The sequence below is a fragment of the Myxine glutinosa genome, chromosome 10 (assembly GCF_964187855.1).
Source record: "Myxine glutinosa chromosome 10, kmMyxGlut1.1, whole genome shotgun sequence".
Classification (NCBI taxonomy): domain Eukaryota; kingdom Metazoa; phylum Chordata; class Myxini; order Myxiniformes; family Myxinidae; genus Myxine; species Myxine glutinosa.
The window spans coordinates 40,041,331-40,185,509 of NC_136270.1; the positions used below are offsets into that span (position 1 = coordinate 40,041,331).

General features: G+C 40.4%; 1 long non-coding RNA gene across 1 annotated transcript; it reads right to left on the reverse strand.

Moving 5' to 3' along the window:
- Positions 1–6,477: 6,477 nt before the first annotated feature.
- On the reverse strand, positions 6,478–113,003 carry LOC144894029 (uncharacterized). The gene is made up of 3 exons (XR_013624715.1): positions 112,982–113,003; positions 77,226–77,306; positions 6,478–6,887 (listed from the first exon to the last, which is right to left on the reverse strand). It is a non-coding gene; the product is annotated as an uncharacterized LOC144894029 (long non-coding RNA).
- Positions 113,004–144,179: the final 31,176 nt, after the last annotated feature.

Below are 144,179 nucleotides of genomic sequence, written 5' to 3' on the forward strand. Positions count from 1 at the left end.
GAAAGGCCACACCCCGAGCTTCATCATTGGGCGTCAAGCAGGCCGTGAGGCCCCGCCCGAAGGGGATGATTGGCCATGGAGATGGGATGATGCACTTTGGCGTGGGGCCTGGTCGCGGGCGGTCGAATTTTTATGGCTCATAGGCGCATGTGGAAAAAGACTGAGCAAGAGCGGTTCGGGGCAGTCGGCATCGCAAAGAGAGCTGCGGGGAGCTTTTGTGGACATCTCCCATTGTAAGGAGCAATAAGGCGGGGCTCTTGGCGTTTGTGGGGCTCCTGGCGTTTTCGACGGAGAGGAAAGTGAAAGAGGACCGTCTGCACGGGTTACTTCACATTCGTGGTGTAGTGGGGAGCGACTCCGTGCCATTTTGTGCGTTTCCTGCCCGGTGGTTCGAGGAGACTCCACCAAGTGCTCGTCGAGACGAGAGCTGAGTGCCAAAACTAAAAAGGGGGATTTTCTTTTTATTTTCTTTGATCATTCCCTTGTCTGTTTTGTGTGTCTAAGTGGAGACGTCTCAAATTGGGAAGTATAGTTTTTTTAATCTCAACATTAATTTTGACATTTTATCGTCTCACAATTACTTCATTAAATTCATTGTTTGTTGCATTTCCTTCGTCTTGTCGTCTCTGTGTTTGTGGGGATCAGATAACCCCAGTGTGCGGCTCGTCCCAGGTAAGGACCTCGTGACTTTCGTTACAGAGCGCGCTAAAAGATAATCTCTACAAGTTCGGGTATACGCCTCGGAGTAACAACGTTTGGCTACCTGTCCAAGGCTGGTCTTCATCAGCCACAGACTTGACAATATCTTTGCCTTTAGATGTGATAGAAAGGTGGTCTTGGTATTGAAATATCGTTTTTTTGGGACAAGGAATCATACTAAAATACGCCATTTTGTGTCTGTCTGTCTGTCTGATGAATTTTTGATGCCAATACATTCCGTCGTTACTTATCCAATCACAACCAAACTTGACAGGATGACGAAGGGTTACATAATGAAGGTTGTAGCGCATTCATTTCCCCCCCTCCCCAAGGAGGTTTTATACCCCGAGCGGGTTTTCCCCGCCATTGCCGTCAATGGCATTGCGTGTTGAGGTGTATATCAATGTTAAATTAGCTTTATCGTGGCGCTTGTCCAAAGAAAGAAGAAGAAATATCGTGGCGTTTTTCCAAAGACGCTTTTAATAACAAAATTAATGATAATCACATATTAATGTTATTACAAATCAATATTAATACTAATAATGTCCCACTTCCCCAAGGCGTTTTTCCGACAGTGATAACGTGTATAAATAGCTTATAGTTATAATGGTGTTTCTGTGGGAGCAACCGCTTCTACAGAAAGTAAAAATATTATAAACCACAAACACGTATGCCTGGCTTTTTAAACAGTCGCTAATGCTCTTTATAACATTAAATGAAGAAATTTGGAGGAATCCTGACATCCGTGAAGTAAGGTTTACTTGCAGAACTGAGCGAACATCTACTGTACTCTATATAACCCACAAATGTTGGGTTAATAACATGGCCCTTTCTGCCGCTACCGTGGAATTTTTTGTAGTGAACTTTTGATACTCGCTCCTGCTGTTTGATAGGAAACTGAAAGGGAGAAGCTCGGGTTGTGTTCATTTACCAAGGAGCAAGCTAGCGCTTGCCAAGCCGGCCGTTCCTTAATGGTTTTGAATGGAGTGCTTGCTCAAATGCTTAAATCACTTGGCGATCTCTCCACAAGAAACTTGGTAAATGAACACACACCCAATGTTCTTGAGATCGACCATAGATCGACGGTAATCTACATACCCCAAAGAGAAATGAGCCTTTTTCCGCTCCCGTAGTGAGTGGGTGTACTAGTTCATTTAAATGTAAAAGAAAAACAATACTGGGATATTTCACACACTTGTTATGAAAATCCAATACGGATTTTGTTATGAAATATGTTATGAAAATTCAAATCTGGAGATCTTACTCGTGGCCGTGGAATCACTGACTGTTTTGAGTGGGTGGGCTTAGGATATGCCTGTCTGTACTGAGCTAACCCAACATTTTGAAGAGTTCTGTGGCAGGCATTTCACAACCTCTGAACAATATGTTGATCTCAGAAAGTCACGTCAATTGCGCAACAACCAGGATGTTGCAAAACTGACAGAATGGCTCACGCTCCATCACCCACTACCAAGAAAAACAGGAATTGATGTCCATAAGTAGAGGTGTTGTCGGAAATGATGTCATTGACTGAAATCAGCAGTGGAAATTGGCAATGAAGCGATGAAGAAATTGGTAGGCAAAGGTTTTGGAGATGCCAAGACAAAGTTCTTCGTCTGACAGCTGCCAACGGCTCTGTGAAGGTTAGGGAGGGTATCATACCTGTAAATACGATGCAACTGGACAATACAATAATTTGCATGGTAAAGGCTGATGCAGATTTCGCTTCAAACTTAGAATATGAATTGGCTCCACCATCTCTCTCATTGTTTGAAGTATCCATCAAGAAAGACAAACGGAGCTGTCATGTACAGAGTGATTGAATCAATTGTTGAATGTGAACATACATATCCTAAAGGTTGTACTTTCGTCATCGATGGAGGATATCTATTGCGACGGATGTTATGGCCTCAACATGAGCTATGCAGTGACCTGTACAGAGAATACCTGTCTTACATATGAAAGCACTTCCATATGAAATTGCTACATCTTTTATGGACACAATGATGCCCTTCGCACCAAAGGTGCTGAGCAAGATTGAAAAGCTATGAAATTACAGTCTGCTGAAATTCAATTCACTGATGAAACACCCATCACAATTCGTCAAGATAGATTTTTTTCCCAACAAAAATAACAAGGCAAGACTCATTAAGTCTTTGGCAGAAAACATGGAGCAGGCTGGAATACATGTGAAGCAGGCTGTGGCACATGCCGATACATTGATTGTACACACTGCAATGGAACTGTCACACGCCGATGATGTGGTGGTTGTAGGAACTGATGCAGACCGACTCATCCTGCTGATATAACCAACATTCACCACCATAACCTTCATTATTTTAAACCTGGCAGCCTTTATCTGTTTCAACCTGGGAATGGGAAGTATCCCGACAGGGTCTACAACATCAGAAGTGTTCATGACAGTCCAGGTGATAACTGTAACGATCTGTTTAGCTAGCACGCAATGACTCGTTTCAATATGACTTCAACCCTCTACTGATAAGGAAAGAATAAGGCCTTCACCCTACTTAATAATCATCCAGAACTGAAGAAATGTGTGGAGGTCTTCAATGACTTGTTATCCTCAGTAGAATGTGTCATGTCAGCTGGAGAAGAATTATTGTTAGCCTTGAACGGAGCAGCGAAGACCACATCACTCAACAAAGTTGTAGCCAAATTGTTGTTTCACTAAAGTTGTAGCCAAATGCCCAATTCACGCAAAATTCCAACTCGCAACGCTTCCACCAACATTCGCATCAGGAAATGAACATTCCATCTGTGTGTAACATGAAGTCCAGGAATGGTTAGAACATAACCTAAGACTAAGTGAGTGGAGTTGGGACTTGGTCAATGGACAGCTACAGTCACGTGAAAAAGTACGTACACCCCATGTAAAGTTTTGACTTTTTCAACATATTTCAACATACAGCTATTTGATCTTCATTTCAACAATATTGATAGATAAAGGTGATATAATATAACAAATATCATGAAACATTTACATTTTGTAGTCCATTGTATAATTTAAATAAACATAAATGCAAATTTCACACGTGGAAAAAGTAAGTACACCCCTACATTTATCACCACTTCAAATACCTAAAATTAGAATCAGGTGCACCAGCGCAGGTGCAAATGATTAAAACATCATTAGAGAGGATCGTGGAGGAACCTGTCTTATTTAAACCACAGACATTTAGTTTGGTTTGCTCTTTGTTGTTGAAGTGTGCGGCGTCACCATGCCTAGATCAAAAGAGCTCTCTGAGGCCTTCAGAAAGAATGTTATAGATACCTACGAGTCTGGGAAGGGATTTAAAAAGATCTCCAAACAATTTGAAATCAATCATTCGACTGTCTGGAAGATCATCTACAAGTGGAGAAGATTCCAAACAACTGCCAACTTGTTCAGGCCAGGCCGCCCCAGCAAGTTCAGCCCGAGAGCAGACCGCAAGATGCTCAAAGAAGTCTCTAAGAACCCCAGAATGTCATCACGGGACCTATAGGTAGCTCTTGCCACTGTTGATGTCAAAGTGCACGAGTCTACCATTAGAAAGAGGCTGCACAAATTTGATCTACATTGGAGGTGTGTCAGGAGGAAACCTTTGCTGTCCAGAAAGAACATCAGTGCAAGACTAAAATTTGCCAATGAACACCAAGGCAAAGACCAGCACTTCTGGAACAATGTGCTCTGGACAGATGAGTCAAAGGTAGAGCTATTTGGCCACAGTACCAGAAGACATGTTTGGCAAAAACCAAAGACAGCATTTGACCACAAGAACCTGATACCAACTGTAAAGCATGGGGGTGGAAATATTATGGTTTGGGGCAGCTTTGCTGCATCAGGGCCTGGGCAGCTCAACATCATAGAATCCACGATGAATTCTTCATTGTACCAGAGGGTGCTTGAGGATAATGTGAGGCCATCTGTCGGAAAGTTGAAGCTCAACCGAAGGTGGACCTTGCAACATGACAATGACCCTAAACATACCAGTAAATCCACCAAGGAATGGCTGAAAAGAAAGAAATGGAGGGTTCTGGAATGGCCAAGTCAGAGCCCGGATCTAAATCCCATCGAGATGTTGGGGGGGGGGGGGGGGGGATTTGAAACGAGCTGTGCATGCAAGAAATCCCTCAAACATCGCACAGCTGAAAGAATTCTGCATGGAGGAGTGGGCAAAAATTTCTCCCAGTCGATGTCAGAGACTGCTAGACAGTTATAAGAAACGCCTACTTGAGGTTGTTTCTGCCAAAGGGGGCAATACCACCTATTAGAGTCAAGGGTGTACTTACTTTTTCCACATGCGAAATTTGCATTTATGTTTATTTAAATTATACAATGGACTACAAAATGTAAATGTTTCATGATATTTGTTATATTATATCACCTTTATCTATCAATATTGTTAAAATAAAGATCAAATAGCTGTATGTTGAAATATGTTGAAAAAGTCAAACTTTACATAGGGTGTACTTACTTTTTCACGTGACTGTATATCCAGTTTTGACACGCCAGTCGCCTGCTCCTGAAGCACTTATAAATCTAGTGTTGTGGAACTGTAAGTGTGGTTGAGAGTGAGGAGGTGGTTGCACAAAGGCTGGCATTCATTGTTCCGTGATGTGCGGTCAGTGTCGTGGCAGTGGTTGCAACAAGTCTGAAGCACCACAAGTGTGTGGACAATACACTGATGAGGTGATCATTCTGGTACTCCACAAGATAAAGAGCATGAACATGTACAATCTCATGATGACAGCAGTGATGAAGAAGAGGCATGACTCATTTGGACGTAAATCAAAATTAGTATGGTCACACATAACATTGCATTGTGTTTATTACCTTAGCATCGGTAGAGTTTGGGAGGGGGACATGTGTGGGGGGCAATTGCCCCTACTTTATTTGTTTTTCAGTAGTTTACAATGAAGATCAAAAAATTCCGTATTTAAACCTGAGTAACAGAGCGAATCGGAGCCCAAGTGCGTGGATTTCTTCCCGCAGCCACGGCAGATATCGCGGTATTTGCACCGAGTGATGTGATTGGCTGCATCCTTTTTCAAATCAGATTAACAACTTTGAAATTTGTGATTTTTCACAAATGAAGGATTTTCACGAATGAAGCCACTTCGGAACGAAGCTTTTCTGCAATGAGACGGATTAGAAACTGTTTGTGCTCAACCATGGAGGATTGAGGTTCTCTTCGGTGACTCTTCTTCACGTAGAAGGCGATTTAACTGTGAAGTTGATTCCAGAGGACATTGTGGATGTTTACGCCAACCGCAGGGAAAGACGATTGTACCTACATTAGTCATGAGGTAAGAACAGTATTTATATTATGACAATGTTTATATGTATGTGTAACACCGGGGAGACATGATTCATAAAGTCCTCGATTTCTGTTTTTTATTCAAGAATTCGTTGCTGTGCTAATATTGGTGGTAGCTGGTAAACATGTCAAACTAGAACGGGCACTCGGTAGAGCGCATACCTTCGCCGCAGCTACTGTTCTGTACTTGGCATGGGAGTGTAGGGAACAGAACAGTGAACAGTTTTGACCTTTTCGTGACCTTGACCTTGACCTTTGACCCGATTGCTCCCAAAATCTAATCAAATGTGTCCCGTATAATAACCAATCATCCCACCAAATTTCATGCAATTCGGTTGAATACTTTTTGAGTTATGCGAATAACATACACACACACACACACACACACAGACATACAAACTAGAACGGGCACTCGGTAGAGCGCATACCTTCGCCGCAGCTACTGTTCTGTACTTGGCATGGGAGTGTAGGGAACAGAACAACAAAAATACGATTTTGACCTTTTCGTGACCTTGACCTTGACCTTTGACCCGATTGCTCCCAAAATCTAATCAAATGTGTCCCGTATAATAACCAATCATCCCACCAAATTTCATGCAATTCGGTTGAATACTTTTTGAGTTATGCGAATAACATACACACACACACACACACAGACATACAAATAAATACACAGCGATCAAAACATAACCTTCCGCTTTTGCGAAGGTAATAAATACACAGCGATCAAAACATAACCTTCCGCTTTTGCGAAGGTAACTAGAAACCCTCCGATAATGCAAAGCCCGTCCACATGCATTTGTATGCAGACGTCATCTTCTGCTTCTTTCGTCATCATCTTCTTCTTTCGTCATCATCTTCTTCTTCTGCCTGCTCAAAATAACGAAAACAGTTGAACAAAAAAAGAAAAGACCTTTCATCTTTAAAACTAAAAAATAATCAGTTTCTACCTTTTGATTAGTCAACCAATTCAGTGACCCAATATGCAAATTATTAAAACTTCAGGTAAATTGGATGAAAATTAACAATTTTATGTGACGCTGACCTTTGACCTTCGACCTTTTGACCAAAATTATTAATTTGCCTTCTCCATACTATCATAATCAAGCTTTGGTGAAAATTTGACAATAGCTCAAATGGACCAACCGGACACACACACACACACACACACACACACACACACACACACACACACACACACACACACACACACACACACACACACACACACACACACACACACACACACACACACACACACACACACACACACACACACCTCCTGCTGTGTGAGGGACGGGCTAATAATTAGGCTAAAACAAAAGAACAAGGGTGATTAAATCATGAACATAAACTGTATTTGTGATTTCACGTACACTGTAACTACACTAACAAACAGAAATTTTGTAGGTCAGACCGAGCTCCCCATTATTACCCTGAGCTCTCGAAGTGAAAAGCAAGGTTAGGCATTCGGTTGCGTACGTGTGTACGTGTCTGCATTTTAAAAAGCCATTTTCTTGGCAACCGTTGGCCCGATTGACACGAAATGTTACTATAGGAGCGTCTCCACCTGTAGATTTTTTTCTCATAATTATGACGTCATAGGTCATGTGGTACGGACGCCATCTTGGAAAAACACTACACCTCTATCTCCCAAACCACTCCATGGAAAAAATTGAAACATGGCTCATTGTCAAGTACTCCGCATGGGGAATAACATATGTTAATGATGATATCATTGGTACCTTAATTATGACGTCATAATTCGACAAGTACAGTGCTTGATTCGATCAGTATGAATTTATTCTTCGCTGCATTTCTTGGTCCGATTGAAACGAATTTTTTTTTACCACAGAAGCACTTTCTCCTGTAGAATATTTACTAATAATTATGACGTCATATGTCACGTGGCACAGGAGCCATCTTGTAAAAACCGAAAAACGTTGCACCCAGTGGCGTCTTGATGGATTGTGGCGCTCTGGGCGGAGGTCAAAACTAGCGCCCCCTTGCAGGTACTGACATCGTCAGAAATTCCTATTGAGGGGGCCATATGAAAGAACTCTAAGCTTCCCCAGCGGGATCAGCAGCAGAGCCCTGGACGATGTTCAAAATGAGAATATATTTAGTTATGATCTCTTGAGATGATTCGTCTTATTAACTAAATTCCTATGTTTCCGGATACAAAGAATCCGGAAAAATTCCTATGTTTCTAAACATGCGCCATGTTAAGGTGCATAGAGCAGTTTAATAGGTCCTTCCATGGCATGGTATTCCTATTACAAAATAAATAACAAAAACAATGATAACATTGTAACAAAGCATTTATTAATACTAATAACATTGTTATGAATTTTGGGGTAGAGTGATATATAGATCAGGTAGATCAGTGTAGGTATCACGCTCCGACTGTCGTGAAGAAGAAGAACCATTTCGATGTACATAAGTAAAGGACCTGTTTAGCCCGGATGTCGGATTAAGCTCATATATTTGTGTTCATACAAGGATGGCATTGCGTTAACTAGAGTAGGGATTATGCGAATTCCCCTGTGTGTGAGACCTTGTGATTTATCCAATGTCCCTTATAGCAACGCACTGGACATGTAGAGCAGGAAAGGTCCATTAGCACACATACTAATTAAATTCCCCCAAAATAAAACTCACTGGAAGTGCAGGCAGGAAGCGCCCACGCATTGCGCAAACATGGCGATAAAACATTGTTCAGGCCGGCTGAGGCCATGCCCACCTCGCGACGGATTGGTTGCGGGGTTTGATGGAGAGATCACACCAATTGTCGGGAGGGCCAATCGGCACGCAGCTGAAGCCCAGAGGCAAGAAGGAGCCAGCTGATTGGCCAAGGGGAGGTTATGAAAAGGTGAAGAGAAACCGACATATTTTTTTTTCTCTCTCTCTCTCTCTCGATCTCTCGATCTCTCGATCTCTCTGGCACTGGCCCTTGCCTATTGTCCTTCATGCCGACATCTTCCTCTGCTTGTTGGGATCGGACTTTGGTGGAGAGATGAAGCGATCAGAGACGTCACCGGAGAACGTGCCGAGTTTTGCAGGTGGAAACAACTAGCGACTTGCGGAAACGAATGGGTGCAGCGAGGCCTAGTTCCCGCCAACACGCGCGTTTCGCTTGTGCACGCCGGCCGGACCCATTAGCAGACCCTGGCGAGACCCTCACAAGCTGATCAGAGCTAAATGCATGATAAAATCACACCCCTCTTTATTTTCATTCATGTTCTGCCATCCCCTTGTCTGTGTCTGGTTCTGTGCATAGGAGCGCTCATTAGGGTGTTTTAGTAACCGGCGCGTTTTCTGGTCCCGGCATCTGTTGTAAATAAATCCTTTTATTATTTTCCCTGTATATTCTAAATCCGTTTTTCGTGTGAGTTCATTTCCTGCAGGATCGGAGCTGCCGTGCGGGACCGACAGGTAAAAGCTTCCAGCTTCCTCTTCTTCTTCTCTCTTCCTCTCGCGCGTAGATAATAAATCCACTATTGAACAACGCCTCGAAATAACGCTCGATTGCAATCCGTGATTGCCCGGTCTTCACCGAGGGGGATCACACGACAATATTAACAACTTTGATATTATTCGTACCATTTGGCAATAATAAAACAAACGTATAATCCCCGCCCTGGTCCAAGCAGACCTGGGCTTGGTGAAAGGTAAACTAATGCTGAAGCAGTAGGGCAGGCAGGTATGCTACAAGGCCGTTCACAAAAACGACATGAAACATGCATGCAGCAAAGTGTGGTATTTTTATGCAGCATGGTGTGGTATTTCTATGCAGCATGGTGTGGTATTTCTATGCAGCATGGTGTGGTATTTCTAGGCAGCATGGTGTGGTATTTCTATGCAGCATGGTGTGGTATTTCTATGCAGCATGGTGTGGTATTTCTATGCAACATGGAGTGGTGTTTCTATGCAGCATGGTGTGGTATTTCTATGCAGCATGGTGTGGTATTTATATGCAGAATGGTGTGGTATTTCTAGGCAGCATGGTGTGGTATTTCTATGCAGCATGGTGTGGTATTTCTATGCAGCATGGTGTGGTATTTCTATGCAGCATGGTGTGGTATTTATATGCAGAATGGTGTGGTATTTATAGGCAGCATGGTGTGGTATTTCTATGCAGCATGGTGTGGTAGGTCTATGCAGCATGGTATGGTATTTCTATGCAGCATGGTGTGGTATTTCTATGCAGCATGGTGTGGTATTTCTATGCAGCATGGTGTGGTATTTCTATGCAGCATGGTGTGGTATTCCTATGCAGCATGGTGTGGTATTCCTATGCAGCATGGTGTGGTATTTCTATGCAACATGGTGTGGTATTTCTATGCAGCATGGTGTGGTATTTCTATGCAGCATGGTGTGGTATTTCTATGCAGCATGGTGTGGTATTTCTATGCAGCAAGGTGTGGTGTTTCTATGGCCTAGAGACTGGAGCTGATGAGGCAGAGCAGCAGAGGAAGGCAAGGAAGTTAAAGAACTCACTTGACACGTGATCCTGGCCGTCGCTGATTGGGACATACACCTGAGATATCTAGATTTGATCGACATAATTACATAACAAACGTCCAACAGTTACACCCCTCCATCCCTTGGGCCAATGGGCGATCTCCATGTTACCGAGTGCACAATTATTAAACCTCATTATACAAAATAAGAGATCTACGCAGCAGGCAGCCAGATAATTACTAATACCGTAACACGGATTTATTTACTGTGAGAGATGTCCGTGAAGTTAGCACCCTTTAACCTTTACCCTTTACCCTTTAACCTTTACTATTTACCATTTACCCGATTCAAAGTTATGGTTGTACCATTACAAAAATGGGGGATGTTGTGGATTTCTTTGTAAAAAAGTCAGATGCGAATGATTAAATAAGATAAATTATGGGCAATGGTAATCCGACAATGGTTCGAATCCTGTAAAGGCCTGAGAAACATAATGTAATCGAAGAGGGCAATGGATCGAATCCAGTAATGGTTTGAATCTGGTAAAATAAAATTGAATCCGGTACACGTTTGAATCGGCTAAAGGTTCGAATCCGGCAGTGGACTGAATCGGTAATGGCCTGAGAAACATAACGGGAGCAGCGACAACAACAACAAGCACGACAACAACTCTCACAACCCGCCCCTCATTCAAACCTTTACCAGATTCAAACCTTTACCAGATTCAAACCTTTACCAGATTCAAACCTTTACCAGATTCAAACCTTTACCAGATTCAAACCTTTACCCGATTCAAACCTTTACCAGATTCAAACCTTTACCCGATTCAAACCTTTACCCGATTCAAACCTTTACCCGATTCAAACCTTTACCAGATTCAAACCTTTACCCGATTCAAACCTTTACCCGATTCAAACCTTTACCCGATTCAAACATTTACCAGATTCAAACCTTTACCAGATTCAAACCTTTACCCGATTCAAACCTTTACCAGATTCAAACATTTACCAGATTCAAACCTTTACCCGATTCAAACCTTTACCAGATTCAAACCTTTACCAGATTCAAACCTTTACCCGATTCAAACCTTTACCCGATTCAAACCTTTACCCGATTCAAACCTTTACCCATTTCAAACCTTTACCCGATTCAAACATTTACCCGATTCAAACCTTTACCAGATTCAAACCTTTACCCGATTCAAACCTTTACCAGATTCAAACCTTTACCAGATTCAAACATTTACCCGATTCAAACCTTTACCCGATTCAAACCTTTACCCGATTCAAACCTTTACCCGATTCAAACCTTTACCAGATTCAAACATTTACCCGATTCAAACCTTTACCCGATTCAAACCTTTACCCGATTCAAACCTTTACCAGATTCAAACCTTTACCAGATTCAAACCTTTACCCGATTCAAACCTTTACCAGATTCAAACCTTTACCCATTTCAAACCTTTACCCGATTCAAACATTTACCCGATTCAAACCTTTACCAGATTCAAACCTTTACCCGATTCAAACCTTTACCCGATTCAAACCTTTACCAGATTCAAACCTTTACCCGATTCAAACCTTTACCCGATTCAAACCTTTCTACAACATCGAGGCTCGTGAAAGAGCTAACATTAATCACACAAAAAGACAAACCGACACACAAAACACAAAAAACAAGGGGAGCGGCAGACAAGATAGGGGGAAGAGGGGGAAGGACACAAACACAACATTTGAGAGCAGGGACATCGGGAGGACTTGGGGGGAGGTGGGAGAGGAATAAAACATATGAACACTGCAAGGACTCTGGGGTGAATTACCGGGGGTAGAAAAGATCAAGGTTTTCGATGGGGGAAGATAAGAGATGGTGGTGAACAGCTGTTTTAAAGACCTGGAGGGAGGAGTGGGATTGAAGGGAGTGGGGGAGTTTGTTCCAGAGGCGGGAGAAAAGGGGAATGAAAGAGTGAAGGTGAGCAGATAGCCTAGACTTTGGCAGTTTAACCATAAGAGGGTTGCAGGCAGATCTTGTGCGACCTGAAGGAATATTGGGGGGACAGAGCACAGAGAGAGCTGGGGCAGCAAGGCCGGAGAGGAGTCGTTAGAAGACAGAAAGACCACCAACCTGCCTGCGGTGAGTGAGTGAAAGGCCCTCGGTGTTGACTACATCGCAGGAGATTCCAATGATTCTGAAAGCTTTGGCCTCAACAGCGTGAAGCCGAGCAAGGTGTGAGGCAGGAACACCAGCCCAGAGGGGGGAACAGTATTCCATTGAGCTGCGGATGAAAGCCTTGTATGTGGTGAGGAGCTCAGGTGTGCCAAGGAAGGACTTCGCACGACGGAGGATGCCCAGTCGGCGACTGGCTTTGGAGGCCAGCTTGGAAATGTGGTTTTCCCAAGAAAGATCATGGCAGATAGTGAGACCCAAAAGCTTGAGCGACAGAACTTCTTGGAGAGGATTGTTGAGAAAGTAGTTGGGAGGGTTGTCCAGTCGGTCCTTTCGGAGAGACATTGTAAGAGTGTGAGATTTGTCAGATTGAAAGACATGTTCCACTTGTTTGACCAGTCTGTGATTTTGTCCAGGTCTGCAGAGAGTGAGGAGGCTGCAGACTGCCGATCTGAGGGATGAGGAATGGAGCGACAGAGAGTAGAGTCGTCAGCAAAGAGATAGAGAGGATTTTCAAGAGAGTCAGAGAGATCATTGATGAAGACCAGAAAAAGCACAGGGCCCAGAACACTACCTTGGGGAACTCCAGCCTGAACAGGAAGAGGAGATGAGAGAAACCCATTCAGGGCCACATGTTGACTACGACCAGAGAGGAAGTCCGCCAGCCATGCGTGGAGATTTCCATGGATACCAAAGGAGGAGAGTTTGGTGAGCAGAGCAGGGTGCCAGACCGTATCGAAGGCACGTGAAATGTCAAGGGAGACAGCTCTAATTTCCTGTTTGGCATTGAGGACCTCCATCCATTGTTGAGAAAGCAGAAGCAGCATGTCCAGAGTAGAGTGACCAGGTCTGAAACCAAATTGATGATCAGAGATCAAGCCATTGGAGAAGAGGAAAGATTTAATATCTGAAGCAATGATGGATTCCATGACTTTGCTGATAATTGGGAGAAGGCTGATTGGTCTGTAGTTGCTGGGATCTGTTTTTGCACCTTTTTTGTGCAAACCGGTGATGTTGGCTGATTTCCAAGCAGATGGCAGATGACCTTGAGCAAAAGAGAGGGTGAAGAGAACAGAAAGAGGGAGTGAAAGAGCAGAAGAACATGATTTTAGGACCCGTGGGCTGATGCCGTCAGGACCAGTTGCAGAATCAGAGTCGAGGGTTGACAGAAACTTTTCCACCTTATCAGGAGGAAAGGACACAGAGTCCAGGAGCAGCTGGGTACGACTGGGTACGGTGGGTACAGAGAGGGATGGGTTTGGGACACAAGATTTAGAGGCAAACACAGAGTTGAGGCATTCAGCTTTTTCACGTGCGGAGTCAACCGTTAAGCCGTTTGAGGTGAGGGAGGGGATGGAGGGGGAACAAACACCAGAAACAGATTTGACCAGACGCCACCAGGATTTGGAAGAGGGAGACAGATAAGAGAGTTCGGTCTTGAGAATGGTGAGATATTGTTTCCTGGCTCTCCTGAGGGTGGACACACACTTGTTTCGGGCTTTGTGAAAGGAAATGAGATTTCCTTCCGTTGGATTTGCTTTCCAGGAGACGAAAGCAAGTTGTTTCAGGGCAACAGCCTCACCACAAGATTCCGTGTACCATGGATGGGAGGAAGGGTATGACAACTGAAGACGAGATGGTATAAATCTGTGCATGAGAGAGAGCAATTTACTTTGAAAGAATTCCCAGGATGAGTTGATGTCAGAGGCGGTAGAGATGGGAGACCAGTCCAGATGATTGATGGCTGCTTGAAGACCGTGCCAGTTGGCCTGAGTGAAATGCCAGACTCGTCGACGCTGAGGAGGCTCTCTGAGAATGGTCAGAGAGATGTCCACTTTAACAAGCACATGATCAGATGATTCAAACCTTTACCAGATTCAAACCTTTACCAGATTCAAACCTTTACCAGATTCAAACCTTTACCAGAATCAAACCTTTTCCAGATTCAAACCTTTACCAGATTCAAACCTTTACCAGAATCAAATCTTTACCAGATTCAAACCTTTACCCGATTCAAACCTTTACCAGATTCAAACCTTTACCAGATTCAAACCTTTACCAGATTCAAACCTTTATCAGATTCAAACCTTTACCAGATTCAAACCTTTACCAGATTCAAACCTTTACCAGATTCAAACCGTTACCAGAATCAAACCTTTACCTGATTCAAACCTTTACCAGATTCAAACCTTTACCAGATTCAAACCTTTCCCAGAATCAAACCTTCACCAGATTCAAACCTTTACCCGATTCAAACCTTTACCAGATTCAAACCTTTACCAGATTCAAACCTTTATCAGATTCAAACCTTTACCCATTTCAAACCTTTACCAGATTCAAACCTTTACCAGATTCAAACGTTTACCAGATTCAAACGTTTACCAGATTCAAACCTTTACCAGATTCAAACGTTTACCAGATTCAAACGTTTACCAGATTCAAACCTTTCCCAGATTCAAACCTTTACCAGATTCAAACCTTTACCCGATTCAAACCTTTACCAGATTCAAACCTTTACCAGATTCAAACCTTTACCCTATTCAAACCTTTACCAGAATCAAACCTTTACCAGATTCAAACCTTTACCTGATTCAAACCTTTACCAGATTCAAACCTTTACCAGATTCAAAACTTTCCCAGATTCAAACCTTTACCAGATCCAAACCTTTACCAGATTCAAACCTTTACCCGATTCAAACCTTTACCAGATTCAAACGTTTACCGGATTAAAACCTTTACCCGATTCAAACCTTTACCCGATTCAAACCTTTACCCATTTCAAACCTTTACCCGATTCAAACCTTTACCAGAATCAAACATTTACGAGATTCAAAACTTTGCCAGATTCAAACCTTTACCAGATTCAAACCTTTACCAGATTCAAACGTTTACCAGATTCAAACCTTTACCAGATTCAAACCTTTACCAGATTCAAACCTTTACCAGATTCAAACCTTTACCAGATTCAAACCTTTACCAGATTCAAACCTTTACCAGATTCAAACCTTTACCAGATTCAAACCTTTACCAGATTCAAACGTTTACCAGATTCAAACCTTTACCAGATTCAAACCTTTCCCAGATTCAAACCTTTACCAGATTCAAACCTTTTCCAGATTCAAACCTTTACCAGATTCAAACCTTTACCAGATTCAAACCTTTACCAGATTTAAACCTTTACCAGATTCAAACCTTTACCCATTTCAAACCTTTACCAGATTCAAACCTTTCCCAGATTCAAACCTTTACGAGATTCAAACCTTTACCAGATTCAAACCTTTACCAGATTCAAACCTTTACCAGATTCAAACCTTTACCAGATTCAAAACTTTACCAGATTCAAACCTTTACCAGATTCAAACCTTTACCAGATTCAAACCTTTACCCAGATTCAAACCTTTACCAGATTCAAACCTTTACCAGATTCAAACCTTTACCAGATTCAAACCTTTACCAGATTCAAACCTTTACCAGATTCAAACCTTTACCAGATTCAAACCTTTACCAGATTCAAACCTTTACCAGATTCAAACCTTTACCAGAATCAAACCTTTACCAGATTCAAACCTTTACCAGATTCAAACCTTTACCCATTTCAAACCTTTAACAGATTCAAACCTTTACCAGATTCAAACCTTTACCCAGATTCAAACCTTTACCAGATTCAAAACTTTACCTGATTCAAACCTTTACCAGATTCAAACCTTTACCAGATTCAAACCTTTACCAGATTCAAACCTTTACCAGATTCAAACCTTTACCAGATTCAAACCTTTACCAGATTCAAACCTTTACCAAACTCAAACCTTTACCAGATTCAAACCTTTACCCATTTCAAACCTTTACCAGATTCAAACCTTTACCAGATTCAAACCTTTACCAGATTCAAACCTTTACCAGATTCAAACCTTTACCCGATTCAAACCTTTACCAGATTCAAACCTTTACCAGATTCAAACCTTTACCAGATTCAAACCTTCACCAGATTAAAACCTTTACCAGATTCAAACGTTTACCAGATTCAAACGTTTACCAGATTCAAACGTTTACCAGATTCAAACCTTTACCACATTCAAACCTTTACCAGATTCAAACCTTTACCAGATTCAAACCTTTAACAGATTCAAACCTTTACCAGATTCAAACCTTTACCAGATTCAAACCTTTACCAGATTCAAAACTTTGCCAGATTCAAAACTTTACCAGATTCAAACGTTTACCAGATTCAAACCTTTACCAGATTCAAACCTTTACCAGATTCAAACTTTTACCAGATTCATCCTTTACCAGATTCAAACCTTTACCAGATTCAAACCTTTACACATTTCAAACCTTTACCAGATTCAAACCTTTACCAGATTCAAACCTTTACCAGATTCAAACCTTTACCAGATTCAAACCTTTACCAGATTCAAACCTTTACCAGATTCAAACCTTTACCAGATTCAAACCTTTACCAGATTCAAACCTTTACCAGATTCAAACCTTTACCAGATTCAAACCGTTACCAGAATCAAACCTTTACCTGATTCAAACCTTTACCAGATTCAAACCTTTCCCAGAATCAAACCTTCACCAGATTCAAACCTTTACCCGATTCAAACCTTTACCAGATTCAAACCTTTCCCAGAATCAAACCTTCACCAGATTCAAACCTTTACCCGATTCAAACCTTTACCAGATTCAAACCTTTACCAGATTCAAACCTTTACCAGATTGAAACCTTTACCAGATTCAAACCTTTACCAGATTCAAACGTTTACCAGATTCAAACGTTTACCAGATTCAAACCTTTCCCAGATTCAAACCTTTACCAGATTCAAACCTTTACCCGATTCAAACCTTTACCAGATTCAAACCTTTACCAGATTCAAACCTTTACCCTATTCAAACCTTTACCAGAATCAAACATTTACGAGATTCAAAACTTTGCCAGATTCAAACCTTTACCAGATTCAAACCTTTACCAGATTCAAACGTTTACCAGATTCAAACCTTTACCAGATTCAAACCTTTACCAGATTCAAACCTTTACCAGATTCAAACCTTTACCAGATTCAAACCTTTACCAGATTCAAACCTTTACCAGATTCAAACCTTTACCAGATTCAAACCTTTACCAGATTCAAACGTTTACCAGATTCAAACCTTTACCAGATTCAAACCTTTCCCAGATTCAAACCTTTACCAGATTCAAACCTTTTCCAGATTCAAACCTTTACCAGATTCAAACCTTTACCAGATTCAAACCTTTACCAGATTTAAACCTTTACCAGATTCAAACCTTTACCCATTTCAAACCTTTACCAGATTCAAACCTTTCCCAGATTCAAACCTTTACGAGATTCAAACCTTTACCAGATTCAAACCTTTACCAGATTCAAACCTTTACCAGATTCAAACCTTTACCAGATTCAAAACTTTACCAGATTCAAACCTTTACCAGATTCAAACCTTTACCAGATTCAAACCTTTACCCAGATTCAAACCTTTACCAGATTCAAACCTTTACCAGATTCAAACCTTTACCAGATTCAAACCTTTACCAGATTCAAACCTTTACCAGATTCAAACCTTTACCAGATTCAAACCTTTACCAGATTCAAACCTTTACCAGATTCAAACCTTTACCAGAATCAAACCTTTACCAGAATCAAACCTTTACCAGATTCAAACCTTTACCAGATTCAAACCTTTACCCATTTCAAACCTTTAACAGATTCAAACCTTTACCAGATTCAAACCTTTACCCAGATTCAAACCTTTACCAGATTCAAACCTTTACCTGATTCAAACCTTTACCAGATTCAAACCTTTACCAGATTCAAACCTTTACCAGATTCAAACCTTTACCAGATTCAAACCTTTACCAGATTCAAACCTTTACCAGATTCAAACCTTTACCAAACTCAAACCTTTACCAGATTCAAACCTTTACCCATTTCAAACCTTTACCAGATTCAAACCTTTACCAGATTCAAACCTTTACCAGATTCAAACCTTTACCAGATTCAAACCTTTACCCGATTCAAACCTTTACCAGATTCAAACCTTTACCAGATTCAAACCTTTACCAGATTCAAACCTTTACACATTTCAAACCTTTACCAGATTCAAACCTTTACCAGATTCAAACCTTTACCAGATTCAAACCTTTACCAGATTCAAACCTTTACCAGATTCAAACCTTTACCAGATTCAAACCTTTACCAGATTCATCCTTTACCAGATTCAAACCTTTACCAGATTCAAACCTTTACCAGATTCAAACCTTTACCAGATTCAAACCTTTACCAGATTCATCCTTTACCAGATTCAAACCTTTACCAGATTCAAACCTTTACCAGATTCAAACCTTTACCAGATTCAAACCTTTACCAGATTCAAACCTTTACCAGATTCAAAACTTTGCCAGATTCAAACCTTTACCAGATTCAAACCTTTACCAGATTCATCCTTTACCAGATTCAAACCTTTACCAGATTCAAACCTTTACCAGATTCAAACCTTTACCAGATTCAAACCTTTACCAGATTCAAAACTTTGCCAGATTCAAACCTTTACCAGATTCAAACCTTTACCAGATTCATCCTTTACCAGATTCAAACCTTTACCAGATTCATCCTTTACCAGATTCAAACCTTTACCAGATTCAAACCTTTACCAGATTCAAACCTTTACCAGATTCAAACCTTTACCAGATTCATCCTTTACCAGATTCAAACCTTTACCAGATTCAAACCTTTACCAGATTCAAACCTTTACCAGATTCAAACCTTTACCAGATTCAAAACTTTGCCAGATTCAAACCTTTACCAGATTCAAACCTTTACCAGATTCATCCTTTACCAGATTCAAACCTTTACCAGATTCATCCTTTACCAGATTCAAACCTTTACCAGATTCAAACCTTTACCCATTTCAAACCTTTACCAGATTCAAACCTTTACCAGATTCAAACCTTTACCAGATTCAAACCTTTACCAGATTCAAACCTTTACCAGATTCAAACCTTTACCAGATTCAAACCTTTACCAGATTCATCCTTTACCAGATTCAAACCTTTACCAGATTCATCCTTTACCAGATTCAAACCTTTACCAGATTCATCCTTTACCAGATTCAAACCTTTACCAGATTCAAACCTTTACCAGATTCAAACCTTTACCAGATTCAAACCTTTACCAGATTCATCCTTTACCAGATTCAAACCTTTACCAGATTCAAACCTTTACCCATTTCAAACCTTTACCAGATTCAAACCTTTACCAGATTCAAACCTTTACCAGATTCAAACCTTTACCAGATTCAAAACTTTGCCAGATTCAAACCATTACCAGATTCAAACCTTTACCAGATTCAAACCTTTACCAGATTCAAACCTTTACCAGATTCAAACCTTTACCAGATTCAAACCTTTACCAGAATCAAACCTTTTCCAGATTCAAACCTTTACCAGATTCAAACCTTTACCAGAATCAAATCTTTACCAGATTCAAACCTTTACCCGATTCAAACCTTTACCAGATTCAAACCTTTACCAGATTCAAACCTTTACCAGATTCAAACCTTTATCAGATTCAAACCTTTACCAGATTCAAACCTTTACCAGATTCAAACCTTTACCAGATTCAAACCGTTACCAGATTCAAACCTTTACCAGATTCAAACCTTCACCAGATTCAAACCTTTACCTGATTCAAACCTTTACCAGATTCAAACCTTTATCAGATTCAAACCTTTACCAGATTCAAACCTTTACCAGATTCAAACCTTTACCAGATTCAAACCGTTACCAGATTCAAACCTTTACCAGATTCAAACCTTCACCAGATTCAAACCTTTACCTGATTCAAACCTTTACCAGATTCAAACCTTTATCAGATTCAAACCTTTACCAGATTCAAACCTTTACCAGATTCAAACCTTTACCAGATTCAAACCTTTACCAGATTCAAACCGTTACCAGATTCAAACCTTTACCAGATTCAAACCTTCACCAGATTCAAACCTTTACCTGATTCAAACCTTTACCAGATTCAAACCTTTATCAGATTCAAACCTTTACCAGATTCAAACCTTTACCAGATTCAAACCTTTACCAGATTCAAACCGTTACCAGATTCAAACCTTTACCAGATTCAAACCTTCACCAGATTCAAACCTTTACCAGATTCATCCTTTACCAGATTCAAACCTTTACCAGATTCATCCTTTACCAGATTCAAACCTTTACCAGATTCAAACCTTTACCAGATTCAAACCTTTACCAGATTCAAACCTTTACCAGATTCATCCTTTACCAGATTCAAACCTTTACCAGATTCAAACCTTTACCAGATTCAAACCTTTACCAGATTCAAACCTTCACCAGATTCAAACCTTTACCAGATTCAAACCTTTACCAGATTCAAACCTTTACCCATTTCAAACCTTTACCAGATTCAAACCTTTACCAGATTCAAACCTTTACCCATTTCAAACCTTTACCAGATTCAAACCTTTACCCATTTCAAACCTTTACCCATTTCAAACCTTTACCAGATTCAAACCTTTACCAGATTCAAACCTTTACCCATTTCAAACCTTTACCAGATTCAAACCTTTACCAGATTCAAACCTTTACCAGATTCAAACCTTTACCAGATTCAAAACTTTGCCAGATTCAAACCATTACCAGATTCAAACCTTTACCAGATTCAAACCTTTACCAGATTCAAACCTTTACCAGATTCAAACCTTTACCAGATTCAAACCTTTACCAGATTCAAACCTTTACCAGAATCAAACCTTTTCCAGATTCAAACCTTTACCAGATTCAAACCTTTACCAGAATCAAATCTTTACCAGATTCAAACCTTTACCCGATTCAAACCTTTACCAGATTCAAACCTTTACCAGATTCAAACCTTTACCCGATTCAAACCTTTGCCAGATTCAAACCTTTACCAGATTCATCCTTTACCAGATTCAAACCTTTCCCAGATTCAAACCTTTACCAGATTCAAACCTTTCCCAGAATCAAACCTTCACCAGATTCAAACCTTTACCCGATTCAAACCTTTACCCGATTCAAACCTTTACCAGATTCAAACCATTACCAGATTCAAACCATTACCAGATTCAAACCTTTACCAGATTCAAACCTTTACCAGATTCAAACCTTTACCCGATTCAAACCTTTACCAGATTCAAACCTTTACCCGATTCAAACCTTTACCAGATTCAAACCTTCACCAGATTCAAACCTTTACCCGATTCAAACCTTTACCAGATTCAAACCTTTACCAGATTCAAACCTTTACCAGATTCAAACCTTTCCCAGAATCAAACCTTCACCAGATTCAAACCTTTACCCGATTCAAACCTTTACCAGATTCAAACCTTTACCAGATTCAAACCTTTACCCATTTCAAACCTTTACCAGATTCAAACCTTTACCCGATTCAAACCTTTACCAGATTCAAACCTTTACCAGATTCAAACCTTTACCCATTTCAAACCTTTACCAGATTCAAACCTTTACCAGATTCAAACCTTTACCCATTTCAAACCTTTATCAGATTCAAACCTTTACCCATTTCAAACCTTTACCAGATTCAAACCTTTACCAGATTCAAACGTTTACCAGATTCAAACGTTTACCAGATTCAAACCTTTACCAGATTCAAACGTTTACCAGATTCAAACGTTTACCAGATTCAAACCTTTCCCAGATTCAAACCTTTACCAGATTCAAACCTTTACCCGATTCAAACCTTTACCAGATTCAAACCTTTACCAGATTCAAACCTTTACCCTATTCAAACCTTTACCAGAATCAAACCTTTACCAGATTCAAACCTTTACCTGATTCAAACCTTTACCAGATTCAAACCTTTACCAGATTCAAAACTTTCCCAGATTCAAACCTTTACCAGATCCAAACCTTTACCAGATTCAAACCTTTACCCGATTCAAACCTTTACCAGATTCAAACGTTTACCGGATTAAAACCTTTACCCGATTCAAACCTTTACCCGATTCAAACCTTTACCCATTTCAAACCTTTACCAGATCAAACCTTAACCAGAATCAAACATTTACCAGATTCAAACCTTTACCCTATTCAAACCTTTACCAGATTCAAACCTTTTCCAGATTCAAACCTTTACCAGATTCAAACCATTACCAGATTCAAACCTTTACCAGATTCAAACCTTTACCAGATTCAAACCTTTACCCTATTCAAACCTTTACCAGAATCAAACCTTTACCAGATTCAAACCTTTACCTGATTCAAACCTTTACCAGATTCAAACCTTTACCAGATTCAAAACTTTCCCAGATTCAAACCTTTACCAGATCCAAACCTTTACCAGATTCAAACCTTTACCCGATTCAAACCTTTACCAGATTCAAACGTTTACCGGATTAAAACCTTTACCCGATTCAAACCTTTACCCGATTCAAACCTTTACCCATTTCAAACCTTTACCAGATTCAAACCTTTACCAGAATCAAACATTTACGAGATTCAAAACTTTGCCAGATTCAAACCTTTACCAGATTCAAACCTTTACCAGATTCAAACGTTTACCAGATTCAAACCTTTACCAGATTCAAACCTTTACCAGATTCAAACCTTTACCAGATTCAAACCTTTACCAGATTCAAACCTTTACCAGATTCAAACCTTTACCAGATTCAAACCTTTACCAGATTCAAACGTTTACCAGATTCAAACCTTTACCAGATTCAAACCTTTCCCAGATTCAAACCTTTACCAGATTCAAACCTTTTCCAGATTCAAACCTTTACCAGATTCAAACCTTTACCAGATTCAAACCTTTACCAGATTTAAACCTTTACCAGATTCAAACCTTTACCCATTTCAAACCTTTACCAGATTCAAACCTTTCCCAGATTCAAACCTTTACCAGATTCAAACCTTTACCAGATTCAAACCTTTACCAGATTCAAACCTTTACCAGATTCAAACCTTTACCAGATTCAAAACTTTACCAGATTCAAACCTTTACCAGATTCAAACCTTTACCAGATTCAAACCTTTACCCAGATTCAAACCTTTACCAGATTCAAACCTTTACCAGATTCAAACCTTTACCAGATTCAAACCTTTACCAGATTCAAACCTTTACCAGATTCAAACCTTTACCAGATTCAAACCTTTACCAGAATCAAACCTTTACCAGATTCAAACCTTTACCAGATTCAAACCTTTACCCATTTCAAACCTTTAACAGATTCAAACCTTTACCAGATTCAAACCTTTACCCAGATTCAAACCTTTACCAGATTCAAAACTTTACCTGATTCAAACCTTTACCAGATTCAAACCTTTACCAGATTCAAACCTTTACCAGATTCAAACCTTTACCAGATTCAAACCTTTACCAGATTCAAACCTTTACCAGATTCAAACCTTTACCAAACTCAAACCTTTACCAGATTCAAACCTTTACCCATTTCAAACCTTTACCAGATTCAAACCTTTACCAGATTCAAACCTTTACCAGATTCAAACCTTTACCAGATTCAAACCTTTACCCGATTCAAACCTTTACCAGATTCAAACCTTTACCAGATTCAAACCTTTACCAGATTCAAACCTTTACCAGATTAAAACCTTTACCAGATTCAAACGTTTACCAGATTCAAACGTTTACCAGATTCAAACGTTTACCAGATTCAAACCTTTACCACATTCAAACCTTTACCAGATTCAAACCTTTACCAGATTCAAACCTTTAACAGATTCAAACCTTTACCAGATTCAAACCTTTACCAGATTCAAACCTTTACCAGATTCAAAACTTTGCCAGATTCAAAACTTTACCAGATTCAAACGTTTACCAGATTCAAACCTTTACCAGATTCAAACCTTTACCAGATTCAAACTTTTACCAGATTCATCCTTTACCAGATTCAAACCTTTACCAGATTCAAACCTTTACACATTTCAAACCTTTACCAGATTCAAACCTTTACCAGATTCAAACCTTTACCAGATTCAAACCTTTACCAGATTCAAACCTTTACCAGATTCAAACCTTTACCAGATTCAAACCTTTACCAGATTCAAACCTTTACCAGATTCAAACCTTTACCAGATTCAAACCTTTACCAGATTCAAACCGTTACCAGAATCAAACCTTTACCTGATTCAAACCTTTACCAGATTCAAACCTTCACCAGATTCAAACCTTTACCCGATTCAAACCTTTACCAGATTCAAACCTTTCCCAGAATCAAACCTTCACCAGATTCAAACCTTTACCCGATTCAAACCTTTACCAGATTCAAACCTTTACCAGATTCAAACCTTTACCAGATTGAAACCTTTACCAGATTCAAACCTTTACCAGATTCAAACGTTTACCAGATTCAAACGTTTACCAGATTCAAACCTTTCCCAGATTCAAACCTTTACCAGATTCAAACCTTTACCCGATTCAAACCTTTACCAGATTCAAACCTTTACCAGATTCAAACCTTTACCCTATTCAAACCTTTACCAGAATCAAACATTTACGAGATTCAAAACTTTGCCAGATTCAAACCTTTACCAGATTCAAACCTTTACCAGATTCAAACGTTTACCAGATTCAAACCTTTACCAGATTCAAACCTTTACCAGATTCAAACCTTTACCAGATTCAAACCTTTACCAGATTCAAACCTTTACCAGATTCAAACCTTTACCAGATTCAAACCTTTACCAGATTCAAACCTTTACCAGATTCAAACGTTTACCAGATTCAAACCTTTACCAGATTCAAACCTTTCCCAGATTCAAACCTTTACCAGATTCAAACCTTTTCCAGATTCAAACCTTTACCAGATTCAAACCTTTACCAGATTCAAACCTTTACCAGATTTAAACCTTTACCAGATTCAAACCTTTACCCATTTCAAACCTTTACCAGATTCAAACCTTTCCCAGATTCAAACCTTTACGAGATTCAAACCTTTACCAGATTCAAACCTTTACCAGATTCAAACCTTTACCAGATTCAAACCTTTACCAGATTCAAAACTTTACCAGATTCAAACCTTTACCAGATTCAAACCTTTACCAGATTCAAACCTTTACCCAGATTCAAACCTTTACCAGATTCAAACCTTTACCAGATTCAAACCTTTACCAGATTCAAACCTTTACCAGATTCAAACCTTTACCAGATTCAAACGTTTACCAGATTCAAACCTTTACCAGATTCAAACCTTTACCAGATTCAAACCTTTACCAGAATCAAACCTTTACCAGATTCAAACCTTTACCAGATTCAAACCTTTACCCATTTCAAACCTTTAACAGATTCAAACCTTTACCAGATTCAAACCTTTACCCAGATTCAAACCTTTACCAGATTCAAACCTTTACCTGATTCAAACCTTTACCAGATTCAAACCTTTACCAGATTCAAACCTTTACCAGATTCAAACCTTTACCAGATTCAAACCTTTACCAGATTCAAACCTTTACCAGATTCAAACCTTTACCAAACTCAAACCTTTACCAGATTCAAACCTTTACCCATTTCAAACCTTTACCAGATTCAAACCTTTACCAGATTCAAACCTTTACCAGATTCAAACCTTTACCAGATTCAAACCTTTACCCGATTCAAACCTTTACCAGATTCAAACCTTTACCAGATTCAAACCTTTACCAGATTCAAACCTTTACACATTTCAAACCTTTACCAGATTCAAACCTTTACCAGATTCAAACCTTTACCAGATTCAAACCTTTACCAGATTCAAACCTTTACCAGATTCAAACCTTTACCAGATTCAAACCTTTACCAGATTCATCCTTTACCAGATTCAAACCTTTACCAGATTCAAACCTTTACCAGATTCAAACCTTTACCAGATTCAAACCTTTACCAGATTCATCCTTTACCAGATTCAAACCTTTACCAGATTCAAACCTTTACCAGATTCAAACCTTTACCAGATTCAAACCTTTACCAGATTCAAACCTTTACCAGATTCAAAACTTTGCCAGATTCAAACCTTTACCAGATTCAAACCTTTACCAGATTCATCCTTTACCAGATTCAAACCTTTACCAGATTCAAACCTTTACCAGATTCAAACCTTTACCAGATTCAAACCTTTACCAGATTCAAAACTTTGCCAGATTCAAACCTTTACCAGATTCAAACCTTTACCAGATTCATCCTTTACCAGATTCAAACCTTTACCAGATTCATCCTTTACCAGATTCAAACCTTTACCAGATTCAAACCTTTACCAGATTCAAACCTTTACCAGATTCAAACCTTTACCAGATTCAAACCTTTACCAGATTCAAACCTTTACCAGATTCAAACCTTTACCAGATTCAAACCTTTACCAGATTCAAACCTTTACCAGATTCAAACCTTTACCAGATTCATCCTTTACCAGATTCAAACCTTTACCAGATTCAAACCTTTACCAGATTCAAACCTTTACCAGATTCAAACCTTTACCAGATTCAAACCTTTACCAGATTCAAAACTTTGCCAGATTCAAACCTTTACCAGATTCAAACCTTTACCAGATTCATCCTTTACCAGATTCAAACCTTTACCAGATTCATCCTTTACCAGATTCAAACCTTTACCAGATTCAAACCTTTACCCATTTCAAACCTTTACCAGATTCAAACCTTTACCAGATTCAAACCTTTACCAGATTCATCCTTTACCAGATTCAAACCTTTACCAGATTCAAACCTTTACCAGATTCAAACCTTTACCAGATTCAAACCTTTACCAGATTCAAAACTTTGCCAGATTCAAACCTTTACCAGATTCAAACCTTTACCAGATTCAAACCTTTGCCAGATTCAAACCTTTACCAGATTCAAACCTTTACCAGATTCAAACCTTTACCAGATTCAAACCTTTACCAGATTCAAACCTTTACCAGATTCAAACCTTTACCAGATTCAAACCTTTACCAGATTCAAACCTTTACCAGATTCAAACCTTTACCAGATTCAAACCTTTACCAGATTCAAACCTTTACCAGATTCATCCTTTACCAGATTCAAACCTTTACCAGATTCAAACCTTTACCCATTTCAAACCTTTACCAGATTCAAACCTTTACCAGATTCAAACCTTTACCAGATTCAAACCTTTACCAGATTCAAACCTTTACCAGATTCATCCTTTACCCATTTCAAACCTTTACCAGATTCAAACCTTTACCAGATTCAAACCTTTACCAGATTCAAACCTTTACCAGATTCAAACCTTTACCAGATTCAAACCTTTACCAGATTCAAACCTTTACCAGATTCAAACCTTTACCAGATTCATCCTTTACCAGATTCAAACCTTTACCAGATTCAAACCTTTACCCATTTCAAACCTTTACCAGATTCAAACCTTTACCAGATTCAAACCTTTACCAGATTCAAACCTTTACCAGATTCAAACCTTTACCAGATTCATCCTTTACCAGATTCAAACCTTTACCAGATTCAAACCTTTACCCATTTCAAACCTTTACCAGATTCAAACCTTTACCAGATTCAAACCTTTACCAGATTCAAACCTTTACCAGATTCAAAACTTTGCCAGATTCAAACCTTTACCAGATTCAAACCTTTACCAGATTCAAACCTTTGCCAGATTCAAACCTTTACCAGATTCAAACCTTTACCAGATTCAAACCTTTACCAGATTCAAACCTTTACCAGATTCAAACCTTTACCAGATTCAAACCTTTACCAGATTCAAACCTTTACCAGATTCAAACCTTTACCAGATTCAAACCTTTGCCAGATTCAAACCTTTACCAGATTCAAACCTTTACCAGATTCAAACCTTTACCAGATTCAAACCTTTACCAGATTCAAACCTTTACCAGATTCAAACCTTTACCAGATTCAAACCTTTACCAGATTCAAACCTTTACCAGATTCAAACCTTTCCCAGATTCAAACCTTTACCAGATTCAAACCTTTACCAGATTCAAACCTTTACCAGATTTAAACCTTTACCAGATTCAAACCTTTACCAGATTCAAACGTTTACCAGATTCAAACGTTTACCAGATTCAAACCTTTACCAGATTCAAACCTTTACCAGATTCAAACGTTTACCAGATTCAAACGTTTACCAGATTCAAACGTTTACCAGATTCAAACGTTTCCCAGATTCAAACGTTTACAAGATTCAAACCTTTACCAGATTCAAACGTTTCCCAGATTCAAACCTTTACCAGATTCAAACCTTTACCAGATTCAAACGTTTCCCAGATTCAAACGTTTCCCAGATTCAAACCTTTACCAGATTCAAACCTTTACCAGATTCAAACCTTTACCAGATTCATCCTTTACCAGATTCAAACCTTTACCAGATTCAAACCTTTACCCATTTCAAACCATTACCAGATTCAAACCTTTACCAGATTCAAACGTTTACCAGATTCATCCTTTACCAGATTTAAACCTTTACCAGATTCAAAACTTTGCCAGATTCAAACCTTTACCAGATTCAAACCTTTACCAGATTCAAACGTTTACCAGATTCAAACGTTTACCAGATTCAAACGTTTACCAGATTCAAACCTTTACCACATTCAAACCTTTACCAGATTCAAACCTTTACCAGATTCAAACCTTCAACAGATTCAAACCTTTACCAGATTCAAACCTTTACCCGATTCAAACCTTTACCCGATTCAAACCTTTACCAGATTCAAACCTTTACCAGATTCAAACCTTTACCAGATTCAAACCTTTACCAGATTCAAACCTTTACCAGATTCAAACGTTTACCAGATTCAAACGTTTACCAGATTCAAACGTTTACCAGATTCAAACGTTTCCCAGATTCAAACGTTTACAAGATTCAAACCTTTACCAGATTCAAACGTTTAGCAGATTCAAACCTTTACCAGATTCATCCTTTACCAGATTCAAACCTTTACCAGATTCAAACCTTTACCCATTTCAAACCTTTACCAGATTCAAACCTTTACCAGATTCAAACCTTTACCAGATTCAAACCTTTACCAGATTCAAACCTTTGCCAGATTCAAACCTTTACCAGATTCAAACCTTTACCAGATTCAAACCTTTACCAGATTCAAACCTTTACCAGATTCAAACCTTTACGAGATTCAAACCTTTACCCATTTCAAACCTTTACCAGATTCAAACCTTTACCAGATTCAAACCTTTACCAGATTCAAACCTTTACCAGATTCAAACCTTTACCAGATTCAAACCTTTACCAGATTCAAACCTTTACCAGATTCAAACCTTTACCAGATTCAAACCTTTACCAGATTCAAACCTTTACCAGATTCAAACCTTTACCAGATTCAAACCTTTACCAGATTCAAACCTTTACCAGATTCAAACCTTTACCAGATTCAAACCTTTACCAGATTCAAACCTTTACCTGATTCAAACCTTTACCAGATTCAAACCTTTACCAGATTCAAACCTTTACCCGATTCAAACCTTTACCAGATTCAAACCTTTACCAGATTCAAACCTTTACCAGATTCAAACCTTTACCAGATTCAAACCTTTACCAGATTCAAACCTTTACCCGATTCAAACCTTTCCCAGATTCAAAACTTTGCCAGATTCAAACCTTTACGAGATTCAAACCTTTACCAGATTCAAACCTTTCCCAGATTCAAAACTTTACCCATTTCAAACCTTTACCAGAATCAAACCTTTACCAGATTCAAACCTTTACCAGATTCAAACCTTTACCCGATTCAAACCTTTCCCAGATTCAAAACTTTGCCAGATTCAAACCTTTACGAGATTCAAACCTTTACCAGATTCAAACCTTTGCCAGATTCAAACCTTTCCCAGATTCAAAACTTTACCCATTTCAAACCTTTACCAGAATCAAACCTTTACCAGATTCAAACCTTTGCCAGATTCAAAACTTTACCAGATTCATCCTTTACCAGATTCAAACCTTTACCAGATTCAAACCTTTCCCAGATTCAATCCTTTACCAGATTCAAACCTTTACCAGATTCAAACCTTTCCCAGATTCAATCCTTTACCAGATTCAAACCTTTACCAGATTCATCCTTTACCAGATTCATCCTTTACCAGATTCAAACCTTTACCAGATTCATCCTTTACCAGATTCAAACCTTTACCAGATTCATCCTTTACCAGATTCAAACCTTTCCCAGATTCAAAACTTTGCCAGATTCAAACCTTGACCAGATTCAAACCTTTCCCAGATTCAAAACTTTGCCAGATTCAAACCTTTACCAGATTCAAACCTTTCCCAGATTCAAAACTTTGCCAGATTCAAACCTTTACCAGATTCAAACCTTTACCAGATTCAAACCTTTACCAGATTCAAACCTTTACCAGATTCAAAACTTTGCCAGATTCAAACCTTTCCCAGATTCAAAACTTTGCCAGATTCAAAACTTTGCCAGATTCAAACCTTTACCAGATTCAAACCTTTACCAGATTCAAACCTTTACCAGATTCAAACCCTTCCCAGATTCAAACCTTTACCAGATTCAAACCTTTACCAGATTCAAACGTTTACCAGATTCAAACGTTTACCAGATTCAAACCTTTACCAGATTCAAACCTTTACGAGATTCAAACGTTTCCCAGATTCAAACCATTCCCAGATTCAAAACCTTGCCAGATTCAAACCTTTACCAGATTCAAACCTTTACCAGATTCAAACCTTTACCAGATTCAAACCTTTACGAGATTCAAAACCTTGCCAGATTCAAACCTTTACGAGATTCAAACCTTTCCCAGATTCAAACCTTTACCAGATTCAAACCTTTACCAGATTCAAACCTTTCCCAGATTCAAAACTTTACCAGATTCATCCTTTACCAGATTCAAACCTTTACCAGATTCAAACCTTTCCCAGATTCAATCCTTTACCAGATTCAAACCTTTGCCAGATTCAAACCTTTACGAGATTCAAACCTTTACCAGATTCAAACCTTTACCAGATTCAAACCTTTACGAGATTCAAACCTTTACGAGATTCAAACCTTTCCCAGATTCAAACCTTTACCAGATTCAAACCTTTACCAGATTCAAACCTTTACCAGATTCGAACCTTTACCAGATTCAAACCTTTACCAGATTCAAACCTTTACCAGATTCAAACCTTTCCCAGATTCAAACCTTTACCAGAATCAAACCTTTTCCAGATTCAAACCTTTACCAGATTCAAACCTTTACCAGATTCAAACCTTTACCAGATTCAAACCTTTACCAGATTCAAACCTTTACCAGATTCAAACCTTTACCAGATTCAAACCTTTACCAGATTCAAACCTTTACCAGATTCAAACCTTTACCAGATTCAAACCTTTACCAGATTCAAACCTTTACCAGATTCAAACCTTTACCAGATTCAAACCTTTACCTGATTCAAACCTTTACCAGATTCAAACCTTTACCAGATTCAAACCTTTACCCGATTCAAACCTTTACCAGATTCAAACCTTTACCAGATTCAAACCTTTACCAGATTCAAAACTTTACGAGATTCAAACCTTTCCCAGATTCAAAACTTTACGAGATTCAAACCTTTCCCAGATTCAAAACTTTACCCATTTCAAACCTTTGCCAGATTCAAATCTTTACCAGATTCAAACCTTTACCAGATTCAAACCTTTACCAGATTCAAACCTTTACCAGATTCAAACCTTTACCAGATTCAAACCTTTACCAGATTCAAACCTTTACCAGATTCAAACCTTTACCAGATTCAAACCTTTACCAGATTCAAACCTTCACCAGATTCAAACCTTTACCAGATTCAAACCTTTACCAGATTCAAACCTTTACCCGATTCAAACCTTTACCAGATTCAAACCTTTACCAGATTCAAACCTTTACCAGATTCAAACCTTTACCAGATTCAAACCTTTACCAGATTCAAACCTTTACCAGATTCAAACCTTTACCAGATTCAAACCTTTACCCATTTCAAACCTTTACCAGATTCAAACCTTTACCAGATTCAAACCTTTACCAGATTCAAACCTTTACCAGATTCAAACCTTTACCCATTTCAAACCTTTACCAGATTCAAACCTTTACCAGATTCAAACCTTTACCAGATTCAAACCTTTACCAGATTCAAACCTTTACCAGATTCAAACCTTTCCCAGATTCAAAACTTTACGAGATTCAAACCTTTCCCAGATTCAAAACTTTACCCATTTCAAACCTTTACCAGATTCAAACCTTTACCAGATTCAAACCTTTACCAGATTCAAACCTTTACCAGATTCAAACCTTTACCAGATTCAAACCTTTACCAGATTCAAACCTTTACCAGATTCAAACCTTTACCAGATTCAAACCTTTACCAGATTCAAACCTTTACCAGATTCAAACCTTTACCAGATTCAAACCTTTACCAGATTCAAACCTTTACCAGATTCAAAACTTTGCCAGATTCAAACCTTTACCAGATTCAAAACTTTACGAGATTCAAACCTTTCCCAGATTCAAAACTTTACGAGATTCAAACCTTTCCCAGATTCAAAACTTTACCCATTTCAAACCTTTGCCAGATTCAAATCTTTACCAGATTCAAACCTTTACCAGATTCAAACCTTTACCAGATTCAAACCTTTACCAGATTCAAACCTTTACCAGATTCAAACCTTTACCAGATTCAAACCTTTACCAGATTCAAACCTTTACCAGATTCAAACCTTTACCAGATTCAAACCTTCACCAGATTCAAACCTTTACCAGATTCAAACCTTTACCAGATTCAAACCTTTACCCGATTCAAACCTTTACCAGATTCAAACCTTCACCAGATTCAAACCTTTACCAGATTCAAACCTTTACCAGATTCAAACCTTTACCAGATTCAAACCTTTACCAGATTCAAACCTTTACCAGATTCAAACCTTTACCCATTTCAAACCTTTACCAGATTCAAACCTTTACCAGATTCAAACCTTTACCAGATTCAAACCTTTACCAGATTCAAACCTTTACCAGATTCAAACCTTTACCAGATTCAAACCTTTACCAGATTCAAACCTTTACCAGATTCAAACCTTTACCCATTTCAAACCTTTACCAGATTCAAACCTTTACCAGATTCAAACCTTTACCCATTTCAAACCTTTACCAGATTCAAACCTTTACCAGATTCAAACCTTTACCAGATTCAAACCTTTACCAGATTCAAACCTTTACCCATTTCAAACCTTTACCAGATTCAAACCTTTACCAGATTCAAACCTTTACCAGATTCAAACCTTTACCCGATTCAAACCTTTACCAGATTCAAACCTTTACCAGATTCAAACCTTTACCAGATTCAAACCTTTACCAGATTCAAACCTTTACCCATTTCAAACCTTTACCCGATTCAAACCTTTACCAGATTCAAACCTTTACCCATTTCAAACCTTTACCTGATTCAAACCTTTACCAGATTCAAACCTTTACCAGATTCAAACCTTTACCAGATTCAAACCTTTACCAGATTCAAACCTTTACCCATTTCAAACCTTTACCAGATTCAAACCTTTACCAGATTCAAACCTTTACCCATTTCAAACCTTTACCAGATTCAAACCTTTACCAGATTCAAACCTTTCCCAGATTCAAAACTTTACGAGATTCAAACCTTTACCCATTTCAAACCTTTACCCGATTCAAACCTTTACCAGATTCAAACCTTTACCTGATTCAAACCTTTACCAGATTCAAACCTTTACCCATTTAAAACCTTTACCAGATTCAAACCTTTCCCAGATTCAAAAGTTTACGAGATTCAAACCTTTACCAGATTCAAACCTTTACCCATTTCAAACCTTTACCAGATTCAAACCTTTCCCAGATTCAAAACTTTGCCAGATTCAAACCTTTACCAGATTCAAACCTTTACCAGATTCAAACCTTTCCCAGATTCAAAACTTTGCCAGATTCAAACCTTTCCCAGATTCAAACCTTTACCAGATTCAAACCTTTACCAGATTCAAAACTTTGCCAGATTCAAACCTTTACCAGATTCAAACCTTTCCCAAATTCAAACCTTTCCCAAATTCAAACCTTTACCAGATTCAAACCTTTACCAGATTCAAACCTTTACCAGTTTCAAACCTTTACCAGATTCAAAACTTTGCCAGATTCAAACCTTTACCAAATTCAAACCTTTCCCAAATTCAAACCTTTACCAGATTCAAACCTTTACCAGATTCAAACCTTTACCAGATTCAAACCTTTACCAGATTCAAACCTTTACCCATTTCAAACCTTTACCAGATTCAAACCTTTACCAGATTCAAAACTTTGCCAGATTCAAACCTTTCCCAGATTCAAAACTTTACCCATTTCAAACCTTCACCCATTTCAAACCTTTACCAGATTCAAACCTTTACCAGATTCAAACCTTTACCAGATTCAAACCTTTACCCGATTCAAACCTTTCCCAGATTCAAAACTTTGCCAGATTCAAACCTTTACGAGATTCAAACCTTTACCAGATTCAAACCTTTGCCAGATTCAAACCTTTCCCAGATTCAAAACTTTACCCATTTCAAACCTTTACCCATTTCAAACCTTTACCAGATTCAAACCTTTACCAGATTCAAACCTTTACCAGATTCAAACCTTTACCCGATTCAAACCTTTCCCAGATTCAAAACTTTGCCAGATTCAAACCTTTACCAGATTCATCCTTTACCAGATTCAAACCTTTACCAGATTCAAACCTTTACCAGATTCAATCCTTTACCAGATTCAAACCTTTACCAGATTCATCCTTTACCAGATTCAAACCTTTCCCAGATTCATCCTTTACCAGATTCAAACCTTTACCAGATTCAAAACTTTGCCACATTCAAACCTTTACCAGATTCAAACCTTTCCCAGATTCAAACCTTTACCAGATTCAAACCTTTCCCAGATTCAAAACTTTGCCAGATTCAAACCTTTACCAGATTCAAACCTTTCCCAGATTCAAAACTTTACCCATTTCAAACCTTTACCCATTTCAAACCTTTACCAGATTCAAACCTTTACCAGATTCAAACCTTTACCAGATTCAAACCTTTACCCGATTCAAACCTTTACCAGATTCAAACCTTTACCAGATTCAAACCTTTCCCAGATTCAAAACTTTACCCATTTCAAACCTTTACCCATTTCAAACCTTTACCAGATTCAAACCTTTGCCAGATTCAAACCTTTACCAGATTCAAACCTTTACCAGATTCAAACCTTTACCAGATTCAAACCTTTACCCGATTCAAACCTTTCCCAGATTCAAAACTTTGCCAGATTCAAACCTTTACCAGATTCATCCTTTACCAGATTCAAACCTTTCCCAGATTCAAACCTTTCCCAGATTCAATCCTTTACCAGATTCAAACCTTTACCAGATTCATCCTTTACCAGATTCAAACCTTTACCAGATTCATCCTTTACCAGATTCAAACCTTTACCAGATTCAAAACTTTGCCAGATTCAAACCTTGACCAGATTCAAACCATTACCAGATTCAAACCTTTACCAGATTCAAACCTTTACCAGATTCAAACCTTTCCCAGATTCAAAACTTTGCCAGATTCAAACCTTTACCAGATTCAAACCTTTACCAGATTCAAACCTTTACCAGATTCAAACCTTTACCAGATTCAAAACTTTGCCAGATTCAAACCTTTCCCAGATTCAAAACTTTGCCAGATTCAAAACTTTGCCAGATTCAAACCTTTACCAGATTCAAACCTTTACCAGATTCAAACCTTTACCAGATTCAAACCCTTCCCAGATTCAAACCTTTACCAGATTCAAACCTTTACCAGATTCAAACGTTGACCAGATTCAAACGTTTACCAGATTCAAACGTTTACCAGATTCAAACGTTTCCCAGATTCAAACGTTTACCAGATTCAAACCTTTACCAGATTCAAACCTTTACGAGATTCAAACGTTTCCCAGATTCAAACCATTCCCAGATTCAAAACCTTGCCAGATTCAAACCTTTACCAGATTCGAACCTTTACCAGATTCAAACCTTTACCAGATTCAAACCTTTACCAGATTCAAACCTTTACGAGATTCAAAACCTTGCCAGATTCAAACCTTTACGAGATTCAAAACTTTGCCAGATTCAAACCTTTACGAGATTCAAACCTTTCCCAGATTCAAACCTTTACCAGATTCAAACCTTTACCAGATTCATCCTTTACCAGATTCAAACCTTTACCAGATTCATCCTTTACCAGATTCAAACCTTTACCAGATTCAAAACTTTGCCAGATTCAAACCTTGACCAGATTCAAACCTTTCCCAGATTCAAAACTTTGCCAGATTCAAACCTTTACCAGATTCAAACCTTTACCAGATTCAAACCTTTACCAGATTCAAACCTTTACCAGATTCAAAACTTTGCCAGATTCAAACCTTTCCCAGATTCAAAACTTTGCCAGATTCAAAACTTTGCCAGATTCAAACCTTTACCAGATTCAAACCTTTACCAGATTCAAACCTTTACCAGATTCAAACCCTTCCCAGATTCAAACCTTTACCAGATTCAAACCTTTACCAGATTCAAACGTTGACCAGATTCAAACGTTTACCAGATTCAAACGTTTACCAGATTCAAACGTTTCCCAGATTCAAACGTTTACCAGATTCAAACCTTTACCAGATTCAAACGTTTCCCAGATTCAAACCATTCCCAGATTCAAAACCTTGCCAGATTCAAACCTTTACCAGATTCAAACGTTTCCCAGATTCAAACGTTTACCAGATTCAAACCTTTACGAGATTCAAACGTTTCCCAGATTCAAACCATTCCCAGATTCAAAACCTTGCCAGATTCAAACCTTTACCAGATTCGAACCTTTACCAGATTCAAACCTTTACCAGATTCAAACCTTTACCAGATTCAAACCATTCCCAGATTCAAAACCTTGCCAGATTCAAACCTTTACGAGATTCAAACCTTTCCCAGATTCAAACCTTTACCAGATTCAAACCTTTACCAGATTCAAACCTTTACGAGATTCAAAACTTTGCCAGATTCAAACCTTTACGAGATTCAAACCTTTACGAGATTCAAACCTTTCCCAGATTCAAACCTTTCCCAGATTCAAAACTTTGCCAGATTCAAACCTTTACCAGATTCAAACCTTTACCAGATTCAAACCTTTACCAGATTCAAACCTTTACGAGATTCAAACCTTTACCAGATTCAAACCTTTACGAGATTCAAACCTTTACGAGATTCAAACCTTTCCCAGATTCAAACCTTTACCAGATTCAAACCTTTACCAGATTCAAACCTTTACCAGATTCGAACCTTTACCAGATTCAAACCTTTACCAGATTCAAACCTTTACCAGATTCAAACCTTTACCAGATTCAAACCTTTACCAGATTCAAACCTTTACCAGAATCAAACCTTTTCCAGATTCAAACCTTTACCAGATTCAAACCTTTCCCAGATTCAAAACTTTGCCAGATTCAAACCTTTACCAGATTCAAACCTTTACCAGAATCAAACCTTTACCAGATTCAAACCTTTACCAGATTCAAACCTTTACCAGATTCAAACCTTTACCAAATTCAAACCTTTACCAGATTCAAACCTTTACCAGATTCATCCTTTACCAGATTCAAACCTTTACCAAATTCAAACCTTTACCAGATTCAAACCTTTACCAGATTCATCCTTTACCAGATTCAAACCTTTACCCGATTCAAACCTTTACCAAATTCAAACCTTTACCAGATTCAAACCTTTACCAGATTCATCCTTTACCAGATTCAAACCTTTACCAAATTCAAACCTTTACCAGATTCAAACCTTTACCAGATTCATCCTTTACCAGATTCAAACCTTTACCAGATTCAAACCTTTACCAGATTCATCCTTTACCAGATTCAAACCTTTACCAGATTCAAACCTTTCCCAGATTCAAAACTTTGCCAGATTCAAACCTTGACCAGATTCAAACCTTTCCCAGATTCAAAACTTTGCCAGATTCAAACCTTTACCAGATTCAAACCTTTACCAGATTCAAACCTTTACCAGATTCAAACCTTTACCAGATTCAAAACTTTGCCAGATTCAAACCTTTCCCAGATTCAAAACTTTGCCAGATTCAAAACTTTGCCAGATTCAAACCTTTACCAGATTCAAACCTTTACCAGATTCAAACCTTTACCAGATTCAAACCTTTACCAGATTCAAACCTTTACCAGATTCAAACCTTTACCAGATTCAAACGTTGACCAGATTCAAACGTTTACCAGATTCAAACGTTTACCAGATTCAAACGTTTCCCAGATTCAAACGTTTACCAGATTCAAACCTTTACCAGATTCAAACCTTTACGAGATTCAAACGTTTCCCAGATTCAAACCATTCCCAGATTCAAAACCTTGCCAGATTCAAACCTTTACCAGATTCAAACCTTTACCAGATTCAAACCTTTACCAGATTCAAACCTTTACGAGATTCAAAACTTTGCCAGATTCAAACCTTTACCAGATTCAAACCTTTACCAGATTCAAACCTTTACGAGATTCAAAACTTTGCCAGATTCAAACCTTTACCAGATTCAAACCTTTACCAGATTCAAACCTTTACCAGATTCAAACCTTTACCCAGATTCAAACCTTTCCCAGATTCAAACCTTTACCAGATTCAAACCTTTACCAGATTCAAACCTTTACGAGATTCAAAACTTTGCCAGATTCAAAACTTTACCAGATTCAAAACTTTACCAGATTCAAACCTTTACCAGATTCAAACCTTTACCCAGATTCAAACCTTTACCAGATTCAAACGTTTCCCAGATTCAAACCTTTACCAGATTCAAACCTTTACCAGATTCAAACCTTTACAAGATTCAAACGTTTCCCAGATTCAAACCTTTACCAGATTCAAACCTTTACCAGATTCAAACCTTTACCAGATTCAAACCTTTACCAGATTCAAACCTTTACCAGATTCAAACCTTTACAAGATTCAAACGTTTCCCAGATTCAAACCTTTACCAGATTCAAACCTTTACCAGATTCAAACCTTAACCCGATTCGAACCTTTACCAGATTCAAACCTTTACCAGATTCAAACCTTTACCAGATTCAAACCTTTACCAGATTCAAACCTTTACCAGATTCAAACCTTTGCCAGATTCAAACCTTTACCAGATTCAAACCTTTACCAGATTCAAACCTTTACCAGATTCAAACCTTTACCAGATTCAAACCTTTACCAGATTCAAACCTTTACGAGATTCAAACCTTTCCCAGATTCAAACCTTTACCAGATTCAAACCTTTACCAGATTCAAACCTTTACCAGATTCAAACCTTTACCCGATTCAAACCATTACCAGATTCATACCTTAACCCGATTCGAACCTTTACCAGATTCAAACCTTTTCCAGATTCAAACCTTTACCAGATTCAAACCTTTACCCGATTCAAACCATTACCAGATTCAAACCTTAACCCGATTCGAACCTTTACCAGATTCAAACCTTTACCAGATTCAAACCTTTACCAGATTCAAACCTTTACCAGATTCAAACCTTTACCAGATTCAAACCTTTACCAGATTCAAACCTTTACAAGATTCAAACGTTTACCCGATTCAAACCTTTACCAGATTCAAACCTTTACGAGATTCAAACCTTTCCCAGATTCAAACCTTTACCAGATTCAAACCTTTACCAGATTCAAACCTTTACCCGATTCAAACCTTTACGAGATTCAAACCTTTACCAGATTCAAACCTTTACCAGATTCAAACCTTTACACATTTCAAACCTTTACCCGATTCGAACCTTTACCCGATTCGAACCTTTACCAGATTCAAACCTTTACCCGATTCGAACCTTTACCAGATTCAAACCTTTACGAGATTCAAACCTTTACCAGATTCAAACCTTTACCAGATTCAAACCTTTACACATTTCAAACCTTTACCCGATTCGAACCTTTACCAGATTCAAACCTTTACACATTTCAAACCTTTACCCGATTCAAACCTTTACACATTTCAAACCTTTACCCGATTCAAACCTTTACACATTTCAAACCTTTACCAGATTCAAACCTTTACACATTTCAAACCTTTACCCGATTCGAACCTTTACCAGATTCAAACCTTTACCAGATTCAAACCTTTACCAGATTCAAACCTTTACCAGATTCAAACCTTTACAAGATTCAAACGTTTACCCGATTCAAACCTTTACCAGATTCAAACCTTTACGAGATTCAAACCTTTCCCAGATTCAAACCTTTACCAGATTCAAACCTTTACCAGATTCAAACCTTTGCCAGATTCAAACCTTTACCCGATTCAAACCTTACCAGATTCAAACCTTTACCAGATTCAAACCTTTACCAGATTCAAACCTTTACCCGATTCAAACCTTTACCTGATTCAAACCTTTACCAGATTCAAACCTTTACCCGATTCAAACCTTTACCAGATTCAAACCTTTACCAGATTCAAACCTTTACCCGATTCAAACCTTTACGAGATTCAAAACTTTGCCAGATTCAAAACTTTACCAGATTCAAAACTTTACCAGATTCAAACCTTTACCAGATTCAAACCTTTACCCAGATTCAAACCTTTACCAGATTCAAACGTTTCCCAGATTCAAACCTTTACCAGATTCAAACCTTTACCAGATTCAAACCTTTACAAGATTCAAACGTTTCCCAGATTCAAACCTTTACCAGATTCAAACCTTTACCAGATTCAAACCTTTACCAGATTCAAACCTTTACCAGATTCAATCCTTTACCCGATTCAAACCTTTACCAGATTCAAACCTTTACGAGATTCAAACCTTTACCAGATTCAAACCTTTACCAGATTCAAACCTTTACCAGATTCAAACCTTTACCAGATTCAAACCTTTACCAGATTCAAACCTTTACCAGATTCAAACCTTTACCAGATTCAAACCTTTACCAGATTCAAACCTTTGCCAGATTCAAACCTTTACGAGATTCAAACCTTTCCCAGATTCAAACCTTTACCCGATTCAAACCTTTACCAGATTCAAACCTTTACCAGATTCAAACCTTTACCCGATTCAAACCTTTACCCGATTCAAACCTTTACGAGATTCAAACCTTTACCAGATTCAAACCTTTACCAGATTCAAACCTTTACCAGATTCAAACCTTTACCAGATTCAAACCTTTACCAGATTCAAACCTTTACCAGATTCAAACCTTTACCAGATTCAAACCTTTCCCAGATTCAAACCTTTACCAGATTCAAACCTTTACCAGATTCAAACCTTTACCAGATTCAAAACTTTGCCAGATTCAAACCTTTACCAGATTCAAACCTTTACCCGATTCAAACCTTTACCAGATTCAAACCTTTACCAGATTCAAACCTTTGCCAGATTCAAACCTTTACCAGATTCAAACCTTTACCAGATTCAAACCTTTACCAGATTCAAACCTTTACCAGATTCAAACCTTTACCAGATTCAAACCTTTACCAGATTCAAACCTTTACCCGATTCAAACCTTTACCAGATTCAAACCTTTACCAGATTCAAACCTTTGCCAGATTCAAACCTTTACCAGATTCAAACCTTTACCAGATTCAAACCTTTACCAGATTCAAACCTTTACCAGATTCAAACCTTTACCAGATTCAAACCTTTACCAGATTCAAACTTTTACCAGATTCAAACCTTTACCAGATTCAAACCTTTACCAGATTCAAACCTTTACCAGATTCAAACCTTTACCAGATTCAAACCTTTACCCGATTCAAACCTTTACCCGATTCAAACCTTTACCAGATTCAAACCTTTACCCGATTCAAACCTTTGCCAGATTCAAACCTTTACGAGATTCAAACCTTTCCCAGATTCAAACCTTTACCAGATTCAAACCTTTACCAGATTCAAACCTTTACCAGATTCAAACCTTTACCAGATTCAAACCTTTACCAGATTCAAACCTTTACCCGATTCAAACCTTTACCCGATTCAAACCTTTACCAGATTCAAACCTTTACCCGATTCAAACCTTTGCCAGATTCAAACCTTTACGAGATTCAAACCTTTCCCAGATTCAAACCTTTACCAGATTCAAACCTTTACCAGATTCAAACCTTTACCAGATTCAAACCTTTACCAGATTCAAACCTTTACCAGATTCAAACCTTTACCAGATTCAAACCTTTACCAGATTCAAACCTTTACCAGATTCAAACCTTTACCAGATTCAAACCTTTACCAGATTCAAACTTTTACCAGATTCAAACCTTCATCAGATTCAAACCTTTACCAGATTCAAACCTTCACCAGATTCAAACCTTTACCAGATTCAAACCTTTACGAGATTCAAACCTTTACCAGATTCAAACCTTTACCAGATTCAAACCTTTACCAGATTCAAACCTTCACCAGATTCAAACTTTTATCAGATTCAAACCTTTACCAGATTCAAACCTTTACCAGATTCAAACCTTTACGAGATTCAAACCTTTACCAGATTCAAACCTTTACCCGATTCAAACCTTTACCCGATTCAAACCTTTACCAAATTCAAAGCTTTACCAGATTCAAACCTTTGCCAGATTCAAACCTTTACCAGATTCAAACCTTTACCAGATTCAAACCATTACCAGATTCAAACCTTTACCAGATTCAAACCTTTACCAGATTCAAACCATTACCAGATTCAAACCTTTACCAGATTCAAACCTTTACCAGATTCAAACCTTTACGAGATTCAAACCTTTACCAGAATCAAACCTTTACCAGATTCAAACCTTTACCAGATTCAAACCTTTACCAGATTCAAACCTTTACCAGATTCAAACCTTTACCAGATTCAAACCTTTACCAGATTCAAACCTTTACCAGATTCAAACCTTTACCAGATTCAAACCTTTACCAGATTCAAACCTTTACCAGATTCAAACCTTTACCTGATTCAAACCTTTACCCGATTCAAACCTTTACCAGATTCAAACCTTTACCAGATTCAAACCTTTACCAGATTCAAACCTTTACCAGATTCAAACCTTTACCAGATTCAAACCTTTACCAGATTCAAACCTTTACCAGATTCAAACCTTTACCCGATTCAAACCTTTACCATAATTCAAACCTTTTCCAGATTCAAAACTTTGCCAGATTCAAACCTTTACCAGATTCAAAACTTTACGAGATTCAAACCTTTCCCAGATTCAAAACTTTACCAGATTCAAACCTTTACCAGATTCAAACCTTTACCAGATTCAAACCTTTACCAGATTCAAACCTTTACCAGATTCAAACCTTTACCAGATTCAAACCTTTACCAGATTCAAACCTTTACCAGATTCAAACCTTTACCAGATTCAAACCTTTACCCATTTCAAACCTTTACCAGATTCAAACCTTTACCCGATTCAAACCTTTACCAGATTCAAACCTTTACCAGATTCAAACCTTTACCAGATTCAAACCTTTACCAGATTCAAACCTTTACCCATTTCAAACCTTTACCAGATTCAAACCTTTACCAGATTCAAACCTTTACCAGATTCAAACCTTTACCAGATTCAAACCTTTACCCATTTCAAACCTTTACCAGATTCAAACCTTTACCAGATTCAAACCTTTACCAGATTCAAACCTTTACCCGATTCAAACCTTTACCAGATTCAAACCTTTACCAGATTCAAACCTTTACCAGATTCAAACCTTTACCAGATTCAAACCTTTACCCATTTCAAACCTTTACCCGATTCAAACCTTTACCAGATTCAAACCTTTACCCATTTCAAACCTTTACCTGATTCAAACCTTTACCAGATTCAAACCTTTACCAGATTCAAACCTTTACCAGATTCAAACCTTTACCAGATTCAAACCTTTACCCATTTCAAACCTTTACCTGATTCAAACCTTTACCAGATTCAAACCTTTACGAGATTCAAACCTTTACCTGATTCAAACCTTTACCTGATTCAAACCTTTACCAGATTCAAACCTTTACCAGATTCAAACCTTTACCAGATTCAAACCTTTACCAGATTCAAACCTTTACCCATTTCAAACCTTTACCAGATTCAAACCTTTCCCAGATTCAAAATTTACGAGATTCAAACCTTTACCAGATTCAAACCTTTACCCATTTCAAACCTTTACCAGATTCAAACCTTTACCAGATTCAAACCTTTACCCATTTCAAACCTTTACCAGATTCAAACCTTTACCAGATTCAAACCTTTCCCAGATTCAAAACTTTACGAGATTCAAACCTTTACCAGATTCAAACCTTTACCCATTTCAAACCTTTACCCGATTCAAACCTTTACCAGATTCAAACCTTTACCTGATTCAAACCTTTACCAGATTCAAACCTTTACCCATTTAAAACCTTTACCAGATTCAAACCTTTCCCAGATTCAAAACTTTACGAGATTCAAACCTTTACCAGATTCAAACCTTTACCCATTTCAAACCTTTACCAGATTCAAACCTTTACCAGATTCAAAACTTTGCCAGATTCAAACCTTTACCAGATTCAAACCTTTCCCAGATTCAAAACTTTGCCAGATTCAAACCTTTACCAGATTCAAAACTTTGCCAGATTCAAACCTTTACCAGATTCAAACCTTTACCAGATTCAAACCTTTACCAGATTCAAACCTTTACCCATTTAAAACCTTTACCAGATTCAAACCTTTCCCAGATTCAAACCTTTACCAGATTCAAACCTTTCCCAGATTCAAACCTTTCCCAGATTCAAACCTTTACCCATTTCAAACCTTTACCAGATTCAAACCTTTACCAGATTCAAAACTTTGCCAGATTCAAACCTTTACCAGATTCAAACCTTTCCCAGATTCAAACCTTTGCCAGATTCAAACCTTTACCAGATTCAAACCTTTCCCAGATTCAAACCTTTACCAGATTCAAAACTTTACCAAATTCAAACCTTTACCAGATTCAAACCTTTCCCAGATTCAAACCTTTCCCAGATTCAAACCTTTACCCGATTCAAACCTTTACCAAATTCAAACCTTTCCCAAATTCAAACCTTTCCCAGATTCAAAACTTTACGAGATTCAAACCTTTACCAGATTCAAACCTTTACCCATTTCAAACCTTTACCAGATTCAAACCTTTCCCAGATTCAAAACTTTACCCATTTCAAACCTTTACCCGATTCAAACCTTTACCAGATTCAAACCTTTACCAGATTCAAACCTTTACCAGATTCAAACCTTTACCAGATTCAAACCTTTACCCGATTCAAACCTTTCCCAGATTCAAAACTTTGCCAGATTCAAACCTTTACCAGATTCAAACCTTTACCAGATTCATCCTTTACCAGATTCAAACCTTTACCAGATTCAAACCTTTACCAGATTCATCCTTTACCAGATTCATCCTTTACCAGATTCAAACCTTTACCAGATTCAAAACTTTACCCATTTCAAACCTTTACCAGATTCAAACCTTTACCAAATTCAAACCTTTCCCAAATTCAAACCTTTACCAGATTCAAACCTTTACCCGATTCAAACCTTTACCAAATTCAAACCTTTACCAGATTCAAACCTTTACCAGATTCATCCTTTACCAGATTCAAAACTTTGCCACATTCAAACCTTTACCAGATTCAAACCTTTACCAGATTCAAAACTTTGCCACATTCAAACCTTTACCAGATTCAAACCTTTACCAGATTCAAAACTTTGCCACATTCAAACCTTTACCAGATTCAAACCTTTCCCAGATTCAAAACTTTGCCAGATTCAAACCTTGACCAGATTCAAACCTTTCCCAGATTCAAAACTTTGCCAGATTCAAACCTTTACCAGATTCAAACCTTTACCAGATTCAAAACTTTGCCAGATTCAAACCTTTCCCAGATTCAAAACTTTGCCAGATTCAAACCTTTACCAGATTCAAACCTTTCCCAGATTCAAACCTTTACCAGATTCAAACCTTTACCAGATTCAAACCTTTACCAGATTCAAACCTTTACCAGATTCAAACCTTTACCAGATTCAAACCTTTACCAGATTCAAACCTTTACCAGATTCAAAACTTTGCCAGATTCAAAACTTTACCAGATTCAAACGTTTACCAGATTCAAACCTTTAACAGATTCAAACCTTTACCAGATTCAAACCTTTACCAGATTCAAACCTTTACCAGATTCAAAACTTTACCAGATTCAAACGTTTACCAGATTCAAACCTTTACCAGATTCAAACCTTTACCAGATTCAAACCTTTACCAGATTCATCCTTTACCAGATTCAAACCTTTACCAGATTCATCCTTTACCAGATTCAAACCTTTACCCATTTCAAACCTTTACCAGATTCAAACCTTTACCAGATTCAAACCTTTACCAGATTCAAACCTTTACCAGATTCAAACCTTTACCAGATTCAAACCTTTACCAGATTCAAACCTTTACCAGATTCATCCTTTACCAGATTCAAACCTTTACCAGATTCAAACCTTTACCAGATTCAAACCTTTACCAGATTCAAACCTTTACCAGATTCATCCTTTACCAGATTCAAACCTTTACCAGATTCAAACCTTTACCCATTTCAAACCTTTACCAGATTCAAACCTTTACCAGATTCAAACCTTTACCAGATTCAAACCTTTACCAGATTCAAAACTTTGCCAGATTCAAACCATTACAAGATTCAAACCTTTACCAGATTCAAACCTTTACCAGATTCAAACCTTTACCAGATTCAAACCTTTACCAGATTCAAACCTTTACCAGATTCATCCTTTACCAGATTCAAACCTTTACCAGATTCAAAACTTTGCCAGATTCAAACCTTTACCAGATTCAAACCTTTACCAGATTCAAACGTTTACCAGATTCAAACGTTTACCAGATTCAAACGTTTACCAGATTCAAACCTTTACCACATTCAAACCTTTACCAGATTCAAACCTTTACCAGATTCAAACCTTTAACAGATTCAAACCTTTACCAGATTCAAACCTTTACCAGATTCAAACCTTTACCAGATTCAAAACTTTGCCAGATTCAAAACTTTACCAGATTCAAACGTTTACCAGATTCAAACCTTTACCAGATTCAAACCTTTACCAGATTCAAACTTTTACCAGATTCATCCTTTACCAGATTCAAACCTTTACACATTTCAAACCTTTACCAGATTCAAACCTTTACCAGATTCAAACCTTTACCAGATTCAAACCTTTACCAGATTCAAACCTTTACCAGATTCAAACCTTTACCAGATTCAAACCTTTACCAGATTCATCCTTTACCAGATTCAAACCTTTACCAGATTCAAACCTTTACCAGATTCAAACCTTTACCAGATTCAAACCTTTACCAGATTCATCCTTTACCAGATTCAAACCTTTACCAGATTCAAACCTTTACCAGATTCAAACCTTTACCAGATTCAAACCTTTACCAGATTCAAACCTTTACCAGATTCAAAACTTTGCCAGATTCAAAACTTTACCAGATTCAAACGTTTACCAGATTCAAACCTTTAACAGATTCAAACCTTCACCAGATTCAAACCTTTACCAGATTCAAACCTTTACCAGATTCAAAACTTTGCCAGATTCAAAACTTTACCAGATTCAAACGTTTACCAGATTCAAACCTTTACCAGATTCAAACCTTTACCAGATTCATCCTTTACCAGATTCAAACCATTACCAGATTCAAACCTTTACCCATTTCAAACCTTTACCAGATTCATCCTTTACCAGATTCAAACCTTTACCAGATTCAAACCTTTACCAGATTCAAACCTTTACCAGATTCAAACCTTTACCAGATTCATCCTTTACCAGATTCAAACCTTTACCAGATTCATCCTTTACCAGATTCAAACCTTTACCAGATTCAAACCTTTACCCATTTCAAACCTTTACCAGATTCAAACCTTTACCAGATTCAAAACCTTTACCAGATTCAAACCTTTACCAGATTCAAACCTTTACCAGATTCAAAACTTTACCAGATTCAAACCTTTACCAGATTCAAACCTTTACCAGATTCAAACCTTTACCAGATTCAAACCTTTACCAGATTCAAACCTTTACCAGATTCAAACCTTTACCAGATTCAAACCTTTACCAGATTCAAACCTTTACCAGATTCAAACCTTTACCAGATTCATCCTTTACCAGATTCAAACCTTTACCAGATTCAAACCTTTACCCATTTCAAACCTTTACCAGATTCAAACCTTTACCAGATTCAAACCTTTACCAGATTCAAACCTTTACCAGATTCAAACCTTTACCAGATTCAAACCTTTACCAGATTCAAACCTTTACCAGATTCATCCTTTACCAGATTCAAACCTTTACCAGATTCAAACCTTTACCAGATTCAAACCTTTACCAGATTCAAACCTTTACCAGATTCAAACCTTTACCAGATTCAAACGTTTACCAGATTCAAACGTTTACCAGATTCAAACGTTTACCAGATTCAAACGTTTCCCAGATTCAAACGTTTACAAGATTCAAACCTTTACCAGATTCAAACGTTTAGCAGATTCAAACCTTTACCAGATTCATCCTTTACCAGATTCAAACCTTTACCAGATTCAAACCTTTACCCATTTCAAACCATTACCAGATTCAAACCTTTACCAGATTCAAACGTTTACCAGTTTCAAACCTTTACCAGTTTCAAACCTTTACCAGATTCAAACGTTTAGCAGATTCAAACCTTTACCAGATTCATCCTTTACCAGATTCAAACCTTTACCAGATTCAAACCATTACCAGATTCAAACCTTTACGAGATTCAAACCTTTCCCAGATTCAAACCTTTCCCAGATTCAAAACTTTGCCAGATTCAAATCTTTACCAGATTCAAACCTTTGCCAGATTCAAACCTTTACGAGATTCAAACCTTTACCAGATTCAAACCTTTACCAGATTCAAACCTTTACCAGATTCAAACCTTTACCAGATTCAAACCTTTACCAGATTCAAACCTTTACCAGATTCAAACCTTTACGAGATTCAAACCTTTACGAGATTCAAACCTTTACCAGATTCAAACCTTTGCCAGATTCAAACCTTTACCAGATTCAAACCTTTCCCAGATTCAAACCTTTACCAGATTCAAACCTTTACCAGATTCAAACCTTTGCCAGATTCAAACCTTTACGAGATTCAAACCTTTACCAGATTCAAACCTTTACCAGATTCAAACCTTTACGAGATTCAAACCTTTACGAGATTCAAACCTTTCCCAGATTCAAACCTTTACCAGATTCAAACCTTTACCAGATTCAAACCTTTACCAGATTCAAACCTTTACCAGATTCAAACCATTACCAGATTCAAACCTTTACCAGATTCAAACCTTTACCAGATTCAAAACTTTGCCAGATTCAAACCTTTACCAGATTCAAACCTTTACCAGATTCAAACCTTTACCAGATTCAAACCTTTACCCGATTCAAACCTTTACCCGATTCAAACCTTTACCAGATTCAAACCTTTACCCGATTCAAACCTTTACCAGATTCAAACCTTTACCAGATTCAAACCTTTACCAGATTCAAACCTTTACCAGATTCAAACCTTTACCAGATTCAAACCTTTACCCGATTCAAACCTTTACCCGATTCAAACCTTTACCAGATTCAAACCTTTACCCTATTCAAACCTTTACCAGATTCAAACCTTTACCAGATTCAAACCTTTACCAGAATCAAACCTTTACCAGATTCAAACCTTTACCAGATTCAAACCTTTACCGGATTCAAACCTTTACCAGATTCAAACCTTTCCCAGATTCAAACCTTTACCAGAATCAAACCTTTACCAGATTCAAACCTTTACCAGATTCAAACCTTTACCAGAATCAAACCTTTTCCAGATTCAAACCTTTACCAGATTCAAACCTTTACCAGATTCAAACCTTTACCAGATTCAAACCTTTACCAGATTCAAACCTTTACCAGATTCAAACCTTTACCAGATTCAAACCTTTACCAGATTCAAACCTTTACCAGATTCAAACCTTTACCAGATTCAAACCTTTACCAGATTCAAACCTTTACCAGATTCAAACCTTTACCCGATTCAAACCTTTACCCGATTCAAACCTTTACCCGATTCAAACCTTTACCCGATTCAAACCTTTACCCGATTCAAACCTTTACCAGATTCAAACCTTTACCAGATTCAAACCTTTACCAGATTCAAACCTTTACCAGATTCAAACCTTTACCAGATTCAAACCTTTACCAGATTCAAACCTTTACCAGATTCAAACCTTTACCAGATTCAAACCTTTACCAGATTCAAACCTTTACCAGATTCAAACCTTTACCAGATTCAAACCTTTACCAGATTCAAACCTTTACCAGATTCAAACCTTTACCAGATTCAAACCTTTACCCGATTCAAACCTTTACCCGATTCAAACCTTTACCCGATTCAAACCTTTACCCGATTCAAACCTTTACCAGATTCAAACCTTTACCAGATTCAAACCTTTACCAGATTCAAACCTTTACCAGATTCAAACCTTTACCAGATTCAAACCTTTACCCGATTCAAACCTTTACCATAATTCAAACCTTTTCCAGATTCAAAACTTTGCCAGATTCAAACCTTTACCAGATTCAAAACTTTACGAGATTCAAACCTTTCCCAGATTCAAAACTTTACGAGATTCAAACCTTTACCAGATTCAAAACTTTACCCATTTCAAACCTTTGCCAGATTCAAATCTTTACCAGATTCAAACCTTTACCAGATTCAAACCTTTACCCATTTCAAACCTTTACGCGATTCAAACCTTTACCCGATTCAAACCTTTACCAGATTCAAACCTTTACCAGATTCAAACCTTTACCAGATTCAAACCTTTACCAGATTCAAACCTTTACCAGATTCAAACCTTTACCCATTTCAAACCTTTACCCGATTCAAACCTTTACCCGATTCAAACCTTTACCAGATTCAAACCTTTACCAGATTCAAACCTTTACCAGATTCAAACCTTTACGAGATTCAAACCTTTACCAGATTCAAAACTTTACCCATTTCAAACCTTTACCCGATTCAAACCTTTACCCGATTCAAACCTTTACCAGATTCAAACCTTTACCAGATTCAAACCTTTACCAGATTCAAACCTTTACCCGATTCAAACCTTTACCATAATTCAAACCTTTTCCAGATTCAAAACTTTGCCAGATTCAAACCTTTACCAGATTCAAAACTTTACGAGATTCAAACCTTTCCCAGATTCAAAACTTTACGAGATTCAAACCTTTCCCAGATTCAAAACTTTACCCATTTCAAACCTTTGCCAGATTCAAATCTTTACCAGATTCAAACCTTTACCAGATTCAAACCTTTACCAGATTCAAACCTTTACCAGATTCAAACCTTTACCCGATTCAAACCTTTACCAGATTCAAACCTCTACCAGATTCAAACCTTTACCAGATTCAAACCTTTACCAGATTCAAACCTTTACGAGATTCAAACCTTTACCAGATTCAAACCTTTACCAGATTCAAACCTTTACCAGATTCAAACCTTTACCAGATTCAAACCTTTACCCGATTCAAACCTTTACCATAATTCAAACCTTTTCCAGATTCAAAACTTTGCCAGATTCAAACCTTTACCAGATTCAAACCTTTACCAGATTCAAACCTTTACCAGATTCAAACCTTTACCAGATTCAAACCTTTACCCGATTCAAACCTTTACCCGATTCAAACCTTTACCAGATTCAAACCTTTACCAGATTCAAACCTTTACCAGATTCAAACCTTTACCAGATTCAAACCTTTACCAGAATCAAACCTTTACCAGATTCAAACCTTTACCCGATTCAAACCTTAACCCGATTCGAACCATTACCAGATTCAAACCTTTACCAGATTCAAACCTTTACCCAGATTCAAACCTTTACCAGATTCAAACCTTAACCCGATTCAAACGTTTACCAGATTCAAACCTTTACCAGATTCAAACCTTTACCAGATTCAAACCTTACCAGATTCAAACCTTTACCAGATTCAAACCTTTACCAGATTCAAACCTTTACCAGATTCAAACCTTTACCAGATTCAAACCTTTACCAGATTCAAACCTTTACCCGATTCAAACCTTTACCCGATTCAAACCTTTACCAGATTCAAACCTTTACCAGATTCAAACCTTTACCAGATTCAAACCTTTACCAGATTCAAACCTTTACCAGAATCAAACCTTTACCAGATTCAAACCTTTACCCGATTCAAACCTTAACCCGATTCGAACCTTTACCCGATTCAAACCTTTACCAGATTCAAACCTTTACCCAATTCGAACCTTTACCCGATTCAAACCTTTACCAGATTCAAACCTTTACCCGATTCAAACCTTTACCCGATTCAAACCTTAACCCGATTCGAACCTTTACCCGATTCAAACCTTTACCAGATTCAAACCTTTACCCGATTCAAACCTTTACCCGATTCAAACCTTTACCCGATTCAAACCTTTACCAGATTCAAACCTTTACCAGATTCAAACCTTTACCAGATTCAAACCTTTACCAGAATCAAACCTTTACCAGATTCAAACCTTTACCAGATTCAAACCTTTACCCGATTCAAACCTTTACCCGATTCAAACCTTTACCAGATTCAAACCTTTACCAGATTCAAACCTTTACCAGATTCAAACCTTTACCAGATTCAAACCTTTACCAGATTCAAACCTTTACCAGATTCAAACCTTTACCCGATTCAAACCTTTACCCGATTCAAACCTTTACCAGATTCAAACCTTTACCAGATTCAAACCTTTACCAGATTCAAACCTTTACCAGATTCAAACCTTTACCAGATTCAAACCTTTACCAGATTCAAACCTTTACCAGATTCAAACCTTTACCCAGATTCAAACCTTTACCAGATTCAAACCTTAACCCGATTCAAACGTTTACCAGATTCAAACCTTTACCAGATTCAAACCTTTACCAGATTCAAACCTTACCAGATTCAAACCTTTACCAGATTCAAACGTTTACCAGATTCAAACCTTTACCAGATTCAAACCTTTACCAGATTCAAACCTTACCAGATTCAAACCTTTACCAGATTCAAACCTTTACCAGATTCAAACCTTTACCCGATTCAAACCTTTACCTGATTCAAACCTTTACCAGATTCAAACCTTTACCCGATTCAAACCTTTACCAGATTCAAACCTTTACCAGATTCAAAACTTTGCCAGATTCAAACCTTTACCAGATTCAAAACTTTACCCGATTCAAACCTTTACCAGATTCAAACCTTTACCCGATTCAAACCTTTACCAGATTCAAACCTTTACCAGATTCAAACCTTTGCCAGATTCAAACCTTTACGAGATTCAAACCTTTCCCAGATTCAAACCTTTACCAGATTCAAACCTTTACCAGATTCAAACCTTTACCAGATTCAAACCTTTACCAGATTCAAACCTTTACCAGATTCAAACCTTTACCAGATTCAAACCTTTACCCGATTCAAACCTTTACCAGATTCAAACCTTTACCCGATTCAAACCTTTCCCAGATTCAAACCTTTACCAGATTCAAACCTTTACCAGATTCAAACCTTTACCAGATTCAAACCTTTACCAGATTCAAACCTTTACCAGATTCAAACCTTTACCAGATTCAAACCTTTACCCGATTCAAACCTTTACCAGATTCAAACCTTTACCAGATTCAAACCTTTACCCGATTCAAACCTTTACCAGATTCAAACCTTTACCAGATTCAAACCTTTGCCAGATTCAAACCTTTACGAGATTCAAACCATTACCAGATTCAAACCTTTACCAGATTCAAACCTTTACCAGATTCAAACTTTTACCAGATTCAAACCTTTACCAGATTCAAACCTTTACCAGATTCAAACCTTTACCAGATTCAAACCTTTGCCAGATTCAAACCTTTACGAGATTCAAACCATTACCAGATTCAAACCTTTACCAGATTCAAACCTTTACCAGATTCAAACCTTTACCAGATTCAAACCTTTACCAGATTCAAACCTTTACCAGATTCAAACCTTTACCCGATTCAAACTTTTATCAGATTCAAACCTTTACCAGATTCAAACCTTTACCAGATTCAAACCTTTACCAGATTCAAACCTTTACCCGATTCAAACTTTTATCAGATTCAAACCTTTACCAGATTCAAACCTTTACCAGATTCAAACCTTTACCAGATTCAAACCTTTACCAGATTCAAACCTTTACCAGATTCAAACCTTTACCAGATTCAAACCTTTACCAGATTCAAACCTTTACCAGATTCAAACCATTACCAGATTCAAACCTTTACCAGATTCAAACCTTTACCAGATTCAAACCTTTACCCGATTCAAACCTTTACCAAATTCAAACCTTTGCCAGATTCAAAGCTTTACCAGATTCAAACCATTACCAGATTCAAACCATTACCAGATTCAAACCTTTACCAGATTCAAACCTTTACCCGATTCAAACTTTTATCAGATTCAAACCTTTACCAGATTCAAACCATTACCAGATTCAAACCTTTACCAGATTCAAACCATTACCAGATTCAAACCTTTACCAGATTCAAACCTTTACCAGATTCAAACCTTTACCAGATTCAAACCATTACCAGATTCAAACCTTTACCAGATTCAAACCTTTACCAGATTCAAACCATTACCAGATTCAAACCTTTACCAGATTCAAACCTTTACCAGATTCAAACCATTACCAGATTCAAACCTTTACCAGATTCAAACCATTACCAGATTCAAACCTTTACCAGATTCAAACCTTTACCAGATTCAAACCATTACCAGATTCAAACCTTTACCAGATTCAAACCATTACCAGATTCAAACCTTTACCAGATTCAAACCTTTACCAGATTCAAACCTTTACCAGATTCAAACCATTACCAGATTCAAACCATTACGAGATTCAAACCTTTCCCAGATTCAAACCTTTACCAGATTCAAACCATTACCAGATTCAAACCATTACCAGATTCAAACCTTTACCAGATTCAAACCTTTGCCAGATTCAAACCATTACCAGATTCAAACCATTACGAGATTCAAACCTTTCCCAGATTCAAACCATTACCAGATTCAAACCATTACCAGATTCAAACCTTTACCAGATTCAAACCATTACCAGATTCAAACCTTTACCAGATTCAAACCTTTACCCGATTCAAACCATTACCAGATTCAAACCTTTACCAGATTCAAACCTTTACCAGATTCAAACCTTTACCAGATTCAAACCATTACCAGATTCAAACCTTTACCAGATTCAAACCATTACCAGATTCAAACCTTTACCAGATTCAAACCTTTACCAGATTCAAACCATTACCAGATTCAAACCATTACGAGATTCAAACCTTTCCCAGATTCAAACCTTTACCAGATTCAAACCTTTACCAGATTCAAACCATTACCAGATTCAAACCTTTACCAGATTCAAACCATTACCAGATTCAAACCTTTACCAGATTCAAACCTTTACCAGATTCAAACCTTTACCAGATTCAAACTTTTATCAGATTCAAACCTTTACCCGATTCAAACCTTTACCAGATTCAAACCTTTACCCGATTCAAACCTTTACCAGATTCAAACCTTTACCAGATTCAAACCTTTACCAGATTCAAACCTTTACCCGATTCAAACCTTTACCAGATTCAAACCTTTACCCGATTCAAACCTTTACCAGATTCAAACCTTTACCAGATTCAAACCTTTACCAGATTCAAACCTTTACCCGATTCAAACCTTTACCAGATTCAAACCTTTACCAGATTCAAACCTTTACCAGATTCAAACCTTTACCAGATTCAAACCTTTACCAGATTCAAACCTTTACCAGATTCAAACCTTTACCCGATTCAAACCTTTACCCGATTCAAACCTTTACCCGATTCAAACCTTTACCAGATTCAAACCTTTACCAGATTCAAACCTTTACCCGATTCAAACTTTTATCAGATTCAAACCTTTACCAGATTCAAACCTTTACCAGATTCAAACCTTTACCAGATTCAAACCTTTACCAGATTCAAACCTTTACCAGATTCAAACCTTTACCCGATTCAAACTTTTATCAGATTCAAACCTTTACCAGATTCAAACCTTTACCAGATTCAAACCTTTACCAGATTCAAACCTTTACCAGATTCAAACCTTTACCAGATTCAAACCTTTACCAGATTCAAACCTTTACCAGATTCAAACCTTTACCAGATTCAAACCTTTACCAGATTCAAACCTTTACCAGATTCAAACCTTTACCAGATTCAAACTTTTATCAGATTCAAACCTTTACCAGATTCAAACCTTTACCAGATTCAAACCTTTACCAGATTCAAACTTTTATCAGATTCAAACCTTTACCAGATTCAAACCTTTACCAGATTCAAACCTTTACCAGATTCAAACCTTTACCAGATTCAAACTTTTATCAGATTCAAACCTTTACCCGATTCAAACCTTTACCAGATTCATCCTTTACCAGATTCAAACCTTTACCAGATTCAAACCTTTACCAGATTCAAACCTTTACCAGATTCAAACCTTTACCAGATTCAAACCTTTACCAGATTCAAACCTTTACCAGATTCAAACCTTTACCAGATTCAAACCTTTACCAGATTCAAACCTTTACCAGATTCAAACCTTTACCAGATTCAAACCTTTACCAGATTCAAACCTTTACCCGATTCAAACCTTTTCCCGATTCAAACGTTGACCAGATTCAAACGTTTACCAGATTCAAACGTTTACCAGATTCAAACGTTTCCCAGATTCAAACGTTTACCAGATTCAAACCTTTACCAGATTCAAACGTTTCCCAGATTCAAACCTTTACCAGATTCAAACCTTTACCAGATTCAAACCTTTGCCAGATTCAAACCTTAACCAGATTCAAACCTTTCCCAGATTCAAACCTTTACCAGATTCAAACCTTTGCCAGATTCAAACCTTTACGAGATTCAAACCTTTCCCAGATTCAAACCTTTACGAGATTCAAACCTTTCCCAGATTCAAACCTTTACCAGATTTAAACCTTTACCAGATTCAAACCTTTACCCGATTCAAACCTTTACCAGATTCAAACCTTTACCAGATTCAAACCTTTACCAGATTCAAACCTTTACCAGATTCAAACCTTTACCAGATTCAAACCTTTACCAGATTCAAACCTTTACCAGATTCAAACCTTGACGAGATTCAAACCTTTCCCAGATTCAAACCTTTACCAGATTCAAACCTTTACCAGATTCAAACCTTTACAAGATTCAAACGTTTACCCGATTCAAACGTTTACCCGATTCAAACCTTTACCAGATTCAAACCTTTCCCAGATTCAAACCTTTACCAGATTCAAACCTTTACCAGATTCAAACCTTTACCAGATTCAAACCTTTACAAGATTCAAACGTTTACCCGATTCAAACCTTTACCAGATTCAAACCTTTACCCGATTCAAACCTTTACCAGATTCAAACCATTACCCGATTCAAACCTTTACCAGATTCAATCCTTTACCCGATTCAAACCATTACCAGATTCAAACCTTAACCCGATTCGAACCTTTACCAGATTCAAACCTTTACCAGATTCAAACCTTTACCAGATTCAAACCTTTACCAGATTCAAACCTTTACCAGATTCAAACCTTCACCAGATTCAAACCTTTACCAGATTCAAACCTTTACCAGATTCAAACCTTTACCCGATTCAAACCATTACCAGATTCAAACCTTAACCCGATTCAAACCTTAACCCGATTCGAACCTTTACCAGATTCAAACCTTTACCAGATTCAAACCTTTACCAGATTCAAACCTTTACCAGATTCAAACCTTTACCAGATTCAAACCTTCACCAGATTCAAACCTTTACCAGATTCAAACCTTTACCAGATTCAAACCTTTACCCGATTCAAACCATTACCAGATTCAAACCTTAACCCGATTCAAACCTTTACCAGATTCAAACCTTTACCAGATTCAAACCTTTACCAGATTCAAACCTTTACCAGATTCAAACCTTTACCAGATTCAAACCTTTACCAGATTCAAACCTTTACCAGATTCAAACCTTTACCAGATTCAAACCTTTACGAGATTCAAACCTTTCCCAGATTCAAACCTTTACCAGATTCAAACCTTTACCCGATTCAAACCTTAACCCGATTCGAACCTTTACCAGATTCGAACCTTTACCAGATTCAAACCTTTACCCGATTCAAACCTTTACCAGATTCAAACCTCTACCAGATTCAAACCTTTACCAGATTCAAACCTTTACCAGATTCAAACCTTTACCAGATTCAAACCTTTACGAGATTCAAACCTTTCCCAGATTCAAACCTTTACCAGATTCAAACCTTTACCCGATTCAAACCTTAACCCGATTCGAACCTTTACCAGATTCGAACCTTTACCAGATTCAAACCTTTACCCGATTCAAACCTTTACCAGATTCAAACCTCTACCAGATTCAAACCTTTACCAGATTCAAACCTTTACCAGATTCAAACCTTTACCCGATTCAAACCTTTACCAGATTCAAACCTCTACCAGATTCAAACCTTTACCAGATTCAAACCTTTACCAGATTCAAACCTTTACCAGAATCAAACCTTTACCAGATTCAAACCTTTACCAGATTCAAACCTTTACCAGATTCAAACCTTTACCAGATTCAAACCTTTACCAGATTCAAACCTTTACCAGATTCAAACCTTTACCCGATTCAAACCTTTACCAGATTCAAACCTCTACCAGATTCAAACCTTTACCAGATTCAAACCTTTACCAGATTCAAACCTTTACCAGAATCAAACCTTTACCAGATTCAAACCTTTACCCGATTCAAACCTTTACCAGATTCAAACCTTTACCCTATTCAAACCTTTACCAGATTCAAACCTTACCAGATTCAAACCTTTACCAGATTCAAACCTTTACCTGATTCAAACCTTTACCCGATTCAAACCTTTCCCAGATTCAAACCTTTACCAGATTCAAACCTTTACCAGATTCAAACCTTTACCAGAATCAAACCTTTACCAGATTCAAACCTTTACCAGATTCAAACCTTTACCAGATTCAAACCTTTACCAGATTCAAACCTTTACCAGATTCAAACCTTTACCAGATTCAAACCTTTACCCGATTCAAACCTTTACCCGATTCAAACCTTTACCAGATTCAAACCTTTATCAGATTCAAACCTTTACCAGATTCAAACCTTTACCAGATTCAAACCTTTACGAGATTCAAACCTTTACCAGATTCAAACCTTTACCAGATTCAAACCTTTACGAGATTCAAACCTTTACCAGATTCAAACCTTTACCCGATTCAAACTTTTATCAGATTCAAACCTTTACCAGATTCAAACCTTTACCAGATTCAAACCTTTACCAGATTCAAACCTTTACCAGATTCAAACCATTACCAGATTCAAACCTTTACCAGATTCAAACCTTTACCAGATTCAAACCTTTACCCAGATTCAAACCTTTACCAGATTCAAACCTTTACCCGATTCAAACTTTTATCAGATTCAAACCTTTACCAGATTCAAACCTTTACCAGATTCAAACCTTTACCAGATTCAAACCTTTACCAGATTCAAACCTTTACCAGATTCAAACCTTTACCAGATTCAAACCATTACCAGATTCAAACCTTTACCAGATTCAAACCTTTACCAGATTCAAACTTTTATCAGATTCAAACCTTTACCAGATTCAAACCTTTACCAGATTCAAACCATTACCAGATTCAAACCATTACCAGATTCAAACCTTTACCAGATTCAAACCTTTACCAGATTCAAACCTTTACCCGATTCAAACCTTTACCAGATTCAAACCTTTACCAGATTCAAACCTTTACCCGATTCAAACCATTACCAGATTCAAACCTTAACCCGATTCGAACCTTTACCAGATTCAAACCTTTACCAGATTCAAACCTTTACCAGATTCAAACCTTTACCAGATTCAAACCTTTACCCAGATTGAAACCTTTACCAGATTCAAACCTTTACCAGATTCAAACCTTTACCCGATTCAAACTTTTATCAGATTCAAACCTTTACCAGATTCAAACCTTTACCAGATTCAAACCTTTACCAGATTCAAACCTTTACCAGATTCAAACCTTTACCAGATTCAAACCTTTACCAGATTCAAACCTTTACCAGATTCAAACCATTACCAGATTCAAACCTTTACCAGATTCAAACCTTTACCAGATTCAAACTTTTATCAGATTCAAACCTTTACCAGATTCAAACCTTTACCAGATTCAAACCTTTACCAGATTCAAACCTTTACCAGATTCAAACCTTTACCAGATTCAAACCTTTACCAGATTCAAACCTTTACCAGATTCAAACCTTTACCAGATTCAAACCTTTACCAGATTCAAACCTTTACCAGATTCAAACCTTTACCAGATTCAAACCTTTACCAGATTCAAACCTTTACCAGATTCAAACCATTACCAGATTCAAACCTTTACCAGATTCAAACCTTTACCAGATTCAAACCTTTACCAGATTCAAACCTTTACCCGATTCAAACCATTACCCGATTCAAACCATTACCAGATTCAAACCATTACCAGATTCAAACCTTTACCAGATTCAAACCTTTACCAGATTCAAACCTTTACCCGATTCAAACCTTTACCAGATTCAAACCTTTACCAGATTCAAACCTTTACCAGATTCAAACGTTTACCAGATTCAAACCTTTACCAGATTCAAACCATTACCAGATTCAAACCTTAACCCGATTCAAACCATTACCAGATTCAAACCATTACCAGATTCAAACCTTTACCAGATTCAAACCTTTACCAGATTCAAACCTTTACCCGATTCAAACCTTTACCAGATTCAAACCTTTACCAGATTCAAACCTTTACCAGATTCAAACGTTTACCAGATTCAAACCTTTACCAGATTCAAACCATTACCAGATTCAAACCTTAACCCGATTCAAACCATTACCAGATTCAAACCTTTACCCGATTCAAACCATTACCAGATTCAAACCTTAACCCGATTCGAACCTTTACCAGATTCGAACCTTTACCAGATTCAAACCTTTACCAGATTCAAACCTTTACCAGATTCAAACCTTTACCAGATTCAAACCTTTACCAGATTCAAACCTTTACCAGATTCAAACTTTTACCAGATTCAAACCTTTACCAGATTCAAACCTTTACCAGATTCAAACCTTTACCCGATTCAAACCTTTACCCGATTCAAACCTTTACCAGATTGAAACCTTTACCCGGTTCAAACGTTGACCAGATTCAAACGTTTACCAGATTCAAACGTTTACCAGATTCAAACGTTTCCCAGATTCAAACGTTTACCAGATTCAAACCTTTACCAGATTCAACCGTTTCCCAGATTCAAACCTTTACCAGATTCAAACCTTTGCCAGATTCAAACCTTAACCAGATTCAAACCTTTACCAGATTCAAACCTTTGCCAGATTCAAACCTTTACCAGATTCAAACCATTCCCAGATTCAAACCTCTCCCAGATTCAAACCTTTACCAGATTCAAACCTTTGCCAGATTCAAACCTTTACGAGATTCAAACCTTTACCAGATTCAAACCTTAACCAGATTCAAACCTTTACCAGATTCAAACCTTTACCAGATTCAAACCTTTACCAGATTCAAACCTTTACCAGATTCAAACCTTAACCAGATTCAAACCTTTACCCGATTCAAACCTTTACCCGATTCAAACCTTAACCAGATTCAAACCTTTACCCGATTCAAACCTTTACCCGATTCAAACCTTTACCAGATTCAAACCTTAACCAGATTCAAACCTTTACCCGATTCAAACCTTTACCAGATTCAAACCTTAACCAGATTCAAACCTTTACCCGATTCAAACCTTTACCCGATTCAAACCTTTACCAGATTCAAACCTTTACCAGATTCAAACCTTTACCAGATTCAAACCTTTACCAGATTCAAACCTTTACCCGATTCAAACCTTTACCCGATTCAAACCTTTACCAGATTCAAACCTTAACCAGATTCAAACCTTTACCAGATTCAAACCTTTACCCGATTCAAACCTTTACCCGATTCAAACCTTTACCAGATTCAAACCTTAACCAGATTCAAACCTTTACCAGATTCAAACCATTCCCAGATTCAAACCTTTACCCGATTCAAACCTTTACCCGATTCAAACCTTTACCAGATTCAAACCTTTACCAGATTCAAACCTTTACCAGATTCAAACCTTTACCCGATTCAAACCTTTACCAGATTCAAACCTTTACCCGATTCAAACCTTTACCAGATTCAAACCTTTACCCGATTCAAACCTTTACCAGATTCAAACCTTAACCAGATTCAAACCTTTACCAGATTCAAACCTTTACGAGATTCAAACCATTCCCAGATTCAAACCTCTCCCAGATTCAAACCTTTACCAGATTCAAACCTTTACCAGATTCAAACCTTTACCAGATTCAAACCTTTACCAGATTCAAACCTTTACAAGATTCAAACGTTTACCCGATTCAAACCTTTACCAGATTCAAACCTTTACGAGATTCAAACCTTTCCCAGATTCAAACCTTTACCAGATTCAAACCTTTACCAGATTCAAACCTTTACCCGATTCAAACCATTACCAGATTCAAACCTTAACCCGATTCGAACCTTTACCAGATTCAAACCTTTACCAGATTCAAACCTTCACCAGATTCAAACCTTTACCAGATTCAAACCTTTACCAGATTCAAACCTTTACCCGATTCAAACCATTACCAGATTCAAACCTTAACCCGATTCAAACCTTAACCCGATTCGAACCTTTACCAGATTCAAACCTTTACCAGATTCAAACCTTTACCAGATTCAAACCTTTACCAGATTCAAACCTTTACAAGATTCAAACGTTTACCCGATTCAAACCTTTACCAGATTCAAACCTTTACCAGATTCAAACCTTTACCAGATTCAAACCTTTACCAGATTCAAACCTTTACGAGATTCAAACCTTTCCCAGATTCAAACCTTTACCAGATTCAAACCTTTACCAGATTCAAACCTTTTACCAGATTCAAACCTTTACCCGATTCAAACCTTAACCCGATTCGAACCTTTACCAGATTCGAACCTTTACCAGATTCAAACCTTTACCCGATTCAAACCTTTACCAGATTCAAACCATTACCCGATTCAAACCTTTACCAGATTCAAACCTCTACCAGATTCAAACCTTTACCAGATTCAAACCTTTACCAGAATCAAACCTTTACCAGATTCAAACCTTTACCAGATTCAAACCTTTACCAGATTCAAACCTTTACCAGATTCAAACCTTTACCCGATTCAAACCTTTACCAGATTCAAACCTCTACCAGATTCAAACCTTTACCAGATTCAAACCTTTACCAGATTCAATCCTTTACCAGAATCAAACCTTTACCAGATTCAAACCTTTACCCGATTCAAACCTTTACCAGATTCAAACCTTTACCCTATTCAAACCTTTACCAGATTCAAACCTTACCAGATTCAAACCTTTACCAGATTCAAACCTTTACCTGATTCAAACCTTTACCCGATTCAAACCTTTACCAGATTCAAACCTTTACCAGAATCAAACCTTTACCAGATTCAAACCTTTACCAGATTCAAACCTTTACCAGATTCAAACCTTTACCAGATTCAAACCTTTACCCGATTCAAACCTTTACCAGATTCAAACCTTTACCAGATTCAAACCTTTACGAGATTCAAACCTTTACCAGATTCAAACCTTTACCAGATTCAAACCTTTCCCAGATTCAAACCTTTACGAGATTCAAACCTTTACCAGATTCAAACCTTTACCCGATTCAAACTTTTATCAGATTCAAACCTTTACCAGATTCAAACCTTTACCAGATTCAAACCTTTACCAGATTCAAACCTTTACCAGATTCAAACCATTACCAGATTCAAACCTTTACCCGATTCAAACCTTTACCAGATTCAAACCTTTATCAGATTCAAACCTTTACCAGATTCAAACCTTTACCAGATTCAAACCTTTACGAGATTCAAACCTTTACCAGATTCAAACCTTTACCAGATTCAAACCTTTCCCAGATTCAAACCTTTACGAGATTCAAACCTTTACCAGATTCAAACCTTTACCCGATTCAAACTTTTATCAGATTCAAACCTTTACCAGATTCAAACCTTTACCAGATTCAAACCTTTACCAGATTCAAACCTTTACCAGATTCAAACCATTACCAGATTCAAACCTTTACCAGATTCAAACCTTTACCCGATTCAAACCTTTACCAGATTCAAACCTTTACCAGATTCAAACCTTTACCCGATTCAAACCTTTACCCGATTCAAACCTTTACCAGATTCAAACCTTTATCAGATTCAAACCTTTACCAGATTCAAACCTTTACCAGATTCAAACCTTTACGAGATTCAAACCTTTACCAGATTCAAACCTTTACCAGATTCAAACCTTTCCCAGATTCAAACCTTTACGAGATTCAAACCTTTACCAGATTCAAACCTTTACCCGATTCAAACTTTTATCAGATTCAAACCTTTACCAGATTCAAACCTTTACCAGATTCAAACCTTTACCAGATTCAAACCTTTACCAGATTCAAACCATTACCAGATTCAAACCTTTACCAGATTCAAACCTTTACCAGATTCAAACCTTTACCCAGATTGAAACCTTTACCAGATTCAAACCTTTACCAGATTCAAACCTTTACCCGATTCAAACTTTTATCAGATTCAAACCTTTACCAGATTCAAACCTTTACCAGATTCAAACCTTTACCAGATTCAAACCTTTACCAGATTCAAACCATTACCAGATTCAAACCTTTACCAGATTCAAACCTTTACCAGATTCAAACCTTTACCAGATTCAAACCTTTACCAGATTCAAACCTTTACCAGATTCAAACTTTTATCAGATTCAAACCTTTACCAGATTCAAACCTTTACCAGATTCAAACCATTACCAGATTCAAACCATTACCAGATTCAAACCTTTACCAGATTCAAACCTTTACCAGATTCAAACCTTTACCCGATTCAAACCTTTACCAGATTCAAACCTTTACCAGATTCAAACCTTTACCCGATTCAAACCATTACCAGATTCAAACCTTAACCCGATTCGAACCTTTACCAGATTCGAACCTTTACCAGATTCAAACCTTTACCAGATTCAAACCTTTACCAGATTCAAACCTTTACCAGATTCAAACCTTTACCAGATTCAAACCTTTACCAGATTCAAACCTTTACCAGATTCAAACCTTTACCAGATTCAAACCTTTACCAGATTCAAACCTTTACCCGATTCAAACCTTTACCCGATTCAAACCTTTACCAGATTGAAACCTTTACCAGATTCAAACGTTTACCAGATTCAAACGTTTCCCAGATTCAAACGTTTACCAGATTCAAACCTTTACCAGATTCAACCGTTTCCCAGATTCAAACCTTTACCAGATTCAAACCTTTGCCAGATTCAAACCTTAACCAGATTCAAACCTTTACCAGATTCAAACCTTTGCCAGATTCAAACCTTTACGAGATTCAAACCATTCCCAGATTCAAACCTTTACCAGATTCAAACCTTTACCAGATTCAAACCTTTGCCAGATTCAAACCTTTACGAGATTCAAACCTTTACCAGATTCAAACCTTTACCAGATTCAAACCTTTACCAGATTCAAACCTTTACCAGATTCAAACCTTTACCAGATTCAAACCTTTACCAGATTCAAACCATTACCAGATTCAAACCTTTACCAGATTCAAACCTTTACCAGATTCAAACTTTTATCAGATTCAAACCTTTACCAGATTCAAACCTTTACCAGATTCAAACCATTACCAGATTCAAACCATTACCAGATTCAAACCTTTACCAGATTCAAACCTTTACCAGATTCAAACCTTTACCCGATTCAAACCTTTACCCGATTCAAACCTTTACCAAATTCAAACCATTACCCGATTTAAAACGTTACATGATTGAAACCTTTACCCGATTCAAACCATTAACCGATTCAAACGTTTACCGGATTCGAACCATTAACCGATTCAAACCTTTACCGGATTCGAACCATTACCGGATTCGAACCATTAACCGATTCAAACCTTTACCCGATTCAAACCTTTACCAGATTCAAACCTTTACCAGATTCAAACCTTTACCAGATTCAAACCTTTACCAGATTCAAACCTTTACCAGCTTCAAACCTTTCCCAGATTCGAACCATTAACCGATTCAAACGTTTACCGGATTCGAACCATTAACCAATAAAATATTAACCCACCATGAAAATAAATATTAACCCACCATAACCGAACCATTAACAACAACAACAACAACATGCATTTTAAAGGCCATTTTCCCTGCTAGAGCGGGGGTTAGCCTTGCGGTCCCCATGACAATCTTCTCCATTTTGCCCTATTTTCTGCATCTCTCCTTGTTAACCCCCTTGCCCGCATTTCTTCTTCCACCATCTTTAGCCAAGTCTTTCTTGGTCTTCCCCGTCCTCTACTTCCTTCTACATTCATTTCCATCACTCTTCTCAACCAGTCACTTTCATCCTTCCTCAACACATGACCAAACCATCTCAACCTGTTCCTCTTCACAGCATCAATCACAGGCTCTATTCCCATCATCTTTCGCAATTCATCATTTGTCTTCCTCTCTCTCAAAGATACTCCGCACATCCGTCGAACCATTCGCATTTCCACCCTTTCCAACCTTCGTTGCTGCTCTACGTTCATTACCCATGTCTCGCTCCCATAAATCATAACACTTCTCACACATGCAGCATACACCTTTCCCTTCAGCTTCAGCGACACTCCCCTCATCATCAGCACGCCACTCAGTTCCCGAAACTTCTTCCATGCACATCTCACTCTAGCAACCGTTGCCGAGTCTGATCCACCTTCTCCATTCAGCATGTCTCCGAGGTAGCAAAATGTTTTCACACCTTCCAGCTTCACGCCGTCTCCAAGATCCAACTCAACATTTCCTCCATTTGCAGCTCCCTCTGTGCACACCTTACATTTGAATGTAGCTGCCACACTGGTTAATGACCCTCTCAGACCACTGCATTTTTGATGAACCCACTCAGCGCACATTGTACATTGAATGGAGTTCACTCCGACACCCTTCCTGCACACAGCACAGGGCCACTTCCCAGTTCTTTCCACCTCACCACATGCTTTACCACTTGCCATCACCTTCGTCTTTCCGATATTCACCTTCAGACCTTTTGTCTCCATACATTCCTTCCACTTGTTCATCTTCTCCTTCAGTCCATCCATACTTTCTGCAATCAACACCAGATCATCTGCATACAACAACTCCCACGGTAAACCCTCCTTTACGTTCCGAGCCAGCACCTCCATCACAGCTACAAATAGTAGTGGACTTAGTACCGACCCCTGATGCACACCCGAAGTGATGCAAAAAGAACCATTAACCCACCATGGAAATAAATATTAACCCACCATAACCGAACAATTAACCCACCATGAAAATAACCACGTACATGTTTTTTATGAACAAAATGTATATTACCACAGAGAGAGTGGGAGCGCGGAAACTTGGTAACTGAACACAAAGTCAGGTTCACTTTGAAAACAAATATAATTTCGTTCACAATTTTGGTAGATTAGCAAATAGGCAACTACAGACTTGGCATTTAATATGGAATTTTTTTTTTGTGGGGGTGAACTTACTTTTCAAGATGTCTTAGAACCAAAAGTTCATTGGAATTATGTTGAAATTATTCTAGATGTTGTTAATGTGACCTTTAAAAGAAACAAAAACCACATTTGACATGTAGAAACAAATAAATTGATCCTTGAAAGTGATGTAAACTCATATCGAACTCAATTCATGGACAGTACTGTGTTAAACTTCTGTACGTTTTCCAGAAGTATCTCTTTACTTTGCACATTAGCCAAAAAAAAATTAACAAAAGTTAAATTACGACTGGGATTACGGACAGTAAAATTACAGTTCAGTACTTCGTGTAACCCCCACGAGCATTCAGGAGAGCACGTACACGTTGAGGCATGCTGTTCACGAGATTTGCCAAGGTTTGGACAGGAATCGCTTGCCATGCAGTGACAATAGCCTGCTGTAATTCACGCACAGAGGTCGGCTACTGGTCCAAGTGGTCGATTTGACGCGTTAATTCTGCCCACAAGTTCTCTATCGGATTCATATCCGGGGACATGGCAGGCCACTCCATATGCTCTACACCACGGTCAGCAAGAAAGTGTTGGATCATGCGAGCACGATGAGGCCGTGCATTGTCATTTTGGAAGACAAAGTTTCCTCGAAAGGCTGCACGAGCAAATGGAAGCAATGTTTCTTCCAGAATGGCCCTGTACTTGAACTGGTTCAGGTTTCCATTCAGAACAACCAGGTCAGTTTTACCCCCTGCATGAAAAGCAGCCCAAACGGTCACCCCACCACCTCCAGCTTGGACTCTTGGCACTATACAATCTTTGTTGTAGGCTTCATGCACTTGTCTGCGCACTCGGACGCGGCCATCTTGACGATAGACGAGAAATCTAGACTCGTCGCTGAAGATCACGTGATTCCATTGTCCTGGCTGCCATTGACGGTGCTCTCTGGCCCACTGCAGTCGGCGCTGGCAGTGTTGTCTGGTCAGGCGTGGCTTTCTCAGGGGATGCCTGGCACGATAGCCTGCTTGAACCAGTCATTGGTTGACTAGCCTTCTGGATACAGGCACATTTGTCAGTTGCTGCCTCTCAGCCCTAAGCCGATTAGCTGACTTGGTACGGCCATTGCAGACTAACCGGTGCAGCTGGCGATCATCCCTCATTGTGGTTCTGCCGGGATGTCCTGGCCTCGGTATTGGAGTAGGGACACCCCTCTGAGCATTTCGTTTCAGGATCTTTGACACCTGACCTTGAGTGATGCCATACTGCCGAGCAATAGCACGCTCTTTCATGCCGTAATTTCGTAAAGCCACCACTCCATGACAAACAGCATTGTCGAGTTGGCGGACCATCTCCAGAGGAAGCGGCAATAACCTTTGAAGACGTGCAGCAGTTGTTTTCCACTAATACAGAACGCAACAACCCTTCTATACCCGACTGTGAAGCCAATCGTCAAATGCACCTGTCCGTACATTTTGCCACGCCACCTGTGATATAATCCTGTTGTTGACTTCTTGCTGTGACAGACAATCAGTGACATGGTTCTTTTCACAAATAAATCACCAAAGTGTAAAAGAAACTCACCAGATTGATATACTGAGTTCAGAAAGGAAACCCAAGTCAAGAATAAAAAAATATTCCATATTAAATGCCAAGTCTGTAGTACACCCACTCTGAACAGGAGAGACAGGAAGGGTTATGTTATTATCTTCTCTGGGGTATATAGATCACAGTAGATCTAGGCTCGGCCTCCAAGAACGTCTGAGGTGTTCGTCAGGTTCACTATGTTTTTTCGTTCAAAATTTTGGGAGATTAGCAAACCTGTACATTTTTGGAATATTCAGAGCATGGAGAATCCGAAAATCAATGTTGGCATTTGCACAGACACCTGCATGGCCGCCATTTTGGATTTTCAAAATGGCCGCCATAAAATACATATTTTGTGCTATCTCAGCTTCTAGTCAACCTAGAGACTTAATTAAATATGCTAATCCTATGTTTTGTGGGTCAAGGAATCCAATAAAGGCCTCAAAATAGTGCTCAGAATTATAGAAAAGCAACAAACAAAGGTAATTGAAAACCATTGTCTTTATATTTGTGATATAACTGTATTACATAATACATGATATTGCAAGTCCTTTGAAGTTATAGGTATGGGTTTTTAAAGCAAGAAAGCAGCCTTGTTAGTATCAGATTGAACTATAAGTCCTATACACAGGATCTACTAGGTCTATACCGTTCAGGAATATGCTTTTACAGATCTTCATCACTGTCCTGAGGGTCATTTTCGCAAAGGTGTCTACGCAAATGTAAACATTAATTTTTGGATTCCTCATGCTCTGAATATTCCAAAAATGTATAGTTTTGCTAATCTCCAATAATTTTGAACGAAAAAACATAGTGAACCGGACTAACACCTCAGACGTTCTTGAAGGCCGAGCCTAGATCTGCTGTGATTTATATACCCCAGAGAGGATAATAACATCACCCTTCCTGTCTTTCCTGTTCGGAGTGGGTGTACTAGTTGCCTGAAACCAGACCCAGCTGTCCGTCAGATTCGTAATTGATATTGAACCAAACCGTGAAGACCCTCAGAGATTAATTGCATAATACCTTCAACAGCAAGGATGAGGGAGTTGAGTGGACAGGTGAAAATATATATTTTATGCCACATGATGTGACCACAGTGTGGTCATTATTGTTTAACATAGTCAGCATAGGAGGTATTGTCAGTGAAGAGGTGGTAACCACACCAAGAAGCCCACGGCTGCACTCTCGTTCCACCAGGTGCTTCTCAGTACTCGGTCCACTGCGTTCCACAGGCACTTGGCATGGTTCACCTTGAACTCTTCACTCGATCGACCAACCAATTGACTTTGAACCAATTTTGGATGGAGAACTGAACTCAACGTGTCTGAACTGCGAGCTGTTGTTTCGATTCTGAATTCTTCTTCCCTCAGATAACTTCTTTCTGAACTCTGGAACTCTACTCCCTTGGAGAACTTTGGAAATGACACTCTCTCGGAGACTGCGAACTTCTCCTTTTCCAGGCATTATATCAACCTCGCTCTTGTGGTCTCTCACGTCCACCTTCCGTGATGCATACACAATGATTGGCTGGTGCGCTGTGATCCAGAGCTGTTGTGATTGGCTGCAGGAATGCGGGGGCTGGCCTCTGATGTCTCAGAGGCGGTGGAAAGGACAGGGCAAGTGGAAAGGCCCCCGACGTTCGCGCGAGTGCTGAGCCGTGCCTGCATTTGGCTGCGATAAAGAGAGAGTCGTGTTCAAGTGAAGCGCTGCTGAAAGGATTTATCTTGTTTGTGGTGTGGATTACGAAGTGAAGGTTATAAGGGGTTTGAGTCAGTAAAGTATTTGAGAATGTTGTCTGAGAATGCAGTCTGAGAATGAGGGAAAGGATGGAGTTTGAGAATGAGGGAAAGAACAATGGGGTATCTCCAACTACACTCCCAACACATCTTTCCCTTCTCCTGATACACAGGGGAGGGGGAATTTAGCTAAACAAAATTATTACAGATATAACTACACTCGGGATCCCTTATGTGTTGGATGTGTCTCCCTGGGATCTCCGACAACGGTAACAATACCTTGAGTATCACTTGCCATTAGCTACAGCATCTGTGTTCGATTTAGTAAATGGTTTTGAGATGGAAATTTCTACAAAATACCTGCTCAAAAGTAGACTCTCATTTGATAAAGACGACAAGTGTTGAACTTCCATATAAAGCAATTGCAGAAGAAACATCTGCCTTGGTTTCATCTTTAAAGAGCCTTTCGTCCTGCAATGTGTCCTATTCGTGCATCATCAAATTGACAGTTAATACTTGGATAGATTCTGAGCTGGGATTGAAACCAAGGTGAAGACAGCTCAATGGCAAATCAAATCCAGATGCGACAGTTCAAAGGTAAGTGTACTACCTCTGCACCACCCTGTTGGACAACAACCTATGAAAGAAGTAAGAGAAAATGTTTTACCAGTATCACATCTTGCTTTGCAAAGTAATCTGCACAATTGAACTTGTGGGTGAAAAGAACCATATTTGTGGGTATTCCTTATCTCAGCAAACCAGTAGAGAGAATGTACATGAAGAAAGCAACCATGACTCACTCCAAATGTCAAACCAGATCATCAAAGTCAAATCCATTAACACAGTGACACATTCGAGATAGATAGCCTCATAAAACTACTCTGTGCACCACTGTCTGCAATAACCTGATCAAGGGAGACAGCGCATAACCTCTCACACCTGCCTTTGTGGAATCAGTCATGGAGATAGCAATCATCAATCGACTTGAAGAGGATAAATAAAGGAAACCGCAGGACTCGTGCCCTCCTCAAGGTCACGATACAATGTCGGTAAAACTTTCATTTGGAATCATCAATCAGGCGTCGTGTAAAGATCTGGTCGATACGTGGATGACTTGGTGGGAAACCTTTCGCTCTTTGACAACAGTTTAATTATCAAAGCGGAGCTGATTAAACATATTGTTCGCTGAAAACGTCACAGCACACAGACATGCTCAATGTTGAAATTCTGAACAACACATTTTGCTTTTTTTAAAATGGCGATTTCCGTAAATAGAATAACCACTGCGGTCGAGCTTTCAGAGATTAGAAGAAAGGGCCACAAGTAGGGTCCCAAAAAGCCTTTTTCCTCACTTTGTTCTCGTTTCAAGGATAATACGTTGGATATATATCTCTCTATCCATTATAGATCCAAATGAGACAGCCCATTCGTCAGTCGTGTGAACGTCAAGGTCAAAAAAGAAAACACGAACTCTCCAAAGTAATCTTTTAACTTTACCAAGTATTGAACAACACCTGCTGCAACCCCCCTCTCGCATCCCTCACCGTTTCTGCAGGAATAGACATCCCTGGAGGGTCAAGGATGAAATGGCGGGTTCATCCTACGGATCTTCCACCAGGATCCATCATTTCCTGGCTTTGTGCAGAGTCGGAGCCGACTTTAACCAGACTCGCTGGCGAAATGGTTAGACTCCCAGATTGTCTGCTCTGAATGTAGGAGGTCTGAGGTTTGAACCCCGGCCGAGTCATGTAAACGACTAAGAAATGGTACTTGCTACCTTCTTCCTTGACACTCAACATTTAAAAGGTTAGAGCATGGACAAACAACCATAAGTTGGCAATACGAGCACAGGGGCCAAATGTCTCTCTCCTGTGTTAAAGTCCCTTATAAGGATTATTCAACAAATTATAAAATTATTATTACTTGCAAAATCGAAGATTTTTCAAGTATAATATGTTTGGTCGACTTGGTTATTCTGTCTGTTTGTCTATCTGTTTGTTTGTTAGTCAATCGCCTACAGGCCACAATTCCAAACCGATTGTCATGAAACTTTACCAAGTTGTAGAGGTCTTCACAACTGAGAAGCCTGTTGATTTTAAGGTCAAAGGTCATGATGAGGTCAAATTTCTAAAATCTTCATTTTTCATCTGATTGGTTTGAAAGTTGAACAGCATTTGCAAATTGGGTCACCGAATTGGAAAACCAACGACTTTTTGAGGTCAAAAGGTCAAAGGTCAACTCAAGGTCAAACTCCTAAAATCATCGATTTTCATCTAAAAAATTGTCAATTTTCATCGATTGACGCCCCGATTGGAGTGTTGAGGGCCATATAGGGTGTCAAGGGGTTTAAAAGATGTAAATGTTTAAAGGGATCAGAAGGGTCTTCAAAGGTCTAAGGAGTGTCAGCAGTCTAAAGTTTTAAAAGATATGTTCCAAGCTTTTAATCAAGATCAAGTTAATTTTAATCTTAATGAAATGGACAATTTGATGTATCCATGGCAACTTTTTTTGGGCGGTGCAGGGGAGTGGGTGGATTTCGCAAGTTTCGCACGACTTTCTTATTATTCTTGTTATTATTATTATTATTATTATTATAATTACGAGCAGAGTACCCAACCTTTGGGTGGGTAGACTTTGTGCATCACTTGCTGAAAAGCATATAGTCTGTGTTTTTGCGAGAAGACTGTAGATGTTTGTGTGGTGTGCATCTAAAAGGTTCTAGATTGTCTAAATGGTCCAAAGGGTACATTCCATAGTAGTTAGGGTCTAAGTGGTTGAAAGGGTCTAATCTGGAAAGGATGTAAATGTCTAAGGGGTGTAAAGGCATCTAAAGCGTCTAAAAAGGTGTAAAGCGCTAAATGATCAAATGTCCAAGCAGTCTAAAGGGGTCTACATGTCTAACATGTCTAAAGGATCTGAGGGGTGTAAGCTGTCTAAAGTGTTACGAATTCCGGGTTTATGGGGGTTACAATTCAGGTCATTTCTTATTAATGTATATTCTATTAAAGGTTGTTGTGATTAAAGGGTCAGGAGCCCTTCTGGGAAAAACGAGACCGGAAACGGGATCGTGAAGAAGAGGAGGAGGAGAAGGAAGGGCGGCCATCTTAAGCTTCAACAGCTCCGACGCGAGCGGAGGCGATCGTTACCTACTTTGGAACGGAGTTGGAAAAGCCCGTCTGGCGAGAGGAGTTACCTGCGCGGGGTGATTGATTGCCGGTTACGTGTCAAGGTGTCGTGTGGTCCTGGAAGGAACCAAGCGCCCGGCGCTGTTCGCCTCGATGCCTACGAGGGCGTGTACGGGTCGCACCTTGGGCCTGGCGCGCGAAAGAGATTGGAAGGAGACGGTTGAGAGTTGAGACTGCAGCTCGAGACCGAGCCGCCGAACGTGAAGGACAAGGGAACCGTGCCTCTGTGAACCGAAGTCCGCGCGTCAGGAGAGCGCCGGATTACTGTGGAACCTGCGAAGTCAGGTATCCTCACTGAGGTTGTCGAGTACCCTCACTCCCAGCCCCGGATTGGAATCAGACCTAGATTCCCCGATCGCTGGATCGACTCGACGTCACCTGGGAGGCGTGCAGGAATCGAACATTGCTTCCCCGATCGCTGGATCGACTCGACATCACCTGGGAGGCGTGCAGAGACATTGGGGGCAAGGGCCGTGAGTGTTGCCAACACTGTTGTGGGTTAAGGTGGCGCCACCTATACTATAGATAAGGATTGTATGGAAGTGCTGTAAACGCATTGTGATTCCTGTGCGGGATTTGGGAATATATTGGGGTTTGTTCGTAACCCTTGGTGTGGACTCGTTATTGATTGACTTATTTTCACCCAAGGACCATACATCTTTCTGCCGGGGCTCCCCTCGAGGTTGACCCCGTAACAAAAGGGTGTCAATGTCTAAAGATTCTAAAGGGAGTCAATGAACTTAAGGGGTGTAAAGATATAAACGGTCCGTGAGGTGTAAAGGATCTAGGGGTATAAAAAGGAGTTGAGGGGTTCTAAAGGGTTTAAAAGGTCGAAAGGGTGAAGGGGTCTAAGTGTGTCTACAGATTTTAAGAGTCTTAGTGCGGGAGGGGGGGGAGGGCAAGTCTTATGGATCTAAAGGGTCCAACGGAATATATAGATGGGGCCTTAGGGTTCTAAAGAGTCTTAGGGATCTTAAATGGTCTTAAGGGTTCTAAAAAGTCTTAATTAAGGAACTTAGGAGTGTTAAGAGATATATAGGGTGTCAAAGGGTAGAAAGGTACATAGGGTGGAAGGGGTCTAAATTATGGAAATATTTAAAGGCATCTAAATGGTCAGGAGAGGTCGAAGGAGTGTCAGCAATCTAAAGATTTAAAAGATATGTTCCAATAGTATGTAATTAATAGACATAGTCACGGTGGAACTGAAGTTCAAAGAGTATGTAATTCATGTAGTCACGTGGGTTAGTGGCTGGATATACAGTACCTTCAGAAAGTATTCACACCCCTTGACTTTTTTCACATTTTGTTGTGTTGCAGCCTGAATTTAAAATTGATTGAATTGAGATTTTTTTTTTTTGTCATTGATCTACACATACTACTACTCCATAATGTCAAAGTGGAATGTTTTATTAGAATTTTTAACAAAAAAATTCAAAATGAAAAGCCGAAATGAGTCAATAAGTATTCATAACATATGGGAGGCCATTGAGCCAACAATGCCTGTGCTCTATAATTATTATGATACCTGAAGTCTATTATTATTCGAAGATACATCCGAAGTCTCAACTGCATAAATTATATACGATCCATCAGCAGACATGAGATCCTTCTTCATTTTTTCCTCCGACACTGAAGGTGGACGGAGTGTATGTTTTCAACTTGGCTGTTTGTTACTTGCCAAATCGAAGATTTGCAAGTATTGTAAGATAAACCGCTTTATTGTCAGGCCATGACTGTGTTGTACTCTCGCGAGATCTCACACGACATCCCACACGATCCCATTCCAGTCGCAAGGGCCTATGGTATTTTACAAAACACGGAACTAAACACACGTGGAGCTGGAACAGCATTACATTACATCTCCTCTCGTTCATAATGAAAATCAATTCAAAGATTAAGTTTCAGAATAATAATCAACAGAATGAAAATCAACTTAAAGATACAAACATGAAGCAGGAACATGGTATCAAATTACATCTCCCAGTAGGGGAAAATTCCCAGGATCCACGGCAGGATTTCTAGGGAGCTTGGGTTGACACTTGTTTTGATATTCACGCCATTTAGTAAAACAAAGTGGGCCACGGGGATTCTCGTGAAACTGGATGCAACACCTCCTCAGTGGCTCAAATCCAAAATGGCGGATTTGGGTCCCAGGTCAAATTTCCCTTTAATATTTGATTTTTCAATTATGTTCATGTTATACCTTTTTGGAAAGGAAATGATTTAGTGCTGCTTCACATTTTAATAGAAAACCTGGTTTACCTCATTTCAGGTCAAAGAATTCTTCTGGGTTTGATGTGAATGATTTATTGATGATGTCTTCTCCTGCCATTGCACCTTCACCTGCGAAATGGAGGAAGGAGAATGATTGCTGCACCTGCACTGCACTACGCATCCTGTGCCACAAAACATGTGACGAAGATAAGAGCAATTTTAACCCTGATGTTTGGGGAAATCTGAAGCAAAAGGCTTCTGCATGGAAATGGAAAGGTATGCGCATGTTTTACAATATTGTACACCGCACCTTTCCTATGCCATCTCCGGGCATTGCAAATCGTCATTGCCAGGCACCAAAGGGGGCTCGGCAGTGACGCACGCTGAAAGGGAGTACTCAGTTTTCACTCTGGTTGTTGTACACCGCTCCTTTCCTATGCCATCTCCGGGCATTGCAAATCGTCATTGCCGGGCACCGAAGGGGGCTCGGCAGTGACGCACGCTGAAAGGGAGTACTCAGTTTTCACTCTGGTTGTTGTACACCGCTCCTTTCCTATGCCATCTCCAGGCATTGCAAATCGTCATTGCCGGGCACCAAAGGGGGCTCGGCAGTGACGCACGCTGAAAGAGAGTACTCAGTTTTCACTCTGGTTTCTTTCTTTCTTGTTGTACACCGCTCCTTTCCTATGCCATCTCCAGGCATTGCAAATCGTCATTGCCGGGCACCAAAGGGGGCTCGGCAGTGACGCACGCTGAAAGAGAGTACTCAGTTTTCACTCTGGTTTCTTGTTTGTTTGTTGTACACCGCACCTTTCCTATGCCATCTCCAGGCATTGCAAATCGTCATTGCTGGGCACCGAAGGGGGCTCGGCAGTGACGCATGCTGAAAGGGAGTACTCAGTTTTCACTCTGTTTGTTTGTTGTACACCGCTCCTTTCCTATGCCACCTCCAGGCATTGCAAATCGTCATTGCCGGGCACCGAAGGGGGCTCGGCAGTGACGCACGCTGAAAGAGAGTACTCAGTTTTCACTCTGGTTTCTTGTTTGTTTTCTTGTTTTCTTGGTTGTCCGGACGATATCTCAGCCATCCTTTGAGCTAGGAAGCTGAAATTTCGGCACAGTAGTGAGCAAGTCCTTTGTCAAATACGGTATTTTTTGTTTTTTGAATAATCAATTAATTGAGGAGTTATTTAATTATTAGCGTTTAATTAAGTACTTATTTAATTAATTAAATTTCATTTATCTTCTGACCATTATTAACTCAGGCACCTTTTGAGTTAGGAAGCTGATATTTGGACATGCCAATGACCAGGTGATTTGGCTGCAAAGGATATTTTTGATTTATTAATTAATCAATTAATCGATTAATTATTTAATTATTCGATTAATGACAAAAAATTTTTTTTTTTTTAAGTTACAGATTCTGATGAAATAGTGGTAGTTTATGTGTTCTCTGACCAAATTGATTAATAATTTAATTTTTTTATGATTATTATTTATTTATTTTCATTATTAATCATTTATTTATTTTCTTTCTCATTTGGCCAATATCTCAGGCACCTTTTGAGCTGGGAAGCTAATATTTGGACATGAGTGACCAAGTGATGTGGCTATCAAGGATATTTTTGATTTATTGATTAATCATTTCATCTATTAAGTATTTATTGATTAATCGATTAATTATTTATTGAGTAATCAATTAATTATTTAATTTTTTATAAATGACTTATTTAATTAAATTTCTAAAAGATACATCTTCGGATGAAGCACTACTGGTTTAGTTATGCGATTAGCCAATTGATTATGAAAATATTTTGTGATAATCTTTTATTGATTTTAATTATACAATTAATCAATCAATTAGTGTACACCTCTCCCTCCCAATGCAGCCTCAATGAGCTGCACTGCGGTATTGCCGGGCGCCGGAGGCGCCCCGGCAATGCCGCGCTGCAGCATATTTAATTATTTGGCATGGGGCGGTGTACTTTGAATGTATGTGTACTTGTTTTCTTGTTGTACACCGCTCCTTTCCTATGCCATCTCCAGGCATTGCAAATCGTCATTGCCGGGCACCAAAGGGGGCTCGGCAGTGACGCACGCTGAAAGAGAGTACTCAGTTTTCACTCTGGTTTCTTGTTTGTTTTCTTGTTTGTTTTCTTGCTTGTTTGTTTGTTTTCTTGGTTGTCCGGACGATATCTCAGCCATCCTTTGAGCTAGGAAGCTGAAATTTCGGCACAGTAGTGAGCAAGTCCTTTGTCAAATACGGTATTTTTTGTTTTTTGAATAATCAATTAATTGAGGAGTTATTTAATTATTAGCGTTTAATTAAGTACTTATTTAATTAATTAAATTTCATTTCTCTTCTGACCATTATTAACTCAGGCACCTTTTGAGTTAGGAAGCTGATATTTGGACATGCCAATGACCAGGTGATTTGGCTGCAAAGGATATTTTTGATTTATTAATTAATCAATTAATCGATTAATTATTTAATTATTCGATTAATGACAAAAAATTTTTTTTTTTTAAAGTTACAGATTCTGATGAAATAGTGGTAGTTTATGTGTTCTCTGACCAAATTGATTAATAATTTAATTTTTTTATGATTATTATTTATTTATTTTCATTATTAATCATTTATTTATTTTCTTTCTCATTTGGCCAATATCTCAGGCACCTTTTGAGCTGGGAAGCTAATATTTGGACATGAGTGACCAAGTGATGTGGCTATCAAGGATATTTTTGATTTATTGATTAATCATTTCATCTATTAATTATTTATTGATTAATCGATTAATTATTTATTGAGTAATCAATTAATTATTTAATTTTTTATAAATGACTTATTTAATTAAATTTCTAAAAGATACATCTTCGGATGAAGCACTAGTGGTTTAGTTATGCGATTAGCCAATTGATTATGAAAATATTTTGTGATAATCTTTTATTGATTTTAATTATACAATTAATCAATCAATTAGTGTACACCCCTCCCTCCCAATGCAGCCTTAATGAGCTGCACTGCGGTATTGCCGGGCGCCAGAGGCGTCCCGGCAATGCCGCGCTGCAGCATATTTAATTATTTGGCATGGGGCGGTGTACTTTGAATGTATTTGTACTTGTTTTCTTGTTTGTTTTCTTGCTTACTTGGTTGTCCGGGCGATATCTCAGCCATCCTTTGAGCTAGGAAGCTGACATTTCGGCACAGTAGTGAGCAAGTCCTTTCTCAAAAACGGTATTTTTTGTTTTTTGATTAATCAATTAATTGAGGAGTTCTTTAATTATTAGCGATTAATTAAGTACTTATTTAATTAATCAAATTTCCTTTCTCTTCTGACCATTAACTCAGGCACCTTTTGAGTTAGGAAGCTGATATTTGGACATGCCAATGACCAGGTGATTTGGCTGCAAAGGCTATTTTTGATTTATTAATTAATCAATCAATTAATTGATTAATTATTTAATTATTCGATTAATGACTACTTTTTTTTTTTTTGTTACAGGTTCTGATGAAATGGTGGTGGTTTATGTGTTCTGTGACCGAATTGATTAATAATTTAATTTTTTAATGATTATTATTTATTTATTTTCATTATTAATCATTTATTTATTTTATTTCTCATTTGGCCAATATCTCAGTCACCTTTTGAGCTCGAAAGCTAATATTTGGACATGAGTGACCAAGTGATGTGGCTATCAAGGATATTTTTGATTTATTGGTTTGTCAATCAATTAATCGATTAATTATTTAATTATTCGATTAATTACTAAAAAAAAAAAAATCTTTCAGTTACAGATTCTGATGAAATTGCGGTGGTTTATGTGTTCTGTGACCGAATTGATTAATAATTTAATTTTTTAATGATTATTACTTATTTATTTTCATTATTAATCATTTATTTATTTTCGTTCTCATTTGGCCAATATCTCAGGCACCTTTTGAGCTCAGAAGCTAATATTTGGACATGAGTGACCAAGTGATGTGGCTATCAAGGATATTTTTGATTTATTGATTAATTATTTAATCGATTAATTATTTATTGATTAATCGATTAATTAATTATTGAGTAATCAAGTAATTATTTCATTTTTTATTAATGACTTATTTAATTACATTTCTAAAAGATACATCTTCGGATGAAGCACGAGTGGTTTAGTTATGGTATTAGCCAATTGATTCAGAAAATATTTTGTGATAATCTTTTATTGATTTTAATTATACAATTAATCAATCAATTAGCGTACACCTCTGCCTCCCAATGCAGCCTCGATGAGCTGCACTGCGGTATTGCCGGGCGCCGGAGGCGCCCCGGCAATGTCGCGATGTAGGATATTTAATTATTTGGCATGGGGGCGGTGTACTTTGAATGTATTGTACACCGCTCCTTTCCTATGCCACCTCCAGGCATTGCAAATCGTCATTGCCGGGCACCGAAGGGGGCTCGGCAGTGACGCACGCTGAAAGAGAGTACTCAGTTTTCACTCTGGTTTCTTGTTGTACACCGCTCCTTTCCTATGCCACCTCCAGGCATTGCAAATCGTCATTGCCGGGCACCGAAGGGGGCTCGGCAGTGACGCACGCTGAAAGAGAGTACTCAGTTTTCACTCTGGTTTCTTGTTTGTTTTCTTGGTTGTCCGGACGATATCTCAGCCATCCTTTGAGCTAGGAAGCTGAAATTTCGGCACAGTAGTGAGCAAGTCCTTTGTCAAATACGGTATTTTTTGTTTTTTGAATAATCAATTAATTGAGGAGTTATTTAATTATTAGCGTTTAATTAAGTACTTATTTAATTAATTAAATTTCATTTCTCTTCTGACCATTATTAACTCAGGCACCTTTTGAGTTAGGAAGCTGATATTTGGACATGCCAATGACCAGGTGATTTGGCTGCAAAGGATATTTTTGATTTATTAATTAATCAATTAATCGATTAATTATTTAATTATTCGATTAATGACAAAAAAATTTTTTTTTTTTAAGTTACAGATTCTGATGAAATAGTGGTAGTTTATGTGTTCTCTGACCAAATTGATTAATAATTTAATTTTTTTATGATTATTATTTATTTATTTTCATTATTAATCATTTATTTATTTTCTTTCTCATTTGGCCAATATCTCAGGCACCTTTTGAGCTGGGAAGCTAATATTTGGACATGAGTGACCAAGTGATGTGGCTATCAAGGATATTTTTGATTTATTGATTAATCATTTCATCTATTAATTATTTATTGATTAATCGATTAATTATTTATTGAGTAATCAATTAATTATTTAATTTTTTATAAATGACTTATTTAATTAAATTTCTAAAAGATACATCTTCGGATGAAGCACTAGTGGTTTAGTTATGCGATTAGCCAATTGATTATGAAAATATTTTGTGATAATCTTTTATTGATTTTAATTATACAATTAATCAATCAATTAGTGTACACCTCTCCCTCCCAATGCAGCCTCAATGAGCTGCACTGCGGTATTGCCGGGCGCCGGAGGCGTCCCGGCAATGCCGCGCTGCAGCATATTTAATTATTTGGCATGGGGCGGTGTACTTTGAATGTATTTGTACTTGTCTGTACTTGTTTTCTTTCTTGGTTGTCCGGACGATATCTCAGCCATCCTTTGAGCTAGGAAGCTGAAATTTCGGCACAGTCGTGAGCAAGTCCTTTGTCAAATACGGTATTTTTTGTTTTTTGAATAATCAATTAATTGAGGAGTTATTTAATTATTAGCGTTTAATTAAGTACTTATTTAATTAATTAAATTTCATTTCTCTTCTGACCATTATTAACTCAGGCACCTTTTGAGTTAGGAAGCTGATATTTGGACATGCCAATGACCAGGTGATTTGGCTGCAAAGGATATTTTTGATTTATTAATTAATCAATTAATCGATTAATTATTTAATTATTCGATTAATGACCCCAAAAAAATTTTTTTTTAAGTTACAGATTCTGATGAAATAGTGGTAGTTTATGTGTTCTCTGACCAAATTGATTACCAATTTAATTTTTTTATGATTATTATTTATTTATTTTCATTATTAATCATTTATTTATTTTCTTTCTCATTTGGCCAATATCTCAGGCACCTTTTGAGCTGGGAAGCTAATATTTGGACATAAGTGACCAAGTGATGTGGCTATCAAGGATATTTTTGATTTATTGATTAATCATTTCATCTATTAATTATTTATTGATTAATCGATTAATTATTTATTGAGTAATCAATTAATTATTTAATTTTTTATAAATGACTTATTTAATTAAATTTCTAAAAGATACATCTTCGGATGAAGCACTAGTGGTTTAGTTATGCGATTAGCCAATTGATTATGAAAATATTTTGTGATAATCTTTTATTGATTTTAATTATACAATTAATCAATCAATTAGTGTACACCTCTCCCTCCCAATGCAGCCTTAATGAGCTGCACTGCGGTATTGCCGGGCGCCGGAGGCGCCCCGGCAATGCCGCGCTGCAGCATATTTAATTATTTGGCATGGGGCGGTGTACTTTGAATGTATGTGTGTCAAGTAGTAGATTTGTTATTGCCTAAAGTTCAGTTATAGACGTTGGGTGCTAATGTGTTATGATTTATATGATGTCTAAAAATGCTATTTCATAAAGTAAATAAAGGGTTTTTGCTTCGTTTTAGTTTTGGATGAGGAAAGGCTTAAAATGAGGTCTTGCTGAACAAATTGTATACGTGTGCTTTTTTCGAGGCTGGTCGTAAAACCACGCCCACATGCGCTTGTTTTAGCGTAATGCTAGTAGAATGACATGATCGTTAACCATATATATTTTGTTTTAATCTCAGCAACGCATGACTCTGTATAAACATGCTTTGGATTACTCATGTACACAAACCCATAAAATATATGGGTTTGTTTGGCTAAGCATACACTCTCCTCATTGTGAGTTACATTTCTGTTTTCTCGGAGCCCAGAGAAACATTTGGTCCAAATGATAAGGACGGGCTGACTCCCCCGAATGATAACGGTGGGAGGAACCTCTCCCAGTGTTGTTTGTTCCCTCGGAGATTTCCTGATAAAACGTGTCCCTATATAAATGGACTGGGAATCAATGTGTTTTCAGGAAGGCTTGACGTGGCATGAGACTGGCTCTTGCTATAGATGTCTTGGCCTCCTCCGGATCTGTATAAGTTGGTTATTAATAAAGCTGCGCCATTTTTCAGGCTATTTGTGGACTTCTTTTGCAAACGAAGAGCTGATTCTTCACAGATGGTACCAGGAGTGGGGTGTCAACAGACGCGGAGGACGGGAAACGGAGCCCGAGGGACAGGAGGAAGGCTGACCTGAGGCCGGCGCCGGCACGCTGATTTGATTAAAGGTGGGAGTTGTTTTATATCAGAGGGCTATTATTCCAAATTCGTACCTTCCTCCTTCGAGCGGGTTCAGTCTCCTTGTCTTCCCCGCTGTCTGCACTCGAACAGAAATTGTAAGTAGAGGCTCATATAGGCCTCAGAATGGCGTAGCTTTGTTAAAGCCAGGATAAACAAGTAAGGATAAACCAGTAAGGACTTAACAGTAAGCTTAAAGTTAAAGTTAGCACCAGGAGGGGAAAATGAGGTCGGACAGCCATATAGGTTGAAACCAGGTGGCCAAGATTTTTCCAGGAAGGAACAGCCCAGAGACAAGATGGGGTATGCCATTGCATGCCAGGGAACGAAGGGCTGTGGCTAAACTTAGATAGAAAGCCATAGGAACATAGAAGGCCATAGGAACATGGCCAGTAAAAGGATTTGCGCAGGATATCGGTGAAGATAACGTTCGGTAAAAGGGAAGGGGGGAAAGTGAGGTCGAGCCAGGCCGAGAACTTTCCAGGAAGGAACAGCCCAGAGACAAGATGGGGTATGCCATTGCATGCCAGGGAAAGATGGGCTGTGGTGAACTTAGAAGGTCCAGATAGAAGCAGGCCAGGACCTGGTGGACAAGAGAAAATAAATAAGCTCACAGGAAATGGGCCAGGTGAAACAATTAAGGAGGTAGTTAAGCAAGCAAATCAGCGGCTAATGCCGCTCGTCCATAATCCGGACCAAGACCCCGCGAAAGGGGAGGTAGCCACCATGCCCCCAACCCCCCCCCAAGACCTGAGCTCAGTCCCGGGGCTCTAGGCAACACCCCCCCACCCCCCCAAGACCTGAGCTCAGTCCCAGGGCTCTAGGCAACACCCCAACACCCCGCCCTGCCTTCCCTTTTTTTCACCTCAACCAACCCCCGTCCAACCAGTCCCAAAAATCCTTTTCCTTGAATGAGAGACGTAACATGAATGAGCAAAGATTGTTTGGGAGTGGCTGGATAAAGGCATGATTTGAGTCGATCTGAGTTTCGCGCGAAGAATGGGAGACTCACTCGTAACATGAATGAGGAATGAATGTATATTGGGATGTTAATTGACGTGTGTGTCTGGCCAATGTGTTTGTCTGTGTGTCATGTGCAAAGCAGAGGGTTTCGGTGTGAAACTTTGTAAGTGATCTGCTCGACTTGGGGGAAATTCAGGCCGGGAATGTCCATTTTAACGTCTATCCGAGAGAACAGGCGAGGTCCTGAACTGAGTCCGGATTTTCATCTGTTTGGGAGTTGTTTGGGAAGCGAATTGATATAAATCGGGTCAGGAAAGCACCCGGAGTGCCCTTGTCGATCTACTGTTGATATGAAGCGGTTTCTTGGAGATGGTTGCAGAATTCGAATCAATATGTGTGTTTTACTTGAATTGAAGAGTTCATTCAATGGCAGATATTGTGTATTGTATGTGTGGGATGTATCGCTGAGGCAGCTCACCTTTGAAATTGGTGTCATATAGTGCATTTTGGGGTCGGGTGCGATGAGGTTGCTCAGAGTGCCGGCGATAACTCGCCCACTCTCAGAGGAAGTGTGTGCCCAAATGCATTGTGGGTCATTTCGACTTTGCTGGATGTCGGACGTTCACATGTCAGTATCTTGTCAGAATCTTCTTCTTCATGTCATGTCCTTCATCCTTCATCTTCTTGTCAGAATTAGACATGAGTCATGAGCCATGTCGGAATAGTGGCCGGCTGCGACATATATGCCAGGCAATGTCACAGGACGAATACGTTATTTAAGATGGATTTATAAGATGGATAGATGGATGGATTTATTTAAGATGGCTAAAATAAACGATTTCAAGACAGAGTAATTAATTTCCGGAGTCAAGTTCCAACAGGAAGTCTTGTTCATACAGTAAGGTACAGTGCGGAGTGGCGGCTGGAAGATGCATCGAAGCATTTGGGATGATCGATGCGCCGGACAAAGGGTATGCTGGCGAACGATGCTGATAAGGTTAAGTTATTAAAACGCATATGGGTCTGGAGGCAGATAATGTGGGACAAGCTGCCTCACGGGCGCTGCAGGGAGAGTATTTGGAAATTCAATAATTTGAACAGAAATGTCACGTTTTCAACAGAACGCTGATCCGAGGAAGGAGGACGGTTGAGGTTTCAACTGTCGGTATGTGGTGTGGCTTGTGCCAAGGTGTGGGCGCGAGGAGGTGCGTTGATGAAGCGTTGTGCGAACGAGGAAGGATGTGCGATGGGCATTGTGAAGCACGCCTCGTACGGAAGGTCCTTGGACGAAGTGTGACGGTTGTTGGATTCGTAGAAGTTAGCATTATGCTATGTAGAGCCACATTAATGGTCATTTGTCCATTGTCGCCGGACTTGCATTACTTGTGGGATAATAAAGCGCTGGTTACCCCAATTCGAAGTTTGACCTTTTAAAGTTTAGTTGACCTTTGTTCGAGATATGCAAGGGAAAGGTCAGAGGTAATTCACTAACCTTGGAAGAACGACAGGCGGAGTCAGTCTACAGGGTGTTGCTTTAACGACAGGATATATAGGACTTAAATCTGGAGAATATCGGGACATTATATTGTGGGTAAAACCAAAATCATGTACATAATTAGTGGACAGAGAATATCGAGTTTTTTGTTGTTGTGGAAGCGTCAGTCAGGTACAGTACGTTTGGAATTTAATTTAACCGGGTCGAGTACAGTGACGTGTTCGATCGAGCTGTGGGGATTTGAGATGGATTTGAGTCACGTTAAACCGGGGGTTTTGGTCCAGCCTGCAAGGAGTCCAGGGGCTAGTTTTAGGGCTGGGTCGCCAAAAATGGGATGCTGTGCCCATCTGGATGTAAAATTATCCATCAAGGACGGGGAATAATGTGCAGTGTGATTGGGTAAGAGGTAAAGGCCATAAAACACCAACCCCATGAGGAACGAAATAAATGGAGAGATGTTGGGATCACATGATGGTTGGGATTGAAGAACAACCTACTGGGATTTCAAACCTGTGTTTGGGTCTGGGGCAACTGGGTGATGGGCAATAGTGTATGAGTGAGTAATTATGATCTGTTTAAGTGTAAGAGGCGGTGGAGAAGAAAGGGGTGATGAAAAGTTATTTGTTTTAGTGTGAAGTAGGTTGGTTGCTTATTTGTCACAGTAAGATGAGAGTTGTGTTTTTAAGCTTGGTCTTTGAATGAATTGTTGCTTGGAATGTGTTGATTGGAAAAGTGATTTCTGATCGCTGATCCGATCTGGTTTTGAATTGTTGATTTAATTTTGAATTGATTGGAGGTAATAAGGATTTGTGTTGATTTCCTGATTTGAGTTCATCTGGAAACGAAGACAGATGGGATTAATGTGTATATCAGGAACAATTTGGAAAAGAAATATGGATATATGACATTACTAAAATATAACCAAGCAATTGAGAGTTCTTGGGTTAATGGGATATAAATAAATGCATCTACAAGTTGATGGTTTATAAAAATTTAGTTCTGGATGATACTTAAACGATGAACAATGTTGGCAATATACAAAGAATGTGACTTGTTTCTGGGGGGAAAACATGTGGTTTAAAAATGGTTGGCTAAGTTTTAAAGATGGAGATGTTTCGCAGAACTCTTATGATTATTTATATGAGTGGTGGACTATTCCATGGCGAAGCATTTTTCAGTTTTTATGATTAAGGTTTAAGGTCTTTATGATCTGTTTAGTGTATTTTTCAAAGGAGAGGGTTTTGGTCAATGATGATGCCAAGATTCCGGATGTGGATACTGGGAAACCATCGATGTTGGGGGGAATGAAGATTAATTCAGATTTAGCGTAGTTAAGTTCGAGGAAGCTGATCTGAAGCTAGAATTTTATTTCAGTTAGGCAGTTTGTCAGGATAGAGTGGGTGGTGGTGGAGCACGATTTGGTGGAGATGAAAAAGCTGGATGTCATCGGTGAAGCAGTGGAATTGGAGACCATGGTGCATTGGCTATGGTGCATGACGGATTAAGTGACCAAGGGGGGATAGGTACAGGACGAAGAGGAGGGGGCCAAGAACTGAACCTTGGGGGACACCTTAAGGGGGAGTGAATTGTGGTGATTAAGCTGTTGTAGATGCTGTCAATTTTGCTTTGGATGAATGGTCCAGGAAGGAAGGAGGGTGCAGGTGGCACCAGGTGTGAGTGCACAGGTGTGCACCAACAGGTGTGTGGAGCAAGGTGGTGGTATCCAGGGCGCTGAGGAGTTTTGTTCACGTTGTAAAGTTTGTTTATTTAGTTTGTTTATTGTAGAGAAGAGTGCTTTTGGGATTCCGGAGCCAGAGTGGATAATTTGAGGGTAGTAGGTGGAGTAGGGGACATCTTTGCAGTGCTGTAGGTGGTCCATGTGAAGCTTGGGAGTGAACTGATTTGGGTTTAATAGGCACAAGCTGGTCTAAACAAGGTGAGGAGGATGGTGTGATTGATGATGTCAAAGGAGGCGTTGAGGTGAGGAGGATGAAAATGTTGAGGTTGCCGGCATCAGAGGAGAGAAAAGGTCGCTGGTGATTTTGAGGAGAGCAGTTTCAGTACTGTGGCTGGAGCAGAATCCGGATTGGGACGTTTCATACAGGTTATTGGCAGAGTGGTGATGTTTGAGTTGAGTGGCCACAGCACGTTCCAAAACTTTTGACAGAAAGGGTAGATTGGAGATGGGTCTGAAGTTATTTAGGGTGTCAGGGTTTAGTCCAGGGTTTTTCCAAAATGGGGGTGAAGTTTCACGAGTTTTTGGGGAAATCGGTATGTGAAGCTGGATTAAGTTGGAACTGCTTGATGAGCCATGGAGATGGATTGGGTTTTGTTGTTGGTTGTCTGGGAGTTCGGTTGTTGCATTGCCAAAGGTTTCTGTGTGGTGGACACACTCGTTGGCTGTTGTCTTGTGTGACGTGCATGGAGATGTATGTGGCTGTGTGTGGCTGCCTGGAGGGGAAGGCGGCTACAGTGGTTGATATTGGTTGTGGGTTGTCCGGGGTGCTTCGATTTGCATAAAGGGTGAAGATTGGGATATTACATTATTTTAAGTGAGTATTAGTTATGAGTAAGTGAAAATATTTTATTAAACTTACATGTTTCGCTGTGTTGTGGATCTGCGGACAAGCTAGTTTGATGGGTACCCTGGGGTCTTCAGCGTGTCTATGTGTTTGTCTGGCTGTTACACTAGACTCTGGGATGTGTTTTCATGAGACGAATTTCAGAATTGATGACAATTCAGTGAGTATGGTGGACAACGTAAAGTGGCTGGTGTGAAGGAAGGGGTTGGGAAAGATGGACCCCCTTCACGAATACCCAGTAGGGTAGCTTAATTTCAGACATAACAGTGAGAATCTATTGTGAGCGAATCACAGTGGGTGAGGAAAACATTGTGTGTGACCAGACACCAGAACTGACCAGAATTGAAATTGGAAGTAGACCAGGTTATTTCTATTATTTGTTTATTCGTGAAAATAAATAAATAATAGGGGAAGGTTCATGGAGGTTAATGGTGGTTTGTTTGTATTAATCGAGGTTAATGGTGGTTTGTGTTTGTGTTAATGGAGGTTAAAGGTGGTTGGTTTGTGGTAATTCTAGTTGAAACTCTCGCTGAAGTAATTTTCGTTTATTTTCATTTTTTTGATTCGATTTGAGAGTTGAGATGATTGATTTTTTATTAATTTTATAACTTTATTTTTATTGATGTTGGAAACAGGTAATGGGATGCTGAGAGAAGGATTGAATTTAATTTGAATTGGACTGGATTAAATGGGATTGAATTTAAAAATTGAATATTGGATAAAATTGGATCCACTTGGGAAAAAATGGATTAGGAAATTGGAGACCTGTAGACCAGGCGCTCCCAGGAGACTTGTGGACCAGGTGTTCCACCAGAGGAAAAAGACCAGGTGTTCGTGGAGCACTTCACCTGCAAGAACGCCTTGGAACCAAGGTGGAAGGGACCAGTCCAGGTGTTGCTGACTACACCAACGGCAGTCTTTTGCGAGGGCAAGACTTCGTGGATCCACGCCACGCACTGTAAGTTGGCCATACAAGCACCAGACACCACACCCCCAGAACACAGTAAGGATGGGCCTAATCATAGGTACAATACTATTGATAGCGACAGCAGCTAGGGGAAACTCCGATTCCAATAGATGCGAAAACGAAACCCGACACCTCACCGTAACATGGGGACAAAGAGTATCACTACCATGTTTCGAACAGAAAGCCCTGCACACAAATTGGGTGAACATAAATTGGCTAGCACTGTCGGCAGGGCCTGGACGCGTTGGCATGGTACTACAAAAGCAACGAGAGTTCCGGGAAGACGGGCAAGCTAGCATTAAGACCTTGGCCCAACCAGGATACCAATGGGGAACCCCTGATTTTAAGCTACAAACACGCACACGCCTAGGGAAAGACATGACCATGCAGGTCCGGTGCAGCGTCTGGACCCCTGGCGCGGCCGGTGGCGAAAGGAACTACATACCATGCATCGAATACATACTCACACCGCAACCCCAGGATAAGGCCCCAAAGAGGGGGGAAAACACATATTGGAAAGTGGCCAGGGAGGTGGCAACAATTCAAAATAGGACACACCGCTGGTCGTGCATGCGCTTTCCCCAAGCAGGCACCACAGGAATACACATGATAGTGCTACCTCTGTCCCTCAATGACCTCTGCTCACAACCTATCGATCCCCCATGTTTAGTCACCACGCTGGAAAGAGAAGGGGTTGACAACGGCAAGAGTTGCAATCGACAATTTAATTATCGCCCGTCAATGATTGCCCATGTGGCCGAGAGGCCTGCCCCCGTCTGGGTCAAACCACAGAAAGGGAGGGTCTGCCTCCAGGGTTCCGGCCACTTGCGTATGGGAGAATCAGAATGCGCCTACACTCTCCCCGGGAAGCTGGGACAAGGGAGCTCGGGGATTACATTACGAATAGTACTGCAAGATAAACACAACCACAACATAACGGCTATAACATTCTCTAGGGGGGTTAGTAGGATTAATGGGGTGGTAAAGGGACTCCAGTGCTTATCCACCCACCTGGTCCCACCCCATGGGACAATGTTTATATGCGGCGACAAGGCTTACCCCTATTTACCAAATAATTGGGGGGGCACATGTTATCTGGGTTCAGTCCTTCCTGACGTTGAGATACTGGATGAGCTAGACCCAAAGTCCTTGGACAGGCGTTATAAGAGGTCAGTCATGAACGAAGATGGAACCACTAAACTACACGGGAGCCTAGGGGAAAAGGTGTTTGGTTTCTTCTTCCCAGGAGCGGGCACAGTCATGGATAGTTTCCGGATAGATAAATTGGCTTTGGCCCTAGAAAAGGTGGCAAACGACACCGCTACGGCTCATGACATACTATTGGATCGATCGGATCGCGCGCGAAAATTCTTATACATTTAGCTGGCTCACTGACTGGTTCCAGGGACGGACGGGCACCATAGTGAAGTGGTTATTGACCGCACTGGCTGTGATAATCGGGGTAGTAATTTGGGGGGCACTAATGAAATCTCTAGTCCTCCTCTATATGAGAAAGTATTTTACAGGATGGAAAGTGAAGAAGCCGCCGACAACAACTATGGCTCTGACCACAGAGGCCGTCGACCTGAACGGGTCCTTCAACAAGGCAGTTGCGACCAGCGCTCCAGAAAATTGTATTGAATTTTGTGACGACTGTGATACTTGTGTGGATCCCATGTGGGAACTGGCTGCTGCCTGTAACGGTGTATGTGATGACTGTGATACTTGTGCTATAAACCCCTTGCGTGTACTGGCTAACGCTGCTTATGTATTACAAGCTGACAGCTGCACGCCCCCTTCCGACCCAACTATGGATCTGATTGCGACACTGGGTCTGGCGGTTGAGGGACCCGACGCGGATGTCCTAGACCCGCAAGCCGACCAGGCGCCCATGGGAGACTTTGACATAAAGGAAGTCCCTCTCTTTTCTTCAAATGTTTCGGATCTCTTTGATCCAAATGTTTCGGATCTCTTTGATCCACATGTTGCGGATCTCTTTGCTTCAAGTGATTCGGATTCGGATTTTTACGCTCTGTACCCTGACCAGGAAATTGAGACACAAGATACTGACGACATTTTGTATTCCCCAGAACAGCAACACGTGAGGGACCTCATGGGCATGACCGTTGATTAACTTCGAAGATCTGCAAGGACTGCGTCTGCAAAGGGTGGGGGGAGCCAGTTCCGCAGGGGAAGTGATGCACCCTCTGGCGGAGCAGAACCTCATCTGGACCAGACGTCTTCGTTGTGGATCCGAAACGTTAATGAACTTTCATGTTTTGAGCCCTCAGGCTCCGAGCACGCACCACACGACACGTTCGCCAAATGCACGGGCGAGGCGCTTTGGGCGCACGATATGCCCTTGGGAGATACCCGCATTACACAATTATTTTTTCAATACCCGCATTACACAATTATTTTTCAATAAAGCCCGATGTGGCACGTTGTCTCTTAAGATACTTTGTCTCGACGAGACAAGAGGAAGGAATGTCAAGTAGTAGATTTGTTATTGCCTAAAGTTCAGTTATAGACGTTGGGTGCTAATGTGTTATGATTTATATGATGTCTAAAAATGCTATTTCATAAAGTAAATAAAGGGTTTTTGCTTCGTTTTAGTTTTGGATGAGGAAAGGCTTAAAATGAGGTCTTGCTGAACAAATTGTATACGTGTGCTTTTTTCGAGGCTGGTCGTAAAACCACGCCCACATGCGCTTGTTTTAGCGTAATGCTAGTAGAATGACATGATCGTTAACCATATATATTTTGTTTTAATCTCAGCAACGCATGACTCTGTATAAACATGCTTTGGATTACTCATGTACACAAACCCATAAAATATATGGGTTTGTTTGGCTAAGCATACACTCTCCTCATTGTGAGTTACATTTCTGTTTTCTCGGAGCCCAGAGAAACATTTGGTCCAAATGATAAGGACGGGCTGACTCCCCCGAATGATAACGGTGGGAGGAACCTCTCCCAGTGTTGTTTGTTCCCTCGGAGATTTCCTGATAAAACGTGTCCCTATATAAATGGACTGGGAATCAATGTGTTTTCAGGAAGGCTTGACGTGGCATGAGACTGGCTCTTGCTATAGATGTCTTGGCCTCCTCCGGATCTGTATAAGTTGGTTATTAATAAAGCTGCGCCATTTTTCAGGCTATTTGTGGACTTCTTTTGCAAACGAAGAGCTGATTCTTCACATGTGTACTTGTTTTCTTTCTTGTTTGTTTGTCCGGACGATATCTCAGCCATCCTTTGAGCTAGGGAGCTGAAATTTTGGCACAATAGTGAGAAAGTGCTTTGTCAAAAACGGTATTTTTTTTTTTGATTAATCAATAAATTGAGGAGTTATTTAATTATTAGCGATTAATTAAGTACTTATTTAATTAATCAAATTTCCTTTCTCTTCTGACCATTAACTCAGGCACCTTTTGAGTTAGGAAGCTGATATTTGGACATTCCAATGACCAGGTGATTTGGCTGCAAAGGATATTTTTGATTTATTAATTAATCAATTAATCGATTAATTATTTAATTATTCGATTAATGACCAAAAAATTTTTTTTTAAAGTTACAGATTCTGATGAAATAGTGGTAGTTTATGTGTTCTCTGACCAAATTGATTAATAATTTAATTTTTTATGATTATTATTTATTTATTTTCATTATTAATCATTTATTTATTTTCTTTCTCATTTGGCCAATATCTCAGGCACCTTTTGAACTGGGAAGCTAATATTTGGACATGAGTGACCAAGTGATGTGGCTATCAAGGATATTTTTGATTTATTGATTAATCATTTCATCTATTAATTATTTATTGATTAATCGATTAATTATTTATCGAGTAATCAATTAATTATTTAATTTTTTATAAATGACTTATTTAATTAAATTTCTAAAAGATACATCTTCGGATGAAGCACAAGTGGTTTAGTTATGCGATTAGCCAATTGATTATGAAAATATTTTGTGATAATCTTTTATTGATTTTAATTTTACAATTAATCAATCAATTAGTGTACACCTCTCCCTCCCAATGCAGCCTCAATGAGCTGCACTGCGGTATTGCCGGGCGCCGGAGGCACCCCGGCAATGCCGCGCTGCAGCATATTTAATTATTTGACATGGGGCGGTGTACTTTGAATGTATGTGCACTTGTTTCACTCTTTTTTGTGATCTGTACAAGTGAAGTCTATTTTTACTTCCTCAAGTTATCGTATTTCAGGATTGGAAGAATCAGAATTCAGATCAGAATCAGAATCAATCAGAATCAGAAAATCAGAATCAAAATCAGGATTGGAATTTTAAGAATTTCAGGATTCAGGTTATCACATTTCAGGAAGGATGACCTCGTGTTTGATGAAGTGAAATGGGAAGATGGTCCTGAAGGGAATCTTTTCCATAAACCGTGTGCAACATACATGCAAACCGGACAGACATTAGAGCAAGCGCATAAGGGGCTGAAATCAAAACAGGATATGTGACTACATCCTCATTAGCCCCAGATAGAGATTCTGGGGCAGCAGCCAAATAAGTTAGTAATAGGGCACTTACTCGGCAAGCTGAACCTCTGCAACATAAAGAACTCTGTAGGTTATGCTTCCACCACGAGCTAAAAAAAAAACAAAAAAAAACAAAAACTCAGAGGCCTGTTCCATCAGATTCAGCATTTTTATTCCCGGATCAGGTTCAAGATGCACACAATTCACTTGGAGGATGAAACAATGCGTGAAAGAATACTTGCCCTGATAGGTGCTACTTCTGATCCATTCACGACTGAGATCTAACTACCACTTGAAGTGTTGGAAGCAATACATGACACCAACCTACAAGTCAACGGATGAGCGTATTCATGTCCAAAATGTGAGATCTACCGAGATCAAGCAGATCTTATATTTCGGCATGTTGCAAATGTGATCTTTGAACTCGATGAACCACAAAGGCTGCAAGGTCTCCTGGCTGACTACAAACGTATATCAGCCAACTTCAGAATGCCTGCTGATGAGCAGAGAACAAGTGAAATCAAGTCGATGCTGACAAATGAATTTCAAGACAAGGTAGAATTTAATGATCCAAATCATATAAAACCAGAGCACTCTCGTGTATGATACAAGTAAAGGAGGTCGTTTCATTGAGGCTGCGATGTATGCATGGGGAACCTCTGATGAAGAGCTGATGAATTTAGCTGTGCGACGCATCAAAGAACAGCTAAGCAGAGAGACTCCTATGACATGGCCACCGACAGTTGGAGAAGTAGTAGCCACCGACAGTTGGAGAAGTAGTAGCCACCGACAGTTGGAGAAGTAATAGCCACCGACAGTTGGAGAAGTAGTAGCCACCGACAGTTGGAGAAGTAGTAGCCACCAACAGTTGGAGAAGTAATAGCCACCGACAGTTGGAGAAGTAGTAGCCACCGACAGTTGGAGAAGTCGTAGCCACTGACAGTTGGAGAAGTAGTAGCCACCAACAGTTGGATAAGTAGTAGCCACCGACAGTTGGAGAAGTAAAAGCCACCGACAGTTGGAGAAGTAATAGCCACCGACAGTTGGAGAAGTAATAGCCACCGACAGTTGGAGAAGTAGTAGCCACCGACAGTTGGAGAAGTAGTAGCCACCGACAGTTGGAGAAGTAGTAGCCACCGACAGTTGGAGAAGTCATAGCCACCGACGGTTGGAGAAGTAATAGCCACCGACAGTTGGAGAAGTAGTAGCCACCGACAGTTGGAGAAGTAGTAGCCACCGACAGTTGGAGAAGTAGTAGCCACCGACAGTTGGAGAAGTAGTAGCCACCGACAGTTGGAGAAGTAGTAGCCACCGACAGTTGGAGAAGTAGTAGCCACCGACAGTTGGAGAAGTAGTAGCCACCGACAGTTGGAGAAGTAGTAGCCACCGACAGATGGAGAAGTAGTAGCCACCGACAGTTGGAGAAGTCGTAGCCACTGACAGTTGGAGAAGTAGTAGCCACCAACAGTTGGATAAGTAGTAGCCACCGACAGTTGGAGAAGTAAAAGCCACCGACAGTTGGAGAAGTAATAGCCACCGACAGTTGGAGAAGTAATAGCCACCGACAGTTGGAGAAGTAGTAGCCACTGACAGTTGGAGAAGTAGTAGCCACCGACAGTTGGAGAAGTAGTAGCCACCGACAGTTGGAGAAGTAGTAGCCACCGACAGTTGGAGAAGTCATAGCCACTGACAGTTGGAGAAGTAATAGCCACCGACAGTTGGAGAAGTAGTAGCCACCGACAGTTGGAGAAGTAGTAGCCACCGACAGTTGGAGAAGTAGTAGCCACCGACAGTTGGAGAAGTCGTAGCCACTGACAGTTGGAGAAGTAGTAGCCACCAACAGTTGGATAAGTAGTAGCCACCGACAGTTGGAGAAGTAAAAGCCACCGACAGTTGGAGAAGTAGTAGCCACCGACAGTTGGAGAAGTAATAGCCACCGACAGTTGGAGAAGTAGTAGCCACCGACAGTTGGAGAAGTAGTATCCACCGACAGTTGGAGAAGTAGTAGCCACCGACAGTTGGAGAAGTAGTAGCCACCGACAGTTGGAGAAGTAGCAGCCACCGACAGTTGGAGAAGTCGTAGCCACTGACAGTTGGAGAAGTAGTAGCCACCGACAGTTGGATAAGTAGTAGCCACCGACAGTTGGAGAAGTAAAAGCCACCGACAGTTGGAGAAGTAATAGCCACCGACAGTTGGAGAAGTAATAGCCTCCGACAGTTGGAGAAGTGATAGCCACCGACAGTTGGAGAAGTAATAGCCTCCGACAGTTGGAGAAGTAATAGCCTCCGACAGTTGGAGAAGTAATAGCCTCCGACAGTTGGAGAAGTAGTAGCCACCGACAGTTGGAGAAGTAATAGCCACCGACAGTTGGAGAAGTAGTAGCCTCCGACAGTTGGAGAAGTAGTAGCCACCGATAGTTGGAGAAGTAGTAGCCACCGACAGTTGGAGAAGTAGTAGCCACCGACAGTTTAGAGAAGTCGTAGTCACTGACAGTTGGAGAAGTCATAGCCACCAACAGTTGGAGAAGTCGAAGAGAGAGAGAGTGGTCCGACTGGCCACTACTCTCACGAGAGTACAACACATAGTCATGGCCTGACAATAAAGCGGTTTATCTTACAATACTTGCAAATCTTCGATTTGGCAAGTAACAAACAGCCAAGTTGAAAACATACACTCTGTCCACCTTCAGTGTCGGAGGAAAAAATGAAGAAGGATCTCATGTCTGCTGATGGATCGTATATAATTTATGCAGTTGAGACTTCGGATGTATCTTCGAATAATAATAGACTTCAGGTATCATAATAATTATAGAGCACAGGCATTGTTGGCTCAATGGCCTCCCATATGTTATGAATACTTATTGACTCATTTCGGCTTTTCATTTTGAATTTTTTTGTTAAAAATTCTAATAAAACATTCCACTTTGACATTATGGAGTAGTCGTATGTGTAGATCAATGACAAAAAAAAAACTCAATTCAATCAATTTTAAATTCAGGCTGTAACACAACAAAATGTGAAAAAAGTCAAGGGGTGTGAATACTTTCTGAAGGTACTGTATATCCAGCCACTAACCCACGTGACTACATGAATTACATACTCTTTGAACTTCAGTTCCACCGTGACTATGTCTATTAATTACATACTATTGGAACATATCTTTTAAACCTTTAGATTGCTGACACTCCTTCGACCTCTCCTGACCCTTTAGATGCCTTTAAATATTTCCATAATTTAGACCCCTTCCACCCTATGTACCTTTCGACCCTTTGACACCCTATATATCTCTTAACACTACTAAGTTCCTTAATTAAGACTTTTTAGAACCCTTAAGACCATTTAAGATCCCTAAGACTCTTTAGAATCTTAAGGCCCCATCTATATATTCCGTTGGACCCTTTAGATCCATAAGACTTGCCCTCCCCCCTCTCGCACTAAGCCTCTTAAAATCTGTAGACACACTTAGACCCCTTCACCCTTTCGACCTTTTAAACCCTTTAGAACCGCTCAACTCCTTTTTATACCCCTAGATCCTGTCGGACTGGCCTTTTATACCCCTAATGTAATAATGCAAACTATTCACAGAAGGAGAGGTTTCCGACTGGCCACTCTGCCATGAAGCCCAGATCGGTGGAGTGTTGCAGTGATGGTTGTTTCTGGAAGTTTCTCCCATCTCCACACAGGATATCTGGAGCTCAGCCAGAGTGACCATCGGGTTCTTGGTCACCTCTCTTACCAAGGCCCTTCTCCCCCGATTGCTCAGTTTAGCCGGGCGGCCAGCTCTAGGAAGAGTCCTGGTTGTTCCAAACTTCTTCCATTTAAGAATTATGGAGGCCACTGTGGTCTTGAAAACCCTCAATGCAGCAGAAAACTTTTTGTAGGCTTCCCCAGATCTGTGCCTCGACACAATCCTGTCCCTGAGCTCTGCAGGCAGTTCCTTCGCCCTCATGGTTTGGTTTTTGCTCTGATATGCATTGTCAGCTGTGAGACCTTATATAGACAGGTGTGTGCCTTTCCAAATCATGTCCAATCAATTGAATTTACCACAGGTGGACTCCAATCAAGGTGTAGAAACATCTCAAAGATGATCAAGAGAAATGGGAGGCACCTGAGCTAAATTTCAAGTGTCATAGCAAAGGGTCTGAATACTTATGTCAATGTGATATTTCAGTTTTTTCTTTTCAATAAATTTGCAAAACGTTCTAAAATCCTGTTTTCTCTTTGTCAATATGGGGTATTGAGTGTAGATTGATGAGGGAAAACATGAATTTAAACGATTTCAGCATAGGGCTGCAACATAACAAAATGTGAAAAAGTGAAGGGGTCTCAATACTTTCTGAATGCACTGTAAGCTATCAATATATCACGAACTTATATGTAACATGGGTTCCTCATGAAATCAAATCAAATGCACCAGAGATCGCAGAAGACACCCCTGGTATAGCTGTCATCGACAAAGATGATCTTAAAAGTGATACCTTGACTGGCGATGCAATAACCGACCATCAAACTAATGTCATGCTCATTCAGAATGAAAACTTAGCATCTGAGACTAAAACAATCAGCCAAATCTAACAACACACCGTGAGCTGAAAGGGATTGCTGAGGATACCAACAAGATCACACCATAACAAAACTACTAAAAGAGGAGATCTACCGGTGCACTGTATGTTTGACAGAACGCCAACAACAACATCTGATATCCACACTAATGAAGCAATCGGTTTATAAATAAGGGACGAGTAGGGATCCGAAGTTTGGGAATTAACCCACCTCGGGAGCCCCCATGATCCGAAATTTAAAAAATGAAGCCCGAGAGATTGAGCAGGCTACTGTCTTGTATTCATATATCAGGTTTCAAAATAACAGCCAGGTAATAAGGGAGGAGTAGCAAAAATAACAAAAAGTTAATAAAAGGACAGATCGACGGACGACCGGACGGACAGACATCCGGACATCACGACCCATTTTATAAGTTCATCTCTTCGAGAATCGAGATGAGATGACGTAATAATTATTCAACCTCCACTCCTCTCTTCTTTCTTTGCTCAAACTGTCTGAGATACACATTCGGCATGGGCCATGTGTAGGAAACAAACTCTGAGGTCTCCTCGGGCCTTTCCATTTCCTCGGCATAGCTGTGATGACTAATCTATGGAAAACAAGAACGAACAAGGAAGGATTCCTGGGAGATCTTGCCCTCCATGCAGGGATACTGTAAGTAGTGTTGCAAGTCAGCGTTTGCAGTTGTGACACGTGTGCCCATCGACATGTTTAAACAATTTTTGCATCACAAACACTCCCGAGAGTCCCCCGAATCCACCGTAGTTTGATTTATTGAAATCCGTTAATCCGTTCTCAAGTTATAACACGACAAACAAACAAACATATAAGAAAGGCGTCGTGCAGAGCATGATACTTGCAAAATCCACCCCCTGTCCCCCAAAAAGGTGCCATGGATACATCAATTGTCCATCTCATTTATCATTAAAATTAATGCTCTTCATCAATGCTCAGGTCAATCGGATGAAAACTGATTATTTTTCAGATGAAAATTGATGATTTTAAAAGTTGGACCTTGAGTTGACCTTTGACCTTTTGACCTAAAAACTAGTGGGTTTCCCAATTTATTGACTCAATATGCAATTGCTCTTTAAGCTTCAAGTTAATTGGATGAAAATTGATGATTTTGCAGATGAAAATTGATGATTTTGGAAGTTTGACCTTTTTTTTTCTTCTTTTTTTTGTATACAAGATCGAGGCTCGTGAAAGAGCGAACATTAATCACACAGAAAGACAAACAGACACACAAAACAAATAACATCGGGAGCGGTAGACAAGATGGGGAGAGAGGGGGAAGGACACAAACACAACATTTGAGAGCAGGGACCGAGAGACATGGAGACATCGAGAGAACTGTGGGAGGGAGAGGGCTTTAGGGGGGAGGCATGGGAGGGGGGGGGGGGGGTGGGAGAGGTATAAAACATATGGGCACGGCCAGGACTTCCAGGAGGAAAGAAGTTGGAATTTCAAACAAGGTGGATCTGGGGTGAATTAGTGGGGGTAGAAAAGATCAAGGTTTTGGATGGGGGAAGATAAGAGATGGTGGTGAACAGCTGTTTTGAAGATTGACCTTCGACCTTCGACCTTCGTGGTGAACCTTGAATTGACCTTCGACCTTTTGACCTCAAAACTAGTTGGTTTCCCAATTTTTTGACTCAATATGCAATTGCTCTTTAAGCTTCAAATTAATCGGATGAAAATTGATGATTTTGCAGATGAAAATTGATGATTTTGGAAGTTTGACCTTGAATTGACCTTTGACCTTTTGACCTCAAAACTAGTTGGTTTCCCAATTTATTGACTCAATATGAAAACGCTGTTCAACTTTCGAATCAATCAGATGAAAATTGATGATTTTGCAGATGAAAATGAATGATTTTGGAAGTTTGATCTTGAATTGACCTTTGACCTTTTGACCTCAGAACTAGTTGGTTTCCCAATTTTTTGACTCAATATGCAATTGCTCTTTAAGCTTCAAGTTAATTGGATGAAAATTGATGATTTTGCAGATGAAAATTGATGATTTTGGAAGTTTGACCTTGAATTGACCTTCGACCTTTTGATCTCAAAACTAGTTGGTTTCCCAATTTATTGACTCAATATGCAATTGCTCTTTAAGCTTCAAGTTAATCGGATGAAAATTGATGATTTTGCAGATGAAAATTGATGATTTTGGAAGTTTGACCTTGAATTGACCTTTGACCTTTTGACCTCAAAACTAGTTGGTTTCCCAATTTATTGACTCAATATGAAAATGCTGTTCAACTTTCGAATCAATCAGATGAAAATTGATGATTTTGCAGATGAAAATGAATGATTTTGGAAGTTTGACCTTGAATTGACCTTTGACCTTTTGACCTCAGAACTCGTTGGTTTCCCAATTTATTGACTCAATATGAAAACGCTGTTCAACTTTCAAATCAATCAGATGAAAAATGGCAATTTTTAGAAATTTGACCTCAAGATGACCTTTGACCTCAAAAACAATAGGCTTCTTGCTTATGACCAACTCTACCGTTTGGTGAAGTTTCGTGCAGATCGGTTTAAAATTGTGACCTGTAGGCGATTGACAGACACACAGTATAACGCACAAGACCAACCAATATACAGGTACTTGAAAAATCTTCGATTTTGCAAGTAACAAGAAAGGCGTCATGCAGAGCACGAAACTTGCAAAATCCACCCACAACACCCCCCCCCCCCAAGCCCCCAACCCTTGCACCTTCCCAAAGTCTCCTCTTTTTATCCCTAACTGTGTGGATCTCAAACACCCGAGGACTCCGCGGCACACATTCTCACCCAAACTAACGGTTATTGTTATTTATTTAACTTTTCACTTTTAATATCACTTTTTTTGTATACCAAGTCGAGGCTCGTGTAAGAGCTAACACATAGAACATATAATAAAGGGAACGGGAGACAAGAGGGGCTGGGGCAGGATACACGGGCTAAATAAGATGGACACTACAAGGACTTTCAGGAAGGAAAATGTAATTGGAAGGAGTTGGATCTTGGGTGGGTTAAAGGGGGTAGAAAAGACCAAGGTTTTGGATGGGGGAAGATATGAGATGGTGGTAAACAGCTGTTTTGAAGATCTGGAGGGAGGCTTTTTGGGATTGAAGGGAGTGTGGGAGTTTGTTCCAGAGGCGGGAAAAAAAGAGGAATGAAAGAGTGGAGGTGAGTTGGTAGAAGGTAGAATGAGCAGTTACTCTCAATGAACAATTATGAGCAATTCCCACCAAAATGAAAGAGCAATTACTGCACCACCCAATGAATAAACAATAAATTTAATAATAATAAACATATTACAAAATAATAATTATTTCATACAAGATACAGTCAATATAAATTATACACAAAGACAAATGTACACAGACAACATGAAATAGAAGGCCCAGAAATCAAGGACACCCTCCACCCAGGATAGCGATTGACATGACATGACCTGTCCTGGGTAACTGGAACGATTGTTTTACATATAGACTTGGTGTTTGCAAAGTTCAAGCGGATAAAATCCCATTCCAAATGGTCATTGCACATTCACTCCACCCTAACATGTGAAACGGCGACGCCATGTTTATAAAACACTCAGGACATTTACTTACTTTACCTCATGCGCAATGCTCGTTTGCTTTTCACATTTGTTTTCATTTGTGATTGTTAAGCCTGCTGCACACCAACACACGTTTGTGACGTGACGCAACAAGACCATCCAGGGCGAGTCTTGCACAATCTCGTTTTGTCGGACACTGCCGCACACTATATTGTCATCAACCAAAATGGCGATGAAGAAGAAACTAACTAAAACTACCTTCTGGTGAAACTACCTAAATTCAGGATCACTGCTCACCTCCACGCATTTGTTCCCCTCTTTCCCACCTGTGAAATCAACTTCTACATCCTTTTCAATCGATTGCTTCCCTCCAGGTCTTCAAGACAGCTGTTCACAACCATCTCAGATCGTCCACCATCCAAAACCATGATCTTTTCTAGCCTCATTATCCCCCCACCACAATCCCTACTACATCCAATTTTCCAGTTTTCCCTCGTCGGAGCTTCCTTCTGTATCCATCTTGTCCATCCCATGCATCCTTTGTGTCCATCTTGTCCACCCCATGCATGCATGTTTTAATTCCTGTTTTTGTCTGTTATGTCCTGTCCGTTCAGTACCTATACTATCTCTTCCAAGACCCTCGACTATGTATACAAAAACTAGAACAACACTCTTCGACGTATCGACGTCGACCGATATGCCTCCGCCCACATTATTACATCTTTATAATACCTGTAACAAGTTTGATTTAAATCCATTCAGCTGTTGTCAAGTTATCACATTTTTACCTGACATGATCTCTGACCTTTGACCTCTTGACCCCAAAATTTAACCAGTTCATGTTTACATCATTATAATACCTGTACTAAGATATAATTTAAAAAAACTTCATCTGTTCACAACTTATCACATTTTTACCTGACATGACCTTTGGCCTTTGACCTCGGGACCGCAAAATCGAATCAGTTAATCTTTACATCATTATACTTGTACCAAGTTTGAATTAGATCACTTCAGCCGTTCTCAAGTTATAGACCGATTACAGACTTTGACCTTTGACTTCTTGACCCCAAATTCTAATCAGTTAATCTTCACATCATTATACATACCTGTACCAAGTTTGAATTAGATCACTTCAGCCGTTCTCAAGTTATAGACCTATTACAGACTTTGACCTTTGACCTCATGACCCAAAATTCTAATCAGTTAATCTCCACATCATTATACTTGTGCCAAGTTTGAATTAGATCACTTCAGCCGTTCTCCAGTTATAGACCGATTACAGACTTTGACCTTTGACTTCTTGACCCCAAATTCTAATCAGTTAATCTTCACATCATTATACATACCTGTACCAAGTTTGAATTAGATCACTTTAGCGTTTCTCAAGTTATAGACATATTACAGACTTTGACCTTTGACCTCTTGACCCCAAATTCTAATCAGGTAATCTTTACATCATTATACATACCTGTACCAAGTTTGAATTAGATCACTTCAGCCATTCTCAAGTTATAGACCGATTACAGACTTTGACCTTTGACCTCTTGACCCCAAATTCTAATCAGTTAATCTTTACATCATTATACATACCTGTACCAAGTTTGAATTGGAACACTTCAGCTGTGTGGGGAGAAGGCCAGGCCAGCTTAGGGAGCGTCCAGCAACTTGCGAATGAAATCTGTACATGTGCTATTTACCGAAATGCCTGATGTACTTGACATTTGGCATTGAATATGATTTACTGATATAATTATAAATGCAGGCATGATCCTGCCACAGATCCATGAGCTGGGCCTCCTCTTCTCACCAAAGTTTAACTGCAGTTGAATTGGTCAATGCCAAGTTGAATTGGTCGATTGCCAAAGACCACCGCACAACACTCGAGACTGCGGCCGACAACTCGTCGTAAAGGTCGACAATGTTCAACACCATATTGCAGACACGCCTGGAAACCTTGTTGCCGATGGTCGTCAACCATCACGCACAGCAGCACATTACACGATTATCAAAAACTTTCAAAGACAAAAACTGGTTTTGTTGGTTGCATCGGCAGGTGTGCAATGGGTTTTAGGCTTTAAAATGAAATGTCAATTTTATCAGATGAACATTTATGAAGTTGACAACAGAACTTTTCACACATAATTGCACCATTTATGTTTTTAATGTGTTTACAACCACACGAGCTCTAATTATGAAGACCCTGTCATTGCTTGGTCTCTGCATCAGCATTATAAATAGGAGCCTATCGACTAAAGTACTCTTTGCTGAGTAGTTAGTTACCCTGCGCTCGTGAAGCGAAAAGCGGGATTAAGCATTCTGTTGCGTATGTGTGCCGTGTGCCGTACGTGTCTGCATTTTAAAAATTCATTTTCTCGGCAACCGTTGGTCTGATTGACATGAAATTTTCACCATCGGAGGGCCTCCTCCTGTAGAATATTATAATGATTATTATGACGTCATAGGTCACGTGGTACAGGCGCCATCTTGGGGAAAAAAAATTTGCACCTCTATATCTCTGAAACCACTCCATGGAAAAAATTGAGACCTGGCTCATTGTCAACTACTCCCAATGGGGAATAAGATATGTTAATGATGACGTCATCGGTGCCTTCGTTATGACGTCATAATTCGACAAGTACAACACTTATCCGATCATTATTTTAAAAATTTCAGCAACTGTTGGTCTGATGGACACGAAATTTTCACCATAGGAGCGCCTCCTCCTTTAGAATATTTTAATGATAATCATGATGTCATAGGTCATGTGGTACAGGCGCCATCTTGGAAAAACCGAAAAATGTTGCACCTCTATATCTCCAAAACTGCTGCATGGAAAAAATTTAAACGTGGCTCATTGTAAAGAGCTCCATATGGGGAATAGGTGTTGTTAACGATGACGTCATTGGTGCCATAATTATGACGTCATAATTCGACAGGGACAACGCTTCGTCTGATCAGTTTGAAATGTATTGAGCATGATCTATGCAACAATTATATTAGAGAATATAAATTTATGATGTCATCGCTCACGTGGTCTGGCAGCCATATTGGATCAAAGGAATTTTTTTTTTTTTAAACAAAAGAGTTGGCTCGCAATAAGTTGACTATGCAGGGTAAGTATTCTATGAATACCATCCAGTTACGTTTTGTGTTTGTTTCCATGCAGAGTCAGACTTTGCCGAGAGAGACAACGCGCAACTTTCTTGGTTTCTGGGTTGACAAGGTTACAATTTTGAGTTTTATTTCAATCAAGAGTTGTCAATATTTTTTACGGACATTATAGTGAAGCTACAGCATTTTCATATATTTTTCTTTCATTACACAGAATATATCATGTTGATGAGAACATTATTGTTGGGATTTTGTAAAACAATGTATGAGGTTTGTCGAGAGCTTAAGTGGGGGGACATAAAATGACATAAATGTACTTTTAGAGAAAATTCGTACCCAGGTGTTGCTGCAGGTACATCGCCGAAGGAATAACAGGAGAATGACGTAGCTGTGGGTAAAGTCATTACTCCCGCCAGGGAGTAATGCATTCACTCGTGTCCGTGTGTGTGTGTGTGTGTTCGTGTGTTTGTGAACAAGATATCTGGAAAAGTTCTGAACGGATTTGGATGAAAGTTGGTGGGATGATTGCACTTAGGATAAGGAAGAATTGATTAGTTTTTGGTGAAGCTCAGGATATTATTCCGGATCCAGGAATTTTTTTTGGAATTTTTTTTGGCAAAATTTTTTTCTGTTTTACTGCATTAAAGCTTTTATTCTTATTCTTAAATGATGTTTTTCTCCTCTAATTCCGAGATATATCAAAATAAATTCTCTGACAGTTAGGGCCTACTTTCTTTTTCATTTATTGTTTTGGGGAGATGGGATGTTAAACAAAACGTATTATTCCAACTTGACCCACGACGGGAGTATGCGCTCTACTGAGTGGCGTTCTAGTTATCTATACAAAAAGACAGACAGTCTGTCTGTCTGTTTGTGTCGTCATTTTTCTCAGAGTTGGTTGGACGGATCTTCGTCAAACTTTCAGAGGCTCATCAGTGAGTGCTTGGGAGTGTTTTAGAAAAAAAAAAAAAGTTTTGAAAAATCTCAAAAACAAAGTTCGATTTTTATTTTTGAAAAAAAATAATATATTTTTAAATGGCTCTATAGTGCCTGAGCCTTTGAGGATATGTGAAAGGTAAAAGTAAATTATCCCCGATTAGTGTGTGTGCGATATTATCATATTAAATATAAATTTTCCTTATTGGTTGAAGGTAGTAGAGTGTTTTAGGCACCTAAAAAAATGCAATAAAATCCAAATTGATTTCTTTAAAATGCCAATTGGATTAGAACATCAACGGGCAACGTCGGGTACTCCTGCTAGTTTATTATAAATAAAAGTCATTTTCTGTGTCTGCGTGTGTGAAACACCAATCACGCCCAAACTACTGGGTCAATTGCCACCAGAACCGACACCAAGACCAAATTTGACCTCCTGTTGAATATAGACTACTTGGTTATTTTTAGTAACCATGGCGAATGATGACATCGCAAAACTAAATTTAAATAAATAATCATTATTTATTTATTTATTGTGATGGTTTGTAGGTGTGGCCTCGACGTGACTCGCCCCTCCCCATTCTCACTCTCTCCCCTCTTCCTCTTCTTCCCCTCTCTTAATATTCCAGTCAGCTAAAGCAACGGATTGGATTTGCTATTTAAAATAAACACAAGCATGGACTTAATGCGAACCGGCATCACCTCAACTCTCCATCTTATAAATAAGTCATTTTCTGTGTGTCCGTCTGTGTGTGAAACACCAAGCACACCCAAACTACTGGGCCAATTGCCGTCAAAGTTGACACATAGACCAAATTGGACCACCTGTTGAACATGGGATACTTGGTTTTTTTTATGACCATGGCTAATGTTGACATCGCTAAATGAAATTCTAAATTCATTATTTCTTGATATATTGTGATGGATTGTGGGTGTGGCCCTTTTTTTTCTTTTTCTTTTTTTTGTATACTGAATCGACGCTCGTGAAAGAGCTAACATTTATTTCACAAACAAATCAACCAGACAAACAAAATATACAAAAAGAGGGAGCGGAAGACAAGATGGGGAGAGAAGGGGAAGCACACAAACACAACATTTGAGAGCTGGGAGAAGTGTGGGAGGGAGAGGGCTTGGGGGGAGGAGGCGTGGGAAGGGGGGGGGGGGGGAGAGGTATAAAGCACAAGGGGACCGAAATTAGCAAGGGTAGAAAAGATCAAGGTTTTGGATGGGGGAGGCTAAGAGATGGTGATGAACAGCTGTTTTAAAGACCTGGAGGGAGGAGCGGGATTGAAGAGAGTGAGGGAGTTTGTTCCAGAGGCGGGAGAAAAGAGGAATGAAGGAGTGAAGGTGTGCAGAAAGTCTTGATTTTGGCAGTTTAACCATAAGAGGGTTGCAGGCAGATCTTGTGCGACCTGTAGGAATATTTGGGGGACAGAGCCCAGAGAGAGCTGGGGGAGCAAGGCCAGAGAGGAGTCGGTAGAAGACGGAAAGACCACCAACCTGCCTGCGGTGAGTAAGTGAAAGGCCCTCGGAGATAGCTTCATCGCGGGAGATTCCATTGATTCTGAACGCTTTGGTTGCAACAGCGTGAAGACGAGCTTGGTGTGAGGCAGGAGCACCAGCCCAGAGGGGAGAGCAGTATTCCATTGAGCTGCGGATGAAAGCCTTGTATGTGGTGAGGAGCTCAGGTGTGCCAAGGAAGGACTTCGCACGACGGAGGATGCCCAGTCGGCGACTGGCTTTGGAGGCCAGATTTGAAATGTGGTTTTCCCAGGAAAGATCATGGCAGATAGTGAGACCCAAAAGCTTGAGTGACAGAACTTCTTGGAGAGGATTATTCAGAAAGTGGATGGGAGGGTTGTCCAGTCGGTCTTTTCGGAGAGACATCGTAAGAGTGTGAGATTTATCAGGATTGAAAGACATGTTCCATTTGTTTGCCCAGTCTGTGATTTTGTCCAGGTCTGCAGAGAGTGAGAAGGCTGCAGACTGCCGATCTGAGGGATGAGGAATTGAGCGACAGAGAGTAGAGTCGTCAGCAAAGAGATAGAGAGGATTCTCAAGAGAGTCAGATCAAGAGAGAGCCCTGATCGACAGCACCCGTTCCCACACTCTCCCAACGGCAAACCCGAGTCCCCCAGCCTCTCCACCTAACACCTCACTCCTGATCCCAAACCTCGAGACTTGTATGAGAAACACGCTTTCCTATCGAGTTCCCCACCCAACTTGCCTTGCTTCATTCCCATCGTAGTTAAACTTCAACTAACAATTTAAACTTAAGTTAAGTTTAGTTAACTTAACTTAACCCCACCCCAAATCCCCTCTATTCCCCCATTTTGCGGTCCCTTGTCCAAGCCCTTTCGCCCATTCGCCAAAGCCTCCTGGCTGCAGAAAATGGTTCCGATGCACGACTGATGTGCACACGTAAAAGACCTGCCCCAGCCGGCCCACGAAAGACCCCCGTCCCACCAACCAGACAAGAACACGGCGTCAATAACTGTGGATGCCAAAGAAAAAGAAGAAGAATCGCCTTCAACATTCTCTAAAAAGGACTCCACTCGAACACCCCCTCCCCCCCACAGTCAATAACATAAGCAGTACTTGATCATAAACTATAACATTTCCGCGTGTCATTGACATGTATGCTTTTGTTGATACTAGGGCATGCCCGTACGTGGGTGCCCGTTCCTTGCCAAAAAAAAAAAAAAACACTACCCGTACGCTCTACCCCGCCCGTACGCCCGTAAACGAAAAAAACAACGCTCTTCGCTTCCGCCCTTCGCTCTGACTGAATTGGGAGAAATAATGCGCATAAGAAATCGAGAAATTATTATTTTCTCCGGAAGAAATCGAATTACGAACCGTAATGGCGCAGGCTCTCGGGCTCGCAACAACGCGTTCTGTGATTGGCTGCCGGAAGTGAAGTCTTCACTGTCGCAAATGTGAAGCGATGAATACGATGAATCGCAAATTAGTTTTAATTAGTTTTAAAACATAGTTTAACGGCAACATAGTTTGCCGACGGGAAATAAATGAATACGCTCTCAAATGTGCCATCCGAGGCAGAGTCTGTTCGCCACGTTCGGCACACGTGATAGCTCGCTGCTCTCTGATTGGTTGAATCGTTTTTTGGACATAGCTCGGTAACTACTTCTGCGATTAATTTAAAACCTTGAAAAGGCACATCCTCGGGTCCCCAGCAATATACCTGGCAAGTTTCAAGTATATCGGACCGGTAGTTGTCGAGAAACAGCGGTCACAGACAAACATACAAACATACAAACAAACATACACACAGAGATTAGTGGAATTATAGATAGATATCACGATACATTTGAACACGAATACATGGTCATGGCAGACTCATTCGGTCGATCGTTGTATAAATGTACAGTGCGCCATATTGCATGAAATCGATCTCATCAGGAACGTGTGTATTACATCTTGTTGATGTACTATCGTTTACATTGTGGGGTGAGTTATCCGACCACATCACAAGGGTATCTTACCAATCCACGGTTGTGCAAATGCTCGATAAGGGTAGGATTGTTATCCGAAGGATAAGGGCTGGATAAGGCGTGGTTAAGATTTTGATTGACATATGGTATCCCACAATGCATTGCACCATCTCGTCCGCTTGAAAAACAGTCATGGCGGGTGAAGTCGGTCACTCCAAACGTATCCAGGCTGACGTTTGCAGGATCGAGCAATGGGCCAAAAAATGGGGTTTCGTTATTTCTGGTTCCAAGTCGAAATTGGTAATTTTCACCCGCAAGAGGAAGGTCGAGGATGTCATGATAACAACTAATTGCACGGCCCTAAACTAAAAGCCTCTCCCGATGTGTCCTTTTTAGGGGTCAATTTCGACAGGAGGGGCTTAACCTGGAATTCCCATATTAACAAAGTTACTGCCATAAAAGGGCGTCAACCTTTTATATTGTCTCTCCGACACGTCCTGGGGGGGGGGGGGGGGGGGGCACATCAGGATAGCCTCCTTCTACTGTACAACGCCCTCTTCCATCCCCATTTAAATAATTACGGTAACCAAGCCTTTTGGGATATGTCCGCAGCCAACCGCAGAAAGTTGGAAACTATTCAATCTAAAGCTCTCCGTGTATGCCCAAGGGCCTTCAAAAGCATTCCAGTGTGTGCTCTTCTAGTCGAGTCTGGCGAGATGCCCTTGTCCCTTCAGTGGGAAGTTTCGAATGGAAAGTACTGGGCCAAGTGCATTTCTTTTGGGAACAACCACCCGGGTAATGCTCTGTTTTCAGATTGCTGGGAGTACCAGGCTCTCGGCAGATCCTCCCATCCTCCCCCTTTCGGGCTTAAGTGTGTGAGGGTGGTTAAAGGGATGGATTTGGACTACCTTCCTGTTAACTCTTCAAATAAAGTGGCCATATGGCATCCCTGACCCTTGAAGCCCCATGAATTCACCTGGATCATGGGGTAAGATAGATAGGGACAATCCAGTCACGACATGTAACCAGGTAGTCGAATTCATCTACAAGGTTTGGAGGCAATCTCTACATGCCTACGCGGATAGCTCTAAAGATCTGGGTCGAGCTCGTACAGCAGCGGCTTTTTGCGTTCCAGATGTGAAGGTAATGAAGTCTTTTCGGCTTTCTGATCACCTTTCGGTGTTTTTGGCTGAACTTTTTGCCATCGTCTTGGCTCTAGAGTGGATAATTGACTTTAACCCCCTTAGTGCTGTTATATTTTCCGAAAGTGATCCCTCTCAGCTTTGAAGGCGCTGGAGTCTTTTCAGCCCGGCAGCAGGCATGACCTGGTTCTCGAGGTGTTTCACCTCGTTAACACGACTAATTGGAGGGGCACGGTCGTCGGCCTGTGCTGGGTTCAAGCCCACGTTGGCATTGACGGTAATGAAGCGTGCGACCAGGCGGCCAAACACGCTCTCAGTTTAGTGACCCCAGTTCCACTGGGCCTGACAGAACTCTCTAATTTAATTAGACACTAAATCAACAATATCTCACAATCTCAGTGGAAGTCCTTCACCAAGGAGAGGTGGTGCCTCAAGGTTCACTCTTTGGTTGAATCCTCTGGCTTGTTTCCTTAGCTCTTCTGAAAGGACTGTGGTATAATGCAAATATGCAATGTACAATGCAAGTATACTTGATGCATGGATGCACGTCACGGGATGTGACGTGACACGGGGGAGCAGTCTCGCGTGCTGAGCTGGGGGTGAAGGATGTGTTGTTGTGAGCTCTCAGGCACGGCCTTATTATCTGATACACAAGTAGTGACACGGCGGTGCCTAGCTAAAGGAATAACATGCCACACGTGCGGAAAAAGGGGGCACTTTAGCAAAGTTTGCAGATCGGCTAAAGCAGTGCATGCTGTTACGAAGGACAGTAGCCTTTTATTAGGTACAGTAGAAGCAGGAGAAGACCCGTGGTCGGTTTAAATTCAAATAAGAAATGTTAAAGTGTAGTTTAAAACTGACACAGGAGCAAACGTAACCGCCATCCCAGAGAATGTGTACAAAGGCATTACAGTGTAACAAGTACAAGGGAGGCAACAAGTACAGCCTGACCAAAGTCCAGAAACCACTGTTTGGACCAGGGGAAGTTCCACTCTTAGTGCTAGGTGTAGCTAGTGAGACTGTGCAATCGGGAGAAGACTGCAAAAGAGGATATTTATGTTGTCAGAAATCTACATACATCTATGTTAGGCAGGCCAGTTATAGCCAAGCTAAATTTAGTGTCCAGGCTAGATAGCTTCAATGCTGAAACGCTAAAGAAGACTTACCCAAAGATATGCGGCGGTCTCGGGATGGTTCAGCAACCATTGTTACGGAGTCCTCTACAATCTCCTGGTCTCGGTAACCTCCGAACCCCGAGAGGAACCCCGGCAGAAAAATATATTACCCTGTGTTGAAAAGCAATAGTGAAACCACACCAATGATTATAAATGAACAAACTTGTATTAGAAATCACACACATGTAATACGGTACAGCAAATGGCCATTAAGAGTGCACTCTATATATATCTTATATAAAGTCAAGTGACTCACTGCTCTGCCAGCAAATGATCGGACACTCCTCAATGTCTATATGACGAAATCCGGTCGAAGCCCGAATCTCGCTCTCCAGTCGATATCCGAAGCGTGTACAGTGGGCAAGGGTGCTCTTCCCGCCAAACTGTACAATGGCGCCCTCCAGAGGCGCACCTTCACCGCTCCCTCAGCAAACCGCAACGTAATTGGAGACGAAGCGGTCGCACCCACTCATCCCCGACAGACGGTAGGATGTTGGGGGTGATGATGACACGAAGCAAACGTTCACCGGTGTCCGAAGCACAGGGTTCAAAACGGCTGACGGCTCTGGCTTGAGCCGATGCGACGAGGCAAGGATTCGTCGGAATCTTAGCGCCCCAAATCTGTCTTCGCAGATTTCTCCACTCCAGCGAATATTCTTATCACCGGATGTCCCTTCCAGGAACGCAAAATCCCCTCGCGGCTGTCGGTTAACCTGGCTCGTTACGGAACGCTGACGTCACCGTCTTCTCCGACTTTGCACGCGCTGCTTCCCTCTTCACCTCATTGTATTCTCCCTCGGTTTCCTGTTTCACTTACAGTTATCCTTTTTAACTTTTGATAACCGTTGGTGAATAATAAACCTTGTGAAACTAATAATAATACATAATATCAGAAACATGCCCAGTGGGTGAAAACCACAATAACGGAAGTCACGAATCCGTAACACCATACACAATTAAACTTAAGCCAGATGTGACGCCCTTTTCCCTGAAAACACCCAGATGAGTTCCACTCCCTCTGATGGGAAAGGGGAGGGAGGAAATAGAGCGAATTGAGTACATAGGGGTCATCAGCAGAGTAGAGGATCCGATAGATTGCAGTGCAGCCAGGTATGGTCGTGGTGCCAAAGAAAAACAAATCGGTCCGCAATTGTGTAGATATGACAAAATTGAATGAGGCAGTATGCAGAAAGAAGTACATTCTACCCTCGGTCATTCTATTCTACCTTTGGCGTGCTGAGCCGGGGAAGAAGGGCATGCTGTTGTGAGCTCTCGGTCACGGCCTTATTATCTGATACCCCAGTAGTGATTGGTTTGCTTTATACTTGTTAGTAGCCCATTCTCGTCGCCATTGTAAAGTCCTTACGAGACTGATGGCATCGCAAATCGAGGATTCAGAGACACAAAGCAAGCCTCCAAACAGCGGTTTAGAAACATAACGAAGAATGTGAAGAGAAAGCGCGATTGACGATCACAGCTGTCATCAACGGTGCCGGAGAAAACTATCGCTCGACGGAGGAAGTGAATGTGAAATGGTTCACGCATTGTGTAATGCAAGTCTGCAGACAACGATGCTTGTTGTACATTTATTAAGTCTCAGGAGTCAGGATGCAGGACGGTTCAGGTCCGCGCCATCTGCATTCTGACATAGCTCACAGAAACGGAAAGAGAATCGTTTAAACATAGGGAACGTTACACGTCCATACATGACACATTGGATTAGCACATTTGCACGTCCATACATGACACACTGGATCAACACGTTTGCATGTCCATACATGACACATTGGAACAACACATTTGCATGTCCATACATGACACATTGGAACAACACGTTTGCATGTCCAGAGACGACACATTGGATAAACACGTTTGCATATCCATACATGACACATTGGATCAACACATTTGCATGTATGTACATGACACATTGCATCAACATGTTTGCACGTCCATACATGACACTTTGGATCAACACGTTTGCACGTCCATACATGACATTTTGGATCAACAAGTTTGCCCGTCCATATGTCGTTGGTTTAATAAGCACCTGGTCGAACTCGGATAGTGTACAAGAGATTTATTAACTATAAAAATAATACATGCATGGAAGATGCTGAAGTGGCGTGTAGAACAGTAACACCAGTATGGATGACATCACAGTCATTACAATCATGCACAGCCCACACCAACATTTCAGCCAGCACCAACCCACATTCGACTTAATGTACTTTCCCCTAGGGTCAGGATAACTCCAAACAACATCTAGTTTCCCTCCCCACGGACTGCCGTCTCAAAAAGAAATTTGTACAGAGTTGGCAAGTCAAAGCCTCATAGGGAAAGAATGTTTTTCAAGGTCAAACATGCATATAATATTGTTATGTTTGTGGGGTAGTGATATGTAGAGTCAGTTAGATTTGTGTAGGTATCATGCTCCGGATGTTGGGTAAGAACCATCACCATGTAATAAGTTCTGTATAGCCGAATGTCGGAGTAAGGTGTATCCTCGTCCCCGTCACGAGGGGGCGGGGCATGTTAACTAGCTTAGGGCATAAGGGTAAATTATCCCTTGTAAGTCTTACCCTGTGTGATTTATCCTTTGGCTCTTTTGGCACCGCAATATACACCATTGAGGAAATGGCCATTAATTGCACGAAATAATAACCATAAAACCAACAGGAAGCCATTTCTGATCACTGCCATTTGGAACGCACCAGCTACATCGCCAAGGAAGACAGGCAGGCCGAAGACACGTCCCGAGGAGCCATGATTGGCCAGGGTGTAGCAAGAAGCGATTCACTATTTCGTGGGAGTTGACCAACGGGAAGGTCGGGGTAAGAATGGACTCGTGATTGGCCAGGGCGGAGCAAGAAGCAACTTGCTATTTGGTGGGAGTTGATCAACGGGAAGGTCGGGGTAAGAAGGGACTCGTGATTGGCCAGGACGGAGCAAGAAGCTACCCGCTGATTGGTGGAAGGAAGGCCGAGGAGAAAGCAGAGCGCCGATTGGCAAGGACCACCAAGGACGTCAGAGGCGAGCAAGAAGTGGCGCGCTGATTGGTGGAGAAGCGCTGATGACGTCATGACCTGACATTAAAATAACTCGAGGACCGACATTTTCTCTCTCTGACCCTGGACTCTTGCTGTTCTGGCCCCTCTTGCTTTCTTACCCTCTCTGACCCTCCAATTTTGCCCTGTTCTTGCTTTCCTCTGGTTCCCTTGTTCTTCTCCTTCACGTGTTTGTGCTTGGACGACGGGCTCCGGGAAGCGATCGGAGACGCCATTGGGAGACGTGCAGGGTTTTGCCAGGCAGAAACGATGTGTGGATGAATGCTCGGGCCTGCGTGAGTGAGGCCTGTTTCTCGCCAATGCGCTCGCTCCGCACGCCACGCCAGACGGACCACCGGAGCCTTGGATTCCTGGCGAACCCCCCCCCCCCCACCCCCCCTCCCCGAGCTGAACAGAGCTAAGTGCACGATAAACACCACACATTTTTATTTCCGAGTTTATTCCCCATTAGTCTGTGTTATAAGTCTGGTGTGAAGGATCCTATAGGAATTTAATTTTACCGTCGCGTTTTTCTCGTTACGGCATTTTATTAAATAAATCCTTTCGTTATTTTCTGTACATTTTAAATCCGTTTTCGTGTGAGTTATTTTCCGTAGGTTGAAGACTACCCGGTGGGATCGCTCAGGTAAGCGCTTCAGCTTCCTCCCCATTCTTCCCCCACATAGATAAAGTCCGCAATTGAACTGAATGCCTTTGGAGTTAAAGCTGGCTTTGGCTATCCGTGACTCTCCTGGTATTAACCAAGGGGAATCACACGACAATATTATGATAACAGATCCTCCAAAGTCAGACAGTTAGCCGCCAGGACTGGAAATGGGTCACAGTGTGTCGCTGCTGCGACTACCAGCATAGGGAATTCATTGAAATCCCCCACACATACATGACATGTTGGATTAGAATATTTGCACATCCCTACATGACACATTGGATCAACACGTTTGCACATCCATACATGACACATTGGATCAATATGTTTGCCTGTCCAGACATGACACATTGGATCAACACGTTTACACATCCATACCTGACACATTGGATCAATATGTTTGCCTGTCCATACATGATACATTGGATGAACACATTTGCATTTCCATACATGATACAGACAATTTGTATTGCCATATGTTGCATCCATGAATATCACAGAACGACATTGGAATTCTTTGAATACGAGTGCTCTCAAATAAAAGCATAATTTGACGAAAATGAAAACGACACGTATAAAATTCAAGATTCATGGTTTGAAAGTTGGAACACACGAGGATAAAAGCTACTCCTGAAAGGGTTGGTGGATGTTTTTGATACTGCGGTACCGACGGCCAAACGCAGGATGACTAGAATCTTGAACAATATTTGAGGCTTTGGCAAAACATGTGGACATGTAGATAACTTCGAGTGCAGATAGGCCAACACTGGCGGTCCTCTGCGCAGCATGAACAACCCTTTCCAACAACTTGAGGTCGTGTGCACGATGTTACCAAACCAAACAACAAGCAATCCTGTTTCATACCTTCAATAACACAACGGTAAAAGTTCACTAAAACGTCACGATACATACCAAGTTTTTTCAGCCGTCTAAGGAAGTACAGGTGCTGCTCTCCTTTTTAGCGATACTTCCAGTATTCAAAGTCCAGGACATGGTGGACAGCAGCATCCAGGACTGGGTGGATAGCAGCATCCACGACTGGGTGGACAGCAGCATGCAGGACTGGGTGGATAGCAGCATCCAGGACTGGGTGGACAGCAGCATCCAGGACTGGGTGGATAGCAGCATCCAGGACTGGGTGGATAGCAGCATCCAGGACTGGGTGGACAGCAGCATCCAGGACTGGGTGGACAGCAGCATCCAGGACTGGGTGGATAGCAGCATCCAGGACTGGGTGGATAGCAGCATCCAGGACTGGGTGGATAGCAGCATCCAGGACTGGGTGGATAGCAGCATCCAGGACTGGGTGGATAGCAGCATCCACGACTGGGTGGACAGCAGCATCGAGGACTGGGTGGATAGCAGCATCCAGGATTGGGTGGACAGCAGCATCCAGGACTGGGTGGACAGCAGCATCCAGGACTGGGTGGATAGCAGCATCCAGGACTGGGTGGGCAGCAGCATCCAGGACTGGGTGTATAGCCGCATCCACGACTGGGTGGACAGCAGCATGCAGGACTGCGTACACAGCAGCATCCACGACTGGGTGGACAGCAGCATGCAGGACTGGGTGGATAGTAGCATCCAGGACTGGGTGGATAGCAGCATCCAGGACTGGGTGGATAGCAGCATCCAGGACTGGGTGGATAGCAGCATCCACGACTGGGTGGACAGCAGCATCCAGGACTGGGTGGATAGCAGCATCCAGGATTGGGTGGACAGCAGCATCCAGGACTGGGTGGACAGCAGCATCCAGGACTGGGTGGATAGCAGCATCCAGGACTGGGTGGGCAGCAGCATCCAGGACTGGGTGTATAGCCGCATCCACGACTGGGTGGACAGCAGCATCCACGACTGGGTGGACAGCAGCATGCAGGACTGGGTGGACAGCAGCATCCAGGACTGGGTGGACAGCAGCATGCAGGACTGGGTGGACAGCAGCATCCACGACTGGGTGGACAGCAGCATCCACGACTGGGTGGACAGCAGCATCCAGGACTGGGTGGACAGCAGCATCCAGGACTGGGTGGATAGCAGCATCCACGACTGGGTGGACAGCAGCATGCAGGACTGGGTGGACAGCACCATTCACGACTGGGTGGACAGCAGCATGCAGGACTGGGTAGACAGCAGCATCCACAACTGGGTGGACAGCAGCATACAGGACTGGGTGGATAGCAGCATCCACGACTGGGTGGACAGTAGCATCCAGGACTGGGTGGACAGCAGCATGCAGGACTGGGTGGATAGCAGCATCCACGACTGGGTGGACAGCAGCATGCAGGACTGGGTGGATAGCAGCATCCAGGACTGGGTGGACAGCAGCATGCAGGACTGGGTGGACAGCAGCATCCAGGACTGGGTGGACAGCAGCATGCAGGACTGGGTGGACAGCAGCATGCAGGACTGGGTGGATAGCAGCATCCACGACTGGGTGGACAGCAGCATCCACGACTGGGTGGACAGCAGCATCCAGGACTGGGTGGATAGCAGCATCCACGACTGGGTGGACAGCAGCATGCAGGACTGGTTGGACAGCAGCATCCAGGACTGGTTGGATAGCAGCATCCAGGACTGGGTGGACAGCAGCATCCAGGACTGGGTGGACAGCAGCATCCAGGACTGGGTGGACAGCAGCATCCAGGACTGGGTGGACAGCAGCATCCAGGACTGGTTGGATTGCAGCATCCAGGACTGGGTGGATTGCAGCATCCAGGACTGGTTGGATTGCAGTATCCAGGACTGGGTGGATAGAGTGCATACCTCCAACAGGCTGCACAGTTTATGTTTTGTATCCCACTGATAGACCGGATCTGGATTCAGACCAGAATCAAAATCGAATCGGCTTGTTCTCGTCACCTAACCAACTCGTCCATCTAGTTTAGTGATAACTCGTCCATAACTTTTTGAGATATCCTGCTATATGTTGGTTTTAGCCCGATCTTCCAATGGTGAAAATCCCTTAAAAAATTAAATAATTCTCGTATCCGAATCCATATTCAGATCTTCACCAAAATCGACTCGATTCGTCCTGGTCACACACACAACCTCTCCACCAAGTTTCGTCCGAACCCGTCCATAACTTCTTGAGATATCCTGCTATGTATCATTTTTTGCCCTATCTCTCAATGGAGAGGAATCACTTGAAAATTCTCAGATCCAGATCGCACAACACTAAAAAAGTTGTGGATGCGTTTTGACAAAACTTCCTTCATCTATTAGAAGGATGCAAATGCTTATTCCGGTGCAACCGAAGCCGATATCTATATTTCTCAAGGATCTAAATTGCATCGATTGAATATCCATGATTCTGTTCTGTCAGTCCAGGTGATAAGACAACCTGGGATGTGATCATGTAGCGGTCATAGAACTTTCTACGCATTTATACTTTGCAACTGGTGTGAAGAATAAGTCACGGATTTGAGGAAGTTAACCTCGTTACTCGGACCAGAAGTATCTAAGGCCATGATCGGCCTTCATAGGTCCATCGGTTGCGACTCCACGAGCACATTTTATGGGAAGGGAAGTGCAAAGCTCTATATCTATTATGACTGCGTCTTATGACTTCACCGATGTGTCTGAGGACAGAACCTGGAAATGAATTCAGCCCGCCAGATTCGGCCTTGAAAGATTGTCTGTCATTGGTACGGACAGGTTAAATCTGCCGATGTCAACGACGCTAGGTATAAAGTCTTCTGCCTTGCTTCATCGTCGCCATGAGAGCAGAGCATGTCTCCAACTAAGGATGACTCGGTTCAACGCATCAGGCGTGCCTCGCACCAAGCTGGGATACTTCGACGCTCATTTCAACCCATGATACATTGCCCGTCCCCCGATGGACATACTGTAGATGGACAGTCTCAAACAATGTAGTGTCTATATCACATGGATGACAATGGACACAGCCCCATGAGAGTGTGTCCTCAAAGAGAATGTTAATTCTAAATGTGTGAAAACTCATTGTGAGGAAGAGCTTTTCTCATGTCGTAGGTCGGGTTTGTTTTTGCAACGTTTTTTTTGTGGATGTAAGAATTGGAAAAATTATACCGCACTGACCAAGAACAGCACCTGCTAAGTGGTGGAGGTGTCGATGTTGAGGACGATGGGGCTGATGACATAGATGGTTTATATAACATTTGCATTCATTTGGGTTAGTGCATACTAAATACTCTCAATTGATAAAATATAACATACATAACAATTAATTTGTGTCCCAATGTTATTGCATACAAAACTAGACCGAGCATACCTACACCAGGCTGAACAGTTTATGTTTTGTATCCCACTGATGGGTCGGATCTGGATTCTGACCTCAACCAAAATCGAAGCGGCTTGTTCTTCTCGCCTAACTAGCTTAACTACCTGGTTCTGTCGTAATGGGTACACAACCTTTTGAAATACAATGCTACATATAATTTTTGGCCCTATCACTAAATGATGGAGAATCACTTAAAAAATGTAAAAATTCTTGCATCCGGATTCGGATTCAGATCTTCACCAAAATCGAATAAATTCGTCCTTGTCACACATCCAACCTGTTCATCAAGTTTCGACCGAATTCGTCCATAACTTTTTCAGATATCCTGTTCACAAACAAACAGACAAACAAACAAGAAGACGTCATGCGGAGCACGATACTTGCAAAATCCGCCCCCCCCCCCCCACCTCAAGAAAAAAAATTCCATTGATACAGCAAATGGTCCATTTCATCAAGATTAAAATTGACAATCTTGATCAAAGCTCGGGTCAATAGGAAGAAAAGTGACGATTTTTCAGATGAAAATTGATGATTTGGGAAGGTTGACCTTGGGTTGACCTTTGACCTTTTGACCTCAAAAATAGTTAGTTTGCCTATTTAGTGAGACAATGTGCAAATGCTGTTCAATTTTCAAGTCAATCGGATGAAAATTGAGGATTTTAAAAACTCGGCCTATATTGACCTTTTGGCCTATGTTTACCTAAAATATAATTTGTGGTTGAATTCAATGACTATATGTGTAAATCCTCTTAGAATTTCAAGTCAATCAAATGAAAATAGGTGATTTTACAAATTCGGCCTATGTTGACCTTTTGGCCTATGTTGACATCAAATATAGTTTGTGGTTGAATTCAGTGACCAGATATGCAAGACCTCTTCAAATTTCAAGTCAATCGGATGAAAATTAAGGATTTTAGAAATCCGGCCTATGTTGACCTTTTGGCCTATGTTGACCTCAATATATACTTGGTGGTTGAATTCAGTGACCAGATATGCAAGTCCTCTTCAAATTTCAATTTCAATTCAAAGATGAAATATCTATTTAGTGAGTCAATGTGCAAATGCTGTTCAATTTTCAAGTCAATCGGATGAAAATTGAGGATTTAAAAAACTTGGCCTATGTTGACCTTTTGGCCTATGTTTACCTAAAATATAATTTGTGGTTGAATTCAATGACCATATATGGAAATCCTCTTAAAATTTCAAGTCAATCAAATGAAAATTGGTGATTTTAGAAATTCGGCCTATGTTGACCTTTTGGCCTATGTTTACCTAAAATATAATTGGTGGTTGAATTCAGTGACCAGATATGCAAGACCTCTTCAAATTTCAAGTCAATCGGATGAAAATTAAGGATTTTAGAAATCCGGCCTATGTTGACCTTTTGGCCTATGTTGACCTCAAATATACTTGGTGGTTGAATTCAGTGACCAGATATGCAAGTCCTCTTCAAATTTCAATTTCAATTCAAAGATGAAATATATATTTTGTGAGTCAATGTGCAAATGCTGTTCAATTTTCAAGTCAATCGGATGAAAATTAAGGATTTTAGAAATTCCACCTATGTTGACCTTTTGACCTTCATCCCTCAAAAATAATAGGAGATTGAATTCAATGGCCTGATGTGTAAATCCTCTTCAAATTTCAAGTCAATCGGATGAAAATTGAGGGTTTTAGAAATTGCTCCTAAGTTGTTGACCTTTGGCCTATGTTGACCTTTTGGTCTATTTGACCCCAAAATAATTGGTGGTTGAATTCATTGAGCTGACATGCAAATCCTCTTCAAATCTCAAATCAATCGGATGAACATTTACAATTTTATAAATTTTGTCTATGTTGACCCTTCGACCTTTATCCCTCAAAAATAATAGGGGGTTGAAGTGACCTGATATGCAAATCCTGTTAAAATTTCCAGTGAATCGGATGAAAATTAAGGATTTTAGAAATTGAACTTGAGTTGTTGACCTTTGGCCTATTTTGACGTTTTGGCCTATGTTGACCTCAAAAATAATTAATTGGTGGATGAATCCTGACATACCTGATATACTTGAAACATTCAGTGGCCAACCTTGAAACATTCATTGGCCAACCTTGAAAAGGTGGCCAACAAGGTGGCCAACCTTGAAACATTCAGTGGCCAATTCAGTGGCCAACCACATTCAGTGGTCTGACATACAAGACCAACCAATATACTTGAAAAATCTTCGATTTTCGTAAGTTGACCTAAACAAATATGGGTGAAAACAACCTCCATCCACCTTCGGTGGTGGAGGTAATTATCAGTGTCATTCGGCATCGTGAAGTGTAAGGAGTCTGATCGAATATGGAATGTGTTTGCCAACAAAATATGATCATCTGATGCCTTATTAATATTGGTTCATTGTCCAATAGTAGATAAACTTAAGATACTTCCATGCTCCGCCCAGCCAGAAACCCGTCCCCAATAAGCTCTGGAACCATTTTCTTTGGCGCCCTCCTCCACCACCCCCAGGCTGTCGCTTCCGCTACTGCAGGACATCAAGCTTTTCCTCGGGTAGTGTTATCTGCACACAAATGGATCATCGTTTTTGGAAGGTTTATCTCAGATCCTGTTAGAGATATTTAAGCTCAAATATATAGAAACCTACAGCGCATTACAATATTTTTGACAAAGGTATCACTCCCACAATTTTAATGAATCAAGTATGCACCACTCAAGGCCTTCAACATGGGTTTGCCACTAATACGCAAGAAGCTTCACGATTGTCCAGAATATTGAGCCCCAAATACATTTCATCGGGAAAATACTGAACCGAGAAGTTGCCATCAGGGCTAAATATGGTAATTTTTTTTTTTAGCTCAACACGGCCTAATTTGACCTCGCCATATGAAATAACTGGCAGAATTTTAGAGATAAACTTTTTACAGATGGTCAGGCATGTTGTCAGTTATCAAATACTGAGTAGAAATAGTAGTCCCCCGAGTTGGAAACGAAACTCATTTTCTAGTCACATTTTCAGGTCTCATCCCGGTGTGTACCCTGGTTTAGAATAGGTACACCGTATCCCTGCGTGTCGTAAGAGGCGACTAAGAGGGTTGGCGTCAGGAAGGGCATCCGGCCATAAAAACATTGCCTCAAAAAGAGAACCATGACAATTACAACTACATATGGGCAGGGTACAGCCCGAAGTGGAGATCGGTTTCTGAGGTTTGGGACATGGATTGTAGGGACAATGACAGGGAGATCAGGAGAAGTGGTGGAAGTATTGGTCAGAAGAAGAGTGGACATATGTTGTGTGCAGGAGACGAGATGGAAGGGAAGTGGTGTGAGAATGGTGAAGGGTAAGCAGGGACAGAAATACAAGTTTGTGTGGCAAGGGTGCCCGGAGGGCGTGAATGGTGTTGGTGTCCTGTTTTCTGAGGAGTATATAGACAGTGTGGTGAGTGTGACTAGAGTGAGTGATAGGTTGATGATGGTGAAAATGATGATTGGAAAGCTCTTGGTGAACGTCATCTCTGGATATGCTCCGCAGGTTGGTCGGAGCGATGAAGAGAAGGACAAGTTCTGGTGTGCGATAGAGAAGCTGATGGGAAACGTGAAAGATGAGGAAGTTCTTGTGGTAGGAGGAGACCTAAATGGACATGTGGGAAGGAGTATGGACGGTTTTGAGGGAGTTCATGGGGGTTACGGATATGGTGTGAGAAATGGAGAAGGTGAAAGGATTTTGGAGTTTGCGGATGGAGCTGATTTGTTGATTTGTCATACTCAGTTCCAGAAAGAGGATAATAAGCTTGTTACATACACGTCAGGTGGGTCGACGACAACTGTTGACTACCTGATGGTGCGTAGGCGAGATAGGGGGCACCTCCGGGACACAAAGGTGATCCCGGGGGAGGAGGCTGTTTCACAGCACCACTTGGTTGACTGCGACATAAGGGTGAAAGGTGCGAGGAGAGCTCGGCGGGTGAAGTACCAACCGAGAATGAATGTGTGGAGGTTGAAAGAGGTGACAGTAAGGGAGGCATTAAAAGAGAGGCTGAGTAGGGTAGAGGATGATGTGGTTGAGCTTGAAAGTGGTTGGATGTCATTTAAAGCTAGTCTGTTGGGAGCCGTTGGTGAGGTATGTGGATGGACAAAAGGACCACCGAGGCACTCGGAAACATGGTGGTGGGATGATGAAGTTGGAAAGAGGATTGACGAGAAGAGGAAGAAGTTCAAGGAGTGGTAGAAGGCGAAGGGTACGGGAGCAGAAACAGCAGAGCATGAAAGTTATAAGGCAGCCAAGAAGGCTGCAAAGAAAGAGGTGGCAAAGGCGCAGGAGGCATGTAGGAAAATGTTCGGAGAACACTTAGTTTCGGAAGTGGGTCAGAGAGCAGTATTCAGGATTGCAAAGCAGATAGCGAAAGAGAGGTGTGATGTGATGGGGGTGAGTTGCTTGAAGGATGAAGTGGGACAAATCGTTGTGGACCCAGATGGAATTAAAGGAAGATGGAAAAGATATATGGAAATGCTGTTGAATACAGAGAATGAATGGGATGGCAACACAGAGAGTAACCCAGTTTAGGACCGGCAGAGAAGATAACTGAGAAGGAAGTTGAGGAAGCCATAAAAGCAATGAAGAGTAGAAAAGCGGGAGGGCCGGCGGGAGTTGTGGGAGATATGTTGAAGGCAGCAGGAAGTTGGGGTGTGAAGAGAATGACAGAGATCTGTAATCTGGCGGTGAAAGAAGGCCGCATTCCAGTGGATTGGGAACTGAGTCCCCTCGTCCCTCTATGCAAGTGGAAAGTTGACCCTCTAGAGTGTGGCTCATACCGAGTTATTGGAGCATGGAATGAAGGTATTGGAAAGGGTGTTGGAGAGGAGGATAAGGAAGAAAGTGAAGATCGACGAAATGCAGTTTGGATTTATGCCAGGAAGAGGAACGACAGACGTGCTTTTTATTGTGAGGCAGTTGCAGGAGAAGTACATGGAGAAGAGGAAGAAGTTGTTTCTTGGGTTTGTTGATCTGGAGAAAGCATTCGATAGGGTTCCACGCAAAGTGTTGACATGGGCAATGAGGAAGTTAGGAGTGGAGGCATGTTTGATCAAACTTCGTTCCTGTGTCGTCCATTTTGTCTGGCTTTATCGTGTGAGCACAGCTCCCATAGGGGTGTACTTACTTTTTCCACATGCGAAATTTGCCTTTATGTTTATTTAAATTATACAATAGATAACAAAATGCAAATGTTTCATGATATTTGTTGTATTATATCACCTTTATCTATCAATATTGTTGAAATGAAGATCAAATAGCTGGATGTTGAAATATGTTGAAAAAGTCAAAACTTTACATAGGGTGTACTTACTTTTTCACGTGACTGTATATAACATTGTCGTTTGACTACCCTTGGTGAATACCTTAGGCAAAACTAAATTTCCTATTTGGAGTGCTCCCACAACAGACCCAAATACGGACACAGGGAAAGATAATAATGTATAAAATAACTGTGTGTGGTTATTTTGTGCACTTAGCTCTGATCACTGGTGGGGGCACGCAGTCCAGATCCGGCTGTGTTTTGGCGGGAAGAAGGCCGCAGTCTGTTCGTTCACATGCTGCTAGGCCTCACCGAGCGTCCTCTCACTCCTGGCCTCGTCGAGCATGAAGCGAACAGGAGTTGTCACGCAGCTCCTTGTTCCCAGCACTTGGTTCGCAACTCGGCCTCCTCACAATCCCCAGCATGGTCTCGGAACACTGTCGCCCGCACCGAGGTAAAGAACGTGAATAAAGGGGGAGAATTATCAGCGCACAACCATCTCCACCAATGTCCAGACCCAAGAAACAATATGTCTGCCACTCTAGTATTTTTTCAGCGCCGCTCTGACGTCAATCGCCCTCTTCACCAATCAGCGAGTCCTATCTTTTCAATCCTCTCTGTCACTCAATGCCCCGACCAATCACGGCTCTCTAGAGCATGGCCTTCGGCCTGCCTGTCCTTGCAGTGATGTAGCGGCTATGGCGCCAGCGGTATTGTTCATGCCTGGCTTCCGTTAGTTTTATTATTAATTAGTGAAGTTAATGGGTGATTTTAACTCGCGTCTAATGCAGTGCCATAAGGGACATAGGGATAAATTACAGAGGGAACAATATACAAGGAATTAATGAACATAATCCCTGAGCTAAATAACATGCCATGCCCCCCGTGATGGGGACGAATATACAAGCTTAATCCGAACACATGGTCTAAACAAATACTTATTACATCAAGGTTTCTACACAACATTCAGAGCACCTACCTATACAAATCTACCTCGACTAAAGTAATCACTGCCTACCCCCTACAAATGTAACAATATATATATATATATATATATATATATGCAGGTATATATTATCATGTGATTCCCCAGGTGAACACCACATGATCACGCATAGCCAAAGCAAGTTTTTGAATCAGTGGCGACTGACCAAATGCGGATTTTACTGCATGCGCCGGAAGAAGAAAGGGGAGGGGAAGATGTAGGTCTTACCTGTTGTCCGCTGGCAGTCCCAAAGCCTGCAAAGAAAATAACTCAAACGAAAAACAGGTTTAAAATGTACAAGGAAAATAACCGATTTATTAAAACGGAATGCCGGTAACAAGAAAAACGCGACGAAAAATAAAGTTCCTATGTGGAGCACTCCCAGAACAGAAACCGTACACAGACAGAGGGGAATTCAAGGACTGGAAAAGAAGAGTGTAATTATGGCACTTAGCTCAACTCGCTTGGTGCATCCTCAGCAACCGTCAGGCACCGATCGCGCAGTCCGGACGCTGCTTCTTCCTTGGCGGGAACAAGGTGTCATGGCCCGTCTCGAACAGCAGGCACGCAGCCTGCTTTCCAACCGCGTCGGCAAAACACCAGCTCTTCCGCCTCGTCCCAAACACCACTGGCAAGATCTCGGAACACGACCGCTGTGATGAAGCCTAATGAGAGGATTGTCCATGCACAGCTGTCTTCCACCAAAGTCCAGAACCAAGAGGAGAGAGTCGAGGGGAGAGGAAGGCATGAGGGGCAAGAGACAAGAGAGAAAATGTCGGTCCGAGAGTTCTTTTATTGACCGTCTTGTGCCGTCATCTGTGCCTCTCCACCAATGCCCGCAGGCCACCACTGCATGCTCAGCTCTCCACCAATCAGTGCGCCGCTTCCTCCTGGGCCTTCTTTCACCAATCAGTGAGTGCCTTCTTACTCCGCCCTGGCCAATCACGGCTCCTCGGGGCGTGTCTTCGGCCTGCTCGACCTCGATGTGTGCTGTAGCTGGTTGCCATGCCATCGGCAGTGCTCAGAACTGGCTTGCATTTGGTTTTATTATTATTATTTAATGCAGTTAATAGGCATTTCCTCACTAGTGTCTATTGCAGTGCCATAAGGGACAAGGGATGTAAATTACTGAGGGTTGACGAACAAGGTAGTAGTTAACATAATTCCTATAACTAGTTAACATGCCCCATTCCTCATAATGGGGATGAAGATACACCCTAATCCGACATCTGGGCTAAACAGACTTATTACATGGTGGTTCCCACACGACATTCGGAGCACCTACCTATACAAATCTACCTGCCTCTACATATCACTACCCCACCGACATAACAATATATATATATATATATATATATATATACATACAGTAAATACCAATTTTTCGGGCACGGTAATGATGAATACCATTTTGAACTGCGACAAACAAGCCCAGCAACAGGACTGCCAAGCCCAAATAAGATTTCTGCCATGGACTTTTATGCCTACAGAATGATGCTGCGAGCTGGATATTTCAATCACATCTTGCCATGCAAAGATCTTGCACCAAATGGTTGTGGACATGTATTGAGGTAAAATTGAGGCAGAAAGGCTGAGGTTCATTTGAAAGAACCAAAATAAACTCCAAGTTGAAAAATATGTTCACCTCACGGATGCTATGAACAATGATGGAAATGCTGCCCATGTTGGCGAATTGGTCATCTTGTCTTCCAGTTTCACAGGTGGTCCCTGCTACATGCATGAGCGCACTGAGGATGCCACGACATATGGTGAAACTATGGCCATCCTGATCTCTTCATCACCTTCATCTGCAACCCAGCTTTGGAGGAAGTGGCTAATGAACTGATGCCAGGCCAAAAACCACAGCATTGCCATGATTTGCTGGCAATAGTATTTCAACAAAAATTAAGGCACTGCTGAATGTCATCACCAAGGGAAAGATATTTGGAGCCATTAAGTGCTACATGTAGACAATTGAGTGGCAAAAACATGGCCTGCCACATGCCCACATTCTGATTTGGCTTCAAGATGAATTTCATGTGCACAGAGTTGATGACTTCAGCACCTCATGTGCACAGAGTGAATGACTTCAGAACCTTATGTGCACAGAGTGAATGACTTCATCAGTGCTGAACTTCCAGTGCCAGAAATATGATCCACTTCTGTTCAGCACTGTCAAAACACAGATGATGCATGGTCCCTGTGGAAGCATCAATCCAAACTCACCATGCACGAAAGATACCAAATGGACAAAAAGGTTTCCACAATATCTTCTGAAAGAGACAAAGATTATCACCCAGGCAAACAAACAAGAGTACGTCGTGCAGAGCATGATGATAATAATAATAATAATAATAATAACACATTTATTTTATATAGCGCTTTTCAAGAAGCCCAAAGACGCTTAGACAGAGTACAAAAAACAAGTGCAAAAAGACAAAAATCAATAGGTAAATAATCAAAGCAAAAGGAAGGAGAAGGAGAAGAGATAGTCAGGGGTTAAATGCTGTGGGTTAAATGTTGAATGCAGTGTTGAACAGGTGGGCCTTGAGTGATGTTTTGAATGTGGTGAGTGAGGAGGAGTCTCTGATGGTGTGAGGTAGTGAGTTCCAGAGGGTGGGAGCAGCGATGGAGAAGGCCCTGTCCCCCCAGGATCTGAATTTGGTCCGGATGGGGGGGGGGGCGGGGGGCCAGGAGGTTGGTACCAGCAGAGCGGAGGTTGCGGGTGGGAGTGTGTCTGGAGAGGAGGTCAGCCAGGTAGGATGGGGCCAGGTTATGGAGGGCTTTGTATGTCAAGAGGAGGATTTTGTACTGGATTCTCTGGGGGATGGGGAGCCAGTGAAGCTTGTAAAGGACGGGGGTGATGTGGTCACGGGTCCGGGAATGGGTGAGTAGACGGGCAGCGGAGTTCTGAATGTATTGGAGTTTATTGGTGATTATTGAGGGTGAACCATAGAGGAGGCTGTTGCAGTAGTCCAGACGGGAGGTGATGAAGGCGTGGATGAGGGTTTCTGCAGCCATGGAGGAGAGGGATGGACGGAGACGGGCGATGTTTTTCAGGTGAAAGAAGGCTGTCTTTGTGATCTGTTTAGGGTATTTGTCGAAGGAGAGGGTTTGTTCAAAGATGATGCCAAGATTCCGGATGTGAGGGGAGGTGGATACTGGGAAACCGTCAATGTTGAGGGCAAAGTTATGGGTGGATTTGGTGAGCGTTTTTGGGCCAATGATGATTATTTCAGATTTATCATAGTTAAGTTTGAGGAAGTTGATTTGAAGCCAGGATTTTATTTCAGTGATGCAGTTTGTCAGGATAGAGTGGGTGGCGGTGGAGATGGACTTGGTGGAGATGAAAAGCTGGATGTCATCGGCGAAGCAGTGGAATTGGAGACCATGACGGCGGATTAAGTGACCAAGGGGGGACAGGTACAGGATGAAGAGGAGGGGGCCAAGAACTGAACCTTGGGGGACACCTTGGGGGAGGGGAGCATTGGGGGATTTGCAGTTATTGATGGAGATGAACTGGCGTCTGTCAGAGAGGTAAGATTTGATCCAAGAGAGGGCAGAGCCGGTAATGTTAAAGGTGGTTTCAAGTCGGGTGAGGAGGATGGTGTGATTGATGGTGTCAAAGGCGGCGCTGAGGTTAGGAGGATGAGAATGTTGAGGTTGCCAGCGTCAGAGGAGAGGAGAAGGTCGTTGGTGATTTTGAGGAGAGCAGTTTCAGTACTGTGGTTGGAGCGGAATCCGGATTGGAATGTTTCATACAGGTTATTGGCAGAGAGGTGATGTTTGAGTTGAGTGGCTACAGCGCGTTCCAAAACTTTTGACAGAAAGGGTAGGTTGGAGATGGGTCTGAAGTTATTTAGGGTGTCAGGGTTGAGTCCAGGTTTTTTCAGAATCGGGGTAACAGCAGCAATTTTGAGGGATGGTGGGACGATGCCTGTAGACAGGGAGGAGTTTATTGTTGCAGTGATAAGTGGAGAGAGAGCAGGAAGGGAGGCCTTGACAAAGCTGGAGGGGATGGGGTCAAGAGTGCAGGTGGCAGTTTTCATTCCTATGAGGAGTTCAGAGAGGTCAGTAGGGGAGACTGGGGAGAATTGAGACAGGGGTTGGCAGGATAAGGGGGGGCAGGTGGTTTGAGGGGGAGCGGGTGTGGTGGTGGTTAAGCTGTTGTCGATGTTGTCAATTTTGCATTGGAAGAATGAAAGGATGGAGATGCAGTTGTCTACTGTGAATGACTGGGTGGTGGTGTTCAGGGGGCTGAGGAGTTTGTTTATTGTAGAGAAGAGTGCTTTTGGGTTTCCCGAGCCAGAGTGGATAATTTGAGAGTAGTAGGCGGAGCGGGCGCGGGGGAGGGCATCTTTGTAGTGTTGTAGGTGGTCCTTGTAGGCTTGGGAGTGAATTGTGAGACCTGTTTTATTGCGGAGTTTTTCAAGTTGGCGAGCACGAGTTTTCATCAGGCGGAGTTCAGGTGTAAACCAGGGAGCAGAATGGGTGAAAGAAACTGTTTTGGTTTTTATAGGCGCAAGCTGGTCAAGGCAGGAGGAGAGAGTGTGGTTGTAGTAGTCAGTGAGGTCAGAAGGGGTGTGGAGGTCAACGAAGGGAGAAGTGGACATTTTTTCAGAGAGGGTAGATGAGAATGAGGTAGGTGAAAGAGCGTTTAGCTTACGGAAGTTGATAGTGCGATAATGCCTTGGTGCTGGGGTGGGGATGTTGATGGTCATAGTGATGGCTAAGTGATCAGAGAGGGTGAGGTCGGAGCCAGAGAGATGGTGCAAAATTAATCCAGTAGAGCAGACAAGGTCCAGAATGTGACCATGGTTATGGGTAGGAAAGTTGACATGTTGAGTGAGGTTAAAGCAGGTGAGTAAATCAGTGAAGTCAGTGGTTATTGTGGAGTCAGTGGAGTCCATGTGGATATTGAAATCACCAAGGAGGAGGATTGAGGGGGAGAGGGAACAGAGCTGGGTCAGAAAGTAGGAGAAGTCAAACAGGAATGATGGGTGTGGTTTGGGAGGGTGGTAGACGACAGCCATGACTGACTGTGTGTGACCAGAGAGTTTAAAAGCCAGGTGTTCAAATGATGGAGCAGATGAGATGGAGATGAGGTTGGTCTTGATGTCTTGTCGGTGAATTACGGCAATTCCACCACCTCGGCCCTCCGAGCGTGGTTTATTGATGTAAGAATATCCATTGGGTGTAGTGAGGTTGAGTGAGAAGTAGTCCAGAGGTTGTTGCCAGGTTTCAGTGAGACAGAGAAAGTCCAGTTTATTATCCAGAATGTAGTCGTTCAGGATGAGGCTTTTGTTGTTGAGGGACCGGGTGATGAACAGGGTGAGCTTGATGTTGTTTTGTACAGTGGGGATGAACTCAGGTGATTTAGCCAGGGTTTGCAGACAGGAGATGCGATCGTGTGCGTTGCTGTGACCAGGTGCGCTGGGACGATGAGTGGGAGTGCGCTGAGCCGACCAGAGTACGGGAATGATACTTTCAAAATTCACCCCTCCCCAAAAGAAAATTTGCCATGGTTAGATCAAATTGTCCATTTCATTAAGGTTAAAATTGACGATCTTAATCAAAGCTCGGGTCAATCGGATTAATATTGATGATTTTTCTGATTAAAATAGATGTTATTAGAAGTTTGACCTTGAGTTGATATTTGACCTTTTAACCTTAAGTTTCCCAATGAAGTTGGCTTCCCAATTCAGTGATGCACTATGCAATTGCTGTTGAATTGTCAAGTCAATTGGATGGATATTGACGATTTTCAGATGAAAATTGATGATTTTAGAAGTTTGACCTTGAGTTGACCTTTGAACTTTTGACCTCAAAATAGCTAGTTTCCCTACTTAGTGACTCAACATGCAAATGCTGTTCAAGTTTCAAGTCAATTGGATGAAAAATGGCAATTTTGGAAATTCAACCTCAAGATGACCATTGACCTTTGACCTCAAAAACAAAAGGCTTCTCCCTTATGACCAACTCTACCATCTGGTGAAGTTTCGTGAAGATTGGTTTAAAATTGCGACCTGTAGGCAATTGACAGACGGACAAACAGACAGACACACAAACAGACAGAATAATGCACAAGACCAACCAATATGCTTGAAAAATCTTCGATTTTGCAAATACAAGAAGATGTCATGCAGAGCACGGTACTTGAAAAATACACCACTCCCCAAAATAAAAAGTTACCATGGATACATCAAATTGTCCATCATGAAGATTTAAATTGATGATCTTAATCAAAACTCAGGTCAATGAGATTAAAATTGATGATTTTTCTGGTGAAAATTGATGAGTTTCGAAGTTTGAACTTGAGTTGACCTTTGACCTTTTGACCTTAAAAATAGTTGCTTTCCCAATTCAGTTATTCAATATGCAAATACTGTTCAACTTTTATGGCAATCGGATGAAAATGATGATTTTAGAAACTTGACCTCAAGATGACCTTTGACCTCAAAATAAATAAGCTTCTCAGTTGTGACTACCTCTACAACTTGGTGAAGTTTCGTGACGATTGGTTTAGAATTGTGACTTACAGGCGAGTGACAAGTAGACAGACCGACAAACAGACATACAGAATGAAAAATCGGTCAGAGACCGAGGACTTGCCGGAATGTACTTTTTTATCGGCCATTTTGGACAAATATGGCGGCCGAAACACGTGAACGATGACGTCATCAATAACATATTTTATTCCCCATCTAGAGTTCTTTACAATGAGCCATGTCTCAATTTTTTCTATTCAGCACTTTCGGAGATAGAGGTGCTAACTTTTTCGGATTTTCCAAAATGGCGGCCGAAGCACGTGACTGATGACGTCATCATTAACATATTTTACTCCCCATGGAGAGTTCTTTCCAATGTGCCATGTCTCAATTTTTTCTATTCAGCACTTTTGGAGATATGGAGGTGCAAAAAAAAAATTCTGCACCATTGGGAGATGGGGCCAAAACGATGCACAGCAGGATATCTCAAAAAGTTGTGGACAGATTCGGACGAAACTTGGTGGACAGGTTGGGTGTGACGAGGCAGAATCGATGTGATTTTGGTGAAGATGTGGACATGGATTCGACTCCAAGAATTATTTAATTTCCTCAGTGTTCCTGTGGTATTAGAAATGGATCAAGAACAGGCAGGATTAGCTGACAGAGATAGACTCCCGAAGTACATCAAGTTGAAGGATGGCAAAGGAACAATGCATAAACGTCGATGTGAAGCAGTAATTCGATTTAGAAAGTTTAGTTTTGAAAAAGACTCCAGTAACTTCTATCGAGCAAAACTGATGCTATATTTACCATGGAGAAATGAGGATGTTGATCTGACTGCAGGCTTTCCTGATTATGCTTCTCATTATTTTGCCGTTGCCGATGCCATATGTGAAAATGAGGCAAAATTCACACAAAATTTGGAACTAATCGATCAAGCTTTGCATGATCATGCAGAATATGGACCACCGGAACACGCATGGGCAAACATTGCACCCGGTGCTGAGCATAACAATTTGCAAGATATAAATGAAGACATTGAGGTGGAGAGGGATATTGACCAGGAAGATCTTGATGCAAATGCTAACATGATTGAATCGCCAACATGTAACCAGACATCAGAACTTGTAGCACGTTATCAAGCTGAAGCTGACCGAGAGCTTATGTCACCCTCAGAATATCGAAAAATGATTCGTAGACTCAATGTGAAACAGGCAGAGATCGTTTTTTATCACAGACAGTGGTGCAAAGCTGCCATAATAGCAATGAAACAGGGTAAAACTGTAAAACCATACAGACTTTTCTTGAGTGGTCCTGGTGGTGTTGGAAAAAGTCATGTGATAAAACTGATACATTCAGACACTAGAAAGTTGTTAGCACTGTCAGGTGGGATATCACCAACAGATGTCACGGGGTTGACTGCTCCTACAGGAGTTGCTGCATTTAATATTGGAGGAATGACCGTTCACTCAGCGCTGCTTCTCCGAACAACTAAGTATGGGAAAGAAGGTGGCCATCTGTCATTTGAGAAACTGAATTCTCTACGATCCAAGCTGGAACATCTGCACTTGGTTATCATTGATGAAATTTCCATGGTTGGATCAGATATGTTGTTGAACATCCACAAGCGTCTAGAGGAAATTAAAGGAGTTACTGGAGATTCAATATATTTTGGTAATGTGTGTATTCTTGCAGTTGGAGATTTGTATCAACTTCCTCCAGTGAGACAGTCACAAATATATCAACCTGTACGTGATCCAGTCGAAAGGTTGAATGGTTGTCTCTGGAAAGAAGAGTTCAAAATACATGAGTTGGATGAAGTTATGCGTCAGAAAGATGACTGTGCATTTGCAGAATTGCTTTGTCGTGTTAGAGTTGGGAAATGTACAAATAGAGATCTAGATGTATTGAAATCTAGAGAAATCAGTTTAGATGATCCAAATTACCCACACGATGTACTCCACGTATTTGCATTCAACTGTGATGTTGATGACAGGAATATGGCAAAATTGGAGAAACTTGCACCAAGTCCTAAACAGCGTATTTACATTCATGCATCAGATGACAAAACGGACAGGACAGGACAACTAAATTTGGAAAGAATACCAACTTCACAGAAACGTTCTGAAACTGCTGGTCTTCATACGACTCTCATTTTGGCAATTGGTGCACGAGTGATGCTCACATATAATGTGGATACTGGAGATGGACTTGTTAATGGTGTAATCGGAACTGTTGAAAGTATCATAGAAAATACAAACAAAGGAGTTGCTATAGTTCTGGTGAAATTTGACAACGAAAATGTAGGTAAAAGTGCTATTTCTGGAAGTCAGTGGAAAGACCGATATCCCAATGCAGTTCCAATCAAAAGACACGAAGGGAAATTTGAAAAAGGAAACAGGAAGGCAGCGCAAATCTCGAGAAGACAATTCCCGCTTACACTGGCTTGGGCAGTAACAATTCATAAGTGTCAAGGTCTCACAGTGGATGAAATTGTTGTCAGCATGAAGGGTGCAAAACGATTTGGAAAAGGACAAGCATATGTGGCATTCAGTCGAGTGAAGACTCTGCTTGGTTTGCATATACTTGACTTTGATTCAGATGGAATAAAAGCTAATGATAAATTGGAACATGAAATTAATGAAATGCGTGTTAATACATTGTCAATGGAAGCGTTAAATCTTTTGACCTTGCACAAACCTGACTGGATAACAGTGGGTCACTTAAATATCCATTATTTCCTGGAGAAATTAGCAGACCTGATGAGTCATAGAGAAAATCAAATTTTAGCTGAAACAGATGTTATGTGTTTCACTGAAACCTATCTGACAGATGATCATAATGTTGATGAATTTGCTGAGAAATATGGATATACAGTTTTCAGACAAAATATTCCAAGCATGCATGATCATGGTAATTTGCACGGAGTGATGATATGTGCACTGACTGAGTTGCAACCTAAAGAACTAGAACTGATATCTGTGAAAGGATTGGAGTCAAAAGCGATAGTTTTAGAAACGCAGAAATCACGTTTTGTTGTTGCTGTAGTTTATAGGAAACCATCATTCCCAATGAAATTGTTTGAATGAAACCATCATTCCCTTCTTGCTACAACTAAGTAGTCTTCTTGATTTGATGCCATTACATGTGCCAACAATCATACTTGGTGACTTCAATGATGATTTGACAAACCAAAGACAAACAGAGTTGACAAAGCTCATGCAACGCTATGGATTCAAACAATGTATTAACCAGGCAACAACAGATAGAGGTACAATGATAGATCACATATATTTCAATAAAAATGAACCGGAACAAGTTCACATGGACGTGCATGATACGTACTATTCTGATCATGACATGACTTTTGTCACCACAGAGTGTACATGAATGGTTCATGAGACATAATTGATGTCGTTGTAAGTTGTTATAGCAGATATTCTCCGTGAGCATGACATATATGACAGCATACTATGATTTCAAACAGTACATTACATATCTTAGCCCAGACCGAGCTACATTATCAAATATTTACCTGATTGTAATTAACATCAGTAATTAAATATTGATACATGTGAACTTCCTCCAGTGAGACAGTCACAAGTCTATCAACCTGTATGTGATCCAATAAATGTTGAATGGTTGTCTCTGGAAAGATGAGTTCAAAATACATGAATAGCAACACTTCAAATTGGATACAGTTCTTCATCAGAAGCTATATCAAATTCTCTAGAACTGCTAAACCCAAAGGTGTCAATCATTACCAGTGAATGATCTCGTCATCTGAATCTTGTAACACCAATGACCTCTGGTGTGATACGATACTGTATGTGACTTGATTAGTGTTGTACAATGTTGACTACCCTTTGTTAAAATACCTGAAAATGAGTTTGTGATTTTACATCATTTGTGATTTTACATCATGTGATTTACATTTTACATGTCCAGCATGGTGATTTTAGTTCGGTGGGAATCAGAATATGGTTTTGACATACACTCAATATCTTGGTTCACATTTCTGGTACAGAGCAGTATGTTGTGCACATGTGTTCTGAGCATCTGTATTAAAGATAGTATCTCATCTTGCATATAATGCACTTGTGTGATCTTACTCTTCACAACCTTTGATTTTCTCCTTAATGCTAGTGGACACAGCCTTCATAACATTCAATCGACTCAGTTGAAAGTTCAATGACATTCTAGAATGGCTGAAACTGGTCAGAAAGTATCTCTAGTATTGTTCTTTGTCAGGTCGATCTTGATTCCTGGATGTGACTTGTTTTTAGTTAAATACCAAAATGAGTGGTGTTTGGATCAACGATTACAAAGAAATTACGACTGACGAAGCTGAGAACATCTGTTATATTGCAGACAGAGTTAAATGCAATTATGACGTCATAATGGAGGAACCTATGACGTCATCATTAACCTATGTTATTCCCCATGCCGAGTTCTTTACAATGAGCCATGTCTCAATTTTTTCTATTCAGCACTTTTGGAGATATAGAGGTGCTAAGTTTTTTCGGTTTTTCCACGATGGCGGCCGAACCACGTGACCTATGACGTCATCATTAACATATTTTATTCCCCATGGAGAGTTCTTTACAATGAGCCATGTCTCAAATTTTTCTATTCAGGACTTTCGGAGATATGGAGGTGCTACGTTTTTCGGTTTTTCCAAAATGGCGGCCGAACCACGTTACCTATGACGTCATCATTAACATATTTTATTCTCCATGGAGTGTTGTTTATAATGAGCCGTGTATCAATTTTTTCTATGCAGCACTTTTGGAGATATAGAGGTGCAACGTTTTTCGGTTTTTCCAAGATGGCGGCCAAACCACGTGACCTATGACGTCATCATTAACATATTTTATTCCCCAGGGAGAGTTCTTTACAATGAGCCATGTCTCAATTTTTTCTATTCAGCACTTTTGGAGATATGGAGGTGCTACGTTTTTCGGTTTTTCCAAGATGGCGGCCGACCACGTGACTGATGACGTCATCATTCACATATTTTATTCCACATGGAGAGTTCTTTACAATGAGCCATGTCTCAATTTTTTCTATTCAGTACTTTCAGAGATATGGAGGTGCAAAGTTTTGCCGTTTTTCCAAGATGGCAGCCGACCACGTGACTGATGACGTCATCATTAACACATTTTATTCCCCATGGAGAGTTCTTCACAATGAGCCATGTCTCAATTTTTTCTGTTCAGTACTTTCGGAGATATAGCGGTGCAAATTATTTCGGTTTTTCCAAGATGGCCGCCGAAACACGTGACCGAGACGTCATAAATTGGGCACAGTCTATTCCAGGGCAAGACGAATATGTGTGCAAAGTTTGGCGATTCTCCGTGCAACGGTGTAGACGCAGTGCTGCAAACAGACAGACAGACAGACAGACAAACAGACAGACAGACAGACAGACAGACAAACGAACAGATCAACATACTTGCCGGAAAAATTTTTCCGGCAAGTAACGAACAGATCAACATACTTGCCGGAAAAATTTTTCCGGCAAGTAACAAACGAACAGATCAACATACTTGCCGGAATCTTTCCCGGCAAGTAATAACAAAGTCGACTGACCAACGACTGAGTAACAAACAGATAGGGGTGAAAACCTGGATTCGGATCTTCATTAAAATCGAATCGAATCGTTCAATGCATTCATAACTTTTTGAGCTATTGTGCTATATATCGGTTTTAGCTCGATCACTCAATGGGTGAAGAATCACTTAGAAATTGTCCAATCCGGATCTGGATTCAGATCTCCACCAAAATTGGATCAATTCGTCCTTGTCACATTCCCAACCTGTCCACCAAGTTTCGTCCGAATCCGTTCATAACCTTTTGAGATACCCTGCTACATATATCGTTTTTTGTTCCTTTTCTCAATCGTGAAGAATCACTTAAATATTATAGTATCCGGATACAGATTATCACCAAAATTCACTAAACTCTTTCTTGTCATGCACCCAACATGTCCACCAAGTTTCGACCAAATCCGTCCATAAAAATTTGAGATATCCTCTTAACAGACAGACAGACAAACAGGGATTCGGTTCAGACAGACAGACAGACAGAAAATGCATTCTCTGTCCACTTTTGGTGGCAGAGGTAATAAACATGCAAAATATATATTATATATACATCAGCTCTACAATGAAGTGTCCTGCTGTTTTGCAGCAGATTAGACATTCAAAGTAATGCAAATTAAACAGGACCCTTCCCTTCTGCTCTGTAATTTGTCTAAAGCCCCCACCTCCCTCTCTCTCTGATGTATCACAGTCTTCACAAAGCATAGGTGCTGCCGATTCAGCTTCCTGAGCAAGGTTTATACCGGGTGGTTTGCCATTGCCTTCCCAGCAGTTAGTTCGAAGAGCAGGAATTTGGAATGCGTTCATGGTGCCGCTGATAGCTCGTCTAACAGCGGCCATTTTGGATATAAAAATAAACCTTATCCGATCAATGCGAAACTTTATATATTTGATGGAATACCCAATTTGAGTAGGTTTATAAATGTATGACTTCGCAGGTCATGTGGTTTGGCAACCACATTAGATTGGGAAAAATTCCTTTAAAAATCTTCTCCTAAACTGCTTAACAGAACGATGCGAAACTTTATAGATTTATGACTTCGCAGGTCATGTGGTTTGGCAACCACATTAGATTGGGAAAAATTCCTTTAAAAATCTTCTCCTAAACTGCTTAACAGAACGATGCGAAACTTTATAGATTTATGACTTCGCAGGTCATTTTATTTGGTTTGGCAATCACATTACATTGGGAAAATTTCCTTTAAAAATCTTCTCCTAAACTGCTTAACAGAACGACGCGAAACTTTATAGATTTAAGACTTTGCATGTCATGTGGTTTGGTAACCACATTAGATTGGGTAAAAAATCCTTTAAAAATCTTCTCCTAAACTGTTTAACAGAACGATGCGAAACTTTATAGATTTATGACTTTGCAGGTCATGTGGTTTGGCAACCACATTAGATTTGGAAAAAATCCTTTAAAAATCTTCTCCTAAACTGCTTAACAGAACGATGCGAAACTTCATAGATTTATGACTTCGCAGGTCATATGGTTTGGCAATCACATTCGATTGGGAGAAATTCCTTTAAAAATCTTCTCCTAAACTGCTTAACAGAACGATGCGAAACTTTATAGATTTATGACTTCGCAGGTCATGTGGTTTGGCAACCATATTCGATTGGGAAAAATTTCCTTTAAAAATCTTCTCCTAAATTGCTTAACAGAACAATGCGAAACTTGATAGATTTATGACTTCGCAGGTCATGTTGTTTGGCAACCACATTAGATTGGGAAAAATTCCTTTAAAAATCTCCTCCTAAACTGCTTAACAGAACAATGCGAAACTTAATAGTTTGATGACTTCGCAGGTCTTGTGGTTTGCCAACCACATCAGATTGGGAAAATTTCCTTTAAAAATCTTCTCCTAAACTGCTTAACAGAACGATGTGAAACTTTATAGATTGATGACTTCGCAGGTCATGTGGTTTGGCAACCACATTAGATTGGGAAAAATTCCTTTAAAAATCTTCTCCTAAACTGCTTAACAGAACGATGCGAAACTTCATAGATTTATGACTTCGCAGGTCATGTGGTTTGGCAATCACATTCGATTGGGAGAAATTCCTTTAAAAATCTTCTCCTAAACTGTTTAACAGAACGATGTGAAACTTTATAGATTGATGACTTCGCAGATCATGTGGTTTGGCAACCATATTCGATTGGGAAAAAATTCCTTTAAAAATCTTCTCCTAAACTGCTTAACAGAACAATGCGAAACTTGATAGATTTATGACTTCGCAGGTCATGTGGTTTGGCAACCACATTAGATTGGGAAAAATTCCTTTAAAAATCTTCTCCTAAACTGCTTAACAGAACGATGTGAAACTTTATAGATTGATGACTTCGCAGGTCATGTGGTTTGGCAACCACATTCGATTTGGAAAAATTCCTTTTAAAATCTTCTCCTAAACTGCTTAACAGAACGATGCGAAACTTTATAGATTGATGACTTCGCAGGTCATGTGGTTTGGCAACCACATTAGATTGGGAAAAATTCCTTTAAAAATCTTCTCCTAAACTGCTTAACAGAACGATGCTAAACTTTATAGATTTATAATCGAATGCTGATGTTGAATAAAGTTTGATGACCAAAACGTCACAGGTCAAGTGGTCTGGCAATCATATTGGATTTACGCTAAAACCTTTAAAAACTCAACTTCTATCAAACTACTATTATATTTCCTTATTTTTAACATTATAGATTGAATTTGGAACGGTAATTTGTGGACACTGTTTTTGTACTGGCACATAGGGGTGTATCCTACGTGTAAATCAAGAATGAGTGATTCAGTTTACAGGTGTAGTAATTTCTAATGTAGGCTGAAGATAATAAAAGGTATTTTACATAAGTTGGAGGGACCACGTGTTCAGATGATCTTCCTTTGTATGCAACACGCAGCTGTGGTTTATCATCACTTGCTCATGGACAGCTGCCCCTTGTAGGTTACGGCAGAAATGTCGAATTTGTTCATACTGCCAGTGATAGCTCACCTACTCTCCACTTAGGACACCATGGGATCTTTAACGTCGAGCAACTAATGCTGGCAGACGGGGTACCCAGTTTGACGTACATCCGAGGGACGAGACGCATTGATTGATGCCTCACCCTGCATGCCCAACACCAGGATGGTAGTTTATCGCCGGTCAAGGATTCAAACCCAGAGCAGACAACTCAGAAGTGTGTGTGCGTACCTCGAAACCTTCCTGGCCGCCAGTTTCGACAATGGGGGCATTGGAGCAGGTATTGCCAACAATTAAAGCTTTGTCTATGGAACCGTTGGAGCTGAGGCTTGTCGATTGAGGAAAGTTTCTTGGTTAGCAGTGTCTACCGAGAGGTCATCGCTGCACCATAGCGATGGCTCAAATCGAAGAATCTTGTCTTTCAGGCGAGAATTAAAACAAAAAAAAGTCCTATCTCGATTTCATGGAGCTAGATTATCATATTTTCTTTTCTCGATGACAACTTTTTTCATCCGCATCTCAATGGAATACTGTTCTCCCTTCTGGGCCGGTGCTCCTTCGTCACACCTCGCTCGGCTTCACGCTGTTGAAATCAAAGCTTTCAGAATCATTGGAATCTCCCGCGATGAAGCTGATTCTGAGGGTCTTTCACTCTCTCACTGCAGGCAGGTAGGTGGTCTTTCAGTTGGTGGTCTTTCTGTCTTCTACCGACTCCTCTCCGGCCTTGCTCCCCCAGCTCTCTCTGTGCTCTGTCCCCCAAATATTCCTGCAGGACACACAAGATCTGCCTGCAACCCTCTTAAGGTTAAACTGCCAAAATCAAGACTCTCCGCTCACCTTCATTCCTCTTTTCTCCCACCTCTGGAACAAACTCCCTCACTCTCTTCAATCTCTTTCATCCCTCCAGGTCTTTAAAACAGCTGTTCGCCACCATCTCTTATCTTCCCCCATCCAAAACCTTGATCTTTTCTACCCCCGTTAATTCACCCCAGATCCACTTTTTTGAAATTCCGACTTCTTTCCTGGAAGTCCTAGCGGTGTCCATGTGTTTTATACCTCTCCCACCCCCCTTCCCTACCCACCCCCAAGCCCTCTCCCTCCCACAGATCTCCCGATGTCCCTGCTTTCAAATGTTGCACTTGTGTGCTTCCCTCTCTCTCCCCATCTTGTCTCCCGCTCCCTTTATCATACGTTTTATGTGTCAGTTTGTCTTTTTGTGATTAATGTTATCTCTTCCATGAGCCTCGATCTTGTATTTAAAAAAAAAAAAATTATACCCATGAATGTTTGCTGCTCACAGTGGTGTGTTTCAAGTGACATGTTCCTTCATGTTTTTCATTGTTATGAGGAACTGTTTGGAAGCTGCGTCCATAACTGTTTGGTTACTGTACAGACGGACTCCATTTTCATGTGCAATCGCAACCCTGGATTTGAAACAGGGCCAAAGTCACTCACTCTGCGGTGCGATGAGTGTGCTCGGTGGGAGGGGAAGTGGGAGTAATGATGTGAGGATGAGGGGAAAAAAAAAGAAGAAAATCTTCCGTGGGGCTGGAGCCTGGAATGTTTGAGTTGTTTTGTTTGGATGGAGCTTGCAGCAGCTGCGGGAGCAGCCCCAGGCAACGTGGAAGGCCATTCATCTATGAGCAACTTGAGCTACAGCTAGTGCGGTGGTTTCCCTAGAGGCCTAGAGCGATGGTTTACGTAACAATTGAGTTTGAAATAAAGAGGAAGCGAGAGAATAGAATGTAAGGAGGAAACGATGATAAATAGACCTTGAACAAATGTGAGGCTGTAGATCCTGAGTTTGAACTCGTTCATGTGGTTGGCCCGGATTTGTAAGGTCACCCACACCTGTAAGGGAAGAGGAATAAGTACACACAGACTCTAAAAAGAAGGATCAACCTG